General features: G+C 43.0%; 14 protein-coding genes across 36 annotated transcripts; 8 read left to right on the top strand and 6 right to left on the bottom strand.

The window, feature by feature from the left end:
• Positions 1-972: 972 nt before the first annotated feature.
• Positions 973-21,906, bottom strand: Rbcn-3A (rabconnectin-3 alpha). 6 transcript variants are annotated; one of them, XM_019842417.2, is made up of 32 exons: positions 18,218-18,631; positions 17,448-17,645; positions 17,183-17,336; positions 16,825-16,923; positions 15,986-16,198; positions 15,772-15,907; positions 15,454-15,651; positions 15,142-15,320; positions 14,778-14,990; positions 14,540-14,693; positions 9,733-14,375; positions 9,340-9,654; positions 9,138-9,239; positions 8,864-9,061; positions 8,558-8,791; positions 8,310-8,447; positions 7,919-8,151; positions 7,656-7,837; positions 7,184-7,550; positions 6,880-7,113; positions 6,529-6,781; positions 6,231-6,435; positions 5,879-6,146; positions 5,620-5,793; positions 5,447-5,545; positions 3,724-3,810; positions 2,309-2,369; positions 1,962-2,170; positions 1,722-1,866; positions 1,387-1,604; positions 1,220-1,303; positions 973-1,134 (listed from the first exon to the last, which is right to left on the bottom strand). In XM_019842417.2, exons 1-32 carry the CDS (start codon positions 18,302-18,304, stop codon positions 1,018-1,020), a joined length of 10,197 nt encoding a protein of 3,398 aa, XP_019697976.1. In that variant the 5' UTR covers positions 18,305-18,631; the 3' UTR covers positions 973-1,017. The 6 variants fall into 6 exon arrangements, with proteins under 6 accessions (XP_019697976.1, XP_019697978.1, XP_011143153.1 ...); XM_025296769.1 differs by lacking the exon at positions 18,218-18,631 and adding an exon at positions 21,646-21,906 and having other exon boundaries at positions 1,018-1,134; XM_019842419.2 differs by lacking the exon at positions 3,724-3,810.
• On the top strand, positions 19,474-26,265 carry LOC105185390 (uncharacterized). 5 transcript variants are annotated; one of them, XM_025296776.1, is made up of 6 exons: positions 19,474-19,801; positions 21,231-21,421; positions 23,037-23,268; positions 23,454-23,472; positions 24,115-24,219; positions 25,411-26,265. In XM_025296776.1, the coding sequence occupies exons 3-6, from the start codon at positions 23,083-23,085 to the stop codon at positions 25,455-25,457; spliced, it is 357 nt and encodes a 118-aa protein (XP_025152561.1). In that variant the 5' UTR covers positions 19,474-19,801; positions 21,231-21,421; positions 23,037-23,082; the 3' UTR covers positions 25,458-26,265. The 5 variants fall into 5 exon arrangements, with proteins under 5 accessions (XP_025152561.1, XP_025152559.1, XP_025152560.1 ...); XM_025296774.1 differs by having other exon boundaries at positions 21,100-21,421; XM_025296775.1 differs by lacking the exons at positions 19,474-19,801; positions 21,231-21,421 and adding an exon at positions 21,904-22,419.
• A 3,166-nt stretch (positions 26,266-29,431) lies between these two features.
• On the top strand, positions 29,432-30,826 carry LOC112588129 (dynein heavy chain 7, axonemal). The gene is made up of 4 exons (XM_025296806.1): positions 29,432-30,094; positions 30,181-30,329; positions 30,437-30,590; positions 30,671-30,826. The coding sequence occupies exons 1-4, from the start codon at positions 29,432-29,434 to the stop codon at positions 30,824-30,826; spliced, it is 1,122 nt and encodes a 373-aa protein (XP_025152591.1).
• Positions 30,827-30,900: 74 nt separating this feature from the next.
• On the top strand, positions 30,901-33,701 carry LOC105185409 (dynein heavy chain 7, axonemal; the record flags this gene model as incomplete). Its single annotated transcript, XM_025296805.1, has 7 exons — positions 30,901-31,128; positions 31,235-31,611; positions 31,731-31,952; positions 32,131-32,428; positions 32,502-32,849; positions 33,067-33,332; positions 33,461-33,701. Coding segments are annotated over 7 exons (1,980 nt in total), but the record flags the coding sequence as incomplete, so codon positions are not given.
• On the top strand, positions 33,698-47,409 carry LOC112588051 (dynein heavy chain 7, axonemal). Its single transcript, XM_025296767.1, has 40 exons — positions 33,698-33,920; positions 34,132-34,333; positions 34,415-34,649; positions 34,762-34,877; positions 34,977-35,255; positions 35,341-35,598; positions 35,688-35,972; positions 36,043-36,291; positions 36,426-36,771; positions 36,863-37,032; positions 37,097-37,228; positions 37,301-37,522; positions 37,705-38,156; positions 38,398-38,595; positions 38,724-38,871; positions 38,965-39,177; positions 39,253-39,425; positions 39,505-39,814; positions 39,938-40,183; positions 40,275-40,504; positions 40,564-40,783; positions 40,981-41,169; positions 41,265-41,636; positions 41,794-41,966; positions 42,048-42,293; positions 42,353-42,640; positions 42,733-42,924; positions 43,121-43,344; positions 43,441-43,814; positions 43,903-44,083; positions 44,183-44,371; positions 44,437-45,034; positions 45,119-45,329; positions 45,436-45,444; positions 45,580-45,597; positions 45,710-45,944; positions 46,037-46,188; positions 46,278-46,559; positions 46,811-47,020; positions 47,243-47,409. Exons 1-39 carry the CDS (start codon positions 33,709-33,711, stop codon positions 47,015-47,017), a joined length of 9,036 nt encoding a protein of 3,011 aa, XP_025152552.1. The 5' UTR covers positions 33,698-33,708; the 3' UTR covers positions 47,018-47,020; positions 47,243-47,409.
• On the bottom strand, positions 47,229-48,844 carry LOC105185389 (dynein regulatory complex protein 10). Its single transcript, XM_011144840.2, has 6 exons — positions 48,664-48,844; positions 48,208-48,385; positions 47,974-48,109; positions 47,727-47,876; positions 47,496-47,625; positions 47,229-47,420 (listed from the first exon to the last, which is right to left on the bottom strand). Exons 1-6 carry the CDS (start codon positions 48,745-48,747, stop codon positions 47,229-47,231), a joined length of 870 nt encoding a protein of 289 aa, XP_011143142.1. The 5' UTR covers positions 48,748-48,844.
• A 650-nt stretch (positions 48,845-49,494) lies between these two features.
• Positions 49,495-53,066, top strand: Rilpl (Rab interacting lysosomal protein like). Of its 2 annotated transcripts, none has more exons than XM_011144837.3 (8): positions 49,495-49,688; positions 49,864-49,967; positions 50,042-50,401; positions 50,521-50,665; positions 50,775-50,902; positions 51,108-51,478; positions 51,643-51,741; positions 51,823-53,066. In XM_011144837.3, exons 3-8 carry the CDS (start codon positions 50,090-50,092, stop codon positions 51,944-51,946), a joined length of 1,179 nt encoding a protein of 392 aa, XP_011143139.1. In that variant the 5' UTR covers positions 49,495-49,688; positions 49,864-49,967; positions 50,042-50,089; the 3' UTR covers positions 51,947-53,066. The 2 variants fall into 2 exon arrangements, with proteins under 2 accessions (XP_011143139.1, XP_011143141.1); XM_011144839.3 differs by having other exon boundaries at positions 49,496-49,688; positions 50,521-50,641.
• A 1,804-nt stretch (positions 53,067-54,870) lies between these two features.
• Positions 54,871-59,594, bottom strand: pasha (microprocessor complex subunit partner of drosha). 3 transcript variants are annotated; one of them, XM_011144836.3, is made up of 8 exons: positions 59,559-59,594; positions 59,389-59,481; positions 57,312-57,809; positions 57,042-57,125; positions 56,516-56,900; positions 56,162-56,436; positions 55,621-56,057; positions 54,871-55,508 (listed from the first exon to the last, which is right to left on the bottom strand). In XM_011144836.3, exons 3-8 carry the CDS (start codon positions 57,775-57,777, stop codon positions 55,176-55,178), a joined length of 1,980 nt encoding a protein of 659 aa, XP_011143138.1. In that variant the 5' UTR covers positions 57,778-57,809; positions 59,389-59,481; positions 59,559-59,594; the 3' UTR covers positions 54,871-55,175. The 3 variants fall into 3 exon arrangements, with proteins under 3 accessions (XP_011143138.1, XP_025152562.1, XP_011143137.1); XM_025296777.1 differs by having other exon boundaries at positions 59,389-59,583; XM_011144835.2 differs by having other exon boundaries at positions 57,312-57,798; positions 59,389-59,583.
• Positions 59,595-61,248: 1,654 nt separating this feature from the next.
• Tim8 (translocase of inner membrane 8) lies at positions 61,249-62,005 on the top strand. The gene is made up of 3 exons (XM_011144833.3): positions 61,249-61,326; positions 61,394-61,520; positions 61,732-62,005. Exons 2-3 carry the CDS (start codon positions 61,404-61,406, stop codon positions 61,900-61,902), a joined length of 288 nt encoding a protein of 95 aa, XP_011143135.1. The 5' UTR covers positions 61,249-61,326; positions 61,394-61,403; the 3' UTR covers positions 61,903-62,005.
• A 250-nt stretch (positions 62,006-62,255) lies between these two features.
• Positions 62,256-65,621, bottom strand: Ufsp2 (UFM1 specific peptidase 2). 3 transcript variants are annotated; one of them, XM_011144832.3, is made up of 11 exons: positions 65,516-65,621; positions 65,244-65,417; positions 64,736-64,954; positions 64,364-64,591; positions 64,118-64,282; positions 63,934-64,027; positions 63,590-63,850; positions 63,298-63,435; positions 63,099-63,225; positions 62,762-63,015; positions 62,256-62,658 (listed from the first exon to the last, which is right to left on the bottom strand). In XM_011144832.3, the coding sequence occupies exons 2-11, from the start codon at positions 65,280-65,282 to the stop codon at positions 62,447-62,449; spliced, it is 1,737 nt and encodes a 578-aa protein (XP_011143134.1). In that variant the 5' UTR covers positions 65,283-65,417; positions 65,516-65,621; the 3' UTR covers positions 62,256-62,446. The 3 variants fall into 3 exon arrangements, with proteins under 3 accessions (XP_011143134.1, XP_011143133.1, XP_025152563.1); XM_011144831.3 differs by lacking the exon at positions 65,516-65,621 and having other exon boundaries at positions 65,244-65,505; XM_025296778.1 differs by lacking the exon at positions 65,516-65,621 and having other exon boundaries at positions 63,298-63,432; positions 65,244-65,505.
• A 617-nt stretch (positions 65,622-66,238) lies between these two features.
• On the top strand, positions 66,239-77,943 carry LOC105185383 (tyrosine-protein kinase CSK). 7 transcript variants are annotated; one of them, XM_019842432.2, is made up of 9 exons: positions 66,239-66,594; positions 68,871-68,939; positions 69,607-69,982; positions 75,258-75,650; positions 75,939-76,592; positions 76,677-76,872; positions 76,968-77,051; positions 77,135-77,227; positions 77,349-77,943. In XM_019842432.2, exons 3-9 carry the CDS (start codon positions 69,888-69,890, stop codon positions 77,442-77,444), a joined length of 1,611 nt encoding a protein of 536 aa, XP_019697991.1. In that variant the 5' UTR covers positions 66,239-66,594; positions 68,871-68,939; positions 69,607-69,887; the 3' UTR covers positions 77,445-77,943. The 7 variants fall into 7 exon arrangements, with proteins under 7 accessions (XP_019697991.1, XP_019697990.1, XP_019697994.1 ...); XM_019842431.2 differs by having other exon boundaries at positions 66,242-66,594; positions 76,965-77,051; XM_019842435.2 differs by lacking the exon at positions 69,607-69,982 and having other exon boundaries at positions 66,244-66,594; positions 68,874-68,914; positions 76,965-77,051.
• Positions 77,944-79,865: 1,922 nt separating this feature from the next.
• LOC105185408 (uncharacterized) lies at positions 79,866-85,221 on the bottom strand. The gene is given in 7 exon segments (XM_083287580.1): positions 79,866-80,642; positions 81,593-82,286; positions 82,289-82,396; positions 82,517-82,655; positions 82,657-83,259; positions 83,390-84,378; positions 84,810-85,221. Coding segments are annotated over 6 exon segments (2,223 nt in total). The 5' UTR covers positions 84,976-85,221; the 3' UTR covers positions 79,866-80,642; positions 81,593-82,068.
• A 656-nt stretch (positions 85,222-85,877) lies between these two features.
• On the top strand, positions 85,878-88,745 carry LOC105185381 (uncharacterized). Of its 3 annotated transcripts, none has more exons than XM_011144819.2 (3): positions 85,878-86,002; positions 86,688-87,365; positions 87,523-88,744. In XM_011144819.2, exons 2-3 carry the CDS (start codon positions 86,710-86,712, stop codon positions 88,016-88,018), a joined length of 1,152 nt encoding a protein of 383 aa, XP_011143121.2. In that variant the 5' UTR covers positions 85,878-86,002; positions 86,688-86,709; the 3' UTR covers positions 88,019-88,744. The 3 variants fall into 3 exon arrangements, with proteins under 3 accessions (XP_011143121.2, XP_011143120.2, XP_011143122.2); XM_011144818.3 differs by lacking the exon at positions 85,878-86,002 and adding an exon at positions 86,019-86,133 and having other exon boundaries at positions 87,523-88,745; XM_011144820.2 differs by lacking the exon at positions 85,878-86,002 and adding an exon at positions 86,141-86,202 and having other exon boundaries at positions 87,523-88,745.
• A 25-nt stretch (positions 88,746-88,770) lies between these two features.
• LOC105185380 (uncharacterized) lies at positions 88,771-89,751 on the bottom strand. Its single transcript, XM_011144817.3, has one exon. It carries the CDS (start codon positions 89,423-89,425, stop codon positions 89,132-89,134), a length of 294 nt encoding a protein of 97 aa, XP_011143119.1. The 5' UTR covers positions 89,426-89,751; the 3' UTR covers positions 88,771-89,131.
• Between the last annotated feature and the right edge of the window lie 17,965 nt (positions 89,752-107,716).

The raw sequence follows: 107,716 nt of genomic DNA, 5'->3' as shown, positions 1-107,716 counted from the left end.
GCCTCGTAAGTAGTATTTGTATCGAATATGTTACATTGCAAGGTAACGATCGTGATAAAGCATCGAAGAGGAGTATTTTGAATACACGAGAGGATTCGTTCAAACCAATTTATCGGACTATATTACAGAACAATAACTTACATTGCACACATTGTCTCTATTTCAACAAATAATATACAGAAACCACAGTTTCTTTTAAGAGCGTAAAGAAATACTTCATTTTACTAGTCATAATCGCTATAAAGATCAGCTAAATTGTCTTTAAATTATCCGTTGCTAAACAGTAAAATCGATTAACTGATATATAAATACATATATTACATATTAAAATATATATGAAGAGAGAGAGGTACGTAGATTACATATTTATCGAATTGTTAATATTACTTTCATGTGAGAAAGGAATGATCGTCACATTAATAAATATATATATGCTGTTCCATACGAAATACAGTTTTTGGGAAACATACACAGTGCCGTTCTAATGTGGCCGTTGTTTACAGCGCCACGGTTGCTTGTCTGCTGTCGCTGCTTTGGTTTTCTTTTTTCTAAGTCGGAAACACACTTTGATACGCTATCTATGATTATAGCTTGCTATGTTTAAACTATAGAGCTTTAGCTTTTTGGACAACAACAACAATACTCGTGCGGAATTCACTACTTTATGTAAGTAAAGTAGTTTTCTCAATAAAATTATATATATCATTACATATATATTTTTATATATGTATATATTTATAAATAACACCTGATTAGCTTGTCACAACACACTAGCCATGCAAAGGGATACCGTACCGTTTGCATATCTGTATGTCGGAGTAGTTCGGTATATCGTACAACAGCGATCAATGGATGCGTAGACTTTTTTTTTAACGATTTATCTTCCTTGTACGCGCGCGCGCGCGCTCACGCGTGTGCATAGATATATATAAATAATCAATAAATATCAGCTCTCTTGCATAATATACTTACACGGTATTCATATCTCTTTCATCATCATTATTTTTGTTTGTAATCCTAATAAAGCGCTTGTACTACACAATCGCGTTCTGGCAGTTGACGGACTTTCATAGAACCATCTGCTCCACACGAAAATAATCGTCCCGCAGAATCCACGTGTAACTGAGTGACTCCCTGCCGACAAATTATACATGCTTGAATATATACCATTCTATGAGCTTCCTTCAATATATCGGTAATAATAGCAAAATTACCATACCTGTCCTATATTCTTGAAGAAACTGGACCGTGGATGTTCAGCGGGAAATGAGTAGAGCAGGGAATGGACGGTCAAGGCCCATATCTGCGGATAAAATTATATCGAATTACATTTGTTTACAAACGTTGACTTTGGATCGCGACAGAGAGGAAATTACACTTATTTACCTTAATATCGCCATCACCTGCCCCGCTAGCGAAAAACTCCTCGTGAGGATCAAGCGCTAGACACTTTATAGCTGATTCGTGCGCTTGAAATCTATGCCTCTGTTGTCGTTGTCGCACATCAAATATAGTAATGTCGCCTTTCTTGCCGCCGCTGATCAACAACTGATGCTGCGGCGCCAGGATCAACGAACTGGCTCCTTGCTCATGACACATAAAGCCTGATCAAATCGAATCATAGCATGTTTATTGCGGCGAGAATACCGACGAATTTCCTATTGAATGTCGATGATAGAAACCATTCAACACGTCTAAAATGCACGACATTTTTTTTATACCTTGCACGAGAGATTTGTTCTGCGGAAGTAACGTATCCCACAATGCTACATTCCGTCCCTCCGAGCCATGACCTGCGGTAGCCACGAGACTGCACGCGCCGAGAAAGACGAAATCTGCGGTCACTTTGCTGTGGCATTGATAATTCTGAAACGAATCCCACGTGATGTTGCTTTGTAAGTGAATGAATGATGAAAGTGACTAAAATTTTTAGAATTGAGTAAAGTAAAAACCGTCCTTACAAAGAATGGTCGAGCCGTTCCCTCGCGGCATGCCACTTGGAACAAACTCAAATGGCCATCAGAATCCGCTACGCCGAACTTATTGCCATGCTGAGAGAAACGTACGCGGGTCACTTTGGCGAAGGTACCCGGCGCCCTCGGGGTGGCAATCGCTGTTTGATGGCCCCATTCCCACAACGATACAGAACCGTCCTGTGATCCGGTTAAGTCTGGTGTCGCCATACGGAAAAGAGAAATAACAAATGTATCGTTACAAGTCTTTGCAATCCCGGCACGCGATCGTGAAAGGAGTAAGTACCCTTACGACGAATTCATGTATGTACAGAATAGGAAATATATACACTCACACAATGGTAGAAGTGGATGAGAGGAAATCCTCCTGATTCCGTCGATTTTGTGCTTCAGGATCTATCGGAATAAAACGCAGACGGTCAGTTAAATTGCGTGCAAGAAGATTTGAGGTAAAAAGGAAATATGTACATTTATATGTAATAATACATATATGTATCCCAGCAAAATTAAACACAATTTCATGACACTTGGCAATGTTAAAAGGTATGTATAACACTCAGGGTGTCGTGTCGTAACGCAAATTAAGTTTTAATGGAGTTGCATAATAAACATGTAGCATGCGTCAAACGTTGCAGCAAGTTTCCGGTAATGAGGTAATTTGCGACTAATACTCGGCTGAGATTGCCTTTCACTCTGCTAGTTTCTCCGGAATTGGCTATTCTAAACGTTCATGTTCACGGTTAGCGCTTTGTGGACGTTGAATTGGCAGTGGACGGTGGACACAAATGTGGGTTCGTATCGTATAATGAAACATTGGCAAACTCCTCTACTACATATATCCAAGCCTCGTAATTTTCGTGTTGGAAGAAATGATGAGCACAACATTGCTTAAAGTTGGACACGTTATTCGCATCAAACTATACGTACAATCGATTCAAGAATTTAAATAATAATACATGCATTAGATACTCGAGTTCCAATCATGTTCATTTAATACGTTCAACATGATACTCATGATAGGAACATAGTGAACTTCGCGCCCATAAACTGAATATAATGCCTATGAAAACCTGGGAGCATCATGAAACATCATATTTGCCAATATATGTGAGGACACGCTAGTACTTTTATGAAACCTTCGTATAACACAAATATTATTATGTGTTATATCGTTAATATAAGCAACGAAAAGTATAAACGAAAAGTACAAACCAACGCACTGTGCTATGGAGCTCTTGGGCAAAATGATATGATGGCTAAATGTTTCTAAGTACACGCTTTACGGCTGTGAACTGTAAAAGATCTATATCTTGAAATTTTCAAAGATTCATCTGATTTGTAACATACGTGAAGATCGTTAAAAAAATATATACACGCACATATACATATACATATAAAACCTCTTCGCGCAGCGATTATTATTTTCACAACAGCTTCAACAGTCTTTCTATGATCATATCGCGAACTATAATTTTTTCTCTCTGGTTCTCTTTCTCCCTTGCTCTCTCTCTCTCTCTCTCTCTCTCTCTCTCTCTCTCTCTCTCTCTCTCTCTCTTCCTCTCTCTCTCTCTCTCTCTCTCTCTCTCTCTCTCTCTCTCTCTCTCACTCTCACTGTCACTCTCCTCTTTTCTTTATTTTCTTTGTACGAGTCTTTGGCATATCACAAATCAGACATCTGCTTGTTACCCAAAATGTTAAAACATGAAATTTGCACTAGGATAGACTAGGGTCTGTTGGATGTAAATCTCACCGGTTGTAACAAGTGTTTGCTCCTATCGGCAACAAATTGACAGAAACGCAGGTCGTGGGAGCCAGGAAAAGCAGGCATCCCCTTCATCTGAGCGAGCGAATGAGCCGCCAGTTCAGTGACGCAGACCGAGTTAGATGTTAGGCAAGCATTGAACAAGCAACATTGTCTCCGTCACCACTTGTGCTACCCTAACCCAATACACCACATTCACGGCTCGCAAGGCTTGTTTCGCAATGCAAAAAGTCATTGAAGTCTTTATACATTACAAAAAAGTAGGCATATAACACTAAGTTATCCTAATTGTTGAGAAGTTTGATCGGTTGGTCAGTGTTAAGCATAATTTCCTCGGGTCGAAAGAAAAGCAATATTAGGTGCATTATCACTTTTAACGAAACAAATGGATTTGTTTCCGGCATTTATTACGCAACACAAACAAGCCTTGAACTTAGCCGTACCCTGATATGTGAGACACAGTGCACACTTTACTCTCAATATATATCATGCAATGATTGATTTATTCATAATTATAATTCCTCTTTTCTTTGGTGCAAAATACTGCTCGCATCATTCGAATTGTCGAATTGTCAGTATGAGAGTACCACCCAATTAATATCTACGATATCATTCGTATTATGAATGGAATAAGAATATTACAAAAGATACGTTGTTTAGTGATATCATACGGACGAATATACAATGTAGTATGCATTGCAATGGGATTTAATATACACATGATGATTCTTGGAATATTTTGGGTAGACAGCACATTTCCTAACTAAATCAATATAAATACATTCTTGCTATTTAAGAAAACTTGTTAAAAACTCCTTGTAGTCTCCAATGTTGCTAGGGAGTTCTTGTTGTCAGCTACTTGCAAGCTATTTGTAGAGCTTGTGTATTAATTTCGGAAATATTGCAAATACCTTTTTGATTATGATAAGCTGTCTGTGCGCAGATTAATTAATTTCACTGAATGCAATCTCTCCTGTGTCATAATAATTAACTGCACATTTCTTACACTCACGCACGTACGCACACGTGTAAGAAAGAAAAAAAGAAAAAAAGAAAAAAAAAGGAAAAAAAAAGAAAGAATATATAATGAGATTTCCAATTATAAAAATAAAAAAAGAATATAATCTCTACCACAATCAATGAAAAATAAATATATACATTATTTCAACACAATATATAGAGAAAAAGTGAAATACATTTTATTCTATTTAGCCTGAGAATAAACTCCTTCAACTTTGATGATATTCAAAGGTGATGTCTCAAACGGCAAGTGTATATAGTGCAAATATGTAGATAAGAAATTGAGGATGAAACGGATTAAATTCTTCGCTAAACTAAACAAATCTGAATCATATTTACAAGGAAAACGACGTTTTACTTTAATGCGATTATTAATTTATTTCATAGTATTTCAAGTTATATGATGATATTCATGTTAAAACTTATTGTTGAAATATTTTATCAATTTTTAGAAAAATATTTATTCTTGAATTCAGTCTGTAATACATATGTTTATCTACCATCTTTTATATTCGTCTGTTAAAAAGACCAGAGAAATTTTGATAGATGAAGATATCAGGAATGCACAACTTTTATGTGTACACACACACACACACACACACACACACACGCGCGCGCGCGCGCACGCATACACACGCACACGCACATATATATTATAGCGATATAAATTATAATATAATTAGAAACTCACCACACTCGCGCCACGTCCGCTCTGACTGGCTATACCTGATTGAGTTTGTGGACTGTTTGGCTGAGGACTCTGTGCCAACAAAGGACGATCCGCTGCTGTCTGTAATATGTATGTAACAAATATAGCGTAAACGTCTCTTATATTAAAAGCGTCGAGATATCGTTAGACATTACCTGTATAACTAAGAAACTGGTTGGCTGTACAGGCTCTGGATCAGGTTGCTTATTCAAGTTAATAATATCGAATTCGCATTCGTCCTCCAACCACGATGGAAGCTCTAAGAGCAGGGAAATGTTCATCTCTTGTACCTCGCGAGGCGTAGCAAGGGCCATTAGACCTGGGTTTACCTAAAAGAAAAAAAAAGGAGAAACATGATCATCATAATTAATCATTGTTACGTATGAAGTGAAAAAATCAGAACATATCAGAAACCTGATTAAGACAGAAGGCACTGATGCTATCTTGTTCTTTATGAATAATCCTGACTGGTTCCGGCAAGCTCGTAGTACCGCTGTCACTACCCTTATCTTCCCCAGTTCCGCGGTGCACGCTGTCCACGACTGTCTGAGCACTTTCGAGTATCGATGACAATGATCTTCGTTTTCCAAACACCGCGCGAATAAAGATATCTTGAACCAATTCTTGCCTAACCAAATAACACCAAAGACGATTGGCAGGCGCTGCGGATGCCAGTCGTGTACTAAAATCACGGAAACAATTTCTCTCTGACTCATTATCTCCCAATTATTGACCTTAAGCTCAAAACAACATCGCATATACTCACTTGAATGGTGTGTTCCCTTTTTCTAACAAAGATCGGTATTTATGAATAGCTGGTTTCCCTGGTGTAGGAGAGGGGTCGGGTGCACAGCCAGGAATGTAATTGGCCGGTGGTGGACCTTTGATTTCCAATTCCTCTCGCAAAGAATCTTGCCATTGTGCGACAATGCCCAGTGTACCGTGAATTAGTGGACTACTTACAGGTAATTCTGGAATAACGAACACATTAGTTAGCTATCATCACGTTTCATTACATCTTTGGAGCATTGTTTTAAGAAATATTGTACTTCGTTATTTCATACCTTGCATTTCTATGCCGGCGACTGTCAGAAAGTCTTGCAATTGTTCTTGCAATATTTTGACTATTGCCAGTCTCATTATGTTCCAACTGTACGAATTAGAATTACTATGCTCCGTATTATCCTTTGGTTTGCTCTTTGGCTTCGAATTCGTGTCGAATACATCTTCCTCGTCCTCTGTAGAATCTAAATCCGACACAGCAGAGTCAGAAGAATCATAATCGATTTCATCTGCGTATTCGTCCTCTATGTGTGGCTGAAGAAAACAAAAGAACAAACGACATATGCAATTTCTCTTGTTGTAGCGCTCAAAGTTCATGTATAATACGAAGTAAAAATTTCTCAATATCTTACCTTCATGAGAAAATAGGAAATCATGCTCATTTGAGGTGACACGAATTGCTCCCTATACGTAGGTTTGTCCTCCTTCATGTTTGGTTGTTGACCCGTAAACTGACCCAATAGTTTCATATTCAGCTTGACGCGTTGCTTCGTCAACGACGTCATGGTGTTCCACATGCCGCTAGCGGTACTTTGGATTTCACTCGCCACACTGTCAGTCCGCTCGACACCGCTTGCGTTGCCACTCTACGAGCAAAGATCCGGCGTTCTCCAATGTTCGCAAAACGCACGATGAAAACTCATATAACAATCATACCTGGCTGCTGGTACTTGCTACGCGCAACAGCTTCTTAACTCCACCGCCGAAGAGACAAGACCATGTATTATTATCAAAGTGTTGCCCGACCAGTCTATATAAGATGTGACTGTCGCAACTCGACAGAGCGTAGATGAAGAGACTCATGTACGTTGCCACGAACGCTTCGCAGAGCAAAATATTCAGTTTCGGAGTGTCTTCATCCTTCTCCCGAGCTAGCAGGGCGCGTAAATTAGTCACGCCCGGCCACTTGGAAGGCGAAGTGGTTATACATACTCCGTCATCTGTCGAATATCGTCGATGATACCTGTTCGAGGCTACCAAATGACCGCCCGAGAACGTTTCCACTTCGGCGACTGCTGGGAAACTGAAAGACAATGACGTATGCATGAGTAGATTCATAGAGTATAACGCATATAGTTATATGTGGTGGTGTTCATCGAAGATAAATAAATGATAACGCAAAGTTTACCTCTCCGGTTGATGATGCTTCATAACGAATGTGTCCGAGTCACAGAGAGACTGGTAGATACAGGCGCTAAGTGCCACTGCCAGGTCTCTCATAATAAATACTTCGCAATAATGTGTATTTCTATTAGGCATCGGCGGATTGCGTAGCTCTACCAGTGTCTGCAGCATATCATGCGCGAGAGACTGCAATAGATTGTGATGTAAATGTTAGGTATAAATAAATCGAAACTAATGGAAAACAAATTAATACAGGTTTAAACGAACCTGCAGATGTCGAACTGGATCTGCTACGACGGTTTTGTTGCAGGCAACACTGGCGCTTAACAGAGGTAGCGTGGTGGGGAAGGGCAAGGGACTGAGCAATTGTTGTTGAGTCTTTTCTTGTTGCAATTCCTGTAGTAAGAGCACCAATTCCATCCTTACTGACGCTAGGCCGCCACCCGACGCACCGTGCAACGAACAGTATGACAACAATGTCCTCAGCAATGTCTCGTTAGCTAAAAATCCAAAGATGCTTGTTCTCACCTTCTTTAAATATCGTTTCACTTTTTAAGAACTAAATTGTTGAATTTCGGAAAGGTTCGTGAAATAAAATTCCTCGCAAAGTTACAAAATTAAGTGTAAACGACGTAACAACAAAATTCGTCCAATTCACCTTTCAACCATTTCTTCCTCTTTGCAGCTCTCTGTACTTTAGCTTCAAAGTCCATCTTTTCCGCCACTAATATTTGATGTAACGTTGGTTGCTCGCCGGGCTTGTACGGAGGTACATCGTCGACCATACCGCCATCGTCTAAAAGTTACGTTTTCTATTAATTAACACACCACGATTCTCATTTTTCAAAACTGTCACTGCTATATTGCGCAACAATGCCCAAGAAAAAAAAGAAAGAGCGAACTCACATTCCGACACGTTGTTTACATCTCCGTCTGCACTAGTACTATAACTGCAAAGCTGCCTCAGTGCATCCACTTCTCGTTCCAACCACACGTACAGTTGGTATCGCAGCTGACCTCCATCTACTTCGAAACCCGTCGCTAATGTAGACAATTCTTCCATTAGAATTTTCAGGCAAGCCACGAATTTCAGCTGCTGCGCCATAATATCCAATTGTCCAGCTGACTTTGCAACGTCATCTGAAATTATTTTCATAACAGCAACAATTGAACAGAAAACAATTTAGTCAACAATATAATGTAATTTCTTACTATTATCGTTATCTAATTTGGGCGCGGCATTATCTTCCTCTTTCCTGTCAAGCTTCATACTCATCGGAGGGCTATCGGCGTCGTCGTCGTCGACAGGATCATCATCCCAATTTAATTCTAATTTGTCTTCCTCTATACGTCTGCTATTCTGGGACCAATCGAATGACGATGTACCCCAATCTACAGAGGCAACTGAGTCTGGAAACAATATTTTGTTTTCAATTCGAGCGAGTTCTAGACACATTCTGCTCCAAATAATAGCTCTTACGCGTACCTTTGCTGGTCGTTATTGTACTCGACTCATTTCCCCAATTAATAATACCCGTATCTATTTGAACATCTTGTGCTCTGGTCTTATTCGGACTATTTAATAAGCCTACAGATAAAAGAAAGAAAGAGAGTTTGGGGACATCATTTTTAAGATAAAATTTGCCATACGATCGATCGTGTGTAAGCACACATGTACTGCTACTCACTGGGGGAATCTTCACCATTCGTATCCATAACTTTATTGGGTAATTTGGACAAAACTTCAAGTGCGAGGGCTGGACAGCCAGCCTTAAAATGTGCGTGTGCAGTCGTGAAATATAATTGCCTCTCCAACGGCGTAATAGTGTCTTCCAACATCAGCTGTTTGTCTGGTTGACTCTTCGTTTCCGTGCCGTAACTGAAACCTGAAATTACTACCGAGTGTCCTTTCTTCTTATCTTGCGCCGTGGAGGCGATATATTGCCTAATCAACAGCGGATGCGTGCGGAGATAAACGTAAAAATTGAAGACATTTGGATTCGCTGAAATAAAAGCCAAGGTGTCATTTCGAGAATCATTTTATGTATGAAAAAAGTGCACAATAAACTAATTTCTTTTACCGGTTGTTCCCTCCGGCTTGTCAGACTCGTCGTTGTACTGCGGATGCATATGACCGACGTTGGTGAGAAGCAAAGTATTGAGAGAACCAGAATAGTCCTTCAAGATCCACAAAGCCATACTTCGCAAAAAGGGATCGGGATGTATTCTGCTCATGTCCTGATTCTGTCCTTCTTTGTCACAGCCTAAGATCTCCTCGTACAGCAATCTTCTCATGTTGGGAGACGACGTGTCGTTTTCGTAGAGTCTAGCTATCACCATCGCCAGCTGAATGTCGTTCAGTTTATTCAAGCATACGTCGATAGCGTCCTTCAGCGCTCCGGCTAACAAGAAGAACGCCGCCGCGTGCTCAAATCGTTGCTTCCCAAGCAGAGCAAAGGCGTTCTTCAGAGCGGCCTTTCTCCATCGATCTTCGGCGAAGTTATTCGCGAAGAAGGTAGTCATTCGCTCGTCGCGTTGGTTTCTGAATAAACCCCACACTAGGTTCTTCTTCTTCATCGCCAAGTAGTAAACAGCTGCGTCTAAAGGATCCTGCTTGTGCTGAAATGCGGCTTTCGCTATCTTCTCCACGCACTTCTTCAGCACAGTATTGCTTCTGATCCACCAACCTACGCCGAGCTCTTTCAACACGGACCACTTTGGTTGACCTTTGGCGTACGAAGGAATTAATCCCAGCAGCTCCTCTTCGGACTCGGAATGGAACGCCCACACGAGATTATTTGATGCGATGCCCTGCTTCTGGAATTGCGCTCTCTGCACCAGCGGTAGGCAACGTATGAGATAATTATAGTGTTTCATCGCTAAGAGGAACCTGAGACCACAGTCGTCCAGTGAATCGGTCGACACAGCCTCGCCGTCCGGGATGCCAGTCAGATTTTCCTTGGCGATTGCGTTCTTCGCCGCGTCGATCGCGAATCTCTCCGCGAAATCGACGTTACAAGTCGAGACGGTGTCCGCCAATGCGAGAAGATGCATCTGATCGAGACTGGACAAACCCGGCAGATGAGTATGAGTCAAGAGGCGCGAGAGTAGCCTGCCTTGCCTAGGTCCGAAATGAGATATGCCTTGTCTCTCCGGTACCGACGACCGCCTGTCCTTCTGCCGCGAGCACTCGTAATCTTCGTCCAGCATATCGTCCAGCGAATCTCCCTCGTCCAGATTACTGTCGAACAGTTCGTTATAGTCATGCTTGTCCTCGTTTTGCTGATGCGGCAGACTGGTCTCCTTGTCGGCCATCAGCAGAGTCCATAACGGAAGCGGCGAAATGGAAGTGATTTCAGCGTAGTCCAGAGTCAACTCCTCCGGTATCTGCGTTGTCGAGCCTCTAGGTTCAAGCGGCGAGGTTGTGCCCGCATAACTCACCGACATTGTTCTCGATCGCGACCATCCGCTGCGCTGTTTCACTAGACTTTCGTCGTCGACGCGCAGGGAGCAGGAACTACCGATACATCTGACTAGATGAGCCAATATAGCCTTAACCCACCTGATCTTGCCTGAATTCAACAGTTCCATCAGCTGCTTAGGATGATACTGCGGCAAAACGGGACAGGCTATTCTCGACGCCTCGAACAATCCATAATCGGGCATATAATCGAAGCTCAGGTTCTCGTTCTGCATACCGCGCTTCTTCTTCGCGTCCAACATGGTCAGATTGATGCTGCTAACACGCGACAGGTGTGGCATGGAGGACACGTTCGCTAGTCGCCTCTGGGACGTCTCGTGTGCCAACGTTCGCAGATCCTCGTCGCGCAGGTTCCGACTCGCCTGAAACTCGTCTGATTCCTGATGCTGTAGATTGGAGTGGAAGCAGTCGTTCTTCGGATTCGGCTTCCACTGCGAGTATACGTGCATCTCAGAGTCCATGCCGACGACGAGAATGCCGTCTCGCACCCAGGAGATCTGCATAGGCAGCGGCGGCAGGCCGTCCGCCGTCGTCAGCTCGATCTTACGCAGCTTCATCCATCGGATTTCGTCGACGAACTGCGGCTGCGCCAGCGATGAAGTTTTTCTCAGTATCGGCCTGTTGTTGCTCTGCGATTCCTTCATGGCCTTCATGTTGGCCTGCGCCAGGTCGGAGCACACCGGAGTGAACAGCATGATCTTCGAGCCGACGCCCACGGTCAGGATGTGCGAGCCGTCCTCCTTGGACACCCAGTCGAGCTGCACCAGGTGCTTCTGAGTGAGCGGACAGGTATTGCCATTCTCGATGATTGACTTGCGCAAGGATTGCAGCGTGCTGAACGACGGCACCGCCAACAGACCGGCGTTCGCTTTCGCCGTGGAGTCTCCGTTCTCCCCGTTCCTCGAGGACCTGATGTCCTCGTGACTGAGAGTCTGCAGTACCTGAGTGAGCCTCTGTTTCTTCTGCAGGAACCTGCTGTCGTATAGATAACTAAGGTCCAAGTGTTGATCCACCGGTATTCGCGGCAGGTGGATATTCTTCAGATGAATCGTGTCCTCTAGGATCCACTCGCTGCCACCTGTGCTTTCGCATTCGTATATGGCGACGCAGAGGTTCACGTAACGCGAGTCCGGGTCGCTCTTCGTGGGACGCGTGAACGACTTGCCGTACTTGTATGCGCAGGCGATGCGTCCGCTATAAGCCGCGCTGATGTTCAACGGCTGACCAGTGATATCGATCGTCGACTCCTGATCCTTCCTCGTCATTTCCCACTCGCACCACTCGTAATCCAGTCTGTCGTAGTCCGGTCTTTTCGTCACTTTGCACTTCCAGAAGCGCACGGTGCTGTCGCTGCACGCCGTTACGATGATGTACGGCGCGAAGCAGGCGGGATATATCGAAGAGCTGCTCAGGTGGCCGGCGGCCGGGGCAGCGTGGATCACTTCCACTCCGTCGGGCAACGGCAATTCCTGAGTGCATACCTTCGTGGTCGTGATCAGAACGTGACTGTTCTGGTGGCGACGATGCAGAAACGTTGAGTCCAAGTCGGCCTGACTCTCGCGACGACTCCTCGTCTGACTAGGTCTGCGTGATCTTCTGCCTTCCGCGTGACTCGATCTACCCGGTGTACCCTCCTCGTCCTCGTCCTGCACCAAATGCGAGTCCGGGACGTACATCATCGAACCCGATAATCCGCTGGTTTCGGGTTGCGAGGCTATTAGCAATCTCCACATGTGCACGGTGGTGCCCTGCTGCGTACGTTCTAGCACAACTATGTAGAACGGCTCTTCGAAGATCGCCGATTGCTGCAGATCCACCATGGCGTCCAACGTGGACTCCATAAGTCCCAAGTCGTTGGACGACGTGTCGAAACCGGGCGGTTTCTCGTCGCTTCTCTCGCCCGTGATCAATTGTTCCTGAAATACGTGCAGGAACTGTGTGTTCTGCCAATCGTGAGTGGCGTCGGCAATAGCGTCCAATTGTATGACACATCCTGGCCTCGCTGTCGATTGCTGAGACACTATCTTTATCCTGTCGTGAATCGAGTGTCTGACACCGTCGTCTGACGACATGTCCGTCGATAGACTGGCCATTGAGTCCATCATCCTGCTTCTCCTCTCGCTGATCGACACTTCCGCCAGCAGTGTTCTGGCATCGATCACCGCTTGATACACTCTCAGACACTCTCCGTCGCTCGCTACGAAGCAGGCGCTGGGCGAGTTGGACAAGTTACCCAGCGTCGTGCTCGGCAACAACGTCGGAATCCAGGCTACGTTACTGAACGCCGATATCTCGGGTGAATTGATACGCGCCAATTCGGAAACCCCGCCGCTCTTCGACAACGGCCCCACAGCGTCTACTCGCCACAAAATCAGCTCGCTGCAGAAGCCGGTAGGCGACATGATATCTTTGCCCTTGCAAGCGTCCTGCTTGATACTAACGTTTTCGCTCGATTCCGCGGACTGAGCGCCGGAAAACTCGGGTATGTTGTGATGGGAGGTTGTTACGAGCAGAGGCAAAACGGGATGGCAAGTAATATCGTTCACGCGGAAGCGGTGCCCAGAAGCCCTACACGCGTGGCCTATACTCAATACCTGCGAAAATTTCGTTTTATCCGCAAACGTCAACTGCCACAAGTTCAATGTGCCGTTCGAATGCTTCGACACCATGGAAACGATCGGACTAGGGTGGGTCAATAAGTCCGTATCATGGCCATTTTTATTGCTCTCCAGCGCGCTAGATTCCGCTTTCATAGCCGCTTGGCTCTGATCGTTCGTACTTTCGATATTCTTTAGTAATTCCTGACCAGCTCTCGACGTCAGGGTGGACTGCTCCTCGTCTTGTTCCATGAGACTAGGTAAAGGTGTCGCTATCTCGCTCGGTTCGGTCGTCTTCGTTGAGGACTTAGCGACCTCACGAATATTCAGCAAAGGTCCACCGGTATTGTGAGAATACATCGATACGTTGTGGCTCATTGTTGACGCATCGCCGAGCGGGAATGCGTTCGGTATACGAGTGGAGAATGAGATCTGCGCTTGTCGGAAAGATCCAGGATGATACTCGTCCAACCATTCAATATGCCAGATCAGGAAGCTTCCGTCTATCGGATGTATCGAGAACAGCAAGTCTGGATTGTGATGCCAATCGCGTAGCAACGTTTCGATTTTCGTGTCCAATGAATCCGGCGCGTGATTCATCGTGGATGTCGCGTCTGTCGCTATGGAGTTAATGGAGGTTGTATTGCTGTAGCGGAAAATTACAATGCATATATTAACTTCACAAATCTTACCTTCACCTTGTGTCTTTCTTTCTGTTTGCAAAATAACTACATGCAAGGCTTTTTTCTGCAAAGTTTCATAACACAATCGGCATGACTGGCGCAGGAAAGTGGTCGTGAAAATATTTACCTGAGGCTCGGGTGAGAGTGTGCACTGTGTGCTAAACTGTGATGAGACGAGGTAGTATGCGCGGTATGATGTTCATCACTACTATGATCCTCTTGGCTCATTGAGCGACCACCGACCACTGCTTTCTGAACTGTTTGCAGCCGAACACCTTTTTCTAAGGAGTAAAAAACATTGTCATCGTTATCGTCGTGTTAAATTTCTTTTGCAATATATGCGACAGTATAAATGAAGCTCATACTTGGTGTACATTCGTCCTCGGAATCATGTTCCGTATGTTCAGCATCTTGATGTTGCAAACCCTCCTCTTTCTCTACTACTTTACGCGTCAATTCCTGCAATATGTTTTCGGCCTGCATGGTGAAGTGCATTTCCTTGTTATTTAGCCAGTGTAAGATAAAATTCGGTTCTCTTTCGGGGTCTCCGGTAATTAGGCTTGGTACTAGCGGTATATCTATAACATGAACGTATACTATCCACTGCCGATTACCAATATTTCAAAAATATTCAAAAGAATGTAACACACTCTAACGAAAATATAAAACAGAAACGAAATGTTTAAGCTAAACTATTTCATATGCATATATAATGTACAGATACTTTACCAGTTTCTGCGTTGATACTGGCTGCTAAATGGAAATGCATTCCCGGATAATGACCGGAAGTTTGATAATTATTATGAAAATCGTGCACAGAATATGTAGATGGAAGCGTTGGTAAAGTCGGCGCTGTATGACCGGCTTGATGTTGCTGCTTAGCGTGTCGTCGAATGTGAAAGCATGTCCTACGAACAAATTTATTGCGTGTTATTACGTCGTATTTAACGATACTCGGTGAATATCACAAAGATAAAAACATTCTATGCGCTGTGAAGAGACGTAGATAAATGTTATTAAGTGAGAGTTAATTTTTCATACTTCATGTGTTTGAGACGTTGCATAAACCGGTGTTTGTGCATATTGTGATGACGATGTTTGCCATGATGACCGTGCCTGTCAGAGCCTTCAAACTGGCTCATGTTAGCCAGACCTTCAATTTCAGGCGGTATTGTCTCGGCCCACACGCGACAGATATTGTCACGACATGAGGTAACCAACATATTGGACACGGAGCCCCTGATAGTTAACAAGAGAATTGCGAGTGATTGTAAATCGACGTAATTCTTCGCAATTTCTTACATTCGTTTAATATGTATAAGTCAATTATTGTATATTATTAATTCATACGCTACTTACTTTGGCATATATTTACTTGTCTTGCGCCAAGAAAGATGCGTCACTGCGCGGGGATGTGCCACATAAACAAAACTATAATTGTCACTGCCCACTGCCTGAGAAAAACTTGCATGATCCATGCTTCTTCCTGGAAACACTGAAAGCAAAGAACGGAAGCTTGACACGATTGTCTACAGATGTATAAAAAGCCATCATTTAAGGGAAACAGACATACATTGCTTGTTTTCAAACCAGATCTTAACCAATCTATCATTCACTCCTGTAGTAGCAAATAAGGTGCCGTCAGGACTGAAGCTCATAAGATGGACCGGCGTAGCCGTACGACACTTCCATACACAATTCCATCCACCCAGATCATTTGTGCTGGACATGTCTCCAGGCCCAGGACTCTCAGCTTCTCCTCCGATTGAAAATTTCACCGCACCAGCTGTTCAGAAAGGAGATTTTTTATTAGTGTATACAGCAATGATTACTTTTCTATACAACAAAATACATATTTATTTTTAAAATATATAAGAGAGAAACTTTGAAGTGCCTGGTAAGTTCTTATAATACAGCATGAGAAATAATTTTTCCAACTATATTTACCATTTATATAAATCTTATTATATTACTTATAATAAACAGAATTACGTAACTTCAAAGTAATGATGTGTGCTTATACTATGCAACAGCAAAATGTATAAATTAAAATGTTAAAAGTTGCAAATCTGAAGAGAAATGAAACAAGCACATTCATAAAATCATTGCCTTTTATCCTATCTCACCACTTGCATTGCATATATATAATGAAATAAAAATTCTTGCAGCAATAAGTTGTAAATAAAGCTATATTAAAGATGGCTGATGCATAATTTGATAAAAAATATAAATTAGGTCATATCTCTTATGTAACAGAATGCACACTTATTTTCTAGTTAAACAGAATATGCAAGCAATTATCTCTCTTTTATGATATACTGCAAACACACTATGCAGCAGTAAAGCTGTGGAATATTAAACATGCAAATAATGCCAATGCTACACGTTCATTCTCGACAGGAATGAACTCACGATCCTGAGAAGTATTGGCTGTAACATTATGATTGCTTCCAGTCGTACTGGCTTCCTCTGTTTGTATTGTTTTTGGTTTTGTAGCTGTGGGTAACAGCGCTGTATCAAGTAATAAAAAATATGATAATTCTAACGTTTTGAAATAAATGGGATGGGAGGTTAAGCACTTTCAAAAGATGAACATCTATCCCACTATTGCACATATATGTCACGCGAATGTAATTTATTTATTTTGAAATACCACTGTTGTTCAATCAGCTTTATATCATAGATTATTTATCATAATTGTAAAAAATTCATTTGAAGTAGACATAAATAATCTTAACAGATCGGGTAATCCTTAAGGAAATAAACTTACTGTGTTCTTCCTGAAATGGCATAATATTCTGATGCCATAATTGTAGCAACTCGCCACCTGTTAGCAATCTTGTTCCTTCTAAATTCCATGACAAAGACGTGATATTTGATTCTGTCTGCAAACTTCCTGTCTGAACCCATCTGTACTCCAATTGCTACAAAATATTATGTTAGTTCATGAAGAATCTTTACTACAGGAATTATAAGAAAATGCCAAGTACATTGTTAAACGTCTAAGGAATATACAGAAAAACATTGATACAAACATGTGAACAGGTGCTGTGTATAAGTGGTGTTGGCTCAAAGATGCAGACTTGATTTTCATATGCCGCAGCTATTTTTCCTGTATCTGTACTGCAGTCTAGACAACTAATTCTGATGTAATTGTGTACAGCTCCAGGAATTATCTGCACTCGTTCGAAATTGTTAGCCAAGATCACAATGTTACAGCCAGCTGCGTATGCCTAAATGGAACGAATAATTATCAATTAATTGTCAGATCTATAATTTCAAAGAAATCTATACATCATGTGTTTCTCTGAAAAATATCAAATCCTGAAATAGATTCTACTTCTTAGTACGACAAATCGTCAAGTGCATGTTGTCGTTGTTCAAAAAAGTTCAGTACTCGATAATATCTCGACAGTAACTACAATACATATAATTGAGCAGGATTGTTAGCTTAAATTGTATGTACGAAGCATTGCATGTACGAAGAGTATCTAGTGTTACATCGGCATATGACGGACGTCGTTGTTAGTAAAACCGCAAGTTAGTAAAAACGTCGCGAGTAAAACCGCAAGAGCAACCACGGCGAGCACGGAAAAGTTCACGTTCACGCCTAATCGAAATGTCATTCGATCAGCTGACTTCCATAACGCGAGCGTATCGACTTTTTCGACGTGCGATCGCGAAATTCCGTGCAGCGTCGGCCGCACGACCGCACCGGCTGACGCGGGCGAGACGTATCTCGCTGCGTTATATCGTGCCGTTGTACGCATCGCGCGGTGATTGTCACGCAGCGAGATTTACTCACCGTGAAGGAAATTCCCTCAACAGAGCCAACGGCGTAGCAACGATCGCCCGCATTGCAGGCGCCGCTCAGTATCTGATGGCAATTCATGATCGCGCAACGAAACGTTAGATCATCACCCCGATCGTACGCGTACCGAATCAACACTCTTAACTGCTCAACGTGAGAGCTCAGACAAGCTCTACGATCCTGAAGGATACGCCGAGATTAACGCGACACAGTGATCGAGCGACCGCGGCGCGGCCATCTTTAAATCGGTCTCCTCGAGAGAAACTGCCACATTTCTTATCACGTAGCAGCTAACCGACTGGCTAAAGGCACGGAGGTAAGTAGTAACTGGGAGGAATTGTAAAGAGTGAGCGCGGGTGTGAAGTTTAACGAGGCTAATGAGTATATAAGGAGGGAGAATAATGCGTATTGTTATCGAACATCGCCGAGGGTTATTGTCGATACATCGACAATTTCGATACAATATGGCGTGGCCAATCAACTTCTTCATCTCGGCCTTGGCTTACCCGCCTTGCTTCAAAACTCATCTTACACACCCTCTAGTTATTTTCTCACCTCTGTAACTAAGGGTGACTTGCGATAGTCAATTAACCTTGCGCATGTCGCTGGCGGTAGCTCGGCAATCAGTTGCAGAAAATACCTACCTAGAATGTTATTTATATCAGTTCTTGCGGAAATGTGCAAATTAAGAAACAGCCAGTGAAAAAGTAAGAACACGTTCCTATGTATTAACATTGTTAAATGTTTTTAACCCTTTCGTCCGCGAATATAAATTTGTTCCCCAAATCAAAGATAAGACAAGAAAGTCAAATTGAAAATTTTTGATGCAAGGAATGAAATTATTTATTATTTTTGTGATATTTGAATATTTCTCTTATGTTTCTGATATCAGAAATTGTTTGTGCATTTTTCTGAAAAAATTTAATGTGGAATAAATAGTTTATTTAAAATAACCATGGTTAAATCCTTGAAACAATTTAGTCTTCTAAAATTATGATTTACATCGAACTTGGCCGCTTGCACTAATGCACTCTAGAAATGACTTAAAGTCTGATTTGCTATAAGACATTTTTAAAAGCATTTTTGTCAATAAAAGACAATTCAGAATGTAAAAAGGGTTCAGTTTCTAATATCTAGTGAAATTCTAGTAGAATGAGACTGGCCATTTAGTGGAATACATTGAGCGAGAATTGGTAACAGTGCTCGACATCGCGCCATTGACAGCCAGACAAGCGGATGACGCGATTGTAGTTGCCTCATTGTTAACGTTTCCATTCGTTGCAACTGCATTCTCTACACTTCGTTCTTTTGCTGTGTTCTTATTTCGATGCATGAACACGCATCTACCTCGCTTGAAATAAGAGGAAAAAGGCGCTCAGAGTAACTAAATCTGACATTAAATCTGTCGAAAATAGAGTTAAATTTTCGAAAAAGAGGAAATTGTTCAAATTAAGTATGGCCAGTTATTTTTGAGTTCTGCAGATGTTTCTGAAGGAAACGACGAGTTTCTGAAATGACGTTCTTCTATGTTCGAGGTAAAGGAATATCCCGGTGGCTGGAAGAATCTTTAATTAAAGCGTAAGTCAAATATTCTACGACACCTTCTTTTCTATGCATATTTCATTAAAAATATATGTCACATATCTTATACCGAAGGCTCTTCATAATAGTACGTACATGTTTATTGAATATAACGATATAATATAATAATAAATAATATAATAAAAATTAGTACATTTTTTGTGCACATTTTATCCAGATATGTTAGTTGATTTTTCTAATAACATAAATATAAAAAGAAAAAATTCTTTTTTATTTACTCAGTTGATAATAATATTCAAGTAATGAAGATAATGCGGTAAAATATCATGTAACTATACAGCGATTATCAAGATTTTATTTTGGGAACGTTAAACGTTGGATTTGTATAGATATTATAAGCAAGCGCTCTGAAAGAGACCTGGTACGAACGAAGAAGGCGAACAACACGTGTGACGTGCATATTGTACGTGGCACGGAACGTCTGCCGCAAAAGAAGAAAAATGCATGTTGACTGTAATCAAGCGGCAAGCTTCAGCGGGGAAAAATTACTCAGCGTCGTGATCATATTGATCCTTTGTCATTAAACACGCCCGTGCTATATTTAACAACATCTTTCCGAACCATCTTTACCAAAGCCGAAGAGTGTTTCGCATGGTACATCGGAACGCGCAACTCTTTTCACTTTCTTTCTCCCTTTTGACATCCAGATTAAGCGCATCATCACGAAGAGGTCGAACAACCACTTCTGTAAATGTATTTACAGAAATTGACGTGAAACGCGCGACGCGATTTTTTATCTTACGACGAACTAACACTTGACTTGGTGCATGTCGCTAATTGCGACCAGTTGATATCAATTATGAAACAGCTGGCAACGTGTCTTTAATGACGTAACCGAGTGGAATGCGTGAAAAACTTGCCCGAAGCTCGCAGCAAGGTGTATTGTACAAATTTCTCGCGCGCGTTATGCTCTCTCGACATATGTATCATGTGGAAAATCGCAAAATCGTCGATCGCGCGAAGCTTCAGATTTATTATTAATGTTATGAGGTGTGCCGACAGGTGCATCATTATTTCGACAAAATCCGGGATCAACAAGTATCTTAGGCACATTCGTAAACTCCATGTGTTCGATTTCAAACTCTTATACACACGCACTCTTGCGCCTGATAATTTGAAACGAACGCAATTCGCGGAAATGAATTGCAAACGTGTTAAATGTCACGCTGAAAATTTTTTTTAATTACGACGGAACGTGACACTATTTCACGCGACACGAATAGCGAATATCACGCGAGATAGAAATTAACGGAATTCACTGAGTACATTTTCAGAGTTCTCCACGCGCAATATTTGCGATAAACAAGACAGGACGGTAAAGGCAGCCGCAGATAGGCACTCGTGCGCAATTTCCGCAGGGAGAGAGCAAGAGTATGACATGTACTCCACTCTCTGTCTTTGGCAGCTGGAGGACTCGCAAAATTCACGTCAACGTCAATATACAAAGACGGGTTCCTGTTAACACGACGTTTAACACGCCTCATCGTTTCGAGCCACACTCGTCAGCCGTGGCGGCCAGATTTTCCTCAAATTATATCTCGCTCCACCAGTCAATCGGCGGAGAGATAGCGCGGGTGGCCACACCGGATCCGCGAGGTAAGGGCGGCAAATACTCTCTCTCTCTCTCTCTCTCTCTCTCTCTCTCTCTCTCTCTCTCTCTCTCTCTCTCTCTCTCTCTCTCTCTCTCTCTCTCTCTCTCTCTCTCTCGTTTGCATGTATTCGTTGTAATCTGTAAATATGTACGTGCCTATGTAAACGCGTATGCACGCGCATGTGTACATATTCTCGTAGATAAGAGGTATAGGCAAAGATATAAAAACCTAATAGCTGCATGCCCTCGACGCATGCTCCGTTTCGGCTGGCAGGGGTGATATCCAGTCGGGTAAGAGATCAGCCTCGGCTGGTAGCGACTCGCGTCGATCATTACCTGGTGGAGCGCGGCCCGGACGGCAGTCTAAGCGGACGAGCTGAAAGAAAAAATGACGGTATCCCGGTCGTCCCGTTTCTCGTTGGCTCAATTGACGACGTAGTCGCCGAGAGAGAGAGAGAGAGAGAGAGAGAGAGAGAGAGAGAGAGAGAGAGAGAGAGAGAGAGAGAGAGAGAGAGAGAGAGAGCAAGAGAGCGAGAAAGAGAAAACGACAATCCTTCGTCGCTGCATGCCAGGTGAATACTCGCTCGAGGAAGCAGGTGCGAGGTCGCGATCTGGAGGACTCGTCGCTGCGACCGGTGCCCCAGGCCTCTCGTTGTAGCTCGGTGCGAAATCCGGGCCTTTATCAACTCGACTCCGCCGGCGGCCTTGGCCGATCCACCAACGACCACGACATCCTCGACGTCGGCATCCTCAACGAGCGGTGACACACGCGTATATATGTAACGCCGTGGTGTGTCAATGTGTCAGTGCGTGCGCGGTGAAACACACACCACCTGTGGCACATCCGTCGTATTTACATTGCGGTCTGTCATACGTGTTGAGGAGAGAAGCGACGGCAGATCCAGCTGGTATCGCGAATTCTCCCGGAATACCGATTGAACCGATCGGTCGGGATTTGAAACCGACATAATTTCGTCGCGTGCTCGTTTACGAGCCACCCGCGGTAAGGCGATATAAAAAATTCACTTGATGAACGGCTCCATTTGAATGTACGGTCACTCGAGAAAACGCACTGCATCGCAGATGTGAGTGCTTCAAAAATACACGATCGATTCGGCAATTTATCTTATGAAGCAATTGGCATGGTAAGCGTGACGATTTATCTGGTTCTATTAAGGAAAGAAAGAAAAGTCATCTGCTGCAACACGGACTTAACTTGCCTTTGTTGAGAAACAGATTTAACTCATACGTATTTCTCCTGCGCGTCTTCATCACCGAAAGTTCTCACCAGTCGAAATTCCGCTGCTTTCAACCCCCGTCGAACACTGACCGGTAATATGCGCTCGGAGATTCGAAGGGTCGATCGCAGGGAGATCTCGAGTGAATTAATATCGAGTCGGTGGTCACAGAGGGAGAGGGAGAGAGATGGACAGATATCTAAAATTATCGAGTGCCTTCGTCAGCTCTAGGTCATCGAGCCCTTATTTATTGAAAATCTTTCTATTCAGGCTATCAGGCAGAGCGTTAATTAAATATTCGCGACGTCAAATTCGGGAACGCGAACGACTCAGGCGATCGACTCTCCCCTGTGTTTGATTGAAAATAATTTTATTTGCAAAGGACTAGGGCACTAGAGAGCTGCCATCGTTAATGATATTTGGATCGGATGCCCGTTTCATTCCGCTCTACCGACATGGACGAACACGAGAAGAATTTGATGACGGGGACGTTGGAGCAGAGGAAGGAGGCCTTTAAGGAGGACGAGGAGCTCATGAGGGAGACTACGAAATTCGTCACCGATGTGATAGAGACCGCCGCTACGGAAGCCTCCAAGAGGAAAGTTCAATCGGAGGTAATGAACTCTCGCGAACTTCGTTCAGAGAGAATGAGTTTCGGAGCGACATGAGAGTCGAAGACAGAACGCGCGTTGTTGTTTAACTATGGACTAACTCTGTCTGTCGTTTACGCTTAACGTAAGATTTCAACTGCATCGCCAGAATCAAATCGAATGTACGACGCTTCCCTTTTGTGTTTCAGGGAGCTGATGCGGGTGAAGGTAAGTAACAAATGAAAAAAAAAGAAAAAGAAACAGAAAGAAAAGAAAAGAAAAGGCACGTACGATCTCATCTTTCAATTCTCACGAAACTCAAATATTCTAACTTACGAGACTGAAATATTCTCGTTTGACTTTCGCGTCGGGGTTATACCGGGGAAGGGAAAGAAGGCGGATATAAATAAAGCAGAAAATATTGTACTTGGTGCAAAATCGTGAGAAAAGGAAGGAGAATAAGCAGGCAAAGAGTAGACAAGATCACGATCGTGATAAATAGTTTGATAGTTCCACGTAGATGGCTAGATCTCGTTAGACGGAGACGGATAGAGGTGGAGTGACAAAATTGATAGACGACGATCGACGATAGACGTAGATAGATAGATAGATGATTAGATATATACGTCGATCGCATTAGACGAACACGCGTTAAAGTCAACGAGTAGAGACCCGGCGCGGGTGTTGCTAATTAATCGCGATCATCAGCCGGTCTGCTGGATGTCTCTCACACACTTACGCTTATGCTCGAGTAACGTAGAGCCACTGTGCAAGGTAGAGCGAGGCATTATTATAATTATATTTTGAGATTGATATTTATAACGTGGTGGCTATATACGCGTGTGCGCGCGCGCGTGTGTGTATGTGCAGGCAGTAGATTGAAGGGTGGCGATACCATCGCTGGCTGGAACAACCGAGCGCGCGGATTCTGCAATCGTATTCTGAACGCCCTCTGCCCTTGCTTCAGCAACCATGGTAAATCGTAGAGTGAATCACGTGTAGTGACCGCTAAGCTACTGCCAGTCCTTAGCGAGAGTAGTTTTTGCATTGCGCTCTCTCATCGTCATGTCGCTTTCATCATCGACCAGATTACAATTGGACATCCCCCACACCACCTGCAGGCAGACCGAGAACGAGTCGACCTCACCATCGATCAATTTGTCTGATTGATCCTGAGATTTAGTTATCTCGTTAAACGGTGTTCGTATCGAACGTGCCTCGAACGTCGATAGTTTTGCCGATCACCGGATCGGCGAGATCGTCCTTCGCAACGGCGTTACTCGGACGTTACTTTTCGCTTGAAAAAAGAAAAGAACGAGCAACTTTCGGATTGTCCGAGATACCGATCGTTTCTCGCTGAATCATTCGATCATCCGACCCCTCGATGTAAATATTGCAGCAATCGAATCATCATTTCTCTCTTTCTCTCTTTCTCTCAGGCATTCACCAAAGATTATATTCTATGACGCATAGTGTGACACGCATTTTATCTTTCTGCAAGATTGTCTGTTGCAAGATTGTTAATCACTGGCCAAATCCATCCAGATATAGCTGTTCTACATTTAGACATACTCATCCGAACTGTTCACAAACCAGATCAGTCCAAATCAAATCAGATCAGTAGCAATCCGGCATGTCTCATCATCGAGCAATCAAAGCGCAACTGGAAACGGCAGCTTGCATCGGAACACACAGCATGCCTGAGAATAATTTAGAGAGCGAAAGTCAATTACCGGCCGAATGATACAAGTGACAAAATCTTCGAGTATCCCCGACTCGGGATGTCATCTTGTGGCAATTGGCCGATTTTTGGCGGATCAAACGAGAGCGATAGCGAGCTTCAAAGCGACGGAGCAAAGAGCAAACTGGGAGGAGACAGTCGTAGCTTGTGCATCGGCAGATGCACCCTTATTTGCGACTGTGCATAGTGGTGGCTGCGAAGTAACGGAATGGCGATTCTGGTGACTTTTGACTTTTGTTTGTCACGCAACGTTTTCGTGCAAGCGAGCTGGGCGTTTTCAGAGTGCGTGCTAACTTTGCATCCCGAGTCGCGAAACGGCGAGTATAGTAACGGCCTGCGCTGGTACTTGCATGCTACAAAACAATATAGAGGATGTGCAAACCAATGGGACGATGTACACAAATAGATATGTATTCTTTTCCTAGAACTGTTCGCCTGGACTCCGTACCGGTATCGCTTCACAAGACCTTAACCGTTCGATGACTTCCGGACTTTCCGTTCCGTCGTGCGAGCTTGCGATTGACGCAAAACCAAACGTAGAATTAAGTTTCTCATTGTCAATTCGATCTCGCGTCTCTCACAGGCCGTCACGGAGTCGTCACTGACGTCTTCTGCTTGAGAAAATGTCGACGCGATTTTCTAATTTCGATGTAGGCTGACAGCCGGTACGATGTCGTGAAAATAAGCCGAATATGGCGAAGGACAACTGCATCCGCGTTCGATGGAAAGCACAAGTAATTAATTGTAATTAATTGGATGTTGCTCTCGTGCGCGTCTTATTTCGCAGCACGATGCGATGCGATGCGCGCGTCGCGCGCAGTTCGAACACCGCAACAATGGATTTCTTTGGCTTTACTCCGATAAAGTACAAACGACCGTAAATGTTACATGTCAACTGTTAGATGAGGGAGCGGGGATACGCCTTCCAATTCTATGAGTTTCCCGAATGAACACTCCTAGACAGCATTGCCGCGACGTGACTTACAGTTCCTCGCGTGTATTCGCAATTTTCAAATTTGCCGTCGATCGAGCAAATATACGAGGGGACATTTTCGTACGCAATCAAGAGAGACGCACGGTATATTTTGGCCATTTCATCGTTTTCTCTGTACTGGTTGGCAGAGTGGACGATGTATGTATAAGTTAGTTTTATATCGTGTAAAGATTGAGGGATTGTGTTCCAAGGGATTAGAAAGCATACAACAAACAAAGTATATAGCTAAGGAAAATGTACAATGTACAATGTACAATGACGTTATGTACACGATCGAGGCTTGTAGGACGAGTAATCTAGACACTTTTTGATGTGTTTGATGGAAACTGTCAAGAAAAAAAGTAAAAGATTCACCGTATCGCATCCATGTCCCGGTTACATATTATAATTTAAGAATTTATAATTTGTTAAACGTGTTCAAGATTATATATATATATATATATATGATATATATGATATAATTTTTAAATAATTTTAAAATACATATATATCTCAAAGTTTTACCCAATAAATGTCAGAGGCATTACTAAGCGCAGCAATAAGATGCATGTGATCGTAATTAGAAATGTCATACTGGTATACATCGTTACGTTATATATCAAGATGATTTCGGAAATTCAGCTTCCCCTTATGCATAAACATTATTTTTACCAAGGGGGATAAATGACTGACCATAAATTTATATCAAACGCTGTATTCTTTATGTGTGTACACGTATACGCTCGTAGAATGTCGAATGAGAAAATTAATCGAAGGATTAGGACACATACTGTGTCCTATAATTTCGTCAATATTATTCTTTGGGCTTGGGAGTTATTGAAGGAGGTCCCGTTATAGATAAGCGATACCAACGCTGCTGATATCACTTGTTAATCACAAAAGAATCCAATCAATATCGTTAGCGCATGGAACTGTCAACGACGACATACACGTCGTCGTCGCCAGAAATGTGAGAACAAGCAGTATTATTACATTTATTTCAATAGAAGTCATCCTGCGTGTGTGCGTGGATATCTCTGTAAAGTCTCGTTAAAAATTGTCAGGCAGATTGTCCGAATACAGACGATGTACACAACAATAGGGACGAATAACCGACTACGTTTCAAGGCGTTGTGTGCGTTACCCGTACTCACTTTGAATGTACCTGTATCGACCGATCAATCAATACTGTGTGTGTGTGTGCCGTAAGTCGTTAGATTTAATTGAACGTAACTGTCGTTCGGAAAAGACGCGGCAGTAGCTTTGTTCGGCGATGTTGTATTTTCGTCAGTGCAGAATTGTTTGAATGAATCTCGACGGGAATTATTCGACGAAACGTCGAGATTATTCGCGCGTACCATTTTTTTAGAGTATTCTACAAATCTCTGTGGGCGATGTCAAGAAAAAAAAAAAAATTATGCAAGGTGTAATTAACTCTCTCGTGTAACATGCTACTGTTGCTGCTACTGTTACTACTACTGTTACTACTACTACTACCACCGTGTAACTAGTGTAACTACCACCGATGACTATACTTGGCGTTGAAGCCGGCAGGACGCGGAGCTACCGGGAAGAAAATCAATAAATCCAACGGTACCCGTTTCGATCGTGAATCGCATTGCGGAACATGTACCGTTTACATATTTCCTCGCTGCAAGATTAACGTCGTTGATATGCCATCACGCAACGCCCTCTCTTTCTCTCTCTCTCTCTCTCTCTCTCTCTCTCTCTCTCTCTCTCTCTCTCTCGTTTTGTTCACTTTAAATTATTTTTCTGTATATGTATAATTAAACTCCAGTCATAATGCACAAAAAACACACCAGGAGGTTGCGGGGTCCAAACATGTTTTGTTTTTATACACATACACGTCACACATCCACACATATACATACATACATACATACGTGACTTACACACGCACTCTACGCAACACCGTACACGCATATAAAATATAAAAAATTTAGCAACAGCAAATAATCATTGATAATTTGCTGATTGCATTTCTCACTGTATCATTACTTCGGAGAATTAAGCATAAATGTGGGGGAGGTACTCAACGTTGCCTATTTAGATGTATAGTGGGATCAACATAATGTGTATACATGTATATCAGAAACGAGTGACAATCAAAACGTATGTGAAGCGTAAAAGTTGTCATGATTATATGTGCGTTAAAAATAAAGATTCTAACAAAATTTAATATCGCGACGAAACAACTTTGTATCTTGCGTTATTGAAACACTTAAGAATATAAAAGAAATATATATTACATCGCATTGTTGCATCTTCGTAAAAAAAATTTAAAAAAATATATATATATATTTAATATCGCGTAACACGTCGCAACAGAAAAGAAAAAGAGATATCTACAGATTAATACAGCAGCCGTTGATGAAAATATCGAATTACTGGGCATGCATGTGTTGAAAAAAAAGAAATTACTCTGTCTCTTATGAAAGTATTATTCTGAAAGCAATGTCATATATATAAATATACAATAAATATTTATGTTGAAGAGAACGCTAGCCTTCTTCTATGGTGATACGCCATTCGTACGCATCCTTTAATCCTTCTTCGTTCGAACGACTGTCAATTATCGGTATAAATATTACATTTTTATTTCCCTATGCAAACGTCCGCTTCTAATTATTCTCCGCGTTATCGTCCCGTTCTGTTGCAGTGCGCTTATCTCTATGATTGACATAACATATTATCTCCAATGTTAGGCTCATTGCTATGGTAACGTAAGCCGTGGGACCTTCAATGAAGCTACGCGCGTCATCGAGTGCACTGATATGCTGAGTAATTTGATGGAAAGTACGAACCGAATCTTATCGGAAGACAAACGTAATAATTATCAACTCTTTTTTTATGAAGCAAGCATCATTGTCATGTGTGATCTTCTGTCTTGCTGTGACGAAACCTGATAAAGATAAGTTAGCAGTTAGCGGTTTCGTAAGGTTAAATGTTAAAATTTATCATTTTTATTCAACATACATATGCATGTGTGTGTGTGTGTGTGTGTATGTGTGCGTGTAATATGTTCAATATTGCGTTATATTATAGAACAAAAATGCTAGTAAGGTGAAAACTTCATTGCATGATGGAAATGTCGCATTACGCACGCAAGAAGAACAGCATGGGAGAAAACAAGGAAAGGGGCGAATATAATGAAGAAGTTGACAGTATTAGTAAATCCGAATCACATGTGAGACGAATAAAGCGAAGCGATATCTATGAACAACCTCCTGGAAAATCTCGCAGAAAACGGTATTGCAACTGGATAAAATCCAACTCCGATACATACTGTCCAAACATCAAGTTTTTAAAGGATAACGGTGAGCATCGGAAAACTTTAAGAAGTTGCGTCGAGCATAAATCGGGAGTTTCCGATTTTCCACGAGAGAGCGAAGCTTCATCGAGGTAAGCGAACAGTGATTTAAAAGACATTGTTTCTTACTGTTCGTGCTATGATGTTCGATTGCATTGATATTTGCCTTGATGTCATTTATATTGTTTACATAAATTACATTTCTAAAAATAAACGCCAAACTAAAAGGAGCATCACGGACCGGAAGAAAAGAGATGGGATCGCATCACTAGGAGACGATTATTATACATCGCTGCGTCAGCAGAGAGCAAATTTTCGAATACATCTGATTAGGAGGATCAAAGGATTGAGAAGGATTGAAAGCGACGCAGATCCACGCAAGGATGAGACGAAGAAACCTAGCGACGATGCGGAGGGTCCGACGGTCTCAGACGATATCATCGATGCGTGGCTCACGGAGGAGGATAAGAATCTCTTGAGATACTACCACTATATTCTTCATGACGTCAGTGATGCTCACGCGGGCACCTTAGATTCTGATACGTTAAAGAAGATACGGGCTACGGTGCCCGCTGAATGGCAGAAGCGGCACGACAAGTGCCTCGCTCAATTGATCCAGGAAATAAAACGCGACTATGTTATGAGCATGAAAAAGTCCATCGTCGATTTCACGCTTCAAGAACCCTTCGGGGAGGTGGACGCACCCTGCGCGCTGGTTAGTATCGTGTGCATAATAATATTTAATATTAATGCCAACTTTAATATTTATCATCACCCCTTTATTAAACACCCGGAATGGAAGGCTGTCTCGCGTCTCACAACGAGATTTTCGATAATCCTGCAACCGCTTCAAATGCACGATTCTTTTTCGCAATGTCGTGCGTGTTGCAGCCGACGCACTCTCGAGTAATCGCCGAGCCGTTCTCGCCGGAGTACAGCGACAAATATCGCAGGATAAAGTCGACGCTGGAGAGAAGATCGATTATTTTGTATCATCCGTGTATACGCAAGATTTTAGATTACTGGTATCGCGAATACGGGTTAGTGAATGAATATGCGCGATATGCTTGTTTGTGGACATCGATATTCCGGCAATACCGGAATACACAACCGCAGACTGAAGTAAGCAATCCCTTGGTCTCCACAGAGACATCAAGCAAGTGGACAAACTGGAGTTGGCGTCGTTCGGAAAATCGTACGATCTTCCGAGCTTCGACTATAAATTTTCGAGGATGCTGAGGAGCACGAACGACAAAGTTCTCCAGCAGTGGCTGTCGAGGATTTGCGATATTTTAGTAGCAGTAAGAGTCGCCTTGCATTCCCGATAAGAATTGCGCCGCGTGCCGAGCCGAAGTTCTCATATGTTTCACTCTCACGCTAGGCCTCGAAGAAGAAAAATCTGCCAGCAACGACCGATTTCCGATACAAGAGATTCTTCAACTGCCTCGCCTACGTTATGGAGAATCAATTGCGGGATTTGTGCCTGCGTTCGATAGAGGACTACATCGATTATCTCGTGGACGTGGGTGTAAGTTGATCCTTCGCACTATGTGAGACTCGATTACGCGTGTCGACGACGCTGTCTCTGCGATACCTCTCGGTTGTTAAACGTCTAACAACTGTCCTCTCAATCAGCGTACCAACTGCGGCTTCAACATCAATGTCGTGGTGAAGAATATATCCGTCACATTTGAACCAACGTTCCAAGCGTTCGTGGGTACGCTGTCGATGCTGCTGAATTCTCTTTACGATTCTACGACTACGTTACCACGCGCAGAGGTAAAGCTGGAGTTGGTTCCTGGGGTTCCGTCCGACGTTCATTCGGCCGAATTGCTGAAAGTATGTAATCCGTATAATTATCAAGTCGCGTCCAATGTTACCTGACGATCGCACGGCAGAACGCGGTGCGGTATAATTAAGCTTCCACTTGTCCCCGACTGTTCAGCCGACGATTTCTTCGGAGCTTCTCGACCAGCACACGGACACTATAGCAAATTTAATCGAGCGCTACAGAACCGATGCGGAGTTGCAACTGCGCGAGTTCGATAAGTATCTGGGCTTGATAAAAAACGAGGATGCTAATTACGTCATGAACTTTTTGAAAGCCCAGCCGCCTAATCCGTTTGAGAAACACTGCGAACTCATCGATTATTACGACCAATTGAGCAAGAATGTCCCGCTGGAATTTCACCGAACGTTTTTCACCGACCTCTTCGTGGTTCGTCGGCAGCATATTATAGAACACATTGCCGCTACGGCTGACCATCTCAAAGGCGAATTAATTTCGAAAATGATTGCGGATTACCAGCAGATGGTCCGAACGTAAGTCTTCCCCTCGCCCAAATAGTACATACATTTTGATCACACATATCCTCGTTATTATTATATGCGTTCTCTAATACGTCTGAGCAAATTTAACAACGACTTCATGTAAACGTCAGCATAGGAGATGAGTATCAGAATATCGCGGACCAGGCTTTAAGTACACCGCCCAATGTATCAGAGCTCGTGACACTGCAAGAATTTATACGTAAATCTAAGACCAAGACAATTATCGAATTGGAGGGTAAACTGAGAGAGGTGATGAAGTATATACTATTTTTATCGGATTATATACACTTGACGCCGGTCGAGATAAAAAACAATAACTACGCTTTTCATTGGTGAGTGGACTTTAGAGTGATAATGTCTGATTTACGGTAAAACCAATGTGAAATGCAAGTGAATTGTATTAGCCAAAACACAATTTTATACATGTAAGCGAATTATTCAAATGAATATTCACTTGTTTTTTTTCTTAATGCTTAAATTAGTGTTTATCTTGAGACTCTGATGTTTTAGGCCCTTTCAATTACCTGAAATCTTTGAAGAGCATCGGAAGATGGTCGCAAGTAAAACAGAAGAATACCAGACATTACTCAGGGTCAAAATCGAGAAATTTGAGCAGGATCTCGGGATTTACGCGAAGCATTGCGACGAGTTGCAATATTGGGGCAACATTGAGGAGATACGACGATATAAAAAGAAAGCCACAAGTCTCGATAACAAGCTAATTGCCGCGATGGACACGATCGACGAATTTAATGAAGAGGAGAAATTGTTCGGCTGGGAGCTATCACAGTATCCTTTGAGGAAGAAGGTAAAAGGACGAAGGACGGGTAATCCTATTTTTTCAATTCTTGGAACTTTTCATTTCGTACTTATGATTACAGGTGGCCGATAAATTGCTACCCTACAAAAAACTTTACGACACCGCCTGCGAGTTCATGAGCAACCACGAGATGTGGACTGAAGCTGTCGTGGGCGCATACGACCCTGAAGTGATCGACACCGAGACCAGTAACGCGTATCGCATCGTGTACAAGCTGGAGAAAACTTTCCAGGAGCCCATAGTGAGGAAACTGGCGGAAGTCGTGAGGACGAATATCGAGGAGTTCAAGGAACACATGCCAGTGATACTGACTCTTGGCAACCCTCATCTGAAGAGTCGCCATTGGGAACAAATCTCAGAGATTGTCGGGTTTCCCATAGTAGTCGATCAATACATGACGTTGGCTAAGGTAAAGCAAAGCTAGTCGCAATCCGTCATCGGATCTGTGATCCGTAATAATCACATTTCTCAGTCAGAACCACAACGTTGATACGACGTCGATGAGGGTTGAATTAATATGTTGATTCAACGACTTATCGACTTAACGACGATTTATCGACTATTTCAACGTAAAATCGACGTCGAATCTACGTTACGGTTCTGACTGGATTTACTTACACCTGCAGATTCTCGACTACGGTCTAGACGATTACGTGGCAAAATTCGAAACTATATCCGAGGCGGCTAGCAAAGAGGGCCACTTGGAAACGTCGTTGTACAAGATGTACTCCGACTGGACGGACATAGAGTTCACCGTCAATTCGTATCGCGACACCGGCACGTATGTCATCGCTAGTGTGGATGAGATACAGCTGTTGCTCGACGATCATCTGATGAAAACGCAGACCATGAAGAATTCCCTCTACATCAAGCCGTTCGAGAAGGAGACTCTGTGAGTTTAGCAAATTTCGGTGATCTCTTTTTTCTGTACGATACGTATATGAGGAAACATCGATCGACGCCTTCGACAGCTCTTTAGATGCCGTTTAGATGTTTGTGAGGTCAATTATGTTCTATCAGGGAATGGGAAGCTAAGCTGCTCTTGCTGCAAGATATCATGGATTACTGGCTGAAAGTTCAGGGAACGTGGATGTATCTCGAGCCGATTTTCTCATCACCCGACATCCAGCAACAGATGCCGGAGGAGAGTCGACGATTCAGCGCCGTAGACAAGGCTCGTTATCATTACGAATGCAAGCTAAATTGTACCGCTGATTGTAGCGAGCAAAATCTAAAATGTGCACGTGAAACAGATCTGGCGAGAGATTATGGCGGTCGTCGCGGTTAACCCGGCGGTCATGTTTGTCGTCGATATTGAAAAGATGCTGGAACGTCTGAAGAAATGCACCAACTTGTTGGAGCTGGTGCAGAAGGGGCTCGCCACATACTTGGAGAAGAAGAGGCTCTACTTTCCGCGTTTCTTTTTCCTCTCCAACGACGAGCTCTTGGAAATATTGTCCGAGACAAAGGACCCGACGCGGTACCTTGGATTTATACACACACATACACGCACGCGTGTGCACATATCATAAGCTGATCGCGCTATCAGATATTTCGCAGCGCGAAATGTTAATTTATTAAAATGTAAAATTTAAAATTTATTAAAATTTAAATCTAAATTTGAAATTTATTAAAATTAAAATGTTTGAATATTAAATATTTTAAATATTAATTCTCTTTGATTTTTCTAGGGTGCAGCCGCATCTGAAAAAGTGCTTCGAGGGTATCGCGAAATTAATCTTCACGGACGAGATGGAGGCTATAGCTATGATATCGTCCGAAGGGGAGGAGATTATTCTTGAGGACGTGATCGACACGACTGCAGCGCGAGGGCAAGTGGAAAAGTGGCTCCTCGAGCTTGAGAACGACATGAAGAGAAGCGTGAAGGCTCAGGTCAGGACATACAGTCTCTCTTCCTGCAATGCAACTGGGACAGAGGGATAAACCTTGACATCGATATCGGCCATTATTCAGGTAATACACGCCAAGGACGCTTTCCCGACTAAAGCCAGGAGTCAATGGGCTTTGGATTGGCCGGGTCAGGCGATCCTCTGCATCAGCAAAATGTACTGGACGGCACACATTACCGACAAGTTCTCGGAAGGTATTGAAAGTTTAAAGGCCTACGTAGAAACGTGCACGCACGAGCTCAACGAGATCGTCAAGCTTGTTCGCAGCAAATTGTCGAAGCAGAACCGAACGACTCTAGGTAGGCATTCCATCGAGCGAACAACCGAAGATTCATTCAATCACATCTATCCGATCATTGATCAATTGTAGCGATCTAGAAATCATTTCAATCTTTTTCTTTCTATTAATAGAAGCTTTAGTAACGCTGGACGTTCACAGCCGCGACGTGTTGACGGAAATATCCAAACAAGACGTGACTCGAGCGTCGGACTTCAAGTGGCTTTGTCAACTGAGATATTACTGGATGGTGAGTGAATCGTTCAAAAGATGGTAGCGTATTTTACTCTCGTCACGAGAGACCGATCTCTCCGCAGGCATCGAGGAACTTCCTTTTCCTTTATTGCAGGACAACGATCTACTAACGATGATGATAAACTCTACGCTAGGCTACGCGTACGAGTACTTGGGTAACACGTCGCGACTAGTGATTACGCCGCTCACCGATCGCTGCTATCGCACTCTGTTCGGTGCCCTTAGTTTACACCTGGGTGGTGCGCCGGAAGGACCCGCCGGGACAGGTAAGACGGAAACTACCAAGGATCTGGCAAAAGCGGTCGCCAAGCAGTGCGTCGTGTTCAACTGCTCGGAAGGACTGGATTACATAGCTTTGGGCAAGTTTTTCAAGGTAACGGTTTATTATCGAAAAGAATTATATTATTTCAATTATTTACGCGTGGATAACGCGTGGATAACGCGTGGATATATTTCAGGGTTTAGCGAGCACAGGTGCATGGTCTTGCTTCGACGAATTCAATCGCATCGACCTGGAGGTCTTGTCGGTCGTAGCGCAGCAAATCTTGACCATTCAGCGGGCCATAAACGCGGAGCAGAAAGTCCTGATATTCGAGGACACAGAACTGAGTCTGGATCGCACATGTGCGGTATTTATCACGATGAATCCGGGATACGCTGGCAGATCGGAACTGCCAGATAATCTGAAAGCTCTGTTTCGTCCAGTAGCTATGATGGTGAGAGTCCTCAAGAATACGCTGCGTACTTCTTCTCTGTACACGCGCATATCTTTCCACATTACTGTCTCGTTTGCATCATTCCGCAGGTGCCGGATTATGCCTTAATAGCGGAGAACACACTGTACTCGTATGGATTTTACAACGCGAGACCGTTATCGGTGAAGATAGTCATGGCTTACAAGTTGTGCTCGGAGCAACTGTCCAGCCAGAATCATTACGACTACGGCATGCGAGCGGTAAAATCCGTCCTGATAGCGGCGGGAAATCTGAAGCTGAGATACCCTGAAGAGAACGAGGATATCTTGATCTTGCGCAGCATCACCGACGTGAATCTGCCCAAATTCCTCAGCGAAGATCTGCTTTTGTTTCGCGTAAGTGTTCGCTCATTCGCACGAGTGATGGAAAGTTTCGCTTGAAAGAACGTTTTGCGTTTCGTTTCAGGGCATCATCTCGGATCTTTTTCCGAACGTAGTGCTGCCAGAGCCTGACTACAAGCATTTGAACGCGAGTGCGTATCAAGCCTGCGCCGCTGCGAACATTCAGTGCGTTCCCGTGTTCCTCGAGAAGATTCAGCAAATTTACGAGATGATGTTGGTCAGGCATGGATTCATGATTATTGGGTATCCCTTCGGCGGCAAAACCACAGCCTACAAGATGCTGGCCGATGTATTGGAGATTTGCGAAGAAAACGTGAGTTCTCCTGAGAATTTCCTGTCGGAAGGGTGGGTCTAAGGGGACTAAAGGTAGACGAATGTGGAACGCACGCGTAGGAATGAAGATGGATGTGCGTAGCAAACAGATAGTAAGAAATCGATCTCGCATAGAACTTGATGAACGAGCACAAGGTGGAGATGACGATCATCAACCCGAAGGCGATAACGCTGGGACAGTTATACGGACACTTTGATCCATCGTCTCACGAATGGCAAGACGGTATCCTGGCGGTTAGCTATCGAGCCTTCGCCACTTCGACAAACGAGAACCGGAAGTGGCTGATCTTCGACGGTCCGATCGACGCGATATGGATAGAGAGCATGAATACTGTCCTCGACGACAACAAGAAGCTCTGCCTGATGAGCGGCGAGATTATCCAGCTGGCACCGACGACCAACTTGATCTTTGAGTCACTGGACCTGGAAGCTGCCTCGCCGGCCACAGTGTCACGTTGCGGTAAATTGAATTTTCCACGATGACGAATAAACCCGGGATTTATTTCGCGAAGCCTTTGGGTCTGGAGATCTGAACGATTTGTCGGAAGCAGGGATGATTTATATGGAGCCTACGTCACTGGGATGGGAGCCCATGTTGGAATCTTGGATAGCGACACTGCCAGAGGTCGTGGACGAATGGCTGCGAACTTTCCTGTACGAGTCGCTGTTCCTCCGATTTTGTACGCCACTTTTTCATTTGTTGCGTCGGTGTAACGTAAAGGTAAGTGATCCGTCATACTAAAAATCGACTACCATTATAGATTCCGGTTCGTATTTCTCCGCAGGAGCTGTGCCCGATGCCCGACTCGAACCTCCTACGATCTGTCACGTATCTAATGGATTGCTTCATGGACGATTATTATGACGAAGAAACTGCAAAAAAAATAAGCGAGCTTGATCTTCGGGCACAAATAGAGGTCGGGATTTGACGAGCTGAATTCTCGACGAAGTGTTAAAGTGAATTAATTAATTCAGACATACGTACGCAGGGCTCGTTCTTTTTCTCGTGCATCTGGGGGATGGGAGGCACTCTGGAAGCCACGTACAGAGAACAATTTAGCATCATGTTCCGCGGTCTCTTGGAAAAGGAGTTTCCGATCGCTCTGATGAACGAGTTTCAGATGAAAGAACTCGTACCACCGCCCCTAAAGCCATACATCTTTGTCATGCCGAAGCATCATTTGGTGTTCGATTATAGATTTTTTAAGGAGGTAAGTAAAAGCGTACGTTTGGCAAAACATTCATTCGTCTAACCTTAATATCTAGGTAACGCCTAGTCACCTGCTTGTGGTTTTACTTACAACACCTACCTGCAAAGTAATTAGTATTACCTGCAAATAAAATATGTATATCGTATAACATCGCATTGAGTGTTCGTATTATCTCTTCTCAGGGTAAAGGAAAATGGAAATTATGGTCCGACGAACTGATGAACGCACCGCCGATACCGCGCGACATTCCTGTGAATCAAATAATCGTGCCGACCGTGGAAACAATACGGTACACGACGCTCTTCCAGATGCTGGTCCAACACGAGAAGCCGGTGCTCTTCGTGGGCCCGACCGGCACTGGAAAATCCGTGTACATAATCGACTTTCTGCTGAAGAAGAATAACGCCGCGGTGAACAAGCCGTTGCTGATCAATTTCTCCGCGCAGACCACCGCAAATCAGACCCAAGACATCATCATGAGCAAGTTAGATCGTAGACGCAAAGGTGTGTTTGGGCCGCCCATTGGTAAACGTTGGATCATCTTCGTCGACGACGTCTCGATGCCGATGAAAGAAACGTACGGAGCGCAACCGCCGATCGAATTATTACGACAGTGGTTGGATCATTGGCAGTGGTAAAGTATCCCGGCAAATTGCTCCACGTCGTTAATACCCATACAGCGCAAAGTTGCAACAACATTATTGCAACGTTGCGACAATGTTGCTGTAACTTTTGTGATGTATGGGTATTGATGTTGAAAATAAGTTTCCGGAATTTTGCAGCGTGTGTATAATTCTATAGACGAAATATCGAAACTGTTAGGACAATTATACCAGTAAGTATCTTACATCTTACTTTGAGTCGCTCGCTTGCAGGTACGATAGAAAAGAAGCAACGATAATAAAGCTAATCGAGATTCAATTAATGTGCGCAATGGTTCCGCCGATCGCGGGTGGCAAGGACGTCACCTCACGATTCAAACGGCACTTTTTCGCCCTGGCGATATCGGAGTTCGAGGACGATGTTATGGTCACGATATTCAGCAGAATCGTTCTGTGGCATCTTGACACAAGGTTCTTAAATTTTTAACTCTGTCCCCGGCAGAAATATTCGAAATATTTCAAGTTCGGTTCGAGGTTGTATGGCGCTTGGTAGGGATTCGCAAGTGTGCTTCTTTATATTCATGTATCGCCGCTTGCAGGGGATTCAGTAAAGATTTTGACCCGTGCATCGACCAGCTTGTCCTCGCAACGTTGGACATTTACAAGGAGAGCCTGTGCAATCTGCTGCCAACGCCTGCGAAGAGTCACTACAAGTTCAATCTCCGAGATTTCTCCAGAGTAATCCAGGTGCGTCCTTTGTATCACTCCGTTTTATTATGTTTCGCATTATCCACTGTCGGGAAACTTCTTCGTTAATTAGCGGGATCGATTGTCGCGCAGGGAGTGCTTTTATCAGTCCCGGAGGTGATGCCTGCTCTCTCAAATATGAAGAGATTATGGGTTCATGAGATACTTCGCGTATTCGGAGACCGTTTAATCGACGAGATGGATATAAAGTGGCTAGTGGGTCAAATAGCTAGCACGCTGAAGAAACGCATGGAAATTTCGATCGAGGAACTCTTCGAGGACCTGCTGCCCAAGGACGCAAAGACGGTAAGCTCTTCCTCACGGATAGGTTGATGTAAGAGGTTACACCTGTACTCACGTGACCTTAAGAAACTCCCGCAGATCACTATGGACAAACTGCGAAATTTAATATATTGCGACTTCGCCGATGCAAAGTTAGACGCCCGCCTGTATCAAGAGGTCATTGACCTCGAACAATTGCGAGAGATCATGGAAACGTATCTCAACGAGTACAATTCGATGACGAAAAAGCCCATGAACTTGGTGTTGTTCCGGTAAAAATTTACTTTATTTCGTGAATCATGTAATCCGTAACTGTACCACGTCTCGTATTAAAAGCAAGATGATCCGAAGGTTCGCAATCGAGCACTTGTCGAAGATCGCTCGTATCATCAAGCAGCCGCGAAGTCACGCTCTCCTCGTTGGAGTCGGTGGATCCGGCAGGCAATCCTTGACAAGACTAGCGTCGCACATTTGCGACTACGATGTGCACCAAATCGAAATTACTCAACAATACGGCGTCCACGAGTGGCACGAGGACATCAAAGGCATTATGAGAAAAGCCACCGCCAGCGAGTTACACTCGACTTTTCTCTTCAGCGACACGCAGATTAAGGAGGAGAGTTTCTTGGAAGACATCAGCAATATGCTGAATACAGGCGAAGTGAGTGAACTCAATTATATTATTTTCTTTATCTCATTTTCTCTCTTGATTTTTCCACTTACCCACGTAAACGGGTTTCCGCTTCCTTTCCCCTGCTCGTTTTCATTCGTTCGTTACTTTCAGGTGCCCAATATATTCACAAACGAAGAGAAGACCGAAATATGCGAGAAAATGAAGCAGATCGACCGACAACGAGAACGATCGTTGCAGACGGACGGTAGCCAAGCGGCACTTTTCAATCTGTTCGTGCAGTTAATTCGTGATCAGCTGCACATTGTTGTCACCGTGTCACCCATAGGCGATGCCTTCAGAAATCGCATCAGGAAATTCCCGGCTTTGGTCAACTGTTGCACCATAGATTGGCTTCAGGTGTGAAAAACTCCACCAGTCTTCTAAAGAATGCGATATTACCGGTCGAAGATTGAATGCGATAATAACAGTATCGATTGTTGTGTCCAAGCCGTGGCCAGAAGACGCCTTGCTAGCTGTCGCGACGAAATTTTTGTCCGCGATCGAACTCACTGACAATGAGAGAAGCGCCTGCATCGCCATGTGCCAGTTCTTCCACGTGTCCACCCAGAAAATGAGCGAGGAATTTTTAATTCGCCTGAATCGACACAATTACGTGACGCCTACTTCTTATCTTGAGATGATCAACACCTTCCAGACCTTGCTCGAGAAAAAACGCAGGTAAACACGACACGATTGACCTTGAATCCTTCTATCTTAACGCGATGTGTTGTCTCCAGTGATGTGTCGCGTGCCAAAGGCCGATACGAAGGCGGATTGGGACAATTAGATAGCACGCAGCATCAAGTGACAGAGATGCAGGAAACGTTGAAACAATTACAACCGAAATTGGTCGCGACTACGCAAGACGTTCAGAAGATGCTCGCCAATGTCGAAAAAGAGAGTCAGGAGATGGCGGAATTCGAGAAAATGATCAAAATCGATGAAACCGCGGCGCAAGTGAGATTGCGCAATTCCAACATACGTACAATTGCACACAAACTGACTTTATTTATTATACACACGAAATTTATCAAAACCGCTCCTCTTCTCCTCTAGATCTCTTTGATCTGAGGATCTTCTAGATCTTCCTTTCTCGATCTCTTTGAAAGAAAATTTGGTCCGTATTAATATAATAATTTATCTTTATTTTGCAGGAAGTAGCGGATGAAGCATCTGCGATAAAAGTCGAATGCGACGCTAATCTGGCTGAGGCCATGCCCATTTTAAATCGCGCTCAAGCGGCGTTGGACACGTTAACATTATCGGACATCGCGGTGGTTAAAGCGATGAAATATCCACCGTATGCCGTGAGGCTCGTAGTAGAGAGCGTTTGCGTTCTCAAGGTGCATTACTATTCCAATTGTGTGTGTTGTGTTATAATGCGCGAAAGAAAACCTAGCAAAATCTTATGAAAGTTGACTTTCAATTATTGCTGTAGCAAGTAAAACCGGAAAGAGTGCAGAAGGAAGGTGTACATGTCGAAGATTACTGGAAGGTCGCTCTGAAAGTTCTCAGCGATATCAAATTCTTAGACTCGCTACTTCATTTTGATAAGGACAACATACCGGAAGATGTAATAGCCAAGATACGGAAGGATTACTTGACCAATCCAGACTTTGACCCGGAGAAGATGAAGAAAGTCTCGATGGCTTGCGAGGGACTATGCCGCTGGGTCATTGCGATGTCCGAGTATGACGAAATCGCAAAAATCGTCGCTCCTAAAAAGCGAGCGTTGGCGGAAGCCGAGCAAGCCTATCAAACGGCTATGGAGAAGTTAGAGTTGAAGAGAGAACAATTGCGCCGCGTGGAGGTATGCATTATTATTTCCAACTTTGCAGTACGTAAAACGTATGTAATTTTCATCGATAAAAGTGTGAAAAATTCTTTCAATACGATGAAATAAGAAAGATAGATAAGCTGATATCAATTCCAAATTAAAGTGCAATTATTGATGTTTATGTGATCAGAGAAAATTGCTGGACCTTCAAGAGCTCCTAAATCAAAGAAAAGCGGATTTCCAAGCGATGTCGGATCAAGTGACAGACTGCGAGATGAAACTGAAGCGGGCCGAGGATCTCATCGGAGGGTTGGGCGGAGAGTACGCACGTTGGTCTCAAACCGCCAAAGAATTGGGTGAAAAGTAAAATCTATTCACGGCATACATCCTTCACTATCGTAGAACTTCATTATCAAATAATGAAGTTTTGTCCTTTTCGTACAGATATTATCGACTAACCGGCGATGTAATAATCGCTTCTGGCATAGTGGCTTACTTGGGTCCGTTTACGATGCCATTTCGCGTGCAACAGATAAAAGAGTGGGTAGAGTTATGCACGAAGTTGCAAGTGATCTGCACTCAAGATTTTCAACTGCGCGAGATACTTGGCGAGCCGGTTCTAATTCGATCCTGGAACATCGCTGGCCTGCCCGCCGATGCGTTTTCCATCGACAATGGCATCATCGTCGCGTAAGTTAACGAACGAAAACTCCCAAGTCAGAATCGTGTTAACGATTTTGCCTTTCTAGGAATGCCAGGAGGTGGCCACTGATGATAGATCCGCAGAATCAAGCCAATATATGGGTAAAAAATATGGAGAAGGACAACAGCTTGAGCATTATTCGACTGACTCAACAAGATTACGTGAGAATCTTGGAGAATGCTATACAGTTCGGACAACCGATATTACTCGAAAACGTGGAGGAGGAATTAGATGCCGTTCTTGAGCCGATACTCCTCAAGCAGACATTTAAGCACGCCGGTGCAATGTGTATAAAACTGGGCGACGCCATAGTGGAATATAATACTAATTTCAGGTAAGTTTTCTTCAAATGGCTCTCCAATTACAGTGCGAAATTTCAAGTCAGCCCCCGTATCGAGTATGTTACTATGATGATCACACTGACAGGCTGTACATCACAACGAAGCTGAGGAATCCTCATTACCTGCCGGAGATAGCCGTGAGAGTGACTCTGCTGAATTTTATGATAACACCGAGTGGTCTGGAAGATCAGCTACTTGGCATCGTGGTCGCGAGAGAAAGACCCGACCTGGAATCGGAGAAGAATGCTCTAATCGTGCAGAGTGCGGCGAATAAGAGGTATGAGCTTCAATCACTGCTCACTAGCACGACAGCTGTATGATAGCTTCATACGTATCATTTCTACATTCATATTGCTTGCGACGCGCTCGCAACCATATTTCACTGGAATTGACATACTGGATTTTCTAGAGCCATTCCGCCGATTAACAATCACTGGCTTGCGTATATGTTTTACATTAACTTTGTACCGCAGGATGTTAAAAGAGACAGAGGACAAAATTTTGGAAGTGCTTTCTTCGGAAAGTAATATCCTGGAGGACGAGGAGGCTATCGATATCTTGACATCATCCAAGAACTTGAGCGATGATATTCAAGCGAAGCAGGCGGCCACGGAAATCACCGAAAAGTCGATCGACGTCGCGAGATTGCAATATAAACCCATTGCCGTCTATTCGACCATACTCTTCTTCACGATAGGTAACGCGGATCTTTACAGCAATCTATAAAAATATTAAGGATTTATTAAGCACAGATCAATATTACGTTGACGTAAACGATTTATTTTCGTTGCAGCGTCGTTAGCCAATATAGATCCAATGTATCAGTACTCGTTGGTCTGGTTTGTGAACCTCTACAATATAGCCATCACAAATACGGAGCCAGCCGAGACTGTTGAGCAACGTTTGAAGGACCTGACGGAATACTTCACATACTCACTTTACGGCAATATCTGCCGATCGCTGTTCGAGAAGGATAAATTGCTATTCGCGTTGCTTCTCGTTGTAAATCTGCGTGAGACGAGCGAGACGCCTGAATTCGTGAGCCAATGGTTGTTCCTGTTAACCGGTGGGATGGGCCTGGAAAATCCGTATGTCAATCCCACAGAGTGGCTGCCCGTCAAGCAATGGAACGAACTGTGCAGGCTGCACGACGTCACAGGATTCGAGGTAAATCTTCGCGCATGATCACACGCCGGTATAAATAATATTCATGGAGGATCCATCAGTCGTCTATGAACGTCCATTAATTTTACAGGGCATCAGAGAGTCGTTCTCGCAGAATGTCGACGAATGGCGGAAACTATTCGACTCGAAGGAGCCGCAGGAGGAGTTTTTCCCGGCGCCGTACGACAAATTACAATTATTCGAACGGATGTTAATATTGCGATGTATTCGACCCGATAAAATCATACCCGCGATGCAGAAACTCGTGGAAGGTAACAAATAGAAGGGACTGGCACACCAGTCAGTAGAGGCAAAGATCAGTCGACAGAATCGAACGGACCTCGCTGATTCGAGTCACTCGAATATTTTAGAACAACTGGGCGCGGAATTCGTGGAGGCGCCACCCTTTGATTTGTCATCCTCGTACGCGGACTCCAACTGTTGTATCCCGTTGATATTCATTCTGACTCCCGGCACCGATCCGGCACAAACCTTGATGGCGTTCGCCGACGAGCAGGGTTACGGTGCTAAACGTCTCTTTTACTTATCCCTCGGCCAAGGTAAGTGTCGCACACGATGAATGCGAGTCCTCGCGCGTAAACTGGCCACGTGATACCCCACGCAGGTCAAGGACCGATAGCGGAAGGGTTGATCAAGAACGGCGTGTTGCTCGGCAACTGGGTGGTGCTGCAAAACTGTCACTTGGCTAAGAGCTGGATGCCGACTCTGGAGAAGATCTGCGAAGGCCTGATACCCGATACCATCCACTCGGATTTCCGACTCTGGCTAACCAGCTATCCGGCGGATCACTTCCCGATATCGGTTCTTCAGAACGGCATCAAGATGACGAACGAGCCGCCCAAGGGACTCCGGGCTAACATTTTGAGGTCCTACACGAGTGATCCGATCAGCAACCCGGAGTTCTTCGAAGGCTGCGCTCAGAGCGATAATTTCAAGAAGCTCATTTACTCGCTGTGCTTCTTCCACGCGATCGTGCAGGAAAGACGCAAGTTCGGTCCAATCGGCTGGAACATCCCGTACGAATACAACGAGACCGATCTGAGGATCAGCGTGCTGCAATTGAAGATGTTCTTAGACCAGTACGAAGACGTGCAGTTCGAGGCTTTGCAGTACCTCACGGGCGAGTGCAATTACGGGGGGAGAGTCACGGATGAGTGGGATCGCAGGACGTTGAACACCATCCTAGCAAAGTTCTACTGCCGGTGAGTATATATGTTAACGGATCGTGCAGTTTTCAATCTGCCAGTCGACAGTCACCGGTTACTCATGTGCGTCAATGTTTCTAGAGAACTGTTGGAGGATAAGTTATACTACTTCGATCAATCGTCCACTATGTATTACTGCCCGATCGCCAGAGAATACGAAGCGTATCTCTCGTACACGAGAAACCTTCCGATAATAACCGGGCCGAGTGTATTTGGCATGAATGAGAACGCTGATATTCTAAAAGATCAACGAGAGACAGAATTGTTATTCTCTTCGCTTCTGCTCACTCAGGTAACTCACCTCACCTGAATTCTCTACGAAACGATGTGATAATAATATCAACTTGTCACATTCATATTGTTCTTTTCTTGTCTTGATTCCATTGAACGATATCCAGGATCGAACGGTATGTAACTATAATAGAAAACAAGAAACAACAAAATCTTTATTCACATTGATTACTACTAATCGCTAATTTTTATGTACCTATGCATTTTATGTCTTTGTTAAAATTATTCTTTTCTATCGCTCGCGCTCTTAGGATCTTTGGAAGATCAAGGTGAGCTAGACTAGAAATCGACCCCGAAATACAATCTGAATATCTGTTGATACTCTAAACGGACAATGTTGATTTAAACGAACATTTTCTTAGTACTTTCTATCCCTTGTAGGAAGCCGTAAAATCCGGCATGAGGCAAACTTCCGACGATGATATGGTTTACAACATCGCCACAGAAATATTGGAGAAGTTACCGGATGATTTCGATCTCGTCACGGTACTTGAGAGATACCCTACGTTGTACAGTGAAAGTATGAACACTGTGCTAGTGCAAGAGATGGACAGATTTAACAAATTATTGCGCTGTATGAGAGATAGCCTTGTTAATATACGAAAAGCTATCAAAGGTACATGTGTGTGCACGTGTTTTAATAGGCATTTAAGAATATGAAAAAAATTCAAAGTAGACTCATCCTAAACATCACAATACTTCTGCTAGGTGTGATCGTAATGTCCTTCGAGCTTGAAGACATTTACGAGGCGATCTTAACGAGCAGAATACCTGCTTCGTGGAAACAAAATTCTTACCCCTCCCTGAAACCTTTGGGCAGTTACATCAGTGATTTTCTACAACGTTTAATGTTTCTACAGGTAATTGTATCTACAAGCGAGCGATATAAATAGCACTTTATTGTTCTCCACTCGTAAGATTTGTGACATTATGTTTTATCATCATGCAGAAATGGTACGACGAAGGACCACCCGTCACGTTCTGGTTACCGGGATTTTACTTCACGCAAGCATTTCTTACCGGAATACGACAAAATTATGCACGAAAATACCAGATCCCTATAGATCTTCTCACGTTTGATTTTATAATTTTGAAAGAGAGTGTCTTCGAGTCCCCTCCGAAGGATGGGGTTTACATTTACGGCCTATTTTTGGACGGCGCGAGATTCGATATAAAGAGTATGAACGTGGAAGAGAGCTTTCCCAAAGTGCTTTATGACAACGTGCCCTTCGTAAGTAGGCTCACTCTTCAAAAAAGTTGTATACACAACGAAATATTTTTCCTTCGATTAATTAGCGATGGCATCGACATGAATAACTACAGATTTATCTCATATTTAAAAACACCGAGATGAAATAAAATTATATTTTTCTACTATCAGTATCAACCTTATTGATGAGATGTACTTCGGACGACATTTTGACTCCTATTTAATTACCATAGCTCATAAAACTCATCTCTTTGTGATGCGACGGTTTTCAGCTGCAGTTTATACCGTCGAAGGTGGAGGACATCAAAGAAAGGCGTTTGTACGTCTGCCCGCTTTATAAAACCAGCGAACGTCGCGGGGTATTATCCACTACTGGTCACTCCACCAACTTTGTCATAGCCATATGGTTGCCTACGATAAAACCGCCGGAACACTGGATTATAAGGGGTGTCGCCATGCTTTGTCAACTTAGCGAATAAAAAGTATGAACGTAAACATATAAACACCTTGTTTTATTCCTCGATCCAATTTTCGGTATCACGATGATAATAGGTATTGTATATATTTCAAAGTATCCAAAAAAAAAAAGTATTTTACACTATCTTTATTCCTTATTAGGGCAGACTTAAATTGACACACATATTTCTTCGCTCACATCATATAAAAGTGACGGTCGATCGTATAAACTGATTATTTCTTTCTAGTTTTTCTTCGTTTCTTCAGAGAAATACGCTCAAAGTAAGCTCTCCATGCCCTTTGAATAACTTTAGCAGCTCGATTTCGTCTGAAGAATTCCAGTTTTTTGGTGAAAGCTTTCATCAGGGTAATTTCTCGCTCCTTTTTTAATCGATTGTACAACTCCCGTTGCACGGCCAATTTCTCCTGGCGATAAAGTAACATCAGTTCGATGAAATCGCACATGTGAAATGTATTTGAAATAAAAATACTGCAAAATACCTCCATATCTTTCTTTTCTGCCTTAACAAGTTCGTTCTCTCTGGACAATTTTTCCAGCAAAGAATGGCATGCACCGATATCACGATCGTATTTTGAGAGAAGATCTGTGTATTCCTGTTCGACTTCAGAACTTTAAAGTGTGAAAATTAGCAAAATCTACATTTGAATGTAATATCTACATTTGAGTAACATTAAATTGCATTATTGTTGGAAATTATATCATAATTATACCATTTGTCAAAAAGTATCTTTTCAGTCGCGGCGTTGAATTCTACGACGTTGTGTAGTCGCCATTCGGCTAAATCTATTTCTGATTGCAATAATTTCTGCCGTGCTTCCTCTTGCTCTTTTACATTCACCATCTTTGACGTTGAATTCTCTCTACAAAGTACAGAACTTGCAAAATTATATCGAGTCTCGGCTTTGAAGTCATACAACCACAATGATACTTCCTACTAATTCTCCTTTTTCAACGTACATTTCTTTTGATATATTTGCTTCCGACATTTCTTTGATACTTTCCATCAATTTTTCCTCATTGTTTACGCAGGTTGTGATATCTTTTAGGAACATTTCAGAATTCGAGTTTTGTTCCTCGGAAATATTTTGCAATGCTACCGATAAATAATTTATGGTTTACAGTCACAACGTGATACATGATAAGTTTACATATAATTCTATGAAAAATAACGTATTACGTAACTAAATTTACTTTCAAGCTCCAACAAAGTTTCCGCTATTTTCGTATGACAATCTCGCATTTTGATGGTATTCATGCGTGTTGCATCGGGAGTCTTTTTCATTTCAGCTACAACAGACTTCCTGAAAAGCTCGATGCTATCTATGATTTTTTTAACCAGAGACGAATTTTGAGTACCATCTTCTCCAGTCTAAATTAATCATTAAAGAAAATACTCAACTTTCTACAGATTTTGCATGAAGACTTAGGCGCGTAATTTTTTAAAATGGCATACAACTAAACTCGAATGAAGTTTAACATCGAAAGATAAAATAATAAATATATAATGTAAAAAAGATGTTTCAAAATATAATTAAATAATTCAACATTTGTGTTAAACTAAAAACATTTAAAGAGTTAATATTTTTAAAGGCAAAAAGGTTGACTTGTTTTCATGTAGATTACAACTTAACATTTGATAATAATTACCGACTCGCGTATTTTGCTCGAAATGCCCGCCAAAAGCTTCTCCATTCGAATTATCATAATCATGTTGTCTTCTTGTCCATTCATAATCACTGCTATTTTTTTTGAGATCGCAACGCGTTCTGATCTCTTCTTACTTGTAAAATCATTCAGACACTGTGTGGCTGCTGTATAGCAACCACACGTCTAACGATCCAACAATATATAATTCTATGGTTACCATTCTTCATGAATATTGACTTTTATATAAAGTGTCAGAGACATCTTAATCTTAAAAACTCTGTCATTTTTTTTAAAGAACTTTATAATATTCTTTCCACGATCAAAATGTTTATTTATCAAAAATTTTCTAGGAATCTAACACTCTTACTTTAAAAACCTTTCAAACAATTAAGATTATGTGAAAACATCTTATCTGATATTTGAATGAATGCAGCGTAAAAATCTTTGAAATATGTTAAGATTTATCATATATAACAATCCAACCAGTATTATTTTCTATTCGTACGTACATATAATGATAAAATATATTTTTGGTCCATCTACTTTAATACTTCTTATCAAAATAAAGCAATAGCTATACCGTAGTCTTTCCTCCTTCAAATCATTACATCTCTGTTGCAAGATATAATGTGTGTGTGTGTGTGTGGTGTATGTCGAGAAACGCATTAAGTAAAAGATAAAATTAAACTGTTAAGACTCTTTAAAAAATTTAGTTACAATTTACTTCCCGTTGTTGTAATGGGTTGATGTTACAAAACGTAAATAGAATAAGTAATTTCTACGTTTCTAACGTTTCACGATGCTCCGAGAGAAGGCGTTCCTTTCGGCATCGGCGAGCTCAATGAATTTGTCATCGTGCATGCACACAGGCGCGCGCGCGCGCGCAACATATCACATATACACAGAGTGCGAATAATCTCAATCATCTGCTCCGTTGCGACTTCATTGTATGCAACTGGATTTAAACATGACGTTTTGATGGAACTGCTATGATATTACCGAAGCGTGTTGCACCTTTTGAGCTGGTATTTGATCTATAATAATAAGTGCATGACGCGTAATAAGATCCACCGCACAGCTACGGAACAGGCTATTATTTTGACAATTATCGCCACACCTAAATTACGCAATGTATTTACCATAAACTCGAGCATACGTCCTAACACACATCTGTGAAAATACTTCTTTTTTAATGTACAGTGTATGCACGAAGACTCCGTGTAACCGTGGCAGTAAGATTTACCTCTCATCTCGTACGTAGATACAATTTTTTCCACCACATTCAACAGATCTTGCAAATACAGGTACATTTAAACTCTATACTTGAATTTAACTTGAAACCTTGGCAAAACACCTTCACAAGACTTTCTTTCCACAGCATTAAACAGGTCTATGTATAAAGTGTGTTGCATCATAAGTTGTATTCATGCCTTTTTGTCTAAGAAGTAACGCTACTTGCAAAATGGAAGAATATTCTGTTGCATCCGATGTATCAGTGGTGGATGTCTACGACATTGCATCTGAGATAGGAAAAGAATGTGAAAAACTGATAGACCTGTTTGGAGTAGAGTCTGTAACCAATCTTATGCCAAAGGTGATAAATGCTTTAGAATTACTTGAGAATCTTGCTACCAAAAATGAACGTGAGAATACTATGGTACAAGAACTAAGTGCAAAGATCTCTCAGCTGGAAAGCGACAAAATTGGAAAAGCAGAGGATAGACAACGTTTTGAGAAGGTAATATGGTAGTTAAACACTTTTGTCATTATATCGCAACATTAATCTCTATATATATTACAATTCATGTTCTCAATTGATAGTATAACTATGATTCAATAAATATGATGTTTTTTTAGGAATTAGAACAAATTGAAGAACATTGGAGGCAAGAGTCCCGTGATTTAGTAGCTATGGTCACTAGATTACAAGAGGAAAATAGACGATTAGCTGAATCTTTGCAAGAATCACGTAGTGATAGTCAGTACAGCAGTAAACAAACAAGTACTAACCAATTAACCACCTACTAATCCACCTACTAACAATCATTAAGATATCTTTTCAACAAGCGAATTAAAAAACTTGTGAAATAACTGCTTGCTTTCATTTCCAGCCTTCACAGCTAGTCAGGAAGTTGATGTGGCTGTTTTGCAACATTTGAGATCCATGATAGACAAACAGAGGGATCAGATTCGCGCCAGAGACCGAGAATTGTCTCAGAAGACTACAGAAATTGAAAATGTAAATTGGTATCTATATCTATATACAATTCAACTATAGAATTATAGATGAACTAAAAAAAGATACAATTCTTTAGCCATGGAACTTTTCCTTTCTGCAATGCTACATGATAATTAAATACAGTTATATAAATATTATAAAAAAATTATAAATTTTATTTACATATTGCATTTAATAAACATTTTGTTGTATTGTGTGTATACAGTTGACTGCGCAGGTGGAGAAGCTCAGTGTGGTTGGGCGAGAACTGAAACGTAAGCAACGACAAGCGCAGATGCAAGCTCGGGGTTTAGTGGAAGAAAGGGCGGATTTTTTAGCTCAACTGCAGGACCAGAATCGGGAACTCATAAATCTACGTGCTCGGCTTGGCATGGCTAAGAAAGAGAATGAAGACTTGACTAAATTACAAGGCTGTCCAGACTTAACAAATAAGGCAATTTACGATTTGGATGATCCCGACAGACCAAGATTTACGACGTCGGAACTGAAGGAAATTTTGCACGAGCGAAATGAATTGAAAGCAAGGGTTTCAGATCTGGAAGATGAATTGGAGCTATACCGGCCAAAACCTGAAATGTAAGTCATTGAACATTAAAAATCTTGTTCACAATTATTTTCTTAATAAAACATCAAGCTTTTTATCTTTACAAAATATAATTATAGCATTCTATAAATATAAATTGTACATCATGCGTAACTTTATTATTTAAAGCAATTTTGTCACTTTTGTGTTATTTCAGTCTAGAGGATGACAAAGACGCACCGGTACAGGGACCGCTTCCTTATGAACCAGATGATGCACCTTGGAAGAAATCCTCCGAATCCGGCATTCGTAAATTGTACGTGTTGACATGTTATATTCCTTCTTTTATATTTGCATTCAACATATATTGCAATCAATAACAATATGAATTTTACAGTTTCCGAAAGATATTCTCCGAATCCAGCAGCAGCTTCCTCGGTGGTAGTAGTCCCAGACGAAGTCTTTCTAGTCTCTCGAAGATGGCCCTGTCTGGTAGCAGTACCTGTGATACATCTATATAATGCTTTCTTAAAAGCACGTTGGATAATCTTAAGCAACTCACGGAAATCGGATGAACAAGAACGATACTTATAAATACGCTTTCTGTTCATATAATCATATTAGAATTGTTCGCGGTATTATACATATATATGATTTTAACATAGACACGGACCCTCGTAAGAGAGATAATCAACCTCATTAAGACCTGGTTCATAGTAGATAGATATGCATGCGATGTGAACGAACTGAGAACAGTTAAATCTGTATAAACCTATGACGAAGAAAGAAACATGCATGTATATATTTGTATAGTTGTAAAATAAGGCAATGTGTATTTAGCTGCACGATCTTAGTATATCATTTCGTCATTCTTTCCATTTGATATTATCACGTGAATTTCATTGAGATTGAATTAATAGGTAGAATACTTGTAATGATGCATGTAAAAAAGATAGTAATACCGATAAAAAAAGAATAATCCCGACTTCTTCCAAAATTACTAAGTACGTGTAGTTTTAAATGTGCATTGATAAGGTTCTAATCGCATTCAATGTGAAACAGGTCTCGTTCTATGCAGACACCAAAGTATCCGATTTTTTTACTACTAAATACTTCAGGGATTTATTTCATCTATTCCAATAATTTACTTTATTTTATTGTTTTTAATGATTTTATAGAATGAAGAAAGAGCATCTATCTTAATTTTATGATCGAATGTAATTAATAGAGTAAATTCCACGTATTATAAAGTCTACGACCGGTTCGGATGGAATTTCTTTTATTTATATATATTTTAATGTATTTCGTAACTTTAATGTGTCAAAGTGCATTTATCATCATGTGATTAAGGCAGTGTTAGGTGAGGTATAGTACATTTTTGTCTTTGTATTTTATATACAGCTATAAACGATGGTAAATTAGATTTTATAATATATCTGTATCTGATTGTCCCATTTCATTCAAAATTCTATATGGAAATGATATGGAACTGTAATGTATTTGAGAGTCTGTGCCATTTGTTACTGATATTAAGATAAATACCGAGATTTGACTTCAATTTATGTCGAAATTGTAAATATATTCGGGAAACAAGTTGAGTTAGCTATATATATGTATATAAATGAATATATGTATATATATTCATTTATATATGACACACACACATACACACATTACACACATATATACAATTTATATTGTATACATACATACAAATATATATATATATATATATACATACATATGTGTATATATATATATATATTTGTATAAAAATATCAATATATCTCCCCTTCTCTTTGTTTATTGGACATATAACACTATTATTATTAAAAAAATGTCACTTCTATATCCAAACAACTGTTAACATCTATATCCAAGCAACTAAATGATAATAAAATGAATATGTCGCTAACTTATAACAGTATTGAAATTAATAAGTAATCAAAAAACTTTCTGCAATATGGCACACTCAATAGAGTGAAAAGATTATATAAATTTGAGAATACTAGAGAACTTACATTAAAAGGAACGTGTCACAATTCATATTATATCAAGATTAGCTGTCTATAAGTAAAATAACTATGTCACTTGTAGTGCCTATTTTAGTATAACTTATCGACTTTTAAACAATTTAGCGACATTTTCCAAGAACAAAGCGAGATGAATTAGAGTATGTAGAATGAGTTATAATACAGATTGTAACGGACAAAATATAATGAATATGATTCATAATTATAGTAAAAGAGAAATATTTCTAATGCATTTTATAAGGAAATCCACAGAATGTTAAATTAACATTTGATATATATTTTAAAGTTAGTTAATAGTTTCGTTATAAACAAAATTTTGTAAAAATGACATCACACACATGCATATCAATATTTTATCAACTTTGTATTCGAAAATTTTCTTACAAATGTTTTTTGAGTATATCTTTCTAGTATAAATCGGATTTATATTGATTGACTTATTTCAATGCCATTTATAGTAGGAAAAACATTTTTTCATATTAATATATACATATTTCTTAGATTTTAATACTAGTAAAGCCATTTGATACTAGTAAATAGCCAAGGCAGCAACGAATAAACCTTTGAGTAAAAGCATCAACTAAATTTATAATTAGATAAGTTCCAAGTATTTACACAACTGTGTGTATGTGTCCGCACGCGTATGTGTGTGTGTGTATATGTATATATATATATATATATACATAGACATGTATGTATATATGTGTTGCTTTCATGGCCATACAAAAGCTTTTATCAATTAATGCGATATTTTAAAAAGTTGTCGAGTATCTATACAAATGCGCATATGGATTCGTCCTTCCTTGTACTCAGTGTAGTGTCATATATGATTTTAGATTCTTGTAGATGTAAAATGAGAGATGAAACAATCATATGAATGTGACACGAGTTACTCATGATATACATTTTAAGTAGTGAATTAAAGATTTAGCGGATTGTAAAAAAAAGAATAAATAGTATCTTTGTGGAAAAAATGTGTTATATACAATCTAATAATAATTATTTACTTATTTACTTATCTAATAATAATAATTTACTTTAGATTTTTACTTTGCAGGTTGACAACATTTGATCTTAGTATGCTAGATGTTTCTGACCTTTTAACATTGTAGATGATTATTCATATATGACACAAACTTGTATCATGATTTTATTAAGACTAATAATCTTACGTCCTACTATCTGGTGTATCCTGATTTTTAAGCTATATATATCTTATGAAACCTATTCTTTAGTCTCAATATACAATATTTACGTTTGTACACATTTGCGAACAAATCCTAGCGCCCATGAACGAAAATACTTGTAATACTAATATAATGGTATATAAGACATATATATAGAATATAGAATATATAATAATGATAATAATAATAACGATAATGATATAACATAATAATACTGTTCTATATCATAAAAATAATTACAGAAAAATCATAATTCCTTGATACTCAATAATTATGATCATAATTATACCAACTATAATCGATAATACGTTCATAGTCATGACTATATAAACATATATATACAAACATTTTCATTACATATATTCAGATTTCATATAAGCAAAACTTGTTAACTTACTTGCCTCTTGATTTTTAAAAGGCAATTTTACATACACTCTATAAAATTCTTCATACACTCTATAAAACATTTTCTCTAGTAATTAAATTTTTTAAGTTTTTGGAGTATGTATATTGACTAGTCTTATCTTTTCTTATAAATCCACATTATTCAAATTAGCTGCGGATCCTGTTGGTAAATCTGGTGCTACAAATTTACCAATAGGTTGTATGGCTTTATGTTGTTCAGCCAATTTTCGCATCTCCTGCCTAAGTTTACCCAAGATAGCGTGATTTGGCTGATTAACAGCAGCTTTACCCTGCAGAAGAGTAATTTGTTGCTCCAACTCTTTCTTTTCCTTAAAAGATTTCACACTTCGCGATCCATAAAGCCGTAACAACGAACCCCAAGACTGTATGTGTGGATGCATAAGTTGCAGTATTGCTTGTGCTGCTCGTTGCTTACCGTCTTTCTTATTACGGCAAACCTATGAGTGTCAGTTAATAAAGAGGTAAATATACTTTTGCTTTACTATTTAAAAAATCACACGATAATTTTATTCACATAGATAATCAAGGTATATAACAGATTGTACTCACAACAGTGGCCTCGTGTTTCCCAACTCTCATCGTAAACTCATTTCTCTGATGTTTGAGCGTGTTTACCGAATAATTAATGTGCATATCTCCCAAGCCGTAATTTCTTTGAAGGCAAGTTATCAAGATAGCATGTGGCGATGGTTCTGTGGTTTTCGCGCAGAATTCCGCGACTCGTGGATCCGTGATGGATATTTCGTCAAAAAATGATAGATCCGCGTCCGAATTTCTTCGAGACGCTTTTATCGTGCGACTAGCGTTACTCGACCCGTTATCCCCGTCATTGTCGCCGGAGATCTTATCTCTCATCTGAGGAATCAAGATTTCGAGAGTCTTCCGTGCTGCGTTAGCTTTTGCTTGTTTCTTACTGCTGCCAAACCCGCTGCCATATTCCATGTCGTTGATGCAAACCACCGCTGAATACGGAGTCGCTGCATTTTCTGCAATTTAAACGCGTCATTTCCATCTTAGCTATAAAACTCGGAAATGGGTATTGACAGAACAACAAGAATATTAACAAGAGCATTAAACAATACGGTCGTACCTAATTCTTTAAACTTATACGTTGGTTGTTTCTTGAGGGCATGTTGCACGTATTCGTGAAGGATACAAACGTAGCTTTTGCCTGATGGGTTCATTATCCAATGTTTCGGGGGTCTTTGACCATTATCGTCTCCGACAGCATTACCGCCACCAGTTACGCTGCAGGAGCTATTGACAGGGAAAGTTATTAATTTCGTGCCATCTGGCAAGGTTGGACGTTCAAGCTGTTTCCGATGCCTTTTGTTTTTCGTAAATTTCCGACGCGCTGACCAAGACCTATAAAAACGAAGAAGTAAATCAACATATAGAACACATGTCTGTGACCCGTCGATATAATTTCATTTTGAATACTTACTGGAATCTCATTACTTTAATAGCTTTGAAGCGAAACAATGATTGACAATAGTTCCTTAATTGTTCGCTGTCTAATGAATGCGCCGCGCGATTCTCCTGTATGGTTTCAATTTTTGCGCTAGGAAGACTGTAAGTTTCGGCGTTCGGCGCACGCTCCATTTCTTTCTTCCGTTCTTCTTCCTCCTCTATTAACGCTCGTTTATATTGAAGACAAGGTAAGCCACTTACAGGAACCTCGTGCTTTCTAACACTTCCGGGACCGAGAAAATACGGTTTCGCTAGAGTACAAACCCTGCTTTGTTTATGGAGGTACAGTGGCATTCCACTATTGTGCGTTACTTGTACCCAACCCTCGGGGAGAACGTCAAAATGATTATGTCCAATTTCTGAAGAGAAAATAAAATGACATACACGAATATCATGTAACTATATGCAACATCGTAGTGGCATTGCAACACAACCGTAAATAAATATAAAAATTTACAAAATTCATTTAACTGACTCAATATTACGATTCTATTGCATACCATCCAAGACAAGTTTCTCTTTCTCCTCATAGGGCGTATTATCCTTTCTGTTTTTCCTCTTTCCTTTAAATTCCTCTGGCAGACCTAATAAATAATGTTTCGTTGAAAAGAAATATATTTGAAAGCTGTGTATACTGTGTATCGAAAAAGAATAAAAAAAGAATAAAAAAGAATAAAATGGATCATATTGTTCTTTCGACAGACAAAAATATTCAATCTAATTACGCGGCAACTTGATCTAATAGTTATGAAGATAACAAAATATCTCACTTTCTTCTAACATAGCTTCAATTTCTTCATCTGGCACGTCAGAATCCATGTTCTCATCCGTATCTGAGTCAACATCTGAACAATTTTGTTCAGAGTGACGATCTAGATCATCGAGCACGTCAAACTGCCGCAACTCATCGGTAGTATTTACATCCATATTGTATTCTACAGATTCCCCTGATTCCTGATTACATGAACCATTGTATAAAGCGTCTTTATTGTCGACGCACATCTTTTCTTCCTTCATTAGTTCGCTATAATGATTATTATCAAGCGTGCCAGTGTGACTAATCGATGTGGTACTATGATCTAATTCCGATTTTATACACGGTGTTTCCCAATTTTGATTCTCTTGCTGCGGACAACGGCTTTCTTCGCAAATGAAAGCATCGTGATTTTGATTGTTCTCACTATCTTCGAAAATCTTAACTTCCACAGCTGTCTCTTCAATTTTATTAGCCTCCATTGCATGTATGTTGTGAGGTATCTGTTAAAACACTAGAAAATGTAAATAAAGCTGGCGCATTTAAATAACAAACAACAACAAGTGGCTACACAAATGATAGTAGAATACCCGAGTCGCCTAACTTTTTGCCACGTTGCTTCTCTGTTAGACAAAGAATCTAATTTATAGAACCTAAACATGAATCTAAACCTGAACATTCAAGTAACTAGTCACAGCAATATAGACTTATTAATGATACATACATATATATTTAGATTATGATTATACATTTTGCGCAAATTAATTGTAAATATAGCTAACAATAACAAACAATATCCAGTAAACTTAAGCCCAAGGTCCATATAAAGCAATCCATGGATTGAATACATATTAAGCGCGTTGTATGGCCACACCACTTTCACCAATGAGGCCAAAGTCCAATCAGTATGAAACCAAAATGGCAACGAAAATTGGACATTTGCATTAGTGTTAGCAGTCTGGGGCCTATTACACATCGATGAGAATATATTGTATAAGTTGAGCTCTTATTTTACCAGATTTTGTAGGTGGTTGAAAGAGTTCATCACATTACTCATAACTCCAAGTCTAGATAGGAACAACATTGAAAGATTGAACCTGATACTAGCTGGAGCTATGCGACGGTACTAGTCAAAATTATATCTGGTCTTCAGCTTGGCAGACAAACGTATGCTTGAAAATTGCATTTATCAACTGCATACAAATTTCATGTTTCAATAATGATCATAAATTTCATGTTTCAATAATGATGATAAATAGAGGTAGAAAGATAGAGAGAGAAAAAGAGAGAGAAAAAGAGAGAGAAAAAGAGAGAGAAAAAGAGAGAGAAAAAGAGAGAGAGCGAGAGAGAGAGAGAGAGAGAGGAAGATGGAGAGGAGAGAGAGAGAGAGAGGAGAGAGAGAGGAGAGAGAGAGAGAGAGAGAGAGAGAGAGAGAGAGAGAGAGGAGAGAGAGAGAGAAAGAGAGAGAGAGAGAGAGGGGAGAGAGAGAGAGAGAGAGAGAGAGAGAGAGAGGAGAGAGAGAGAGAGAGGAGAGAGAGAGAAAGAGAGAGAGAGAGAGAGAGTGAGAGGAAGATGGAGAGAAGAAGAGAGAAATAGATAGAAGGGAGAAAAAGAAAGTGATTCTATGTTATATAAGATATCATAGAATATCTTATATGTAGTGATATACTTATATGTAACATTATCGTTCATATATAGCATGCTGTATAAAACAGATGATGTCTCATAAGAGGATATTTTATAAAGTATTGATTACATTCAACAGAAGATAGTACTGGTGTTCAATTGCCATCCTAAAGATTCCTTTGAATACTTTCTAAAGGCTGTTCTTTTTTCTCTGCTGAGTACAACTACCATTGTTAAAATCAAACATAGATTTTCCCTTACCACAATATAAATAAATAAATTAAAGATCTCTCCTATTCTTCTACATCAGTTCAATATCAATATTGATAATTAACATAATTAATTTGAAAATACAATAAACGTAACTGCATTGTGTTTACATATCCAACTTGAAAAAGATTTTTCTCTTTTTTTGCTTGGTTATAAAGTTCCCAATGACGAAATGTTTAAAAGTGTACACTGCTTACCCACTATCAGATCTTATTCAGTTCCACGTTGTGTTGCGATCAGGTGCAATCCGCTGAGGTATTTGCGATTTATTTTTATGTGGCTGCCAGTATCTATTTATATGTTACAAACAAATTAAAGAACAAAAAAGAGACATAATACGACTCGAAATAAAACTAATATAATTTACTTGGTCTACTCCCATCTGAAGGTTAGGTTAGGTTTAGTTAGGTTTTGATCATAAACGTAGAATACCTAGATTGCATCACCGCCGGCTGTAGGATTATTTACTTCGTAACGCTTATGGCCGGCGGAAGCGCTTGGATTATTTCCTAGAATTTACCGTATCGTGACAATTTTTTAATTTGTTATAAAATGTGTTCGGAATTCATGTGGAATTAGCACGTTACTTTCTAAAATTTTTCTTGATGTTTTGGACGATTAAATTTTATATTGTTCTATCTAATCCATATATGCTTCCTTGGTCGGTTCCCTTGAAGAATAATCGACTGTGATTGGTCAATTTGCTTGCGATTTTGAGACTTGTGACTAATGTAAAGGCTCGTCTACAATAGCTGTAAGAGTAAGGCTGTAAGGCTGTAACGTAAGCTGTCAGCGAATGAAAATATTTCATTTTGTGTCTTGCAACCTTACAGCCTTAACCGTTTGAGTCCAAGGGGGGGTATTGAAAAAACACTGTCGAAGAATTCCAAACAGCGCAACCGCGCTTTCTATAAATGAGTATGAAAAGACCCAAGCAGCGCGATAGCGCTTGTTTTATTTTAGGTCGAGAAATACCAAGCAGCGCGATAGCGCTTTGTTTATTTTACATCGATGAATCCCAATCGGACCAATACCGCTTCTTGTATTTGTTAGGTAACGCGATTCTCGTCTTTTTCTCATCGCTTTGTCACATTTATTGTAGTTTGCAAAGCGATCGGACGTATTCTTGCGTAAGTGTTTCTCATTGTTAATAATTGTGTGTTTCAAAATGATTAGACGAAGCAACGGAGCAACGAAGCAAAAGGAATCCATCCAACATGTTTTGATAAACACCGATGTTACAAATTATAATTGTTACTCTCCATTTAAATTATTTGTTCATAACACAAAAATATTGTTAATTTGTAATTCGTTATTTTATAAAATACATCTGTATTATTACATATACGTACTGTAAATTTATAAATATTTCAAGTTTTGTTCGATAAAAATTATTGAGAAGATAACAATAAAATAAAAATTTTTATTTTGTAATGTATTATTGCATTATTATAGTATTATTCTACCTATTGTAAAATGTACTATTTACATTAAAAGGATCGGTGTGATATACTTGCTTCAGTAAATCTGAGCGCGCGACTTCGACAATCGGTAACGCACCGTCAGTTGTCCACAATGATCGAAATGTACTGGGTTTTCTCGACATAAAATCTGAACAGCGCGATCGCGCTGCTTGGGACTCAAACGGTTAAGCTAAGACTCCATGCATGCGGTGAGCTCCGGCAAACGGCTGCGGTGACCAATCAGGAGACAGACGTATGCCGGAGCTTGCCGCAACCGGACTTGCGCCTCCCTCCTGATTGGTCATCGCAGCCGTTTGCCGGAGCTCACCGCATGCATGGAGTCTTAGCTTAAGGCTATAAGGTTGCAAGACACGAAATGAAATATTTTCATTCGCTGACAGCTTACGTTACAGCCTTAAGCTAAGACTCCATGCATGCGGTGAGCTCCGGCAAACGGCTGCGGTGACCAATCAGGAGACAGACGCATGCCGGAGCTTGCCGCAACCGGACTTGCGCCTCCCTCCTGATTGGTCACCGCAGCCGTTTGCCGGAGCTCACCGCATGCATGGAGTCTTAGCTTTACTCTTACAGCTATTGTAGACGAGCCTTAAGATTCTAGCGTTTATTCGACGTGATTCGACGTTTGTAATCATTTAGGATCCACATTACCACGTGTGTAAAAGATCTAAGATAATCCATTTTATACATAAGATTAATCATATTCATTCGATTATTGAAGTTTCAGAAAAATGTCGGATTCCACGTTTGATACCGATTTTTCTAATATATCTTCTGATACACAAATTGATCCACAATTAAATGAACTTTTGGATATTGAGAAGGCAAAATTTGCAACGACTGCACAGGTAAATTATTAAACGCGTCCGTCACTTTTTAAGTGAATTTCTGCTACTTTTGATAATTACATTAAGAGTCGCCTGAATTAGTTTTCCAAAATTTGAAGTTTGAAATATTATATTACACGATAATATTCCTGCCAAGAATAATTTATGTAAGATGGAACTTACATATTGCTCATGAAGCAAAATATATGAAAAGTTTCTATATTTGTTTTAGATTCATGCATTTAACGATATTTGTTGGGAGAAATGTGTCGATAAGCCAGGAAGTAAATTGGGTGGTCGTACAGAAACATGTATCAGTAATTGTGTAAACAGATTTATAGATGTTTCTTTCTTTGTTACCAATCGTTTTACACAATTATTACAAAGTTCTGTAAGAAACTAAATAGTATATAACATACCTCTACAATAACAATGTATCATTATTTTTGTTCAAATACAAATACAAAAAATAACATACATGTCATAACATACAAATTAGAAAAAACTGTATTAGAATAAACTGATGTTTATATCATTTGTAATTTAATACTTTTTGATGAATAGTCATATTAATAAGGTGTGTCTTAACAAAATCAATAAAATAAAATAAAACAAAAAATAAAATTATTTTTTTGTTCTTTCCATTTATAAATACTAAATAATATTAAAAAAAGAAAACCAGTATCTGTATCAGTAATCAAAGTACTGCAAAAAAACTTAGTTGGAAAAATATATATATGTATATTTATTATTTTTATTCGGTTATAACACATGATAAACAAGTAAAATGATTTCTTAAAAATATTACTCTAATATAATACAATGTATATACTATATTGTGAATATTATTCTATATGTATACATATATGTGCGTATGTGAACATGCAGCAGAGTTATTACTGCATTAAATTAGAAAATGTATGTACAATCTGTGTGTGTATTCAGTATCAGAAAGTTACAGGTCTTTGTGGAAGGCACATGTTATAAAATGCATCCTTTTTCCAGAAATCTTTTGTTTTCCACCCACACCATCCTTTGTTTAATATAGTAGGTAAATGTTCTGCACCTGTGTAATGTGGATCTAAAATTAAAAACTTTCCTTCTCCAGAATCCTCGTCGTAACTGACTCCTAAAATTGTGTGAGCCAATACTCCACCACCTATATGATGTCAAAAGATATGTACAGACAAAATTAAGTATTATACTGTTAAGGGGAGAGAAGCAGAGAAAGGAGGAGGAAGAGAAATGCATTTGAAATTTACCAATCATAACAGGTGTACCCTGAGTATCAAAGTGATCAGCCAGTTGTGGAATTAAAGTTGATATCTCCTCTCCGTTTGATGCGCACAATATTCTTGCATCTATATTAAGGAGAGTAGATAGTACAAAATTAACTTCAGTTGAACCAATCCATTGTTTACTGCCAATAAAAGCAGACGGTTTGTCCCCTATATCGACTAAACATTGTTGTATCTTACGATGCGTAGGTATTGGTATATCAGTATAGCCCTGTAATCTGTAGTGGGATAAATTGCAGTTTACTTGTATGTTTATATGAACAATGATATACATCGATGAATATGTTTAGTATTTTATTACCTATACCACGAAATTATGGTTTGAAGAGTCCTGTAAGCACATCCCCATCCATTGTCATCAAAGTTATCTTGCATATAATGATGATACGAATACAAACCATATACGACACTGAGTTTCCCTGTAATACCTAGTTAATGAAAAATATAATTATTTCATATGCGTTTTGTAAAATGGTAGATTTAGATATACAAATGCACACCTTTATATAAAAGGGCTTCGTGAGGATTCATGAGCGTTTCATTTTCCTGTGTATTAAATTTTACAGCGTTCCCACGTCGGAAATACGGTCTTGTTAAATTAAACGCTAAAGCCTTGTGCAAAGCCTTACGATACTCTACTGAAATGATATGACTGGTCTGTATAAAAGCAAATAGATGACATATATTACTGTGATCAAATGTTTGATAGTGATAATTGTACAATACAATATGAAATTGCAAATATTAAAAAGTGAACAGAAATGTATGTAGGAGGAAAATGAGAATTCTTACTTGTGTTGTCACTGGTAAAATTGCCAGGATATGCTATTGTAAATAAGTGTCCGCAACCTTGAGGTTTGAAATGTAATATCTCAGGCAATTTTTTAAACAATTCTGTTTCCTCAGATTGTTTCTTTTGTTGCATCTCAATCAATCTAATATTCCGACAAATAGATTCCACAAGAATCGCATGTAGCTCTGTAGATTTCACATTTAGATTCACCAGTGATAATGCATCAATGTGCAAGTTGCATTCTAGACTGTTAAATGATTCTATAACATAAGCAGTAATAAATTAAAAAAAGAGATTACACATTTATATAAAAATTTACTTTTGATACTATGTAAGTACTTACTTTTGATATGCTGCAGAACAGGAGCATATTTGATAGATTCCTCAGAATTTTTTTCACCTGATATCTTCAATAGCATGTGTGCATAAATAATGTCCTAAAAATTACAAGATTATACATAAAGATATACTTTGATATTATTTTTATTCTGTAATAGTCTATATAAGAATTAAAATTGAAAACATACTGCAACTCCTACATGATGACTCATCTTGTTTGATTCTCTTAAAGATTTTTCACGGTCTTTGGATACAGGTAAAATATCTTTTATCGGTGTATCTTTTAAGTCATCAGCTCTAAAGAGATATACGTTGTTTGTGGGAAAATGTATCCCTATCTTTCCAGATGCAATCTGCAACAATGCAACATGATATAATGTATATATAACATGTATAAAAAATTGGTGAAAATGTTAATTACAAAGAAACTTTACATTTTTCCGCCATTCTTCCAATGCTTCCAATATGTTTTCATCCTGAGCAATCAATGGAAGTGTTGCTTGCAATTTGATGTATACAAATTGCTGATTAAGATCATCTTCACTAATAATAGTGAAATCATTGGTAGCTTCTAATTTCTGATGCATATAAAAGTATGCTTGCACTTTTAATGTACTGTGCGAATATTTTAAAAGCAGTGGATTATCAGTGATATCGATATCCTAGACATACAAACACATATACATGTCAATTTACTAATAAACATGATATATACACATTATTTTTATTTCTTTATAATAATAGACCAACCAAAACACCGATTATAACAGCTTGTATAGCAATGATATTAATTAAATAAATATTACCTTGAACACATCTGGATTTATTTCTTTGCATTCACCAATTTGTAATATACCGCAGCAATATATATCTGCAGGTAAATTCAATTGTAGAGCCATATAGTCAATTAAATTCTTATCTTCGCTATCGTACTCATTTATACTAAATGTTAGTACCACGAGTATATCATTATACATAATACCATAGAGATAGCCAGTTGCTATAGGTTTTGTAGTTTTCAATCGCTGAAAAATATTATTGTGCTTAAATGTTAAAACCATTTCAAATTGTGAAAATTACTAGTGTATTATTGCATTATATCTGATATTATTTTTTATCATTATTAATATATAAAAATACATGTATGGCATATCATTAGAAAATAAATTTATGAAAACCAAGTATTGATTACAAGAGGAAAAATTCATGTAGTAAACAAGTTATAATGCAAGTAATTGTGAAAGCATAAGAAATTTTCATGTAGCAAGGTAGACTACTATTATTAATACGAATATTTTTCATCGGGAAGTTTACCTGCAAAACGTTTGACAAGATCCGTAATTGCAGTGCCATAGTTTCTACTATAAAATCAGAATTATACCTTGAACCGATCAAAAGTACTTTGTGCTATCAACGGGATCAACCGAGAGCTATCTCACCATATGGAAATTGCACGAAATTACAATTAAATTCTCAAGCATGAACCACCTACATTCAGAGGTTAAATCAGATTTCTTCCCGTTGGTAAAGTTCTAAAAAAATGTATGTAACTTAAATTTCTCTATATTATGTCAAATACCACTCACTTTACAGGCCTAAATAAATGAAAAGATCGATGTACGCGCGAATCTGTATGTTTTATATATTAATTAATCTATAAAGGACTTTTTTCTATAACAAACCGTTGGTCATAAATCGTAAGCAAATTGACCAACCACAGTCGAACATTCCAAAACATGATCGACTGTGATTGGTCGATTTGCTTGAGGTTTGCGCCCGGTCCAGAATAAATTGCAAATACCTAGTTACGAGTTGCGAATGGCAACTACTAGTTACAAAGTGCTGTTTTCCGTTGTAAAAAACAGTTGCGATTGCCGGTTGTCGTTGCCAAGAAGTTAAAAGTTGGGCAACTCTCTTTTAGCAACCGCAACTGTCTCTTACAACCGAAAATAACACTTTGTAACTATTAGTTACCAATCTTCGCAACTCGCAACTGGGTGTTTGCAACCTATTCTGGGACCGGGCTTTAACCTCAACCGCAACCAAGCCCAACTTGTAATGGGATACGGCCTTAAAGATCGTTTCATGCAAATTAAATATTTAAAAGCAGCAGACAGTTTTATTAGGAAACTGTTACTTTTACAACGAAGGAATAATTAACAAGTTATATTAAGAGAAAAGAAATGTACACGTTGATGAGGAGACCAAAATAACATTGTAAACTGTTATTTTCACTGCGTTCTCACAGGCAAATAGTTTCAAAGTTCGATTTGCGTTGCAACCATCTCGCGATCTCTGTCGCGATGCGACATAGCCGTTGATTGGCCGTTTGCTGGGGAAATTTCTCCGCGCTTCGGAGGACTCGAGGCGCGACAGGTCGACGACGGCGCTGTAGAAGTCACTAGCGTGCGGAACCGTGCACCGTGAGTGCAACTTCAGGCCTCAGTTATCGTGCGCGAATCAAGGTGCTCTCTTCACACGGTTCGTGCGTAGCAAAATGGCCGTTCGACTTAAGCGAGTGTGACGTTTCTCGACGAGTGGTGTTCGCGTCCGACGACAAGCCGCGCACAGTTTTCCATGAATATTCGCACGTGCGACGCGGTGCCGCAGTGTGTCTCGCGTTCGTCCGCCTCTACGCGGAAGCCAGCTGTTCGCGCGGTCAGAGGTGAGTGCGCGCATACTTCCGCACGGCCGTCTCTCTCTCTCTCTCTCTCGCCGCGAACTTGGGACAGTCTTAGGTGTGTATTTAACCCGCATCGCGTGCGGCGTGCGTGCGTGCGTATGTGCGGCGTGCCCTACGTGCGTACGTACGTGCTCGCGTGTACACAACCCACGAGAAACGTCAGCGCACGTCCGACGCACGACTGACTGTCCATGTCGGGAGTCGGGACGTTCCCCTCGTTACCATCGTCGTCGGCAGCGTCGTCGGGCCGCCACTCGCGACGTTCCACGCGCGTTAGCTGTTACATGTGCCGCAAGTCGAATTCTTTAAACATTTATCTCAGAAACCTCTGTCTATTTCTCGATTGTCCGCTCTCGGCTGAGAACCCTGCTTATGGATATTACGGGCACTTGGCCCGGTGAACGTTAAAATTCCGAGGGTGACAAATATTGTAAACACGCAGATCGTAAGAGAACGCGCGCGAGAGTTTGTTTCTACTGCGGATAATTGGGTCGATCTTTTTACTTCCCCCCCTTTTTTTCACGTCGCCTTTTGCGGTTGGTATTTAAACGACGCGGACGCGACGTACCGTCTGTTTTCCTCATCGACACGTTCGTCCTGCGAATTTCATTACATTCCGGCCCGTCGTGGGAGAAGAAACGCGGGGAGAAACGTAATGCCAGTGTGAATGGGGTTTCTGGTTCATAGATTCTTTCGGCGCGACTCGCTGTAGGCTTTGATTGCGATTCCCCGGAAACTCGATTCTCGCGGCGCGTTCCCTCGGATCGACGGAACTTCGTCGTAAAGTAGGTTTGAACTGTTGACCTTTGAATATTTCACGACGCGCTCTGAATGGCAAAGAATACGGAGCTCGCCGGTGACAAGCATCTGTCTGAGTATTTGTCAAGGTTTGAACAATGTGCCGGAGCCTAGCATGGTCAATATAGTTTTCAGTTCGAACACAGGTTCAACGGGATCGGTACTACTCGATTCAGCTCATAATCTTGTACGATGAGTGTTTGCCGAATATTTGTCGTATTCCGTCATTTCAACATCATAAATTAATAATCAGTTTCAATTCATCAGTCCAATTATATCTGTGTTGTTTATATTCGGTTAGAATAAGTTCTTCCAATTTTACGCAATCGTCCTCATCGTGCGCTCAAGTCAAGTCGATGTAACGACGGAAGAAAGTAAATAGTTTGCCAAAATATTCGTCACATAATGTTACCATTATTTTGGTGCATATGCAAATGTAGGCAACCGCAAAAAGTTCTTAAGGCCGTTCCTCGAAGGACTTTTGATCCAGTGCAGTGAGTCGGAGTGAGATAGATATATTTTCTCTCATTCCTACTTATATCGCACCGGCTGAAAAGTCCTTCGAAGAGAAGCGGTCCCGCGGATTGGCAGAAGGTGTACATTTATGGTAAAATAAGTCGCGCCGTGACGCGAACTCTGCGTCGACGCGATCCTGCCGACTCCTGCAGCCTCTCTCGCGATCGCGCCTCCGGCCGGGGCGCGCTTTTTCGCGTTTCTGCCGCGCGCCGACACATCGCATTGACCCGATTCGATCCGCGGCGAGAGGAAGCTCATACGAGTGATTAATGCGCCACGGACCGGGCGAACCGGCTCGGTCGCGGCGCCCATGTGAACCCGGGCAATTAGCAATTGGCTAATTATACAGTTAACGGGCGATGCGCGCCGCCCGCGATGAACAACGTAGTCGCGCGGCGCTTAATTGTGCGCCGCAAATGGAGCGCTCCTCCTCTTCCACCTCTCCCTCCTCCTCCTCTCTTTCCTACTCGCCGTTTTTTTCCACGTCTCGACGCCGCGACACTTCTCAGCCGCGAATCCTCCGCAGCGCGCGATTTTCTTTTTGTCATCTTCGATTAATCTCCCGCTGCGAGGGAACGGGCACACGACCTTGCCCGAGATGCACTTCGCGACTTTTGACCGCGCGTCCGAAAATAATTTGCGAAAGAGAAACGAGAGTGTCGCTCGCGCAGGGGAGCGCGAAGGCATCCCGAGCGACATTGGAAAAGCAGCGCGTGGGTATCTCGTGTATTTTTATTTTCTGGCACGATGCACGCCCCTTGAGCAATGTTTCATTGTATTTCCCTCACCGCCGTGTCGCGTCGTTTCGCGTTACGCACACTCACTCCCTGTCGCATAATGCTTTTCTTCTTCCTTCGCGTCGGTTATCTCTTAAAGTTACTCGAGATACGAGTGACCACGTGAGGTGCTTTGGCTGATACCTTCCTTCCGTTCTCTTGTTTCAGAAGGCCAATCTTTTCAGAAGATGGATGCTCGATGCAAAGCATAGGTATGCTCCCTGGAAATACTTGACGGTAACTAATCGCCAGACTAATCCCCGCACTTTGCCGAATCCCCGCCTTTGAACGAGACAATGCGGGGGATGGGGGATTAACGTTATAAACGCATAAACGGCGGAAACTAGAAATGTCATGTCCATTACGGTATTAGCAATTCCATTGTCTACTTAGGTACGTTCTAAACTTGGCGCAAAACGCCCCGGCGCGCGTGTATTAATGAGAAATTCGAGAGACGGGAGGAGATAAACGCCCGCTTCTTGTATCGGTTTCAATCCTCGTCCTTACGAGAGAGTGAAGCGCCGGCTGTTTGATCCCGCTATTCAGTAGTAGTGGGTGTCTTTCGCGCGTTTCATGCGTCCCACGATACAATCTCCGGCATCGACGGTCGACGGCGACGTCGACGTCGTCGTACGGTTCGCCTCCGCACCCGCCGACGTCAATTAGCACTCTGAGAACCGGCATGTGAATGAAATATGAAAATAGGATTTGCGAAATACAGGAGTGACAGGAAGAGAGGGAGAGAGAGAGAGGGGGGGAGGGGGAGAGAGAGAGAGAGAGAGAGACATCAAGGTGTGACGTTATTTCCTTAGAAAAGTAGAAAAATGTTCAACACATGCGAGCGTTTACGTTCGTATCGCTAAATGAGACTCCCTTTTAATTGCATCCGTTACATCCATTTTAGGTCCTGGTTAAGAGCGATAGCACACAGTAACTATCTCATCGATGAATGAGAAAGAGACGATTAATCGCGAGGAGTAACTAACCGAAGTAATCTTTCTCAAAAGACACGCGACTAGACGACGGCGATCGACGGCATCTGATAAGTCCTCGCAGTCGAGTTGAGGACATCCTATGCGGTTCCGACGTCATCCTTCACGCCGCCGTCGCTCATAGCCGGAGAGAGAGAGAGAGAGAGAGAGAGTGTCATTCGCGCCTCGACGTGTCAAACGTTGTCGAGAACGAATGTGTACCACAGATTGCCCCAGGAATTCGCGCACGGCGCGTCAGGACACTCGTCGGCGTGTGCAACTTTTCGGAGTGCAACGCGACGCGCGGAGGTGACTAATGAAATTCCGACGTCGGGTCTCCGCCGCGCGCGGTCCCGTTTGCGCATCAGCGAGCTAGCTAATCTGGACTGTCACCGCGACTCGAGGCGCGCTCGCGCGCACGTGCGCGTCCCTCACGAGGCTCGCGTGCGGCTCGACTCGTCGTCGTCGTCGTCGTCGTCGTCGTCGTCGTCGTCGTCGCCGTCGCCGCCGCCGCCGCCGCCGCCGCCGCCGCCGCCGTTGAAAGTTTTCGCTGCGACTCGCGTTGGAAGTTCCCGCGGGCGGGAAGTAGCGCTCGCGGAAGAGCTTGAGGTGTTGGCTCGCCGACGGGTCCCTCTGGAGTGTCGTAGCCCGTAGCGCGACGTCAGATGGAAAACGGTGGGTCACGGTACAGTAACGTGTACTGTTAAAGAGTACGCGCACAACGAGCGCATTCGCCGGGGCGAATCTGTTGCACGCGCCTGCCCGCCTCTCTCCGTCGTCCGTCGTCCGCCGTCCGCTTCCTCTCGTCCGCTGCCGTCGTGCCTTTCGCGCGCCCTTTTACGTTCTCTCGCGGGATATTAATAGGACCGCGGCGCGGTGCGTGCCGGCTGGCCGGCCGGCCGGCCGGCGCGTATGCGAGCGGCAGGCACGAGCCACGCATAAATCGCTCGCGCGAAATCGCCGACCGGCAACGGAGACGGACTCGCTCCGCTGTCCGTCTCCGTCGCGAGCACGATCCTCGCGGATCGCCGATCGCGTGCGAAAGAATGTCGTCTCGTCTGGTGTCCACCGTCGATTAACACGAGATGCATCGCGCTCTCCCCCCCTCCCGCACCCCGATCACGCGGCGGCTCGCGGCTTCTGGGCGTTTGAAGGCCTCGATTTATTCCGGGACTGAAAGACCACGCTTGACGGTACTTCATTTTCGTGTAATCTCTCCTTTCGCTCATTAGAAGCGTGTACCTCCTCCTAGGGACATTTCTGTCATCTTTCGCGGAAATGTATCTCGCGATGCTGCTCGCTCAGGAAAGGCGCTCCTTTATCGTCCCCTTTACTGGAAGCCGTGGGAATCGTGATTATTTCAGTTGTTGCTTGAGTTGTGCCTTGAGGGAGCTCACAGCCGTGTTCGCACGTCGCTGCATCCCGCGGTAGCATCGCGGACGCGAGGAATTTTCTTGTTCCTTTTCCTGATAAATGGAGCATTCCACATGCGAACGTAACCGCGTCGTTTGCGCGAACGTTGGACTATGGTCTGCGGTTCTTCGCTAGAAAGCGCCTCAACGAGTGAGTCACAAGCAACGAGTTCGTAAAAACACCGATGTAAACAGAAACTTCCGAGTCGGCCTTGAAATCTGCATACGAACCGCATAATTATCGTGCCTGCGTATTCAGCTGAGATTAACATGGGCGGTACCGCGCCGCTCTCTCGGTCGGTCCGAGATATTTTATAAGTATGTCGTTGGACATCGTCGTTATACGCGAAGCCACTTGCAGTTTCTTCTCCTTGGATCTCCCGAGGCCTAGCCGAGCGTGCGCGGGAATATCTTACTTTGCCGAACATTCGGTCCGTCCGTTGCATTTCTAGATTCCCGATGAGACTATTTGTTAAAACGGGCAGGACTTTGGTTACTCTGTTGCGCAACGAACGATTGCCCAATGCTAAAAGCGAGTGAAGCGATGCAATTTTGAATCGCAAAGTACTGTCCTCTCTCTTTTATTTTCGTTAGAATAACGAATCAATTTGCAATGTGCTATTTGAGGCAATATAATTAATTTCTTTCGTCAACGCAAGTGCGAACCTAAATTTTCCAGTTTCAAAACTGAACTTCCATTCACATCGAAGTTTCCAAATATTTGTGGTATTCTTTTTATCTCTCTTTCTCTCTCTGTCTCTCTCTCTCTCTCTCTCTCTCTCTCCCGCTCTTTCTCAGTATGATATAATTATATTGATTACATTTTCACGTGCGAGAGACAGACATGTATGCACATATATGGAATGTCCAATCGCTAGAAACGGCGCATTTCCTTTGAATCATAGATAGAGAAGAAAACAGATATTCACAAGGGAACTTCGAAATTAAAAAAAATTATGAAATTTTGTGTTGAAGTAAAGTAGCTCATCCGTAACACAAAATTATTTTTTGCTCGTACGAAATTCCAATTTGAGGGAATGAAACTACCCTTCGAAAAAAAATAATTTTCATTTTCAGCGTATATCTTTTAAAATACGAGGTATATGCAAAAATGGCTTATATGAAAGTTGTAGTGTATACTCTTTGCAACTGTGATTTTGAGATTTTGCAAAATTGAAAAATTCTTGAGACCCCCTTCGCCCTCTTCCAATTTTGCAAAATTAAACTACAACTTTCATATAAACCATTCTTGCATATGTCTCGTATTTTAAAAGATATAAAAATGAAAATGGTTTCTTTTTCTTTTCGAAGGGTGGTTTCACCTCTTTAGACTGGAATTTCGCCCGAACAAAAAATAGTTTTGCATTACGGATGAACTACTTTACTTCTACACAAAGTTTCATAATTTTTTTAATTTCCGGGTCCTCTACCTTTTCCTATCAGGATCTCAGTGTTAACTGCGTTCTCTGTCATTTCGAAGCTTATCGGAGCATCAGTGGTATTATTCGATATGTGAGTCCGGTGATGTCGTCTATGTTGAGTCGATTTCCATCGGTTTCCCTGCGCCTGGTGAAGGTTTAAAGACGTTGGCCGACGGTACGACCGACCTTCCCTATTTTTGCACCTGCCTGACTTGGTTGCGTGCGTGTGAATTTACGTACGCGTGAAACGCCACTTCACAGAGATCCAAATCAAAAGAAAAATATCAGAAACGATCCACACCAAGATTCATGACGCTCCATGCGTCACTCGCAAAGTTCGTCAAGCTCTTTTCATTTCACGCCTTTTCAAGGTGTCCCTAACGTGTTCGATATAATGCTTTCAATTCTTTATCTATATCGTGGACACAGATGGCTCGAGTCATAAACATTTGCAAATTTATAACACGCAACTCTTCCAAGTGCCTCGTTGCACGCGATAGAGCAGTTTTCCAAAGCGCCTTTTTTTCTTCTTGCCTCTTCATGCATGTTGCTTCCGCGGGTATTAACGTCGCGTGCGGTTGATAATAAATTTCATTAGGTTGAAATCTATGTAACAGTAACAGCGGCGGCGGCGGCAGCGGCAGCAGCAGCAGCAGCAGCAGCAGTAATAGCAGTAGTAGTCAAGTCACCTGACAAGTGCGAGGGAACATGTATTATACGTACGCACCGTGCATTCGAATTTAATATTGATATTCAAGGCGTTTCGCGCGCCCGGCGGGCACGATACTGTTTTCTGACTGACAAGCGAAATTCCGCTTTAACGTAGGCAAGTAGTCGGGAATACGGGACACCCGTTGTGTATCTGTAAAATCTGCAAAATTTAAGGCGCTTCACTTTCGTGCTAACGCGCTATCGCTACATTTTCGTTTCGAGTGTTATCGCCGTTATCAGCGACGTCGCGCAAATTATATGCAGACGTCGTCCGCGAAATTTTTACATCTCACACAGGGAGACAGATGCGAGAGAATCCCGCGCATTTGAAAATCCGTCTCTTGTATCCCATATTCCCCTCTCATCGTATCTGCTTACTCACTTATCAGTCTTTCGCCTCGAAATCCTCGGAGTACATGACAGAAATGTGACTACTCGGGCTTACGTAACGGCGATTCACATATTATTATATTTCGCTGCGCAAGTATACGTTTTCGCGTGACATAACTCGCTCGTTTCTCCTTCTCTCTCTCTCTCTCTGTCTCGCAGGCGTCGACCAAGAATAGACTCTCGGTTGAATTATTCAATATTCACCGGTGCGATGGATTTGTTTCTCCTGTTACTGCGCGGCCGATCGTGATACGGATAACGCGAGAAAATCGTTGTCGGATCCTCACAGATCCGAGAAGCATTTCCTTTAAAAGCCATCTTCTGCGTCACGAAGCGTTTCGCACTCGTATACTTCATTTATCTAAACGGGCGAACTAAACAGGCAACTCACCTGTACGTCTCTCGACGTCTCTCGCATTGTCCCGGCGAATTTTATCTCGTCTTTTACTTGCAGCGATTACTTTATTCTATTCAGTTGTTCGGCGCACACACAGTGCGCACGAACGTGTTTGAATATATTTCTGAGTTTGTTGCTTCCGTCGTTGGTAGAGAGAGAGAGAGAGAGAGAGAGAGAGAGAGAGAGAGAGAGAGAGAGAGAGAGAGAGAGAGAGAGAGAAAGAGAGAGACGAATGACTCGCGCGATTCCTCGCGCGATAAATTCTCAATCGGGAATGCATTCCGCATGGAAATCATGTCGCTTAGTCAGGTTCTGATATTCGCGGATCTGCTACCACGCTTATTCGTATTACAATCGTTGCGAAAATAAGCGGCTGTGACTCACCTATCATATGTTCGTATGTACGTTCCATGTACGGCTGTGTGCGGCACGTCGTAACGCGCGGCGGATGAGCATCGCGATGGTGTACGCCTTGAAACAATAGGCACTTTAGACCAACTACCGCTGTATTAAAACTCGCCGCGGCCCCGGCGAGTTATATACGTGCCGGCTGAATATATATCGGGCTTAATTTGCCTAACGAGTTTTATTAATTATCACTTCCTACGGACACTCGCTCGCGGACACGCTGTATATCGCCGGACTAATTGAGACGAGTTGCCGGACATTGCCAATCACTTAGCACCTCGTTCGTCATTCTCGCCGCGCGTTTCCTTCTTTCTTTCGTGAGGAAAGTTGTCTCCTCTCGTCGAGAGTGCTCAAACTTGCAGTTTCTCGGCGCTACTATGGTAAAACCCCGGTTAAAACCGACCCGGGCAAAACTCTGTCGGCGTACACGGCCGCGCTCGACAACTCGGCTCGATTGTTCATGGAGCAGTTGTTGGGATGAGTATCTTGAAATGAACGCGCGTCTCATCGCGCCATTAACGTTATCTCGTTGACGCTATTTCTACTAATTACACGACAAAATTTCTATATTTTCCTTTTTCTTTGTCCTTTGTTCCTTTTTCTTTCTCTTTCCCTTCCCTTTTTTCCCTTTCTCTCTCTCTCTCCTCTCTCTCTCTGAAAGAATTGTCAAGCCAAGAGAGCTCGAAATTTCTCCACCGTTTGCGCCATCTCCTGCGCTACTCGAACGCGAGGCGCGCGCGTCGCGACTCGGCTACGGATGTGGAGAACGCATTCGGGAGCGTTTTACTTAATGAGCGTCCGATAAACGTGTCCCGCTCATGAATGCGTCTCATTCATCTTCGCAGGTTGATAGAGCCTACTGTGGCAGCTGCCATGCCAACATACCACAATGCGGGTGGTGGATACCCGAACGTGTCAGCGCCAGCGCGGCAAGCAAAGCTCGACGGCAATCAAAATCATCATACTATCCCTTCAAACGTAACGTCCCATCCCCTCATACAAAACAGCACTCAGCAGCAGCACAGCGTACCTTCCAACCTGACTGCAGGTAACATTCCGTCCCACCCAGTATCGCCGACAATGACCACGCACTCGAGTGTCACCGCCCCGAATATCACGACGCACATGAACACCGCCGCTTCGACGCCGGTGATCCTTACCTCAAACGCGATTAATCCGGGCAATACCACCGCTTTGCCGGTCAATCCGAGACACGAAGTGAAGCTGAATGCTATGCCGTACGTATCATTTATATCGCTGCTTAGGCGAGCTATAGTTGTATATATACTTGTATGCAAGCGCGACAGTCGACACGGACAGAGCAACGTTGTGTCGCGCTCCGGCGTTTCGTTTCGAAACTTCACGAAGCAGCGGTACGCGTGAAGCTGAAGTTTATTGAGAGCGCAGTTTGAGAGAAGACACGACGGACTCTCTCTTTTGGTCGACGGTCGTCTTCGCACGACGGAGATCCGTGCGAACGATGACGATACGTGACGATCCATGACGGATACCTCTTGTGACCTCAGATGGTTCCATGGAAAGATATCGAGGGAAACTGCGGAGAGGTTGCTGCGGCCGCGCGAGGACGGCCTATTCCTAGTTCGAGAGTCCACCAACTTCCCCGGTGATTACACGCTGTGCGTGTGCTACCAAGGTCGCGTGCAGCACTACAGGGTGAAGTACAAGAACAACCAATTAACGATCGACGACGAGGAGTTCTTCGAGAATCTGGCGCTTTTGGTCGAGCATTACGAGCAGGACGCGGACGGTTTGTGCACGCAACTGACCAAGTCGCTGCCGAAGCAGGGCAAGCAGGACTTTTGCGTGGATCCGAAGGCCTTCGTCGAGGCCGGTTGGGTGATTCAGACTCACGATTTAGAATTAAGAGAGTGCATCGGAAAAGGGGAGTTCGGGGATGTGCTGTTGGGCGTTTATCGGGGGGAGAAGGTTGCGGTGAAAATGCTGAAGGATAACAGCGAGGCGGCGCAAAGGTTTCTAGCCGAGGCGAGCTTGATGACCTCGTTGATTCATGACAATCTGGTTAAGTTACTCGGTCTCGTTTTTAATAATCAACACATGTACCTGGTTACGGAATATATGAGCAAGGGATCTCTGGTGGATTATTTACGATCGAGAGGCCGGCTGCACGTCTCGAAGAAGGATCAGATTAACTTCGCATAGTACGTATGCGCGCGGAGGCGCGCGCCTATCGTAAACCGCCACGTAATTCGCGCATTCCATTTATTGCATATTTAATGTTGCAGCGATACGTGTGCCGGCATGGCGTATCTGGAATCCAGACACGTCGTGCATCGAGACTTAGCAGCGAGGAACGTTCTGGTGGCTGAAGACAACTCCGCCAAAGTGTCCGACTTCGGCTTGGCGCGGGACGAAAACTTTTCTCTCGACGGCGGGAAGCTGCCGATCAAGTGGACTGCACCGGAAGCTTTGAAACAGAGCGTAAGCATGCGAATCATGCGTCAGATCTGTGTCACGGGCGGGGACGACGAGAGATGCGGTTATATAATTATGTATTATATTGCTGTTTCCAGAAGTTTTCAAACAAGTCTGACATGTGGAGTTTCGGAATTCTTCTCTGGGAGATCTACTCCTTCGGTCGCGTGCCGTACCCGCGAATTGTAAGTGACGCTGTGTTAACACCCAAATATTTCATACACGCACTCGGTGCACGCTTGGCTCACGATACGATTGTGCATTGTAGCCCTTAGCCGATGTTGTGAAGTGTGTGGAAAAAGGATACAAGATGGAGCCACCGGACGGATGTCCTCCGGAGGTTTACGATATTATGAGACAGGTAGATATGTGAAATTTTAGTCTGTCACATACACACGCGCGCGCGCGTTATTTGCTGTTGACATTTTATATTTCTCGTTGATATTGTTTTACCAAGTCATGTTACATTTGCCCTTTGGTAGGCATGGGATTTGCAGCCAGAAAAGAGACCGAGTTTTCACGACATAAAAGTGACACTTGGCCAGTTGAGAGCTGAGTACACCAAAGGCGTGAATTAAGGAGAAACTTAATACAGTTATAAACGAACTTAGCGAGTCAACGCGGGACTGAGTAATATGACCGAATAATTTCTGAATTTTTGAAATAAAGGTAGTGATTTTGAATATTTTTATTAGAAAGAACGAAATGATGAAAGGAAGGAAAGAGAGAGACACGACTTCTATTGTACATTGTATACAAACATAGTATTCGCTTTGCTTATATTTATTGTTACTTTAGTTTTGGAGAAAAACGGGAAGAGTTTTAATTTTTATATAGCAATATTTTGCACAAGCATTACCTACGTCAATCGTGCCTTTGTCCAAGTTGACGTTCTCGACTAGGAAATTCAACTTGCGCATGTGAAATCCGGATATATTCGGGAAGAAATCAACAAAAGATGCATAATACCCGACATTAATCGCCTACTATTTAACTTGTAATAGCCATGTCTTTTCAAAGTCCATTATGGCGATGGTAAAATTCTCTCTCTGCTCTGCAACGGTTCTTTTTTTTTTTCCCCTAAGTGATCAGTCTTTTTACATTGCAGCACAAATACAACTCACACTGAATTAAGGTTAGATCAGCTATTGTGTGCATAACGTTACATTATATTCTATGTAATTTTGTCCATTTTATCTTGAGCAATGGACTCCCCTCCCCCCCATTATTTCGTTATTTGTTGAAATTCCACGAGAAACTTTTAGTTGAGAAGTTTGTATTATTAAAAATGTATAAGTTTTGCTTCAGCAACTATAGGTTTCGAATACTTGTTTAGTTATTTAAGCTCTTTGATCAAAGATTTGTCGTAGGAAGTATTAATTTTTAACTAAATTATTGCAATTATTTTTGCGCACCATTATTTAAGTTGTCTCAATATATTCGACTGCATTAGTGGTGTAAATGTATCTGTAAATATTTTTGTACATATTTATCCATCGAAAAATATTTCAAGAACAGATGATATTGGTTGAGATTTAACAAGAATTGTCCATATCTTTTTTTCTAGATTTAAGAATGATTTGTACTACGAACGAATGTCTGTACACACAATCGCACCACGCCAAAAAGGAAAAAAAATGATTATCACTCGTCGTTCGTTATCCATATTATTGACGATTTTATAGATGGAGTAGTATATTATTCGCAACATCATTTCTAATCTATGCTTCATTTTTACGAAATATTTTTACGAAAGATTCTGCCAACAATAACAACGGACTAATCATGACTGTTTGACGGCCGTATATTTCTCTAAACGGTAGCTGCAAGCTACGCGGAGAAGATCAAATATTGTTTATTCTTTAAGACGCAAGCAGCGAGCAACATGGTCTGTAAAACTGTAGATATATTAAATACAATTAAAGAAAAATAAATTTTTCCTAAATTAAATATCGAGATATCTAATATGTGTGTGTGTATGTGTGTGTATGTGTGTGTGTGTGTGTGTGTGTGTGTGTGTGTGTGTGTGTGTGTGTGTGTGTGTGTGTGTGTATGTGTATGGGTGGGTGGGTGGGTGGGTGGGTGTGTGCGCGCGCGCGTGTATGTGTATGTGTATACACACACACACACACACACACACACATACGTAGCAGTCGCGTAAAGTTGCTAAACATTGCTAATGAAAAATTGATATTGTATTATGCGACGCTATGAGTATGCTCTTTTGGAGGTGTGTATTCGGTTCCTCGAATCGAAATCTTTTATAATAGGAACAGAGACTATTGCGACTGATTGAATATTTCACAATAATAGGTTCGATCTTTCTTCTGCAAGTATCTTCTCTCGGTCTGCAGTTAGACGTAGTTCTGTAAGAAATCTAGCATATTTAATTTAAGCACATGGTCCGTTTGTAACTTTGATATTACGGTATATACTGTCGAGGTACACGTGCTAATAACACGTATCGATATGGCTCTAATTGATACTTTGGATTACTTCTTCATTACGAAGTTCAATATTTGCATGTACTTGCAACTTACCGAACATAAATTCTTCCAGACGTGATTTCATGTCATTGCTCCACGCCAGTGTTTCATCTCCATTTTATACACGATACTTCGATCCAATGTAAAACATCTTGTTATTCATTGAAGAACATTATAGGACAGTTTGTGTGTGGTGTGTGACATTGTTACTTGTATCTTGTATGTATTTTGATATATGTACACGGGTTTCCGTTGTTGCGATATTAGTTTTCTTACAGCAATATGTTAAATCCGTTTATCTTCTACCGATAATCGCGCTCGATTATATAGGATGTAAGAAATCTAATATATAAATATATGCTGAATGATAAATTAGATCGCAAAATCGCGCGAGGGAATTCAGTCGATACTTCATATGCATGTGTTCACGTTGTAAGCAGAATGGACTACGTGTCGATTTTGATTGCGAAGTATGTGTGGAACACGTGACAAATACGTTTTCCATTCTCGTTCGTTTGCCGAGGCCTGAGGACGAAAATGACGCGAGACTCTGAAATTTATCGTCGCACTGTTACTACGCCGCAATTCTAAAGATTCTCATTAGACAGCTATAGCGACGAATAGATCACTCTGTGAAACGAAAGAATAAAAGTTATTAATAAAGGAAAGAAGTTACACTGTGTACACCCGGTGGTTTGCTTGCTTTAATTAACCTTCCAGCGATGGAATCGTAAATAACATGTTTTTGTAACTTTCGGCGATTTAGCGCTCGTTAGTTATTGGATATTAGTATAAACACGCGCGCTACGCGGCTCTCCCGCACGCATATTCGTATTTATTTCACTTTGCAGTCTGAGATAATCATAAACATTTATTACGTGTTCGTTTATTGCACGCTCTTTCTGTTTAGTAAACACGTTATTTTTAATGTCATGTTCTGCATACGTTCATTTAAAATCTGTTTTTCTTGCGACCATTATATTGTTTCAAGTACCTCGCGATCTGTTCACCCCTGTATTTTTCCGTTTCCAGTTCTTTTCCGTTATCATTTCCGTTCCGTTGTCGCGGCCTTCCGATAATGTCCAGAAATTTTTCGCTGCCGTACAATTTAGATGCTTCTCTGCGTCTTGATCATTCCTACACGCTCGTCGCGCGTCTCTCGACAGAACTCGAGCTGCTCCCGCGTGTTTCAATAGAGAGAAAGGACGCGGATGACCTTGCAGATTTGTGGATTTTTTTCAATCGACTTCGGACGCTCACAGAAGGCTTCTCTGAATCTTGTCCGGATGCCTGAAATCACGTCAACGTGTCAACGTTTCATCGATAAATATCTCGTGTCGGATTGTTATCGAGTGTTTGGTATTACAATAATTTGTCCTTCAAGTGTATTCTCCTGCGGCGGAGATTATATCAGATAAATTTGTACCGCAAGAATCGTGTTCGCCGCTTCTGGAGATTCCTTGACTCGGATTGGAAGAATAATGCAAGGTGCTAGCTGGTAGGTCGTGATTAACTCGAAACGAACGCGCACCTCGGGACGATTTCTCTTTAGCATGTGAACTTGTTAAAAGCTTTCACGTATATAACATCGCGTCGTAACTCTCGAACATCTCCTGTTCAACGACCTTGCCTTATTGATAAAGGCCGTTGCCGATAACGGGAAATATTTCCGAAATAAAACTCTCGTCATGTTCCACGTTGGTAGAGAGATATACGACGGCGCGTTATCCTTGCGTGTAAAAAGTGCCCGATGTATCTCCTCTGAGACACGGTCGCAGCGAAATATATACGTTTAACAGTCGTAATTCCCGCGTTCGTTATCGGATTCAGACTCGGATAACTTCTACGTTGTCCCCGTTTTTCTCATTATCCGCGCGCATTTACCTTGACAAGATTTACATTGGATTGTGTGCTTTTATATCCGATATCTTTGAAGAAATTATGCGAATCTTATACATCTCGACGTGAGTAGCGCGTCTATAATCCAGATTAAGTACGAATTACAAAATATCTAAAAAGAAGTACCGCGAAAGATCATTTATTCCTGATTCTTTCAACCGAAGAGAAAGACGTCGGAAGAAAAGAGAAAGAACTGACAAGGTTAATTTTCGGAGACCTTCCCCTCTGTAAATAATTTAACCCGAGATAAATCGAGAAATCACCTGCCGCGGATTCGCGCAAATGCTTCAACGGGGGAATGTATTCTCTCCTAACGACGCGATGGGTGTCTTGTTACCTACTTTGGTAGCATCAATGTCAGACGTCGTTTGACATTGATGAACGCAGAACCTGGAAGGATCCGTTCTCTCTGGCAACGTATTCTTGGCATGATCTTCTTCGGTAACGTCGCGCGCGTGTCTCAGAGGGATTGTCTGATCGAACTGTATTCGTGTAATTTTTCAACATCCGGCTGAGCGGTATCCGTCACCCCTTCACTTGTTGCTATTTTCTCGTCGACTCGGGAGTCGCTCTCTTTGACATTCACGGTCCTGGTCGTCAGCAACGAAGCGATATGAAATCTGCTCTTCTTCCGGATTCCGCCAATTGACGGCTCATTCGCGCTTCCCTCTGTCACTCTGGTCATCGACTGCGCGACTTGACCGTTTCTACACCCTTCTATGCATCTCCGTGTTTTTTCCTCTTCTGCTTACTGACGTAACTCGTTGAGGTGCGTGTGTCGACGCTGTGCTGACGTTCGCTTTGTTTCCTGGGCGCTTCAAATTCGATCGTCGTCATCGCAGCCTTTGTCTCTCCTCGCGTGGTACTTGGCGGTGGTGGTACTCTCAGCCGCTACGTCGTCCTCCTCCTCGATAGCCTCTACTATTTCCTTTCTTGAAATCGTAATTTCGATCACTGCTTGTTTTTCGGCCTGTCGCAGATCTGCCGATCCAAGGTCCTCCGGACCCTTCCCGATCGCCGTTGTCCGATCGGCGGCTCACAAACGTCCCGCGGCGCATCGATCTTCTCGCTGAGAGTAATTGTATCGCTCCCTGATTCCATTAACGTCCTTGCTGATTCGTAGTCGGCGACGTTGACGCAGGTTTTGATCAATCAGCGTTTCTCGCTTCACCCTCGTGCAGAGGGTCCTCTGCCACGACGGCGAGTTCTCTCTTGCTCCCGTGAGCTGAGCTCACACGATGACGTCCGTTAGACATCCGACGGACGCTCGATGACGACGCCAGCTTCGCCGAGGAGAAGGATACATCCTCGCGCGTTTCCTCCTCGCGTGTCCTCACGACTCAGCGTCGTCGCCGTCTCGTATGTCCCGACGATCTTCGCAGGCAGTTTTTCCTTCAACCCCGCCGACGCTCTCCTCCGACTTGGTGTTATCGCAGACGCGGCCCGCCGACACCTCCGTGCCAGGACGATCGCGATCAGTCTCGGTTGATCGCTCCGTCGCGAATCGAACGGTCCCCTTGCTCGTGCTCCGCTCGACAGTCGTCTCGCGACGAGTCTCCGTCGGGAGTGCGGCTTGACTGGCAGTCTCAGGATTACCAGCTGGACACGGCTGCTTCAGCAGCAGCAGCCGCTTGGGACTCCGCCGCGGTTTTGCGGCGAAGGGATCGGGCGACGTGTCCGGCGGCAACGAGCCGCACAGCCTCGTCCGCGGCACCTCGAATCTCAGCGAGTAGCACGGCTCGGAGAATTGCTGCACGATGCGCGTCGACAGGGTCGGCGCCGGCAGCCTCGCGCACCGTCTGCGCTCGAACTCGGCCTCCACCTCACGTATCTTGTTCTGCAGATTGTTCAGCCGGGTCTCCGCGATCGCACGCTGCGAACGGTAAGGCGCGAAATTCACGTTCACCCGCTCGTCGCACTCCTTCTGCCGCAGCGCCGACAGCAAGTCCCGCAACTCCGGGTCGGACTTGAGCGCAAGGATCGTGGGGTCTATAGGCTCGGTCATCATCTTTGGTGGCAGTCGTGGGCAAAAGACGCGTACATTGAGAGTCGAGAGAGAGAGAGAGATGCGATGTGATCGTGTGTAAGCATCAAGATGACATTGACACCGGACGCGAGATTATTCTACATCGCTATACCTCCAGGCCGACTCCCTGAGTCTCCATCAGCCTCTGATTGACGAGGCCCTCGACCTGCGCCTTCAGCAGATTCATCTTCAGCTGCACCAGCGTGAGGATCGGTATAACGTTGGCCGGTGGATTGGCCGTCATGTGCAGGTTTATCAGCGCGTTCACCTGCTGCGCGTTTCTCGACTCCGACAGCAACTGATCCTTCGTCAAGGCGTTAATGGCCTTCTGCGCCCTCGCCATCGTGTCCTCCGTCGAGGTGGTGACGCTCGAGCCGGGGATTTTGCGTAGCACCAGTCGCGTGGCGGCGCACGCTATGATACCCTGCATCGACAGGAACTGCGACGCCAACGCCTGAAGATGTAACGAGGACGGGCAGTTTCTCCTCGAGCAGATGGTGTCGTCGGCGCTCGGCGCGCAACGATGCTCGTCTTGATCGACGCCGTAGCTGCAGGCACCCCGAGCGACGTGTCTGCTCTCCGAGAGCGAGTCGACGTCCGTCCTTCGGCAGCAACCGCAATTCTGCGTCGTTTCTCTGGCGCGAGTAAACTGGTCGCCGAAAGGAAACGGTATAGGATAAGGGTAGAAAGGTGGCGGGGGGTAGCAAGCGGCGGGATAAGATAATCCGCTCGGTGAATACGCCGATATCGGCGAGGACGTCATCGCCTGCGGCGTAGGGATCGTGGACGGCTGCTGCTGCTGTTGCTGTTGCTGTTGCTGCTGCTGCTGCTGCTGCTGCTGCTGCTGCTGCTGAGGCGCCGGCGATTGCTGACAGTTGCCAGGCAGGATGAAGATGGGCGCGGCGTTACTAACGCACGCACGAATTTGATCCAAAATATTCAACGGCAGCTGAGCACAGCTGGGAGGATTCGGCGGCGGCGAAGGGTTGCAAGGGCTCTGGAAGGCGGAGGGCTGGCACGGACTAGTTATTGCTTGCGCACCCGGTGTGCATTGGTGTGCTACTATGTAGGGGTCTGGCTGATAAGCGCGACCGGGGGGTCCTTGGATAGATAGAAGTCGGAGTTAAGAGCAAACAAGCACATCATTTAGGAGATTTTGTTTAATTTTTTTACCGCAGGAAATAACTGTGAGCGGATGTCTCATAAAAAAAAAAAAGGGAAAAAAATTCATATTTGTCGCAAGCATATGAATAAATGTATATTAATGAATGTATGTGTGTATATATGCGCGCGGATATTTTATTTTTTAATATAAATGTATGCATTTTGATGAAATAACAGAGAGAGAGAGAGAGAGAGAGAGAGAGAGAGAGAGAGAGAGAGAGAGAGAGAGAGAGAGAGAGAGAGGGAATGTTTGCATGTGGATACATGAATAGTTCGATAAACGTATAGCCATATACGGACGAATGTAGTTCAAGTTGAAATTATTTGTTGCTTAATTTAACGTTTGATTCGTACAGTCGACTTTGTACCTTGAGAAAGTCCAAAACATGGACCGCATGCTGCAGTTTGCATCTGTTGAGTATTAGTTTGCCGTTGTTGACATGTCGGAAAATTATATTGACTCGTCTGAACAGGTACATTCTGACAGGGCGTGACCTGTGACATCGAGGCCGCGTTACAAGGTAAATTAATCATCGATAACGGACAGGGGTTAGACCATTGATTTGCTTTAGCGAATTTAGATTCCGGTTGCAGCTGCTTGGCCCATTTATTCCCCACCGTGATCAATAATGCATTATTCCGCTCGGTATGAGTTTACTCGCAGTATAAGAAAATTGCATTACTTGAAAATTTGGATTTGAGATGTGAATAATGGAAATGTCAAGCACGAGTTGTTCCGTGCTTCCGTCGGTGGCTCGTTAAGACTTGAAGTTGCAGCGACGCGTTAAAATATTTGATCGCTTATTTATATATTGTTTATACATCGACGCAGATTGACGTGCGGTAAAAAATTGCGCATTGTTCCAAAACGTTCGAAGAAAGATTCCTTCTGTCTCAATCGAGAATATGTGTGTGTGTGTGTGTGTGTGTGTTTGTTTATTTATATGACAAATACACAAGAGAGTGTACTTACACACGCTCTTATATATTTGTTGATCCTGCTACATCTTTAATTCCGCGCTCTTAAACTGTTTGGAAACTTTTCATAAAACGTCTTCCGTGGGCGTCTTTGAAGCTTCAAGTTCTCCGCGACTTGGAGAGAGATAATTTTTCTGTCACCGCGGTTAAAAGAGAAGTCCAACGCTCGCGCGTCAACCGGTTGCGATAAATCCGTTTAGTTATATGGATCCGATTAGAGTAAGTAATTTCTTTAACGAGGCTAATCTAACGCAATTTAAACTTACCTCCACCTTTCTCACGGTCGATACCTTTTTCCGGATTAAATGTCGATGAAAATATACTTAACTGCGACGACGGAGAAGAGAGAGAGAGAGAGAGAGAGAGAGAGAGAGAGAGAGAGATGGCTACGGGCTACGGCTCTAATCGGTTCGTCACGTCTCGACGTAAACTTGTTTGTGACGTCGTTAAAAGCCAATGAAAGCCAGCTTCGTTATCTCGAGAGTGGGAGATACGGTGTGCGCTATGATTCTCCATGCAATGCCTCATTCATTACGTGCTGCTGGTCCCTCGTAACGCGGACGTCGCTAAATAGAAGGCCGTGGTAAATACTGCGATATCGTGCGACTGTTATTACGCGCGCGTGCGCGACCTTTCGACGACGCATTCCACGAATGATAATACACATACGTATCAACGATCGGCCATGATGGTGTGCTCTCAGTGAATGACTTAGTGAGAAGAAAACGTCGCTCCGGCGATTTGTGTCATTTGTATTCCGAGAGGAAAGACGTCGTAATTGGAGTTCGTTGCTATTGAGAATCGTTGATGCGCCGACTACCACCGTTTCCCCTCGAAATTAGCTTCAAAATCCCGCTGGAACATTCCAGGCACTTGTATCCCCGATCCTGCACAGCGGCCGAAGTTTCTCGTGTCATCGCGTGTCATTCGAGCACGAGCCGGAAATAAGCCGTTCGTCTTCTCGCGAGACCCTTTGTCTCGTTGCTGAAGCAAATAACGTGGCTGGAATGTTCCCTCTTTTTCCCCTGAATTATTCCAACGCTCGGCGACTCGCGTTGCACTCGGTGACAATTTCGTGACAATAAACATTATTAACGCGCCGCGTTGTCGTCGCGACAACGTTATTAGAGTGAGCACGCGTGCGCGTAAGATAAAAAAAAGAGAAGGGAGGAAAAAGGGAGAAAAAATTGCTCATAATTCTCGACTTTCCGGCTTTAAGCGCGCTCGCCAGTGCCGGTGTCCTTAATTGCTGCCGTGTTTTATTACAGCGATATTATTTTCCCTTTCGCCATGGCCGACCCAGATTCCGGGGGGAAGCCGACTCGCCATCCGCAGCAGCGGAGCGTCGACTTCATAAGGCGGGAATTGATACCGGAGATGGTCCACGATCGTTGTTTCTGCGAGCCCGGCTCCAGGGAATTCGTCGAGTTCGATTCCGCCGACGTGGAGCCTCTCGATGTGGACGGCTGTAGCACGTCGAGCACGTCCTGCGAGCTATATCGCGTGATGGCGCGCGTGAAATTCTCCGGCGAGACGCGCAGCTTCCCTCTCATTGTCAAGCTGCCGAAAAATTCTGCCGACTGTCCGCTGCCCGCCGCCGCCGCCGCCGCCGCCGGCTCGTTCCAGAACGAGGAGATGTTTTACAGCAAGATGACGCTCGAGTACGGCACGGATAGCGTCCCCAAGTGTTACCTGTCCGACTTGGGTCGATACGGCCAGCCGGTCATAGTGTTGGAGGACCTCGGCGCGCGGGGTTACGTGCGAGTGCATCGTAAATTGGACGAGGATCATCTGAAATTGTGCGTGAAAGCTCTGGCGACGTTCCACGGCAGGGGATTGAGATTGAGGGCTGAGAAGTTGGCCGTTTTCCGAGAGTTCTACGCGAAACTGTCGGACACGTGCTTCGATGACGATTCCGTCGAGCGTTGTCGGCGAAACTGCGCCAGGTAAACCGGTCGGTTCGCCTTGTGTCGTCGCTATGTTTTACCGTATTAAAAATAACAAAACTAATTACTACACCAATAAGTGCACGCGCACCTGAATCTGAACGCGCCGGCCTGAACGAACGTATATAATGTATAAAGTTGCTCGCGTTGCTCGCAGGGTGCTGGACGTCTTGAAACTGTTGGCCGAGCCAGCGCTCGTGGAAAAAATCCGAGGGAAACTCAGCGAGAGCCCGCTGGACGTAATGGAAAGTCTGGCCAGGGAGATCAACGACGTGTCGACCGTCTGCCACGGTCGTTTCTCGCGGGATAACGTGTTGTTCAGATACGAGAGCGGGAGGCCGAGCGACGTAAAGGTGATCGATTGGCAAACAATGAGGTACTGCTCGCCGGCGATCGACCTGGGCCTCGTTCTCCTCGCCAATCTGCCTGACGCTGAAGTAGCAGAAGTCGGGCCATTCTGCCGGGATATCATGCGGCTATATTTAGACGCCGTGATGCGCGAGTACCCGCTGATGGACCGCGACCTTCTCGAACGAGACGTTATCGCCAAGTTGCTGTTTGCATACGTCGTCTTGTGTACCGACGAAACTATCGCGGACGTCGAACTGCTGGCGATGTTGCGTGCTCTCGATGAACTGACTACCTTCGATTGAAACGGCTCCTTTGTACCTTGTACCGGACACAGGCATCTACCGTCTCATCCCTTTTTCTACTCGAATTCTCTATACTCGAATACTCTTGGAATAAATGATCGTGTCAAGGAACACGTTTGAGACTCTCGCGACTTTTATCTCAACGTCCGCGCGAGAAGGAGCATCATTGTTTGGACGATTGGACAAGGAGTACGGACTAACCGCTTCGTAACGGACGTTATTAGTATTGTTCTCTCGAGCGTAATGGCATAAATTAACAAGTCGCAGTATATACGACGTTATAAAAGCTGCTTCGTTTCCCTCTCTCTCTCTCTCTCTCTCTCTCTCTCTCTCTTCGTCTCGGTGTTTCCCTTCGAATAGCTCATTACATTTATACTGTCGAGATTGGTTCGTTTCGTTTTTCTTCTCTCAAGAGGGGCACATGTACCGCGCGCGCGCGCGCGCGCTACAGCCGCTGCGATATATAGCGTCGCTGATGCACGATGAAATGCAGTATGGCTCTGCTTGGAAATGTAACTCCATATTGTTGCTTCGGATTACGTTGCTCTCGACGCTGATTACCTAGTTTTATATTTTGAGATTTATATTCGCCGTTCATTCGCCCCTCGGGCTTGTATGTATAATTTGCATTATGAATTTCTCAAAATCTCTGTTAGGATAATTGCGAGATATGGAATAAATGGTTACGTAAAGAAACACGTCGAAAGAGGGAAAGGGAAGTCGGAAGCGGGAGGGGGAAAGAGAGAGAGAGAGAGAGAGAGAGAGAGAGAGAGAGAGAGACACACGTTTATTGGAGCATTATTTTAGATTACAATTGTAATTGTAAACTCACGAGCGATACACGTCATCTCGTAAAGTGCGTGATCGAATCTCGCGCGATAACAAATTGAATTTAAAACATTGCCCGTAATGTTTAATCAGGACGCATGCATTTCCTCGATATCGCGGATACAATCACTCGGACTGGAAAAGAATTATAATCTTGAGGGGAAACGCGCAACCATGGTCGAGTAGCGCAACCTTTGCTCAATTCTCTGCCTTCTCTGAATCACCTCGCTTATTGTTTCGTAAAGAAGTTATAAAATTGTCGAGCGATGTTACCGTGACTTTCGTTCACTCCGGCACTCCGGTACTTCTAGAAGATTGCGCTTGAAGTCTCATTGGTTGGCGTAAGGGATACGCTCGCTGGTGCGGAGTGGATAACCAATATATAACGGCCAACAAAAAGATGAGGATGAAGGCAGAGACGAACATCCGTCTTACTCCACAAGTGGACTTCACTGCGGTCGTTATGATGGGAGCGCATGCCGACAGGAGTTCCTTTGACGGGACGCATTCCTGCACTCTCGGCGGTGCACCGTGGTTGCCGTTGCACTGGCAATGCGTCTTCGTCGATACCCACCCCATTGGGAATTGGTAAATTTGGACGTTTCCGCGCCGAAAAATGTGGCACGGCTGGAATAAAAATAGAAAAATTGGCACCGGATTAAGTCGAAAGCCGGATCATTTTGTTCCGGACATGTCAGCAGGTCGTGCTACTTTCTACGCAAATCGTCTCAATCGATTATACACGTATACTCGATAAACAAACTCAAAACTCACTTCAGCAGATATAATAGTATCGCAAATTTAGGTGACAGAAGAGGAATCCTTTAAATATGCAATAAATTGATCCGATTTAATCTCGTCGGATTAATGCTGAAATTGCGGTTCTCCGTTACGAACAAGAAGAAGAAGAAAAAGAGAACGAGAGAGAGAGAGAGAGAGAGAGAGAGAGAGAGAGGAGGGGGGGGAGAGAAAAAACTCACGTCTATATTTTATACTAAAATGTGAAGAAACACAGTCGAGGGTTTTTATAATCTGCCAATTCGAGGCTACACGATAGAATCGCCCGGCTTTTGTAGCGCGAGTTTCAATTCTCCTATTTCGGCTTTCCAGCTCGATCTATTTTATTAATGAGCCGACGTGCGAACAAATACAAATGAGACCATTCCCATGCGCAATGTTACCGCCGCGTCAGGTGAATATATCCGGAGGTGACCGCCGCGCGCCGCGCAGAGAGATTTGCGACGGTTCGGAGAATCGTCCGTTGCAGAAACGGATAGAGTCAGAAGTTAGGAATTATGTACATAGTTGACGACTCCCTTACGGCTTTGGCGTTTGTCTATCTCGGCGCTACGGAACAGATGTTTGCGGCATGTTGATCGCGGTCCCGGCACATATACGTATAGAACACACCGGCGCTTCTTACGCAGGCATAATACATTCGACTGCGTTTATGTTCTCGCCTCAACAACTTGCCAGGCATGCCGACGCTTCAGTCTCACAACCGCTGAATTTAGCCTTTAGATGGATCGTTTGCTTCGCCGCCGCGCCGCCGCAGAAAAACAAATTATGCACGTCGCGCTCATCACTATCGTCTCTCGATCTTCTCCCCTTCTTCTCACTCTCGCAATTGATCTCTTTTTAACAATTTTAGCAATTCCGTCTCGGTTAGCGTAACGATAGATTTCCCCGCGCAATCGCAGAACCGTGATAACAATTCGAATTTAATGTCGCTTCCAAAATAAAACTGCATCTCATGCGCGCGCGGTTTCGTGCCGTTGCAAGTTTAAACCGGTCTACTTGATGATAAATTGTGACAAGATTGTTACTTAATGTACGATCGAAAGAGGTATTTTCGGGCATAATAATAGACGCAACGCGACTTTACTTTACGATCATGCTGCATTCTCGTTATTTAAGGGGACTGGAGAGTCAGATTGCTGAAAAATCGTGCTTGTTTTTGATAATATTTTGGGTAAATATTTAGAAGTACACAGTCAGCTCCGATTTTAATGACGCCATTCGACGCGTTTTTGCACGAGAAACAACTTTTTCCTGTGGCAAAATCGTCGCTCAGTTCCGCGAAGCGAGATATGAAGCAGATCATAATTCAGGTTAGGAAAGCTATTATATCGATGAACTTTGGCATAAACATAAATATGCCTCGTAACTAATTCCGAGTGTTCCGTGACCTTGATGTTGACATATCTAAACCGATTGTGATATCGTTCCTCAGTAATACATTCGTCGCCTGGAGAAGTGCGTGTATTCGTCTATTATTCCCGCCAATAATAGCAATTTCTTAACACGACATAAACATGCCTCGTAACTAACATAAACTTCCCGAGTAATATGCAAAAAGTTTTAGTCCGTGTTCACTGTTCGTTAAAAAGTTATTAACAAATGAAGTTAGTGATAAGAGTTTGCACCGAGCATGTGTACACACACACACATATCGAAGGGGGCGTGCGGGGGGCCTTCGGCCCCCCCGCACCCCCCCTCGAGGGTCAACGGGTGAAACTCGCTTCATGTAGAAAGTCGCAATAAGTCGCAAACTCACATGTGACTTTCCATATGAAGCGAGTTTCACCCGTTAACCCTTGAAGAGGGATGCGGGTGGGGGCCCGAAGGCCCCCCCGCACGCCCCCTTCGGTGTGTGTGTGTGTGTGTGTGTACACATGCTCGGTGCAAACTCTTATCACTAACTTCATTTATTAATAACTTTTTAACGAACAGTGAGCACGGACTAAAACATTTTGTATATTACTCGGGAAGTTTATGTTAGTTACGAGGCATGTTTATGTCGCCAAAGTTCGTCGATATAACAGCTTTCCTAACCTGTATTATGATCTGCTTTAACGCTTCATATCTCGCTTCGCGGAACTGAGCGATGATTTTACCACAGGAAAAAGTTGTTTCTCGTGCAAAAACGCGTCGAATGAGCCTAGTCTCGTTAAAATCGGAGCTGACTGTGTACTTCTAAATATTTACCTTATTAGGAAAAAATCCAAATTTTTCAGTTCTTTCATAATAAAAAAATTAATATCTCGAAATGAAATATTTTGACGTAATTGTCCATGGTTCATCTGAGAGCCAGATGAACAAATATTATTGCTTTAAAATTTCAAATCGATACGAAGCTCAGTTTCGGAGAAATCATTGCAAAAGGTTGAACAATAAAATTTCGAGAAAAACGCGTTTAAAATTTAAATGGACGTATATTTATATGAATATCTGTTAATAAACAAAATTTTTCTACTCCTTTTTCTATTCTTCATATATAAATACATCTAGAATTTTCATTCTTGCACATTTATTCAGTTCGTCACAAAATATTATCAAAAACAAGCACGATTTTTCGGTAATCTCACTCTCCAGTCCCCTTAAGACGTCTCGAATTGTGTCGTTCGAAAATATGAAATTTGTTGGCGAGAGAAAGAGAGGCCAGCGGTATTGAGCAAACGCGTTCTTGCGTAACACGCTGTTCTCTCGCGCGGCGTCTTATTTTCAGAAGTCCCGAGCATTAAGGAGGCAGTAAAAACAGACCGCAAGTGAAGACTCATTTAACGGCCGACAGTGACGTCCCGAGATTGGACCACCGACAACGTCGACGGTACGATCCCGTCTATTCTTCTCACCACGGCTTCCCTTAATTTCTGCGTGCGGGGCGTGAAAAGGTAAACGCGGAGCACCCTCGGCTTCCTCAGGAGAGAGTCGCGCGCGCGCGCGCGCTCATAATGAAGCAGCCTCCGCGGGAGGTAGGCGTTTTAATATTGTACACGGGTATTAGCTATACGTCGAGCGAGTGAAAATTAGCATTTATGAAAATTTCAACAACGTACGGACTTGATAATTCCGAACGAAAGCTTGCTCTTCGTTGACGCGAAACGCACCCGACAAAAATGCAGGAAGATACAAAAGCACGGCCCTCAGTGAGGCCGAGGAACGTAAAGGACCGACGTCGTCTGCGGAGAATTCCGGCTGAAAATTGTACGGAATCGTTAATCCCGGATCACGCTTGCGAAATATATATGACTGACGGCACGAATGCGCGCGGGCGACCCCGGCAGAGTTATTATTATATCCGGCATATTCCGGCGAGGAATGCCGCTCGAAAAATTTCCAAACGCCCGCGCGTGTTTCTCACCCTTGGCCCACTAAATTTTTCACGCTTGCATACCGGCATTATGCCCGGGCCTGGCATTCTTCGCGGTCGAATGCACTGACATCGCGCTTACATGAGGGATGCTCGTATAGGCTTTACGACGGCCACGGATATTTCGATAGCGCGTCGCGTTTATCTCTTGTTTCATTGTACACACGTAATGGATTATGGCACCTTGAGCAGAAGTTCAAGATTCTGATAAAATGGAGAGAAAAAAAAAGTAAAAATGTCGCGATAACCATCCGAATCCTCGCTCCAGTTTCGCCGTATTATTACGGCTTCCGTAAACTTTTGCAGAGCTAGAATAACGCGGTAAATGCCCATGCAGTGGACTTGGAGTCATTCTCTTCAACTTGTTGACGGCAATAGGAGAGACCGATGAGCCGAGAGTGAAATATGTCGAAAGATTTACGCGTAGATCCGGCACTTGATAATCCGTCGGTCCCGAGAATGGACCGGTGATTCGACCGAAATATTTCCGCGTTGGGTGAGAATTTGCAAGGGTCGGCCGTCGGTCGCGGATTTCCTACATCGGGGCGCGGATGCGAGAAAAACGCGGGCTCGTTCGGGCTCGTTACCGTGAACGAGTTGGTATCGCCGCGCGACGCATTGCATTATATACGCGGCGTTAAAATCGCCGTTATCATTTGACGGAACTTACGCGCTCGGCGAACGCGCGGCGGCGGGCGTGCCGTGCGACCGTAACGAGGGAGTCTCGGGTTTCTCGCGGGGCGGCTGCTCGGCAGGATGGGAAACGTTGCATGCCTAATCAGACAACGGCGGCAGACAGTGCTTTATGCGTTCGCTCCATCTGCAGATTTCCGTTTAATAACGTCATCTGTATGCAGAAGTACATTATCTTTAGCCGTCTCTTATCCGCCCCCGTTCCACCGAAGGATACCCGCGCATTTGTGCGCGGCTTCTTTCCCCGTGACGTGGCCGCGGCGGCTTGTTTAACGCGCTCGTTAAAGCGACTGCCGCGCGCGCGCGCGCTACTTTCGACGATTGATCTTCGAGCTACGCGAATCGTTACAACGCGATATCCTCGAAGGAAGCAAAGGAGAGACGAGCGAGCAAACTTCAGGCGAGAATGCGAATGCTCGCCTCTGTGTGCCGCCGTATAAAAAATTGATATCACTCTGGCCAGCCCGGGACAATTAATTTATGCGTAAAGAGGCGAACGTTCCACACGGTTCGCACAGTTTGCGGAAACTGAGCTTGTAATTCGCTGTAATTTCTTTTTTGTCTCCTCCCGTGTAATCTTGTTAAATTTAACGGAGCTGTGTAGCGGATTAATGCCGCGATAACTCCTCCGGCACGTCGCGTCCTCCGTTTTTCTTTGCGTTGAATTTTAAATAAAGCAACCTAAGTACCCCCCTCGAAACTTGCCGGTCAGATATCGACTATAGTCGGCGACTACGTGGGTCTACATGGACCAGCTAAATCTGGGTCTTAATCCTTACCTTGTCTCTCAAAATGTGTGCGTCGCGGTAGTTACATATCTACGATCATAATTCGCCGGTTATTTGGAGTCGATAGTTTACGTGAATTTTTTGATTGTTGCTGTGTGAGACAAAACGCTTGCTTTCACCGTGCCGTGCAGAATCGACGTACTAAATTACTCAACAAGTGAGCACCGAATAGTAACGAATTAATAATTGAAGAGTATCGAGCAAGCAAGATTCATGATGAGAGATCAATCTTCCTCGACGAGATTTCGCGTCGACGAGACTGTAGCAGAAGTAATACTACGTTTCGCAACTAAGTTTCCAGGTTTCGCACATGGATGGCGCTAACGACACATGTAGTCGACATTACATGTCTGAAGTTGTGTTTTTTTTATAGCTTGGACATCTGTTGACAATAACCAGTCGTAATATATTAACACATATATTTGCAACGCAAAAATATTTTTTCTAACAACGAAGATGTCGAGTTTTGTGTCAAATAAACAACATTTGCGGGAAGCTTTGCTTTTCTGCTTTAACTTGAAAAAAAGTGCAGCTGAAGCACGTCGTTTGTTTGAGGAAGCCTACGGCGAACATGCACCATCGAAAACTACCTGTGAAGATTGGTTTAAAGTGGCTTCAGAAGTGGCGATTTCGACACTGAGGACAAGGAGCGCTTCGGAAGACCAAAAACAATTGAGGACGCCGATCTGCAAGCGTTATTGGACGAAGATGATACGCAAACACAAGATCAACTTGCGGAGGCATTAAACATGACTCGCCAAGTTTTCCAAACGTATTTCCAAACGTTTACATGCCATGGGAAAAATTCAAAAGGAAGGAAAATGGGTGCCGCATGAGTTGACTGAGAGACAGATGGAAAATCGAAGAGGCACTTTCGAAATTTTGCTTTTGCGGCATGAAGGAAAGAGTTTCCTGCATCGAATTGTTACTGACGATGAGCAATGGATATATTTCGAGAGTCCCAAGCGCAAAAAATCGTGGCTTCACCTGGCGAAGCATCAACATCGACGGCACGGCCAAATCGCTTCGGAAAGAAGACAATGCTCTGCGTTTGGTGGGAGCAGAAAGGAATCGTGTACTATGAGCTGCTGAAAAGAAGCCGGGCGAAACTGTCAATGGGCATCGCTACCGACAACAACTGATCAATTTGAACCATGCATTGCTCGAAAAACAGCCAGAATGGGACACGAGACACGAACGAGTGACATTGCAGCACGACAACGCTCCGTGCCATCGCGCACTTCCATCGTCCAGGACACCATCGAAACGCTGAAATGGGATCTGCTACCGCACCCGCCGTATTCGCCAGACCTGGCCCCTTCCGATTATCACTTGTTCCGGTCGATGGCGCATGGCTTAGCTGGGCAACACTTGGCCAATTTCGAACAAGTGCAAAATTGGTTGGATGAATGGTTTCGGTCCAAAGACGCGTCGTTTTATCGTCGCGGTATTCACGTATTGCCAGAGAGATGGCCAAAATGTGTAGCTAGCGAGGGACGATACTTTGAATAGACCATTTTTGTATTTCTCTTGAAATTTTCCATTTTTCATTGATCAAAAAGAGCCGGAAACTTAGTCGCGCACCTAGTACGCGATTCAAATGCATCAGCGGCGTAGTGTCTCGGCGGTGAAAAATCTTAAATGAAAAATCGAAAATCGAAAAGTCGACAATGAAAAACCTTACTATCGTGGCTGTTACCAGCCGAGCGGAGTCAGTGGAGGAACACCTGAACGCGCGCGGAGTAGGGAGAGAAATCTTTATTAATTTATTAAATTTATTAAATTTCTTTATCCTATGCGTGCGGCTCGCATTTGAGTCGCGTAGTGTCAAACTCGCGAGTTGGTACGCAGTTCCGTTACGAATTGCTATAGTTTCGTTTTGTCTCGCGCTGCGATCGCAAGGAAACGCGATACCAACGCGTTTGTTCGTAAGTCAGTTAACACGCGAAATCGCGAATCGGCCGCGAATTTCTTCGCTAGACTCGTATTCGTACAACGAGTAAGTCATCGGTGAGTGAGTAAAGTATAATGACAAGTGCGTGTCGGGAACAATGGAGCATCGACGAGAAGCCACATCGTAGCGGTATCGATGACGACTGCTTGATGAGCGTGATTCAGCTGTTAATTTCAGTTTTCGTTCCATGTGCTTACGCACCGGTTTACGTTCAACATAATCACGCGATCTTGTCCTTCACGAATGTCCTTCGCGCTAATGTTAAAGCATGCGTTAAATCTGTCGTTTGGTCGTGTTTTCTTCGCTCGAGATATTTCGTCTTATCGTTTGTTTGTTTCCTTCGGGCATATATTGACACGTCATGTCGTGTCGATAGACGAAAAAAGTGCAGAAAGTGTAACTGAGAAAAACAAGCGCCAAATATGTGCTGGATGCGAATCAAGTTGCCATGGCAACTTCACACCGGCACGCGAGACGCAGTTTCCATTAGCTTCTCGAAGTGACTACGCGAACGCGAACGCGAGTTGTGTAGTCGACAACGAACAGCGTGTTTGTTGTATATCGTGATAATTAGCGCCCGGAATCGCAATTAGCCATGTTTTCGCGTCGTACACTCGCGCAAAGAGTGTGCAGTGAGTGAAAGTCCAATAAGTGAACAATAAGCGACAATATTGGTAATCAATTAATGACTACAACAAGTGAACGTGCCCTTAGACAGGTTAGAAGGCGAGTGGATCGGCGCTGAATCGACGACGAGCCGGTGAGTAACTACTAACCTCAATTTCCGATCGTCTGTTTATGTCGCGTCTGACATAACCCTATACTCGTCCCAAGTATCGTGCCAACGCTGAAAGGCGTACATGTTTGACGCTGAATGCGTGCAGCATTCGAGCTACATTATGGTAATTTCACGCAGAATTTATGCGGACAGTAGCCTCGTTCGTGTTTGTCTCTTTGTGCAAGTCAGTATACAGGGTGCCGTAAAAGTAACGGAACCCCCGGATAACTTTGCAGGATCAAGTTTTCATGAAAAACTTTAAATACAAAAGTTGTAGAAAATCGAGTAATAGACTTGATGGTGATCTTGAATTTGACCTTGACCATGACCTTCAAGGTCATTTGGAGATCAACTTGCGTTTTTTAAATGGGAACTCTTATTTTTTTATTACACTGTTTTTCTTTTCTACCAATTAATTTGAACAACTTTTGTCTCAAACATTTTTTCATTTGCCTAATATTTCTTTAGATATTTAAGGTAAAACTTGATAACTTTTTCAACATTTCCTCAACTTACGATATCTCGCTAATTATTTATCGGAAGAAAAAGCGGTACTTTCTAGAAAAAGCGCTAGACTTTCTGGCTTCATTTAGTCTCAAGAATATATTGCTACAATAGTGCCCTGATTTTTGTTAATTTGATGATTTTGAAATTTTCAAAAGTCAGTAAGTAAACAAAAGTCAGAGCGCTATTGTAACAATATATTCTTGAGACTAAGTAAAGCAAGAAAGTCTAGTACCATTTTTTCTTCCGATAAATAGTTAGCGAGATATCGTAAGTTGAGGAAATATTGAAAAAGTTATCAAGTTTTACCTTAAATATCTAAAGAAATATTAGGCAAATGAAAAAATGTTTGAGACAAAAGTTGTTCAAATTAATTGGTAGAAAAGAAAAACAGTGTAATAAAAAAAATAAGAGTTCCCATTTAAAAAACGCAAGTTGACCTCCAAATGACCTTGAAGGTCATGGCCAAGGTCAAATTCAAGATCACCATCAAGTTCTCGATCAAGTACTCGATTTCCTGCAACTTTGTATCTAAAGTTTTTCATGAAAACTCGATCCTGCAAAGTTATCCGGGGGTTCCGATATTTTTAAGACACCTTGTATATCCGTGTCAGCCCGAGTTCTCGCGGGAATTTTCGCGAATTCGTCGAAAAGTTCCAAGGTGTGATGAACGTTGTTTCTCACTGTGCTTTAATGAAATCGACATGTCTCATGTCGGGAGACGACGAGTTCGAGTCTAGAGGCGAAAAAGTAAACGCGCGAAAATAACGTCGTCGCGAATCAACGAGGAAGTCCGTAGATGAACGCACAGCAACCCGCTGGGGAATCGCAATCGCGCGACTACGATCTCTCTCGCTAACGTCTAACGTTCCACTAAACTTAACGGCAAGTCGTTTCTTGACGCTTTTGCGCTTAACGGAATCTGCAAACTTTAGAGCGACGCGGCTACAGCTACGCGTCGAGTGAAATTTACACGCCGTTAACCTTTCGCGTGTATGTTTCTTCTTCATGCGATCGCACTCGAGTACACGGGGGGGGAGGGAGGGGGCGACGATCGCGTCGTCTTCCTGGGAATTCGACGCGATGATTCCCGCACGATGAGCACGATCATCGTCGCTCGAGATCCCGCGCGCGCATAACGGCGTGCATGTACTTACTTCTTCGAGACTCGCGATATACTTTTGCATTATCTTCTTTCCGTCGCAATCGACCCATCGATCATTGCGAGCGCCAGACGTGTCGACCCTCGTCATCGAAGAAATATCGCGACTCGTGAACGTAACGAAATTACAGCGCACAATTAGAGCATCGCGTACGTGCGCGTAAAATTCAAATGCTGAGAATAAACTTTTTTTTTACGGTCGGTCATCTCTCTCTCTCTCTCTCTCTCTCTCTCTCTCTCTCTCTCTCTCTCTCTCTCTCTCTCTCTCGGCGACTGGAGCACGTCCAGTCACGCGGGAAGCCGAATTCTTGCGAAAGCGAGCCTTCTCACCTGCCCGATGCTCGTCGGGAAAGAAGCTTCATCGAAATGTCGGCCGTGACATTTTAGACAATGAGTAATGACAACGTGCATTTTGACAAATGCTACGCGAGCAGCAGCCAGAGGCGCTGCCCGGATTCGTATTCCACGCGCGACTTAATCGATAAATTATCGAGGAATTCATAGGACCCTGTGGCGGTTTTGCGACTCGCGTAATTCACCGATTGCTGCGCCGGTGCTGTTGCTAGAATGCATAAAAAACCGCCGATTCGACGCGCGACGCCGCGGCGCCACTCGGCGCGATTTGTTTCCCGTTTAATGCAACGCGCTTTACCTTGGTAACGTAGCGGGAATTTTCGGGGTCTGCTCGACCGCGGACGACGCCTACAAACGGCTACAAAATTGTCGGTCGCAGCAGGGAGAACACGCTAATTCGTCTGAAATATAGATATCCGTCGCTGTACGTTTCGCGGTTATATTTGCAAATTCGGTCGTTTTACCGCGTGCAGGTTGCGTGAAAAGTTTTCGCGGAGCGAAACTGAAATAAAGAATACCTAATTCTAAAAATGATTCTAAAAATGATTCTAAAAATGATTTTCAATATAGTCTCCATTAACTTCAATACACTTGGCCCAATGGCTCTCCAATAATTTTATTCCATCGCGGAAGTGTGTTTCCGAAAGGTCTGCGAAATATGTATGCCTTTACGGCTGCTATAGCTTCTTCATTCGACAAACAATGCTTTCCACGGAGGAATTGTTTCAGGTTTCGGAACAGATAGAAGTCGCTGGGTGCCAAATCTGACGAATACGGTGGATGATCAACCAATTTGCACTTCAATTCATTGAATTTAGACATTGACAAGACACTTGTGTGAGCAGGTGCGTTGTCTTGGTGAAAAATGATTTGTTTGTGCTGCAAACCAGGTCTTTTCTCACGACTTTTTGCGTGCAATTGATCCAAAAGGTTACACTAATATTCAGAGTTAATTGTTTTACCTTTTTCCAGATAGTCAATTAACAAAATCCCTTTAGCATCCCAAAAAACTGATGCCAAAACCTTTTTTGCCGATCTTTCATGCTTTGTTTGCTTTGCAGCTGAACATCCAGCTTCAGTCCACTGTAAACGTTCCAGTTTCAATTTAGGATCATGGTGATGGATCCAAGTCTCATCCATAGTTATAAAACGACGCACAAAATCGGTTTTATTCTTCTTAAAACGATCCAAATGACGCTGAGAAATTTGCTTTCGAGCGAGTTTTTGTTGAATTGTTAACGTATGCGGCACCACTTTTCCAAACACCTTTTTCATTTGTAATTCTTTATGCAAAATATGCCGTTCATCTGAAATGCCTATGGTATGAGCAATTTCACGCGTAGTCACACTTGAATCTTTAGAAACAATAACATGTATTTGCTCAATGATTTCTGGTGTTGATGCGCTTTTTGAACGTCCACTGCGTGGATCATCTTCAATGCTTGTACGACCACGTTGAAACTCAAGTGCCCATTTACAAACCATTGTTTTCGAAGGAGCAGATTCCCCTAACACATTTACCATCTCGGAATGAATTTCCATTGCCTTTAAACCTTTTTTTAACAAAGAACTCAATCACTGCGCGCTGTTTCAAATTTTCCATTGCAAACAAATATACTGACACGTCAACTTCAATTGGCTTGTAAACACAGAAAGAATTGACAGATGGAAATGAAACCTAACCTGGGTTCATGTGAAGAGTGATTCTATACAACCGACTACAATTTATATTCCTACCGTTTACTTATAGATGCCGCTCCGCGAACTTTTCACGCAACCTGTATACACGTGTAAGAAGAAGAGCGGTTTTCATCTACGCAGATGACGCGATGACGCACACACACGTGTTTCTTTGCAATGGCAGTTGTCCGTTGCGTTACGACTCTCACGGGAAAAGTAATTGGATTCTGACCGAGATGAACGATCGCGAAGGGCGTTTACACGCTACATTTGGCTATTTAGTCAACGTCGACAAGTAAGGACAGTCGTAGTGTATATAGACAGACAATAAGAGGGCGGGGGAGGACACAATTACCCCTTATGTATTAATCGCAAGTCCCGTCAGATTCGTTACACGCTGAACGCGCGGGGCTTCGACGCGGCGGCGCGTTATGTGCTCATATCGCATCCTTTGATACGCGCTATTTACACCGTGGCGACGCGCAAATATCGGCATCGCTATTCCTATTTGCTCTCCGTTTGTCAATCTGCACGAACGATGGACCATTACGTGCATCGGTTACGGCCGGTCTATTAATTGCTCAGGAATCAAATTACACTGCGATAGCTCGTGAGCAGTATAAACAGATTTCTCATTAATCCGATTTTAAGGATGTCTAACGTAATATCGCCGTTTTATCGCTGATTATCGATACGTACCTGCGTCACGCATTATTACTCTACAACGTTGCGCACCATTGTTCGGCTTCGTTCAAAGGGAGATTATCTTTTTGGCCGTACACGAGCGTACAACCCGGCCGGATGATAGCGAAATTTTTTTCCGTTGTCCGAAGACTCGAAATGTATTTTTACTCGCAGCGCGAACGATGCGAGTAATTAATAGTTTGCTTTAACGAGTATCTCGCGCAGCGTCTATACTCGGTACACACAGGTGATTGGTGCTTTGTCTCTCTCTCTCTCTCCCTCTCCCTCTCCCTCTCCCTCTCGTCGTGCATGTAAACAATTAATTACACGGGGTGTTTTAGATTTACCGAAAAATAGCTCGAAGAAGATATCCTTATTGCTCGCTTTGACGCATCCCATATAATTAATTGTTGCATGCGAGACGAGCGACGATTAATTCTACATGAAATATAGATTCTACGAGAAGCGCGGGAAGCGCTTTTCTTTTGTCCCGACGACGTCTGGCGCGAAAGTCTAATAAATTAAAGGCCATCGCGCGACCTCTCCTCTTATCTGCCATGACTTAGAGCGGGTCAAATTCTTCCGCTATATCGGCGGCGGTGCCGAACAGGACTAATTTGAAAATAGAAATGACACCCACAACTGCGTTCCAGTCAGCCGAAGGAATCCCTTTATTACATAGCGCGCCGTAGAGGAGTATTGCGCGGTGAGGAATGCCCGCCTTTTTAGCGATAATGACGATGCTCCGGATACCGGATGTCGACGGCGAAGGCAGCCGTTTAGTTCACCAAGACAACGACGCGCCGTCGACGTAATTCATGGAGATTTATCGACGGATCTCTTGAGCGCGAACGTTTAATGAAGAAATGATGCGCGCGCGCGCGCCTCGACGAGTCGGTTTACCGCTCTTCGCGTCGCGTCGCCGCCAATTTCCGAGTGGCCGTAATCGCTCGTGATGCATCTCCCGCGCATTATCATCCGATATGTTCGAAATTTGCACAAAAGGCTCGCGTTTACCGGACCGTGTATCTCTGACCAACCGCGCGTGTAAATAACCAAAAGGGACGCACGCCCCCTTTGAATCGCGATGCATTCGCCGCGATGATCACCCGTAAGCGTCTTCTTTGTCGGCTTTGTCGTTGTTTCTCCTCGTGTCGTTGCTCGAGATGTTAATCTCGATGCAAATACGATGTCGTATCGCATGGAATTTGCGGACTTAATGTAGAAGCAGGATTTCGAGCGACGATTTCGACGTTTCTCCTAAACTGTGCGCAATTATCGAGCGCCGCTCTGCGTTTCGCGTCTTGCTTCTCGCACGACGCACGACGCGTCGAGACGCGTCTCGAGAATATGTAGAATGGCACTTTGAGCCGGATCGTTTCATTCGCACGTTTTCTTCCTCCCGCAGAACAATTACGCTTTATCGCTGGCGCCCGAAGATGAAGTGACCGTAATTCAGTGGTAGACGACTCTCTCCCGGTGACGAGCTCGTCTTATTTCCGTCGGCAGCCCTTGCTGTGCTCGCCTCTCCCTCCCTTCTCCCCCCTCCCCCCTCTCTCTCTCTCTCTCTTTCTCGTGTCAGTCAGCTCGCGTGACGACGAACGTTAATTAATCGACTCTCTCTCTCTCTCTTCGATTAACAACGCCACTAACTGTTATCGCGGATATACGATATACTCGCAGTTGTCCGGCGAAACGGTCGTCCGGTGTATGATCGCGAGAGCGGCTTACGGAGTGAATTTATTCGCTTGTATTGTGCGTCGAGTTTATATAACGCGTTCACACGACGCGTTTACTCTCGGCGCTTTATCATTACGTATAAATTGCGGGATATATTTGAGATATTTTCCAGACTGTACAGGGTGTCCGGAATGTGATCATTAATATTTTGTGTACTGGTAGAACTCGTTAAAACAATTAAAAAAGTCCTGTGCCATTTTACAATTTTTTCAATATTTATTCCGTAATTAATTAAAATGTGCAAACGAATGAGCGCACGAGAAAGCGACAGGACGGGCTCCGTGTATAAGAAGGTGGCTTATCTCGCGCGGCGAAAGGCAACCGTAAGAGACAAGAGGCATGCGCGCGCGCGACGAGGAGCGAGCGAGCGCGAACGACGAGCGAGCGAGCGCAAGCGACAAGAGGCGGCCGCCCAGCGCTCTCTACGCGCTCATTGGCTCACATGTTTCAATTAATAACTCGATAACTATTGCCAATTTGACATTACGGTACGTGACTTTTCTTCTCGGTTACACCCAATCTACCAGTACACAAAATATTAATGATCACATTCCGGACACCCTGTATACATTTAGAGCTCTCTCTCTGTACGGGATGAATCATGAAGGTGTGCACGTATGTGCACATTCTGCGAGATTTTCGCAGCAGCATTATCGTCTCGCGGTAATCGTCTTTCGAATCAGCGAGTCGAACGTATAAATATGCAAAGTCAAAATTACACTTTAAACACTTCGCGTAAAGTTCACGTAAGTGTAATTGTATTTAACGAGCACGGCCACGCATAAAATCGTCATCGGGCAGGCTGAAATTTTTCTATCTACTCCCGATAGATCTTTTCGTGCGCCGGAATATATTTCCCCGCGGAAATTCTATTCAGAATTTAAGTCGACGAGTTTCACAGAGTCGTTCTAAGTACATCATCGGCCGAATATTCACGAAAATTCACTTGCATACGAAGCGAGCGGTATGAAAGTAGGTAATAGAGGGTAAAGATAAGAGAAACTTGTAATCCAATTTTTATCATCGTACGGGTAATGAAACGACGGCCATTGCTTCTTTCACGAAAGACTCTCGGTGCAATTTCCGCGGTGGCGGACGGGAAAGAATCCTGTATATGCTCTTCATTATACCGACGCACGAAGTGGAAATGTAACGTTAAACGTCGCAGTTAGTGGGGGAACTCGGGAGTGTTCCTTATTCGCGACGTCGCGAATAATATATATACATTACTTCGCGAGTATTAACAAGAGTACTCTCAATCTTTGATGCGGCGTGTCGTTTTGGCGCACACTGGCGCGTCAAGTTTTGCGATTTTGTACGAAGGGCTAAGTACGGGAAGGGCATCGAGCACTTCCCGGTGACTCGTTGCCATAAAGTCGCGTTACATCTTGCATCAGAGTCGAGAAAATCGAGCGTCATACGAGCGCATGCGAGTGTGCCGATTTTCCAAGTTACTCTAGCACAAAGAATACTTTAAATTCTTCTCCCCCAGTAGCTCCGTAACAAAAGAGATACCGAAAATTTTTCTCTCTTAACTGCGCACTCAGTACATTGTCGATGTAGGCAACAACGGGACGTCATTTCCTTTTCACACGTGGAAAGAAAGCACACATATGTATACGTGCGCGTGTAGAGCTCTTTTCTCGAGAAAAGGAAGAAGAGCGCAGCCTTTTGACGAAACGCTGCCCTTTGTACGAGGCACAATGTTTTGCACAAGATGGACAGGCCTTTATAAAATGACGGAATCTATATATGTATCCCGTGACATCGTATACACACATACACACACATGTATGTATATATGCGTGGCGTGGTCTAAGCGTTCACTACGTAGACAGTATGGCCAGCCGTGAAGCCGGAAGCTTCTGTTATATCGTTCAAACGTCCGCCAGCTTTCGCGGTGATTCGGACAAACAGCGGACAACGACGGAGTCCTTTGTCGTTAAGCGCTTACCGATTCCCCGCCGATCGACTGCGCGTGTTCGAGAGCCGCCGCATAACTCCGCCGCAGGATAAACAGAATAGTAATTACGGAGTGAAATGGAATTCAGTCCATGGTGTTTATCTTCCGGTGTAACAATGCCGCGTCGCGGAGCACTGCTCCGCCGTAATGCCATTCGCGAGCACGGCGGACATTAACGACACTCGTAAGACGCGACTCGAAGAATCTGGACGTAATCGTGCCCGAGCCAGTAGCCGGACATTAACGATACTTAAGGGACAATTCGAAGATATCGCCCCGAAAGTTCCTCCGCCGAGTAATTGCAGCGCAGTTCTGCCGAGCGAGTCAGCTACTTGGTCTTTCTTAGGTATGCCGCCGAATGTATTAAATAACTCGCTCGTTTTCAACCTTGACCGGATTTCTTGTATGTGTTATACCTGACTTGAGAGAAGGAAGGAGCGAGAGAGAGAGAGAGAGGGGGAAAATTCAGCCGAAAAATTCGGCCAAAAAATTCAGTTTCTTGACAGAAGCATGCTAGAATAGAGAGAATCATAGCTCTCTGCGTGTGTATGTGTGTGTTTTCAAGATAAACGAAGCAAATAAAAGTCTGTAAATCCACCGGTCGGTTTGAGACTCGCATATAAAACGACATGCACCGTACATGTTCGTTTAAACTATTTTTATTTACAAAATATACGAGCTTATGATATTACGCGGAGGTTATCGCGTATTTACATGTACAACAATATTTTTTATGGCGCGAATTTGCTATTAAATTGTGCATCACTGCATCGTTTTCACATGGTTTGAGATCCTTGATTGGATTTACTTTATTTTATATAACTCGATAGAGTTTATTTCGCTGGTTACATAGATATAAACGAGTTAGCGATGATTTTCGATTTATAATCCTCTGCCTTCTCACGCAGATATTGCGCTTTTTTTTTCTCTCTCCTCTCTTTTATTATTTGTCACAAATATAACAACGTCGTAATAAGTCAATAAAACGCACGCGACTCGAAATTCAAACATTTGCTTGGTTTCAGTACAAAGAAATTGCTCGCAGAACGATAACGCAACATGTTGAAATCGATAAAGGGATTATCTTGGAAAGCTTTTAAATCAATTTATTGTCTCGTATGCATCGCAAATATTAAAAGCGCATTTGCGATGCAGTCACGAGGCGATATTAGCTATACGCATATATAGACACAAGTGGTATACGAGGAATCGATATCGGCAGCTAATGGGAGTGTAATCAGTTTTGTGGTCATACATACAGCGTTATTCATGACATCAAATTACTACGCGACTGTCAGTGAGACGTTTATTGCGATATACGTATAGGGATAGAGAGAGAAGGAGAGAGAGAGAGAGAGAGAGAGAGAGAGAGAGAGAGAGAGAGAGAGAGAGAGAGAGAGGGGGGGGGGGGCAGAGTAGCGCCAAATTTTCCTGTCAAATATCATTTTACGTACTAACCTTAATGGTATGAGGTAAAATGTGTGGACGTGCACATGCACACGCACACGCACACGCACTACACAGCAAACAGACAATAGGCGGACGGTAGACGCAGACGCACAAGCACGTGGGAAACGGTTACGAGAGCTCGTCGAACGTCTTCGCCGGTGAAGCGAGCGATTTTATTACGGAGATCATGTTGAATGTGCAGCAATAATTTCGCCGCGCGATTACGGTAGTTTCATCATGAAACTTACCAACAGCTTAATTAGACGCGAATGGGCCAATTTAAGGTAACTGATAAGGTCACGGAAATGTGACCCCGTTCTATCTAATCGTTCGGTTTTAATCAAACCGCGCTCAGCCCGGCGCCCCGACATAACGGGCGCAAAAATTGGCTCGTTAATTTTAATTATTTCGTCCTGGGCCAGCATTTACGCAAATTTCCTGCGCTTGTAATTAGTCGATAGAGAAAAGTTCATTTGCGCGGGGGTATTATATCAAATTCACTACGTGCAGCGGTTTCCAGCTGCTGCCTCCGCTGGCAAGTAAAACGTTGAAAAATGCTACGTACGATAAGCTCGGAAAGAAAACTTTTATTCCCGCCAGTAGAGTGGTAGACGTGGAAGAGAGAGAGGGAGAGACAGAGAGAGAGAGAGAGAGAGTGAGAGAGAGAGAGAGAGAGAGAGAGAGAGAGAGAGAGAGAGAAAGTCGCGGGATGTTTTAATGCTTTATATTATCTCGCGCAGTCAAGAAGATCGTGAACACGCGAGGATACTCCTCGTGTAGCTCACAGTTCGCGAAGAATTTACGCGTCGTATTTATATTCAAAAGATTCATGCGGGGAATAATCTTTCGCGGGAAATGCGCTTGCGACGTGAACACTCCGACGAATTTGCCGCGAGTGTTTTCGCGCGCGAAAAACGCTGCGCCCGCGCCGTCTCTCTTTGATGACACGCGGTCGTTGATTGCGACTG

The sequence above is a fragment of the Harpegnathos saltator genome, unplaced genomic scaffold (assembly GCF_003227715.2).
Source record: "Harpegnathos saltator strain DR-91 unplaced genomic scaffold, Hsal_v8.6 scaffold16, whole genome shotgun sequence".
Classification (NCBI taxonomy): Eukaryota; Metazoa; Arthropoda; class Insecta; order Hymenoptera; family Formicidae; genus Harpegnathos; species Harpegnathos saltator.
Note: the sequence above shows the minus strand (reverse complement) of the source record. Positions and strands in the feature narration are given on the sequence as shown.

What these genes read in the sequence shown, in the direction of transcription:
- LOC112588129 (XM_025296806.1), top strand. Translation starts at nt 29,432, where the DNA reads ATGTTCGATTGCATTGATATTTGCCTTGATGTCATTTATATTGTTTAC. An exon ending in AACACCCGGAATGGAAGGCT is followed by an intron (nt 30,095 to 30,180) that starts GTCTCGCGTCTC and finishes TGCGTGTTGCAG; the next exon opens with CCGACGCACTCTCGAGTAAT. An exon ending in TTTGCGATATTTTAGTAGCA is followed by an intron (nt 30,591 to 30,670) that starts GTAAGAGTCGCC and finishes CTCTCACGCTAG; the next exon opens with GCCTCGAAGAAGAAAAATCT.
- LOC105185390 (XM_025296776.1), top strand. Translation starts at nt 23,083, where the DNA reads ATGCCCGTTTCATTCCGCTCTACCGACATGGACGAACACGAGAAGAAT. An exon ending in CCCTTGCTTCAGCAACCATG is followed by an intron (nt 24,220 to 25,410) that starts GTAAATCGTAGA and finishes TTCTTTTCCTAG; the next exon opens with AACTGTTCGCCTGGACTCCG.
- Rbcn-3A (XM_019842417.2), bottom strand. Translation starts at nt 18,304, where the DNA reads ATGAATTGCCATCAGATACTGAGCGGCGCCTGCAATGCGGGCGATCGT. An exon ending in AGCCAATACTTCTCAGGATC is followed by an intron (nt 16,199 to 16,824) that starts GTGAGTTCATTC and finishes CTTTCTGAACAG; the next exon opens with CTGGTGCGGTGAAATTTTCA. An exon ending in TCTTCAAGAATATAGGACAG is followed by an intron (nt 1,135 to 1,219) that starts GTATGGTAATTT and finishes ATTTGTCGGCAG; the next exon opens with GGAGTCACTCAGTTACACGT.
- Tim8 (XM_011144833.3), top strand. Translation starts at nt 61,404, where the DNA reads ATGTCGGATTCCACGTTTGATACCGATTTTTCTAATATATCTTCTGAT. An exon ending in AATTTGCAACGACTGCACAG is followed by an intron (nt 61,521 to 61,731) that starts GTAAATTATTAA and finishes TATTTGTTTTAG; the next exon opens with ATTCATGCATTTAACGATAT.
- Ufsp2 (XM_011144832.3), bottom strand. Translation starts at nt 65,282, where the DNA reads ATGGCACTGCAATTACGGATCTTGTCAAACGTTTTGCAG. An exon ending in TAAATCCAGATGTGTTCAAG is followed by an intron (nt 64,592 to 64,735) that starts GTAATATTTATT and finishes TTGTATGTCTAG; the next exon opens with GATATCGATATCACTGATAA. An exon ending in TGTTCTGCAGCATATCAAAA is followed by an intron (nt 63,851 to 63,933) that starts GTAAGTACTTAC and finishes CTTATGTTATAG; the next exon opens with AATCATTTAACAGTCTAGAA.
- LOC105185389 (XM_011144840.2), bottom strand. Translation starts at nt 48,747, where the DNA reads ATGAATGGACAAGAAGACAACATGATTATGATAATTCGAATGGAGAAG. An exon ending in GCAAATATATCAAAAGAAAT is followed by an intron (nt 47,877 to 47,973) that starts GTACGTTGAAAA and finishes TGTACTTTGTAG; the next exon opens with AGAGAATTCAACGTCAAAGA. An exon ending in CAGAAAAGAAAGATATGGAG is followed by an intron (nt 47,421 to 47,495) that starts GTATTTTGCAGT and finishes CTTTATCGCCAG; the next exon opens with GAGAAATTGGCCGTGCAACG.
- LOC112588051 (XM_025296767.1), top strand. Translation starts at nt 33,709, where the DNA reads ATGGCGGTCGTCGCGGTTAACCCGGCGGTCATGTTTGTCGTCGATATT. An exon ending in AGAGAAGCGTGAAGGCTCAG is followed by an intron (nt 34,334 to 34,414) that starts GTCAGGACATAC and finishes GCCATTATTCAG; the next exon opens with GTAATACACGCCAAGGACGC. An exon ending in TCGATGAAACCGCGGCGCAA is followed by an intron (nt 40,784 to 40,980) that starts GTGAGATTGCGC and finishes TTTATTTTGCAG; the next exon opens with GAAGTAGCGGATGAAGCATC.
- LOC105185380 (XM_011144817.3), bottom strand. Translation starts at nt 89,425, where the DNA reads ATGGGGTGGGTATCGACGAAGACGCATTGCCAGTGCAACGGCAACCAC.
- LOC105185381 (XM_011144818.3), top strand. An exon ending in TGTCGGCGAAACTGCGCCAG is followed by an intron (nt 87,366 to 87,522) that starts GTAAACCGGTCG and finishes CGTTGCTCGCAG; the next exon opens with GGTGCTGGACGTCTTGAAAC.
- LOC105185383 (XM_019842431.2), top strand. Translation starts at nt 69,888, where the DNA reads ATGTGTACCACAGATTGCCCCAGGAATTCGCGCACGGCGCGTCAGGAC. An exon ending in GATCAGATTAACTTCGCATA is followed by an intron (nt 76,593 to 76,676) that starts GTACGTATGCGC and finishes TTAATGTTGCAG; the next exon opens with CGATACGTGTGCCGGCATGG. An exon ending in TTTACGATATTATGAGACAG is followed by an intron (nt 77,228 to 77,348) that starts GTAGATATGTGA and finishes GCCCTTTGGTAG; the next exon opens with GCATGGGATTTGCAGCCAGA.
- pasha (XM_011144836.3), bottom strand. Translation starts at nt 57,777, where the DNA reads ATGGAGGCTAATAAAATTGAAGAGACAGCTGTGGAAGTTAAGATTTTC. An exon ending in ATTAAAGTAATGAGATTCCA is followed by an intron (nt 56,437 to 56,515) that starts GTAAGTATTCAA and finishes TCGTTTTTATAG; the next exon opens with GTCTTGGTCAGCGCGTCGGA. An exon ending in GTATAAGTTTAAAGAATTAG is followed by an intron (nt 56,058 to 56,161) that starts GTACGACCGTAT and finishes TTTAAATTGCAG; the next exon opens with AAAATGCAGCGACTCCGTAT.
- Rilpl (XM_011144837.3), top strand. Translation starts at nt 50,090, where the DNA reads ATGCCTTTTTGTCTAAGAAGTAACGCTACTTGCAAAATGGAAGAATAT. An exon ending in GTACAGCAGTAAACAAACAA is followed by an intron (nt 50,666 to 50,774) that starts GTACTAACCAAT and finishes TTTCATTTCCAG; the next exon opens with CCTTCACAGCTAGTCAGGAA. An exon ending in AGACTACAGAAATTGAAAAT is followed by an intron (nt 50,903 to 51,107) that starts GTAAATTGGTAT and finishes GTGTGTATACAG; the next exon opens with TTGACTGCGCAGGTGGAGAA.